The sequence below is a fragment of the Hyaena hyaena genome, unplaced genomic scaffold, assembly GCF_003009895.1.
Source record: "Hyaena hyaena isolate Hyena2069 unplaced genomic scaffold, ASM300989v1 scaffold_218, whole genome shotgun sequence".
Classification (NCBI taxonomy): Eukaryota; Metazoa; Chordata; class Mammalia; order Carnivora; family Hyaenidae; genus Hyaena; species Hyaena hyaena.
The window spans coordinates 453,907-575,802 of NW_024080851.1; the positions used below are offsets into that span (position 1 = coordinate 453,907).

The 121,896-nt window shown below is 42.3% G+C and overlaps 1 protein-coding gene across 1 annotated transcript; it reads left to right on the forward strand.

The window, feature by feature from the left end:
* Window positions 1-57,771: 57,771 nt before the first annotated feature.
* Window positions 57,772-101,751, forward strand: LANCL2 (LanC like 2). Its single transcript, XM_039242998.1, has 9 exons — window positions 57,772-58,209; window positions 70,652-70,769; window positions 83,526-83,733; window positions 84,755-84,902; window positions 85,870-86,016; window positions 87,772-87,954; window positions 95,429-95,605; window positions 95,857-95,929; window positions 99,254-101,751. Exons 1-9 carry the CDS (start codon window positions 58,006-58,008, stop codon window positions 99,355-99,357), a joined length of 1,362 nt encoding a protein of 453 aa, XP_039098929.1. The 5' UTR covers window positions 57,772-58,005; the 3' UTR covers window positions 99,358-101,751.
* Window positions 101,752-121,896: the final 20,145 nt, after the last annotated feature.

Sequence of the window (121,896 nt, forward strand, 5' to 3'; positions counted from 1 at the left end):
ACCCGAGTTTCCACAGCCAGTAAGAAGGCAGTTGGAATGGGGTTTGAACCCATAGAGCAAAGGTTGTTCCGGTCCCAGCAGCCTGAAGTTGCCTCAGCAACAGAATGCTTTAACCCATTCTGTGAGGCCCCCAAGAAACATCACGACCACTTCCAACATTTTTTAGACCTGAAGACAGAATTGGAAGACAAGTATTGCACTATCAGTGTGAACCTCTGAATAAACAATTATGCATGCCAATAAAGAAAACTGTAAGTAGATTTTGGAGAAAATGAACTCTCAGGGAGCAAAAAATAACACTACCCATCGTGAGCTGTCAGGGCCCATAGGGAAGGAGTTGAGGGAAATTTTGCCCAGTAATTTGAGGGCATGAGAATGGTCTCATCAAGCTTGAGGGCGGTCATCCAACTTGACCTCCACCTTCCCACCCTCACTGAAATTACTGGGTGGAATGCCAAACTCTGCAGGAGAACCTGGGGCCGGCCCCCAACCTCAAGAATTCTACGCAGACTGCAGTGACCCCTGGTGGCCTGGAGGAAAAGTGCTGACGGGAGGTTCAAAGGCTCAAGTGGAAAGCAGGAGCCTCCAAGGGATGTTTTCAACTCCAGGAGGGACCCCAGAACTCCAGGAAGAGGGAACCTGAGGGAAGGGACACAGATGGACGGCCTTGGCATTATTGAGCTGGGACAGTGGCATGTGGGCAATGAGTGGCAGGCCCCGAACAATGAGTAATCCTTCCTTCATCCGAAGACTCCATGCTACACTGTGCAGCATATTATCAGAAAGCAAGAATTAAACACAGCACAAGACAAAGGAATAAAGACCTTCTTCATGTACTCAGTGCTGTTGGCCTTCTTAAGAGAGGGGATGGGACGAGATCCCTTTGCTGTTCAAACCCTTCGCCCTGCCTCCTGCTGGGTCTCAGACCATTCCCAGGGTCCCAGACGGCAGGTGACACCAGCTAATCCTCTGGCTTCTGCCTCAGTTGTCTCACCCTGTAGCTGTTCCCTGAGCCAAGTTGCTAGCCTGCTCTGGGCCTCAATCCATTCAGTTAAACAAGGAAAATAACAATATTTTCCCTGTCAACCTGGCAAAATTACAGCTGGGAACAAATGAGGCAATAAGAAAGTGTAACCTCAAGTTCCCTTTCCAAGGAAAAGAAAGTATAATGGATTTTTAAAAAATGTTCTAGAAAGTCCCCAAGCCCGGAGACAGTCTGGAGCTCAGAGCTCGTTCCACCACATCTTGTGGTCCAGGGACTTTGCCTTGGTTGGAGCTCAGGGCAGGTATCAGGAGTAGGGTCCCTGGAGGCTGTAGGGCTGAGTCACTGCCCTGCCTGTGTCCCCATATGGCAGCTCTGTGACCCTTAGGAGGCTCCTCTAACTCTCCAAGCTTCAGGGCTGAGGTGAGTCTTGAAGAAGCCTCTAGGCATCCATAGGTGTGTTTCAGAAGTCTGCACGTGTTCTCCAGATGATTACCTCTCCTCCAATCTTATACTCTGCTGCCACTTTCTAATTTTATATGATTTATCAAGGACATCTCTTCACTAAGATTCCTCAGATTCACTAGAATTCACTGGTCCTCACCTCCTCTCTGGCTATACCCAGTGGTTCTCATACTCCTTTCCCAAATGCTGAATTTTCCTAATTAGCGGGTGAACATTTTGTAACTCAGCTCTGCACCCTGCAGCAGAGCACTCTGGAGCCCTTGGCAAGAAAGCACAGAAGTAAGGTGCTGTTCTGGGCTGGGTGCTGGGTCTGGAAAGATGTAAACCCTCACCGGCACTGCAAACAGTAGTGGGCAGTGGTTCCTACTTATCCCAGAGTTGAAGACCGCCGTCTTCGTTTGCCAACCAGGGAAGTCAGGCTGGGGCTGGAAGGTAAAAAGGAACCTGGGATCCCCACCTGCCCCCCACCCGCCCCCCACCCGCCATGTGCCCATGTTTCAGACCCAGGCTAAGGAGGGAACAAGAAGAAAATATTAGGGGAAGTCGAGAGAGGAAAAGAGAATAAAACAAGTTTTTGTTTCTTTGTCCACGTGTCTCAGAGAGATCTACCCGTGAGGCGCACATACAGACCGACCCCCACCTCCGGAGCAAGCTGTTGCCTTCAGAGGAGGCTCAGAATCCTGTGGTGACCGCCTGGCAAGTCCCTGACTAACCCCTTTCGCTTCCCACATCCCACCCTACTCGCAAGTAAGGAAGTCTTTGGGAAAGGTAATTAATTAAAAGTTGTATACGTTACATATATAGAGCTTTTTGTATATCAATTCTAGCCCAGTAAAGTTATTTTTTAAGGCCCCAAACATGTGCGTGTTATCAATTTCAATTGCAGAAATTTATTCTAAGAAAATAAATAATCATGTCGAGAGGAACTATTACTAAACTCTAATAATAAATGATACAGTGAATTTAGTAATAAATGGCACAGTGAAATACCATGCGGCCATTAAATCTTGAAGGAGAGTGTGTTCACACGGTAAGATGTCCAACATATACGGGCAAGTCAAAAAAACATCATAAGACTATGCATACTATCATCATAGGTTGCATTATTTAAAGTGGAAGGAATGAGAGAAGGAAGGAAGGAAGGAAGGAAGGAAGGAAGGAAGGAAGGAAGGAAGGAAGGAAAAAAGGGAGGGAGGGAAAGAACAATAACTATTAAACAAAATGTCAACAGTGATTAGTTCTCATTTTCAATATGAGTAATATTTAATTTTTATAATTAACATATATAATCATGTAAAAATTCTATGTTCACAAAAAAGAACAACAAAATTATCTACATAAATTTATATCTAACAACCTCATGCTTCAGGCATATTTTATAAAGGAACAAATGTAAACCTTTACATTTCAGATGTACTCACATGAAAAGAGAAGGTGCTTAGAAGTTTTCTGGCCTCCTCAAATCTCTGCGTGTCTTGATTTGAAATGGTACATCATTAGGAATTGAGAAGAAAATGTATGTTTTATCTATACTATTGCTCCCTCATAAGTCTGGTATTTAAGTTCAGGAATTGTTCTACTTATAGATATTCAACTTAGCACATTTTATTTTATTTTATTTTATTTTATTTTTTTATTAAACATTTTATTTATTTCTGAGAGAGAGATAGACAGCGTGAGCAGAGGAGGGTCAGAGAGAGAGGGAGACACAGTATCTGAGGCAGGCTCCAGGCTCTGAACCAACTGTCAGCACAGAGCCCGACGCGGGGCTCGAACCCACGAACCGTGAGATCATGACCTGAGCCGAAGTCGGACACTTAACGGACTGAGCCACCCAGGCGCCCCTCAACTTATCACATTTTAAAATTCATGGTCACAACAGCTCTAGCACAAAGATGCTTCTCACCACCAGCAGGTAGCAACAAAAGTGCTGAGGATTTGCAGAGAGATGAGAAGGTGAAGTGAAAGCCGGAAAGGCAATAGCAGTGGGTCTCTAACTTAGGTGTTCAGCTCTCCTCAGCAGACACTTGTTTGAATACAGCAGGCGATTAGGTCTTTCTTCCTCCAACAGCAACGGCAAACCATTCATTCTTCACCATCTTATTAATTCCAGAAGAGCCAGGACCCCAGCCACCAAGTCCCCTACAAAGATTTCTCCACTTCCCTTTTGAGGCCGTATTGACAAACAACCACATTGGGATTTCAAAATCTCACCGGATAAAAAAAAAAAAACCAGCCTCCCACATACTGTTAAGTTAGTTGACTTGAGTTTACTGTTAAGTTAGTGATAAGAAATTTAAAGTGGAAACGTCTGATTGAAAGTAGCAATTGCTAATCAAGGCTTTTCTTATTTCTGTGGGGAAACAGATTCTGGACATCCAAGGCGAGGAAGATAAAGCAGCAAAGGAGAATTGACAGAGGATAGAGAAAGCTTAAGGAAGTCAGTACTGAGAATTTTAGAAGCAAATTTCTACCATCTCGGTTTTGCCTGTGATTTGAGCCAATTTTGGGTGTTTTGTCAAATGAATCACTTATAGTTCATTGGAGACCCTGTTGGGTTGAGCTAAGTGACACATTCTGATTATGTATGATTTATGAAGTTGGCTGTTTGTCACCTTACTGTACTCAATTTTGTTATAAAAGGGCATTCAGGTAACTCCTCAGTTTATTATCACTAAGCTATTATAAAGTCTAAAACTCAGATTCAACGCTGTAAGAAAAAAAAATTCGGTTTTATATCTAAGACCTTTTATAAAAACAATCCTTTTATTAAGAGGTACTGAGTGTCACAGGTTTTTTTTTGCAAACAGTGTGTGGAGCTCAAACTCTGAAGTTTTGGAAGGGCACAGCTTTTTAGGGAGCAGATCTGTAGCACCCCCTTCTGGAAAGGAGGGAGCTGACCCCAGAATGCAAGCACAGTGTATGGATCTCTTGGGTTCGTTGGGAGAGACCATTCCCCTTCCTGGAGGATTTTAGAAGAGGGTTTATTGCCTCTTCAAGGACCAGGAAAAAGGCCTTTTGACAGTAGGGGACAGAGGCACGTGCAGAGGGCATAAACCTTGTTCCCGCTTTTAGCAGCGCTAAACCATAGATTCAATGTACCACGCAGGTGTGGGGCTGTTTTTCTGGGACAAAGGACATTAGGCACAGCGTGCAGAGGCCCTACTCCGGGGGAAGGGGAAGGTCTGGATGGTTTCCAGTTTTGAATCCCAGCTGTGCAGCAAAGGGGGGAAAAATGCAGAGAGGGCACCCTGGTGGCTCAGTTGGTTAAGTGTCTGACTTCAGCTCAGGTCATGATCTCACGTTTAGTGAGTTAGAGCCCCACATGGAGGCTCTCTGCTCTCAGTGCAGATCCCGCTTCTGATCCTCCGTCTCCCTCTCTCTCTGCCCCTCCTCTACTCACATGCTCTCGCTCTCTCTCTTTCTCAAATAAACAAAAAATTTTTAAAAAAGAAATCTCTTTAGAAAAAGAAGAAAATGCAGGAGCACTGTGGCCAGGGTGAGCTTAGTGCCCTTCCTATTCTTGAGGGCTTCCTGAACAGCAGGGGGTATGAGAGCCTTTGTCTGGGGATGGGAGATTTGGGTGGCACCATTTCGCACCCAACACCAACTTGAACTGAGACTTCAGAGAACAACACAGTAGCCACCAGTGGGGGCAAGACCCACTTACACCAAATCCTGCCCCCTTGTGCTGGGCAACTGCTTATTTACTGAGGCAAGACTGATTGAGCCAGTGCAGTGGACCACTTTTCCAGAAGCCCATAACGGGCAGCACCCCCCATGTACCAAGTGCACTAAAAATTGAGTGCTTCAAAATTATACCTGAAGTTCTACGACTGCGTTTTTTGTTCCCTTTCTCTCTCTCTCTCTCCCCCTGTCTCTCTCCCTCTCCCACTCTCTCTCTCTTTGCATCAGACTTTTTGTTTTCTGGTTTTCCATTTTTTTAGGCTTATTTAAACAAACAAATCAAAGCACACTGAGTATAAGTCCCAAACATTCCCCACTGCAAGCAAGGAGGAACTCTCAGAGAAATGACCAGTAAGAAAAAGCAGACAAAACACAACACCAGAGAGCACACAGTGTACACCAGAGACCCTTCCTGAAGTACCAGTCCCTGGACAGTGTATGACCCCTTCTTAACACAGCATTATTCTCAGCTGCAGGAAATGTAACAAGATTTCAAAGCACACAAAAGTGTGCTCTTGCCGAAATGACAAGATGGAAGAATTCTCCCCAAAAGAAAGGTCCAAAAGAAATCACAGCCAAAAACTTGCTCAAAACAGATATAAGCAATGTATCTGACGAGATCGAGCGTGTTCAGTGTGGTATGGCCATAGACTATAAGCAATATATCTGAATAAGAATTTACGACAACAGTCATAAGAGTATTAGCTGTGCTTGAAAAATGCATAGAAGACACCAGAGCAGCCCTTGCTGAAGAGATCAATGACCCCAAACTTAGTCAGGCTGAAATAAAAAATACTATAACTGAGATACAAAACTGACTGGGTACAGTCACAACAAGGATTGAAAAAACAAAGGAGAGAATAAGTGATAAACAAGATAAAATTACTGAAAATAATGAACTTGAAAAAGAAGATGGAAAGGAAATTATTAGATCACAAAGGGAGACTTAGGGAACTTAGTGATTCCATAAAACAAAACAATATTCATACTACAGAGGTTCCACAAGAAGAAGAGTGTGAAAAGGGGAAGAAGGTTTATTTGAACAAAGTATAGCTGAGAACATCTCTAATCAGAGATTAGGAAGGAAACAGGCTTCCAAGTTCAAGAGCACAGAGAACTCCTTTCAAAATCAACAAAAACAGGGTCAACACCACCATATAACATAGTGAAACCTGCAAAATACAAAGATAAAGAGAGAATTCTGAAAGCAGTTAGGGACTAACGGTCCTTAACCCACAAGGGTAGAACATTAAGGTTAGTAGCAGATTTGTCCACTGAAACTTGGCGGGCCAGACGGAGTGGCAGGATGTACTCAATGTGCTGAATGGGAAAAATATGCAGCCAAGAATTCTTTTTTTTATATAAAGTTTATGTATTTCTTTTCAGAGAGAGAGTGCACAAGTGGGAATGGGGCAGAGAGAGAGACAGAGACAGAGAGAGAATATCCCAAGAAGGTTCCACTCCACCCGCACAGAGCCCAATGCGGGGCTCAAACTCACGAACCATAAGATCATAATCTGAGCGGAAGCTGGACATGTAACTGACTGAGCCACACAGGTGCCCCGTAGCCAAGAACAATGCGGGGCTCAAACTCACGAACCATAAGATCATAATCTGAGCGGAAGCTGGACATGTAACTGACTGAGCCACACAGGTGCCCCGTAGCCAAGAATTCTTTATCCAGCAAGGCTGTCAATCAGAATAGAAGGAGAGATAAAGACTTTCCCGGACAAACAAAAACTAAAAGAGTTGATGATCACTAAATGAGCTCTGCAAGAAATTTTAATGGGGACTCTTTGAGTGGAGAAAAAGAAAAAGACTAATGCATCAAGGCATCAGGCCATCAAAGCATCAAAGAATAGAAAAGACCAGACAACATCACCAGAAATATCAACTCTACAGGTAACACAATGGCACTAAATTCATATCTTTCAATAATCACTCTGAATGTAAGTGAACTAAATGCTCCGATCAAAAGACATAGGGTATCAGAAGGGATAAAAAACAAGATCCACCTATATGCTGCCTACAAGAGACTCATTTTAGAACAAAAGTCACATGCAGATTGAAAGTGAAGGGATGGAGAACTCTATATCATACTAATGGGGGTCAAAAGAAAGCCAGAGTTGCTGTACTTAATTCAGGCAAACTGGACTTTAAAACAAAGACTGCATCAAGAGATGAAGAAAGGCATTATACCATAATTAAGGGGTCTGTCCATCGAGAAGATCTAACAAATGCAAATACTGATGAAGCGTGATGCCCCCAACTTAAGAGTACCCAAATATATGAATCGATTAATCACAAACATAAATAAATTCACTGATAATAATGCAATAATAGTAGGGGACTTTAATACCCACCACACAACAATGGACAGGTCATTGAAGCAGAAAATCAACAAGGAAACGGTAGCTTTGAATGGCACACTGGACCAGATGGACTTAACAGATAAATCCAGAGGGCCCAAGGAACCTTCTCCAGAATAGATCACAACTGGGTCACAAAGCAGCCCTCTGCAAGTACAAAATAATTGATATCACGCCAGGCATTATTTTCAGATCACAACACTATGAAACTTGAAGTCAACCACAAGAAAAATTTGGAAATCCCTCAAACACATGGAGGTTAAAGAACATCCTACTGAAGAATGAATGGGTTACCAGGAAATTAAAGAAGAAAAATTAAAAATACGTGGAAGCCAATTAAAATGAAAACACAAGGTTCAAACCCTTTGGGTTGCAGCAAAGGCAGTCCAGCCTATCATTCCGGCCTATCTCAAGCAAATGTCATTCCGGCCTATCTCAAGAAGCAAGAAAGGTTCCAAATATGCAACCTGATCTTACACCCTACAGGAGCTAGAAAAGGAACAAAAATAAAGCCTAAAGCCAACAGAAGAGAAATAATAAAGATTAAAGCAGAAATAAATTATATAGAAACAAAAAAAAAGTCAGTAGAACAGACTAGTGAGACTAAAAGCTGATTCTTTGAAAGAATAAACAGAATTGATAAACCCATAGCTAGACTTATTAAAAAAGTCTTATTAAAAAAGAAAGAGAATGGGGCACCTGGGGGGCTCAGTCAGTTGAGCATCCTACTTTGGCTCAGGTTATGATCTCACAATTCGTGGGTTTGAGCCCCGCGTCGGGTTCTGTGCTGACAGCTCAGAGCCTGGAGCCTGCCTCCGATTTTGTGTGTCCCTCTCTCTCTGCCCCTCCCCTGCTCATGATCTGTCTCTCTCTGTCTTTCAAAAATAAATAAATATTTAAAAAACTTTTTTTTAAAAAAGAGAAAGGACACAAAGAGATAAAATCATGAATGAAAGAGAAATCACAAACAACACAAAAAGAAATGCAAACAATAATAAGAGAATACTATGAAAAATTATCTACCAACAAACTGGGCAATCTAGAAGAAATAGACAAATTCCTAGAAACACACACTATCAAAACCAAAACAAGAAGGAATCGAAAATTTGAGAAGACCCACAACAGTAAAGAAATCGAATCAGTCATCAAAAATCTCCCAACAAGAGTCCTGGGTCAGATGGCATCCCAATGGAAATGTACCAGACATTTAAAGAAGAATTAATACCTATACTTCTTAAACTGTTCCTAAAAATAAAAATTAAGGAAAGCCTCCAAACTCATTCTATGAAGCCCGCATTACCTTGATTCCAAAACCAGACAACGACCCTGCTAAAAAAAAAGAATTACAGGCCAATCTCCCTGATGAACCTGGATGCAAAAATTCTCAACAAGATACTAGCAAATCAAATTCAACAGTACATTAAAAGAATTATTCACCATGATCAACCGGGATTTATTCCTGGGCTGCAGGGCTGGTTCAATACTTGGAAATCAATGAAAATGATACAACATGTTCATGAAAGAAAGGTAAGAACCATGTGATCCTCTCAATAGACATAGAAAATGCACTTGACCCCAGAAAAAACATTCATTCTTTTTTAATTTCTTAAATTTAAATCCGAATTGGTTAACATATAGCATAATAATGGTTTCAGGAATAGAATTTAGTGATTTATCACTTACATATAACACCCAGTGTTCATCCCAACAAGTGCCCAGTTTAATACTCATCTCTCCATCCAACACCCTCCAGCAACCCTCAGTTTATTCTCTATACTTAAGAGTCTCTTGTGGTTGCCTCTCTCTCTATTCTTAACATATTTTTCATTCCTTTCCCCATATTCATTCGTTGTGTTTCTCAAATTCCACATATGAGTAAAATCATATTTCTCTTTCTCTGACTGACTTATTTCACTTAGCATAATACATTCTAATTCCAGCTACACAGTTGAAAATGACATTCTTTTTGATTGTCAAGTAGTATTCCATTGTGTGTGTGTGTGTGTGTGTGTGTGTGTATACATACATGCATGGAATGGATGAATGTATGTATATATTACATCTTTATCCACTCATCAGTCGATGGACATCTGGGCCTTTTCCATCATTTGGCTATTGTTGATAATGCTGCTATAAGCATTGGGGTGCATGTGCCTCCTTCGAATCAGCATTTTTGCATCCTTTGGACAAATACCTAGAAGTACAATTTCTGGGTCATAGGTTATCTCTATTTTTAGTTTTTTGAGAAACTTCCATACTGTTTTCCAGAGTGGCTGCCCCAGTTCGCATTCCCACCAACAGTGCACAAGGGTTCCTCTTTCTCCACAAGCTTATCAACATCTGTTGTTTCCTGAGTTGTTTCTTTTAGCCATTCTGACAAGTGTGAGGTGATACCTCATTGTGATTTTTATTTGTATTTCCCTGCTAATGAGTGATGTTGAATGTCTTTTCATGTGACTATTAGCCATCTGGATGTCTTCTTTGGAAAACTGCCGGTTCATGTCTTCTGCCTATTTTTTTCACTAGATTATATTTTTGTGTGTTATTTGATAAGTACTTTATAGATCTTTGGGTACTAAACCTTTATCTTATATGTCTTTTGCAAATATCTTCTACCATTATGCCAGCTGCCTTTTGGTTTTATTGATTGTTTCCTTCACTGCGCAGAAGGTTTTTATCTTGATGAGGTCCCAGTAGCTCATTTTTGCTTCTGTTTCCCTGTCTAGCAAGAAGTCGTTGTGGCCAAGGTCAAAGAGGTTGTTGTCTGTTATACAGATTAATCTCCAAAGAATATATTCAAATGACCATCGAGCACATGAAAAGATGTTTAATATCAATAGTCTTTGCGGAAATGCAAATCAAAACCATGAAGAAATACCACTTCTCACCCCCAGGAGAGCTATAATCAGATAGATAATAACAGATGTAGATGAGGGTGTGGAGAAATTGGAGCCCTCATGCACGCTAGTGAGTATACAAAATTATGCATATGATTTGGAAAACAGCCTGATGGTATTTCAAAAAAGTAAACATAGAGTTAACATATGACCCAGTAATTCCATGCCTGGTTATATACACAAGAGAAATGAAAAGCATATGTCCACACACAAAAGCTTGCATATGGATGTTCATAGCTGCATTATTCATGATTGCGAAAAGATAGAGACAACCGAAATGTTCATGAACTGATGAATGGATGAATAGTATGTGGCATATCTATATCGTGGAATATTATTTGTCAGCAAAAAGGAATGATGTACTGATACATGCTACAACCAGGGTAAATCTTAAAAACATAAAAGAAACCAGATGCAAAAGTCTACCTTGGATATAATTCCATTTACATGAAATCTCCAGAATAAGTAAATCTTTAGAAACAGAAGTAGGTTAGTGATTGGTGTGTAGAATAAGAAATGACTACTAATGGGTATAGGGTTTCTTTTGGGGAGTAATAAATACACTCTAAAATAAAATTATAGTGATGTTTACACAACTCTGTAAATATACTACTGACAACTGGGTTGTACACTTTAAGTGGAGGGAATTTATGGCACGGGAATAATATTTCAATAAAAATGGTAACATTTTAAGAGAAAAAAAAGAGTCAAACGAGGAAGAAAAGGAAGGGGATTGAGAAGAAAAGAGGATGAGGAAGAAAGGTATCTGTATTGTCTTTACAAACTCTTCACAAGTCCCTGACACAGAAAAAGACCAACCGAAAAATCACAGGAAGGGTCAACAGTTCAAATGCCTTAGGCATTTATGTCACAGCTGAGGAACCCCTAGCTTAGGAAACAAAAAAAAATATTTTATTAATCTTGTGTTTGTTTCTCTTTTATTTACTCTACAGGCTGCTAGCAAACCTGTCTTCTGACTTTTACTTTGAAGAGCGAACAAGCATACTCGCTGCTCCAAAAGGAGACGCTATTTCTATCTTCCATGGCTGTTCAGTATACCAACGTCTTTGAAAAGACATGCAGAAATACTACAGACGTGGAGAATTTTCTCCCAGCAGGGCTATCCAGGCTATCTTTTTCTTGACAGTGAGCTTTGGTAGTTTGTATCTTTCAAGCACTTTGTCCGTTTCATCTAAATTGTCAAATTTGTTGTCATAAAACTGATTGTAATATTTCCTGAGTTTCCCTTTAACATCTGTGTGTTTATAACGAAGTCCCATCTCTCATTCCTGACATTGATAATTTGTGTCTTCACTATTTTCTCCTGCCTGGTCTGACTAGACTTTATTGATTTTATCTATCTAAAAATAAAAATCTTTTGGGGGCGCCTGGGTGGCTCAGTCAGTTAAGCATCCCACTTCGGGTCAGGTTATGATCTCATCATTTGTGAGTTCAGGCTCCGCGTCCGGCTCTGTGCTGACAGCTCAGAGCCTGGAGCCGACTTTGAATTCTGTGTTTCCCTCTCTTTCTTTCTCCCTGCTCATGCTCTCTCTATATAAAAAATAAATAAACAAAAAATGTATTAAATAAAAAGCTTTTGATCTCACTGATTATAGTTTTCTCTTGTCTATTTTCTTGATTTCTTCTCTGATTTTCATTATTTCCTTTCTTCTGTTCAGTTTGAGTTTAATTTGCTCTCCTTTATCTAGGAACTCAAGGTTGGTAAGTTTCTTAGGTCACTGATATGAGCCCATTTTCTTTTCTAATGCAGGCATTAATGGTGTAAATTTCCCCTCCAAGCTCTGCTTTAGCTGCATCTTATATTTTCTGTGTTTTCTTTTTTTTAATTTTCATTCAATTCAAAATAATTTCTAATTTTTTATTTCTTTTTGATCCCATGGGTTATTTAGAGGTGTACAATTCACCTTCCAAATATTTGGAGATTGTCCAGGTATCTTCCCATTATTGATTTTTAATTTGATTCCACTGTGGTAGAAGAACATACCTTGGGGCACCCAGGTGGTTCAGTGGGTTAAGTGTCTGACGTCGCCGCAGGTCATGATCTCGTGAGTTCAAGCCCCACATAGGGCTCTGTGCTGACAGTTTGGAGCCTGGAGCCTGCTTTGGATTCTGTGCCTCCCTCTCTCTCTGCCCCTCCCCCACTTGTGTTCTGTCTCTCAAAAATAAATAAAAACATTAAAAATATTTTTTAAAGGCATACTTTATATAATTTGGATTTTTATACTATATGAGTAATTTCTGCCAAACATACTGAGTGCACTTGAAAACAATGTATATACTGCTCTAGTTGCATAGATATATATATGACTGTCAATTAGGTCAAATTAAATAATAGTGCTGTTCAAGTCTTTTATACTCATTGATTTTTTTCTGTCTATTTGCTCTATTGGTTATTGGAAGAGCACTGTTGAAATCTCTGGATATAATTATGGATTTGTTTATTTATTCTTCCTGTGTTATCAGATTTTGCTGCAAGTACTTTACAGCTCTGTTATCTGTTATAATGTTTAGAAATACAATCATTAGGATTGCTATGTCCTCTTATTGAATTATATTTTATCATCATGGAATGAATTTCTTTATTCCTAGCATATTCCTAGTATTTCAGACAAAATTTTGGTGATAATATAACCACTCCTGCATTCATATGATTAGGGTTCATAAGGCTTATCTTTTTCTATTCTTTTACTGTATATGTGTCTTTATATTTAACTTATATATTTAACTATATAATTAACTTTATATATTTGATATATTATATTTAACTTCTTTATACCCAGCACCCAGTTAAGTCAGCTCTTTAAGTCCAACCTGAAAACCTTTGCCTTTTCATTGGTACATTTTGTTTATTTCTATTTCTGGCAATCATTGCAGAGTATATGCATCTGTCATGCTAAGCTGTGGTAACAAATAAAATCTAAAACTTCAATGACTTGTCTCAGTAAAAGTTAGGTATCACCCACTCAATATCGAAAGCATTTGGTAACATCTCCATCCACCCACTCAGGGATCTAGACTTTCCTTATTGTGATATCACTAGCTCAGCCAAGGCAAAAGAGAGACATGGAAGAGACGTGCGTACTTTTAACTATCTGTCTCTCAGCCTGAACTGGAAATGTGGCTCAAACGTAACCACAAGGGAGGCTGGGAAAGGAACACACGGGATGTTGGTGAACACAACTGTCTTGGATGACCTTTGTTGTGTTTGTTATTGTAAAGCTGGCTTCAAAAGGAAATGGGAGTCTTGGAGAATATGGTGTAGGGGTCAAGTTCGATAGTATCAAGACTCCATAGGGTTAAGGAGATAGGAGAACCATGTTCAAACGTTACGAAGTAGTTTGGGAAAATAAAGGTGTGCCTTTCAATGTAATTATCCTAACTGACCATTTTAAAACCATAAAGTGTTAAATCTAGACAGAGCTTTAGAGGTCATCTACTCGATACCCCAATTCTACTATCAAGGAAAGCAAGACCAGGTGGTGTACCATGTTTTTGGCAGAATTGGCTCTAAATCCCAAGTCTCTTGCTTTCCAGAATAGGGCTCTTTCCTTCATAGCATATTTTAAGGTAAAAGTCTACAGAACTACATTCAAAGTCTCACAAGAATCCTTTCACAGGACAAGGATCCAGATTCACCCTAGATCCCACCTTTCTTATTATATGTGTGACCTGAGACAAAATATTTAATCTCTCTAACCATAATACCTTCCTCTGAAAATGAAAATAAAAATGTGCACCCCATGGAACTGTTGTGCATAACAAGTGAAGTAATTTATCTGGAGGATCTTTGTGGAGCTGGTGTCATTAAGGAGAAGTTCCTTTCCATCTTCCCCCTCTTCCAATGGAGACCTGTTTTTAAAAGACAGGTCTAGAATCTAGACCTAGAATCTAGAATCACAAAATGCCTAGTTTGGAGGGAAGTGGAAGGGCCACATAACTCCAAAGCCCCCTGATGCTTGACTCTTCTCTACCATGTCCTGACCAGTGGTCATCTGATCTGCGCTTAAATACCCCCAGTGGCAGGGAGATGTCCTCTGACTGCAAAACAAAAAGCCAGTTTGACTTTCGGAAAGTTTTTGTTTAAATCTCCTGCTCAATTGTCCTGGTGTCACCTCCTCAGTGTCATACAAACAAGTGTCCCACATAATAGCTCTTTATTACACTTGGAAACATTTTCTAGCCCCCAACCTCTCCTGAAGGCCAAACACTCTCTAGTTCCTCAACACATTCTCATTTTGGCAATCTTTCCATCTCATCGTCAACCTGACTCTTGTTTCTAGGTTTAAAATGATTTATAGTTCCCTGATCAGGTAGCTTCCAGGGGAGGCTGAGCAGCACAGCACAAAGTGGGGCTATTACTTTCCTCCTTCCAACTTCTATACTTGTATTAATGCATTCTGAGCTCATTCTAAGCTTTTTTTGGCAGTCACTTCACAAACTAATGACTCACACTGAGGTAACTTTTTAATCAAATGCACTAAAAATCCGAAAGGCCTCTTAGCAGGAGCTGCCACAAAGCTACATACTTCTCATTCTTCGTTGGAGCAAATGGGTGTGTGGATCCAGATCAGGACTTTTCCTGTTGACTTCTACTCGTTGAAATCTTTCTGAATCCTGATTTTGTCCCACAGCTCACTGTAACCTACAAGTGTGAGCACCGTGCCTGCCATTTGTCAAATCCAGGGATTGAGATACAAGACATGATCTTCCTTATAGCACCCCAGAGTGGCTGAGGTCAATGAAGAAGCGAGATCCTGAAATGACTTTTAACAGGAGGGTAGAAGGAGCGTAAGCAGGAATGCTGCACTTGGACAGGTAAGCCAGGTACACAAGCCAAAGAAAGACATGACCAATTTAGCCATGAATTTGGCCACCGATGTCTCTCGTGTTTTCAAAAACATGTAGTGAAATCTTATTCTGGGGGATTATGATGGAAGGAACTGAGAATCCAATAGGAAAGGAGCTAAGATGCAGGAGAGCTCCCCCAAGGGCTACAATTATTTAAAATGTGCAGAAAAAGCTTGACCCCTGGAAGAGGAGTTAACCAAAATGGGACAGGAAACACAATGGAAACCCGGTCCTGTCACAGGTGCTAAGAAGAGCTTTTGCTGGCCAAGGTCATAGGGGCACAGAGATAGCATTCTTGATCCAGATCTACGGGTGACAACTTGCTAATAAGTTCTAGTAAGTTTGCTGGGAAGGATTGGTTTGGAGTCTGGGATGAGAGGGGCCTGTGCTAGGGATAAATCTAGCAGGAGGCACTTGCAAGCATCAGAGAAGGCAGAAGCCAGAAAATGAGACATACATACCATTACTGAAGACTTCAGTGAAAGTGTAGAAGACCCAGATGAGACACGGTCACAATTCACAATCCCTACCACACCATTTTCATCCTCTTCAGTTTGATTTCCCTTTCTATGTATTTTCCTCCATTTCTTTCTAAAACCTGATTTCGTTGAGAACGATTTCCCCTGTAATTTTTTCCTGATGTCACTTGGGCCTTAAATAGGAAGATTTGTCATTAAATAAATAGACATCAGACATCAGTGCTCAACACCTCTACCTAACTGCATCATCATTTAACTTGTATTTCTCTCTTATCTAAAGGAATAATGGGGGGCAGGGGGGAAGAAGTGACTTGCTGAATTTCAGTAGCATTGTTGACCGTTCTTTCAATCTTATAACTGGATCAAAAGAGGAAATGAAGTTATTTCAGTATAGTTTTTAATTAATTGAAACCACTGTCAAATTTAGTTACCTCTAACTTGTGCAAATATAGACAAACGACTTGTTTGCTAAACTTTTCCACATAACTACGGTTATATTACATAGGATGTACCTTTTTCCTTTTGGAGCGAATGGAAACACTTGTTCGTTTGTGCTCTTCTTGCATACTCCAAATACCTGTGATTTTGAGAGACTACTGTTCTCATCACTGGTGGATTTAGCTGCTTGATGTCTGAAGTTCTTTTGGTCCAGACCTATAGAGCAACCAGAAAATCTCTCAGTAGAGATCACCAACTAGCAGACATTGGCCACATCCAAACCACAACTTATTTTGTGTAGTTCAAATAAGGTTTTAAAAACTTTGAGTCAGTTGCCAATGTTGAACATTGAAGATGTCACATAAAATGAGGATGTCACCTCTCTTGAAAATTTGGAAGTTCTTATTTTCTAATTTCCACATGGGATGCTATGTATCCTGGGGCAGCATGTATTTCTAGCTTGCCCATCCCCACCAGGCCCACTTACCCCTTTATATTGGCCTCCTGGCCCCTTTCTATGTAGACTTTGTGATCCCTGATTTAGTTTCATTCATTCACCCTGGACTCAGTTTCCTCCTTCCAATTAAAACCTTCTTCGTCTGAGGTTGATAATCCCCAAATGAGAATGAAGATCTAAAATGTGAGTTGAGAGTAATGGGCAAATGCTACATGGCACCCACTGGGTGCTAGACACTGAACTGTCAGTTCAGTACACGACAACACCGTGTGGGAGGTATTGTTCTTACCCACATTTCACAGGTGAGGTCATGGGCTCGGGGCAGCCAACTTGCCCAAAGGTAACTGTCTTCTTCACACCTTCTGTTCAATGAGAACTGCAATTATTTCTTATGAGTCAGGAAGTATCTAAATTTACTTTCTGAAGTCAGAGCCTTAGAGGATCACCAGCTGCAATCTGGTAGTGAGTAAGTGGTTTTAGCACTTTCACTTGTCGTTATAAATAAACTTGAAACTGAAGTAAAATGAAGGAACACCTTTCAAAAGAGCATGTCTTTGACCTGAATTACTAGCACAAGAACTGCACACATACTTCTAAAATCTCTCCTAGTCAAGAAGGAAAGCATTTAGATTCAAGGACAAGTATGTCGTCAGCAATCCATCAAGTATGTACTGAGTGCCTACTGTGCACCGGGACCATGGTAGGCAGTTATCAGGGGTTTCATTCTTCACTAATATTCATTTGCAGGCCTACAAGGTATAAACACCACACTAGGCTTCGGAGATGTAGTCCTTGTCCTTGGAGCTTATGTATTTGCAGAAGAGCCAGACTTTCAACGATTACACAGCTAGCTAACCAGCATTAATGACTAGCACTGCAAAAAGAAAATGCAGGATCCTTTCCAACCTAGGTGTTCCCAAGCCCCTGGTCCCCAACAGCTAGCCTGGAAACTAGGGAAAGCTCTCCCAGTTGAGAAAAATATTTGAGCTGAAATCTGTAGGATTTAGGTGAAGTGAAGTAAGGGAAAAGGGAGAGACTTCTGGGAAAAGGGAATAGGAAGTGCCAAGGATCTAAGGGGAGAGGAAGTCCCTGATTTCAAGGAATCGAGAAAGCCCAGTAGCCAGCACACATAGAGCCCAGGCAGTGAGAGGAGAGAGACAGGCAGTGAGAGGAGAGAGACAAATACATCAAAGGTTGCACCACTAGGGCTGGTGAACCATGTTAAGACTTTTGAAGTTTATCCTAAAAGCACTGAAAAACCACTAAGCTTTCAAGCAGGATGATGACATGATCAAATTAGCATTGATAAAGGTCCGTGTGCAGTCATGTGAAGAAAGGTCAGAGATGTGGAAGAATAGATGCAGTGAGTGGGGTATTGTGCTAACTGACTGGGGCAAGCAAGAAATGCTGGCTTAGAGCTCAGTTTCTCATCATCAGCACTCCCGACATTCTGTATCAGATGCTTCGCTGTGGTGGGGCGGTCCTGTGCTTTGCAGGATATTTAACAGCATTCACGGCCTCTTACCCACTAGATACCAGTAGCACCTTCCCCCACTCACGACAATCAAAAATGTATCCACACATTGTCAAATGTCCTGTGGGAGCAAAATCACCCACAGCTGAGAACCCTTTGTTTAGACTAAAGTAGTCACAAGGGAGGTGAAGAGATGAGAAGAGATTCAAATTACCTTATAGCTGGAATCAAAAGAAAATAATGATTGACTTGAAAATGGATGGAGATGACTATAATTTAAGCTACTGGAAGATGGCATAGCCAGACACTAAAGACCAAATTTGAAAGAAAGGACATAAAGTTTCCTTTTGGATGTATGAAGTTTACAATGCTTCTTAAGACCTCCAAGGAATACAAAGAAAAATTTAAAAAGGCCTCTGTCTTCCAGGAGCTTAGAATCTAGGAAGAGACACTGACAAATACATCAGTGATTGTAACACACTTTGTTAAATACTCCATTAGCTGTGCTCACACGAGTTGGGCACACAGACAAGCAACTGGACATAACTGGAGAAGGGGATCAAAGAGGGCTTCTCAAAGACACTGAGGATTGGATTAAGTTTAAAAGGCTTGGTTAAAATAAACTGGGCAAGATAAAGGAAGGAAGAGGAAGCGGATGTGAAAATATGCAGCCTAAGGACGCATCGTATATTCAGAAAACGTAAGAAGCAGGTGAAATAAGGGCCTCAACTAAGAGAGTGAAAATGTGCAGGAGGTGAGTTTGAGAGGTTCTACAGAGGTTGATGCCTCAAGACCTGAAGACTTGCTTGATAAGAGACTATGGGAACAGTGAGTTTGAAGGTAACAGCACTTCCTAGTCACCTCCTAGCACCTCCTAGTCAGCTGATCCCGGGCTCCTAGAAACCTTGTTTCCTAAGAGAGGGAAATCTGGCCCCAACAGCAATCTTTCAAATGACCTTTCTCTTTAATGCTCTAGGTTCTGCATTCTGTGCTAACCTTTACTACATTTCAAGTATGTCCACGCCTCCCCAGTACATCTCTGACTGGTATGCCACTTGCTTCAGACAGGGACTTGATGTCTCCAGGGTAACAAGCTGAGGCCCAGAAGGGGAGATCGAAGGTCCCATCCACCCCTTTTATAGCACGACTGTGGAAATGACAGCAGGTGCTCCCAGATGCCAGGGCACATAGATGATCTCCCCTGCTTCTGCAGCAGAACAGTCCTAACAACTTCCCAACCTGGTGTCACAAGCCACCATTACACCCATGAACTCATCATTCCAGGGGAGCCTCTACATCACATTGGCAAATGTGCCCTGCCCAGGCCTCCCTGAAGTGCTGCTGTTTTCCTCTTTGGTGCACATTTAGTGCCGGCTTCAAAGCATTTCAGTAGAACTTAGCAGCCAGCTCCGTGGGGCTGACACTATTCTGGAAGCTCCTGGGAACTCCTTATTTTGCAGACATTGCTCCCTGTGTTTCCAGGGATGAAATAAATTGGTAAAACGGGGCAAGCAGGCAACATGTAAGAAATGGAGATGTAATAGGTCAATCTGGAAACTTAGTTTAAAAAGTTAGCAAGAAGAAAAATGCAGCTCGTTCTCCTTCATTATTAACCAACAGTGTATCCCATCCCTTTTCATCAATCCAAAAAAGTGTGCTCTAACGCTGCATCTTCTGCCTTTTGGTCACAATTTAATTAAAAAGTGAAAACAACTGAGAAGTTGTGTACGGAGGAGGATTGTCAAATAAAACACAGGACGTTCTGTTAAATTTAAGTATCAGATAAACAGTTGTTTGCTTTTAGTATAATTATGTTTCAAATATTGCATAAGACCCACTCATACTAAAAATGTATGCATTGCTTATATGAAATTCAAATTTGACTGGACATTGTGTGTTTTTTTTTATTTTTTATTTTTTTATGTTTTATTTATTTCTGAGACAGAGAGAGAGAGAAAGACAGCATGAGCAGGGGAGGGTCAGAGAGAGAAGGAGACACAGAATCTGAAGCAGGCTCCAGGCTCTGAGCTGGCTGTCAGCACAGAGTCCGACGCGAGGCCCGAACCCACAAATCGTGAGATCGTGACCTGACCCGAAGTTGGACACTTAACCGACTGAGCCACCCAGGGGCCCCTTTCATGTATTTTTATTATTAAATCTAGAAACCCTAGTATGGAATGGTCTGAAATTTGACCTTTGGCTTCCTAACAGAGATATTTTAAATGTATTTATTCACTTGTTAAAAGGTCCTTTCTAGGTCCAGAGAGGATTTGAAGAAGCTGAACAAAATTGTCTTCCTGGCAATAGAGCTTGCCAATTATGGCTCATTTACTCTTCATACTGAAGAAAAGATCATCAACAATGGTCTTCTCCTTAGGTCGTTGAGACCTGGGGAGGGAATGACAGCTCCAGTTTTGAGAGCCACCTGACACCCTCACACAACTCCCTCTGGGCAGCCTTTCATCCCTGGGACCTCTCTGCTCAGGGCATCTATTTTCCCATCACAAAGCTGGAGCTGAACTTCTTACAAGCGTGATGAGGGTCAGGGAGACCTGTCTCTCCCATAGCCTTCCTCCTTACTTCTACTCTTTAATCCTAGAGAAAACCCCAAATCCCTTACTTCTCACATAGCCCTCCCATTCATGCTGATCCAAAGAATGGGTCCCCAGTAAGTCAAGAGGGGCTGTCCTTCAAACACTTAGAGGTCTCGTCAGACACTTGGAACCAGCCATCTGAACGGATTCCACTTAAGTCAGAAGTGGAAGAGGAGAAAGCGACACTCAGGCAATGGCATCTTTTTAAAAGTTGTATTTCATCATGCCGCTACTGTAGATTATGAGGAAGACTTTGGAGAAATGTGAATACAATTGACGGGGGTGGGGGGGGGCGGGGAGAGAAGGAGGAAGGGAGGGAGAAAGAGAGAGAGAGACTGATTGAAAGTGGTGCTGTGCTACTGTGGTCACTCTATCAATGGGGCTGACTATACCCGCAGGCATAGCCCTTTGAAAGTTTAGAAACTGGTTGAAACTTGAGGGTAAGAAAGGCCACCGACAAGTCATCCTTCCAGATCTCAACTCTGTCTGGTGTTGCTGGGAAGGGAAAGGGGCAGGGACATGAAGAGCAAGATTCACTGTCCGTCTGGGGAGCAGACATGGGCAGGGTCTTCAGAGGCCTGCCCCACACCTGATCTTGACTCCAGCCTAAAGATCTACAGCAAATTGCAGCTCCTGGGACATCATCTTTAGTCACTCCTTAGAAAAGCCTGAGTTAAGTATAGAAATCACTTGCCTGGCCTGCTCCAGACGGCACAGAGCTCTTCCAGGCCATTGTCACAGGAATCATTTCTATGATTCACCACAATCATAAGTGATAGGTGGGTGTAAACAATATTTTTTTTATAATAGAGAAATAGAAGTGAGATGTTTATTTCTCTATTCGGCTTCAAGTTACTGTTTAAGGTGCTTTCGTTTCACCCGGAAGGACTCCCTTGAGCACTTCTGCAGGGCCGATCTACTAGGCAACAGACCCCAGCTTCTGTTTATCTGGGACCGTCTTAATTTCTCCCTCACCTCTAAAGGATAGTTTTGGCAGACATAGGATTCTTGGTTAATAGTTCTTCTGTTTTAGCACTTTGCATGTATCGGCCCACTGAGTTCTGGCCTCCAAAGTCTCTGACGAGAAATGTGCTTTTGATCTTTTTGAGGAACGCTTGTACATGATGATTCACTTTTTTCATGCTGTTTTCAAGATTTATCCCACAAAACTTTTGGGCCCTGTTCACTTTTTAAAAATCTTTCTTAAATTATCTGTTCCTCAGTGGGAGAAGTAAGGGAGATGATTCATTTTCAGAAATACCAAATAAAGTCTGTACTGTCCCTTGAATGGTTTACAACTTATTGGGATATGTCTGAATCCTCCCGCAATGGAGCCCCAAACCCTTAGACACTTCACTTCCTGGTTCTCCTTTCCCTCTCGTTTCATGCGCTTATTTTCATGGGCTTGGCAATAAGCATGCCCATTAGAATAAAGGGAGGGACTGAAAGTCTCTGCGTCACCTAGGGAATATATGTTTCTTCCATTCAGACTACTTCTTGCCTTACGTGGACTTAGGCAATGTCTGGGTAAGGCTGTAACCTCTGGGGTACTTAGCCAATGAGGAACCAGGGGAGGAACTTACATGCTAGGAGATAAATTGCGGTGTCTGCCCTGGGTGTGCCTTTCCATCAGACACCCACTCTTTTTTTTTTGAATGTTTACTTATTTTTGAGAGAGACAGAGCACAAGTGGGGGAGGGGCAGAGAGAGAAGGAGACACAGAATCTGAAGCAGGCTTCAGGCTCTGAGCTAGCTGTCAGCACAGAGCCTGATGTGGGGCTTGAACCCACAAACCATAAGATCATAAACTCAGTGGAAGTCCAATGCTTAACTGACTGAGCCACCCAGGGGCCCCCATCAGACACCCACTCTTGCATGAATGTTAATTAAAGCCTCTCTTCACTGCACTCCAAGTCTCCAAGACCCTCCTTCGGTTGGGTCAGTGGACTTATTTCTCACACTCGGACGAGATAATTTCTATTGATTTAACTTCAAGTTTACTGATCCTTTTTTTCAAATGCTCAAATCTACCTTTGAATCTATGTAGTGAATTTTTCATTTCAGTTATTGTACTTTTCAGTTCCAGAACTCTTTTGTTTCTTTTAAAGTTTTCCATTCCTTGGGGTGCTTGGTTGGCTCAATTGATTGGATGTCCAACTCTTGATTTCAGCTCAGGTCATGATCCCAGGGTGGTGGGATGGAGCCTACTTAGGATTCTTTCTCTCTCTTTCTCCCTCTGCCCCTCCCTCACTCATGCACTTTCACTCTCTCTTTCTCTAAAATACGAAAATGTTAGTTTCCATTCCTTTATTGATATTTTCCATTTTGTCCACACATTGTCTTCTGTTTTTGTTTACTTTCCCCATTCTGTTTCTTTGAGCATGTTAATGACAACTATTTTAACATCTTTGTCTAGTGTGTTCATCATTAGATGTTTTTCAGGGACAGTTTCTATGGATTTAGTTTTTCCTTTGAGGGGGCCGTACATTCTTGTTTCTTCATATGTCTTGTGATATTTTTGTTGAACAGTGGACATTTAAATCTAATAATGTGGTAACGCTTGAAATCTGTGTGGATTCCCGGTAGGTACTCCTGTGAAAGTTGATTTTCTCCTGCTAATCTGTTTCCTGTCAATTTGATTCCAAGTCCCAATAGGAGGACCACGGGGCAGAGGAAGACCTTCCTCCCTGACAGCTCCTGGTCTCTGGTCTGAAGCCCTCCGTTTCTATCACAGCCAGTCATGTAGCAGGCACATGTCTATGTGACTAGCTTCCTATAAAGACTCCAGGCTGCAAAATTCAAGTAAGGTTGCCTGGGCAGACATTCCTGTGGCTGTGGTTTGCAGTTGGAGAGCAAGCGGCAAAGAGAAAAACGGGAAGGCTGTGCCTGACCTCTAGATTTCTCACACTAGGACTTTTGCTGTAATAAACTTTGGCCATGAGAATTCGAGTCAATTGAGTCCTTGCAGCAAAGTACGTAAGCAGTGAGTGGTGATAGATTCCCCAAAACAGAGGCAGAGGTGGCCTACTTGAATACTGGCATAAGGATAAATACAAATCTTTAAAAAAAAAAAGGGGGGGAAATTTTTCTTGGTGCAAGGAGCAAAGACTCCCCCTACCTCCACCTCCCTTAGAACATGTACTTTAGGAAATTTGTGATTTCTTTCTCTGTCACTTTAAGATACATATAAACAAAATTTAAATAATATTTTTTGCCAGTTTTACAGCCCAGGGATGTTTTCGTCAAGGGCTCAGGAGCTCTTCGAAGCCTCAACATTAAGAAAGATTTTGTGGGAGGGTGTGAGCCTGACTTCAGTGGACACCTGCTCCAAGTTACAAATCTATCTCCTGTCATAAAAATATGAGAAGTGTTATTTTTCCTTTGGACAAAGGCAATTTGCCAATGCAGGGGGCGACACACCAATTACCGGGAGGAGGTGGGATGAGCTGTGCATGACAAATGAGGCTGCAAGTCCTCTTACTTGAAGACGAGGTATCATTCATCTTAAGAACAAATATGTATCGGGATGTGATGTGGAGAACAAAGGGAAAAAGAAAAGTAGATAAAATTAATTGGTTCAGAAAAGATCTGAGATGTTAAGTTTGAGTTCAGACCATAGTTGGTATGGAGAAAGCCTGTAATAAATATACAAACAGAAACAATGAATGGTAACAACCCCCAGCAAACCAGGGAAACCGGCTGTGATAGAAACTGAGGGCTTCAGACCAGAGACCAGGAGCTGTCAGGGAGGAAGATCTTACCTGTCCCATGGTCCTCTTAGCTGGACTTGGAATCAAATTGACAGGAGACAGATTAGCAGGAGAAAATCAACTTTCATAGGACCACCTACCGGGAATCCACACAGACATGAGATTCCAAAGAAAATGAGGCAACACAAAGCTTATATGAGCGAAGGAGAGGGATAGACTCAAGGATACAAAGAGGGGAACATTCATTAGCAAGAAGGTGAAAGAAGATATCTGGAGAAACAAGGTTGCCCTGTCATGCAGATGAGTTCCTCAGGTAAAGGAAGATCCCAGGTAATGCCTTCCTGGTACAGGATCTCCTTTCCAATGTAAATTTAGGCAGTTGTGAGGGAGGCAGAGAATTTTTCCTGCATCTGCTGGGTTCTCATTATTTATTTTTAATTCAAAATAAATTTAATTAAAATCATACATGATTCTCCACTGTGTCTGATTTCTTCTGCTCTGTGCCATCTGAGATTTATCTAAGTCATGTTTACCACTCTTTTATTTCTTCTTTTCGCTGAGTAGCGTTCTATTGTGTGCATAAACCACAACTTACTGACTCATTCTCCTATTGATGGAGATTTGGGTTGTTTCCAGTCTCGAGGTTATATGAATGCAGCTGCTATCCACATTCTTGTGCTGGCACTGGAAGCCGGACTCCTAACTCCAGTTTAAGTGCTCTGGATAGCCATTCTTCAGCTTCCTGGTGTGAGAGGCAGCGAACAGCAGCAGGTGAAGGAGGGGCTTCCTTAGGGCATAGCCTTAGTGAGAGTCGCAGAAGTATTCTTCTTAGTGGTAAGGACTCATATTTCCAGCCATCCCTCCAGGGGGCTAGAAATTACTTCTTCCCAACAACCTTCTAGGTACCTAATTCCTGAATTAAATCTTTGACTCATTAATGTACTCGGGGTGATTTCTGTCTCCTGCACCAAATCCTGAATGATACAAGCAGTAATTTCAAATTCTCCCTTCAATGAGCAAAATGTTCTGTTATTTAAACATTTATAGCAATAGGCCCTGCTTCCTAGGACTGAAAGCTTCTGAGTCTAGTCTGAAATCAGGAGGATGATTAAGGGCACTGACAGTTTGCAAAATTGTGGGTGTGGATCTTTGCAGATTAGTTTGTATTTAGAAAATGATGTATCTTCTCTAATATGAATAAAGTCTCTAAAAATTAACATTTGCCCTTGGAAGATTTACATCGTGTGTGCGCACGTGCATGTGTGCTTAAGCAAATCGATGTGGAGATATTGGGGTTCAGAGTGAAGGGTCACAAAGGAAATCTTGAGATGTCTTTGGTGCAAAAAGGTGATTTTATTAAAGTACAAAGACAGGACCAGGGGACAGAAAGAGGTGCATTGGGGTCGTGACAGGTGACTGATTATATACTTTCAAGTTGAGAGGGGGTTAGGATAACATAAGCCTCTAAGGAGTTTTGAAAGCAAAGTTTCCAGGACCTCAAGAGGGGTCATTTACTTGTTAAGAAAGGGTCATTTACTACTGTCTAGTAAAACCTTAGTCACGAGACCCCTCGGATGTACATCAGCGGGCCATGTGTTTGGAGGATGATTGCTAATATATACCTGGGGCACGGAGATAAAGGAAGTTCCCAATAGAATTTTTATAGGTTAAGGAAGATTTACGGATGCCTGGGTGGCTCAGTGGGTTAAGCGTCCGACTTCGGCTCAGGTCATAATCTCACTGTTAGTGGGTTCGAGCCCCGCATCGGGCTTTGTGCTGACAGCTCGGAGCCTGAAGCCTGCTTCGGATTCTGTCTCCATCTCTCTCCCTGCCCCTCCCCCACTTGTGTTTGTTCACCCGTGCACTCTCTCTCTCAAAAATAAACAATAAACATTTAAGAAAAAAAACAAGAAGATTTACAGGATCTTGGACGCTGGGATAATGTTAAACTAAGACTGCCTTTTGCCCTTAGCAAAGCATTAACATGGAGGTAGTTGAGTTCCTAGAGGAAGGTCACTATCTGTCTCAAAGACTTGTCAACAGGCTGTAAGTTGTAAGGAAATTTAGGGTTGTTGTTTTTTTCTCTTGCCTTTGTTCTTCACATCACAAACCATTTTCTATTCAGCAATGTTCTGCTGAAACCTCCTCCCTTACAGCCTGATATTGCTATAGTTTGAGTAAATCAGACTTAGGAAGCATACTGATGTGGTTATCACACTATAGGAACATACTAGTGGGTGAGGAAATGGATCCTAGGGTGACAGTAACTCCTGGAGTTGGTAACTTACTCTGGATTCCCCCACATACATTAAGTGCCTTTGGTTTATTTGGAAAGAAGCTCTCGAGAAACAGAGCAGAGACAGGGAAGGAAGAAAAGTCAGTAACGGGTGTATTTTTGAGCTACAACTACTGTAGGCAAGTGGGGCGCAATCCATCTGGCAGGCCTTTGAGGAACTAAGTAGACATGTCTAAAAAATGCCTCAGGATGACTAGAGCACGTGTCCGTGGATTTCCATCTTTCGTGAGGTGAAGGGCACCCCCAGGGGCTTTAAATCTTTTGCTCTGGAGCATGGACTGAGTGTCCTCGTAGGCCTTCACAGAAAGCCATGATGCAGAAAGCCACCGATGCTGAAAATCTGATGAGCGCAAGACATAAGCAAATTCTAGAGTTAGGGATGGAGTTTCTCTAGAAGTGGGGGTTGACACTGAAGAGGCTTTTGGGAAGGAAACCAAGTCCTCAGGACAAGGAGCTAGGCTGGGATCTGGGAAGAATCCTAAGAGAATCTCTTGTAAAAGCTTATCATATACTGTATTTTCCCAAGAACAATGAGACTAATTGTATTTCCCAGTTGTGCTCAACCTTTAAATATCTTCTAGACAGCATCAAACATCTCTATAACAGTTATCTAAATTCATCTACTGTTCATATTTTGTCACATTTTCATCTTCCATTAGCTGTATGCATTGTATCTACTTGGATGTGTGCAAAGTGTATATTTTATATAGTATAAATATATTCATAACATAAATGTATTTTGTATATAGTTTATATATCATTTTAATAACTTATATAATAAAATATATAGAGATATAAAACAGCTGAATGATTTGAAAGTAAGCTATAGACATTATGTCCCTTCACTCAGCATGCTTCTCTTAAGAATGGCATTCTCCTACATTAAGTGTTCCCATAGCTACAAAGATAATTCCAGAATATCATCTAAGAAAGAAACTATATTCAAATTGCCCAATTGTCTCAAAAATGTCATTTAAAGCTTTTTTTCCCCTGGATCCAATTAAGTTCACACATTGTAACTTGTTAAATGTTAGTTTCTGGGGTGCCTGGGTGGCTCAGTAGTTTAGGCCTCCAGCTCTTGATTTCGGCTCAGGTCATGATCTCATAGTTCGTGAGTTCAAGCCCCACGCACTGTGGAGATTCTCTTGAGCTTGAGATTCTCTCTCTATCCCTTTCTCTCTCTGTCCCTTTCCTACTCTTGCTCAGTCTCTCTCAGAATAAATAATCTTTTTTAAAAAACGTTGGTTTCTTCTAGTCTAGAAATTTCCCCATGCTTTTTCTTTTTCTTTTTTTAAAATGATAATTGACTGTTTTCAAAGAATTCAGGTCAGCTGTCAAGTAATTAACCACTTTCTGCATTTGTCTGACAGTTTCCTTATAAGATTCAAGCTAAATATATTGGGGGACAGTATTACCCAGAAGATATTATATATTTCTTATTATTTCACATCAGGAATTCCTCAATGTTAGATTTTCCCACTATTGGTGCTATCAAATTGGATCATTTGGATAAGGAACCAACCAATTTCTCAATTCTAAAATTACATTTTCCCTGTTATAATTGTTAATTAATCTATATAGTCTGTGGGATGATTTCTGTGTATAATATCCTGTCCCCACAACATTTTTTCTTATAGTTTTATCATCTAGCTAATAATTACTGTTTAAATCAATTACCACTTGGCAGCACTGTTTAAAATCCTATCATTCTTTGGCTGGCATCTGTTAACAAGAGTTTTCCCTCTTCTACTTTTTCTCATTCTTTCTCTATTTGAATATTTCATGTATTCATGTAATATTGTACTCTGTTATAAACCATTATTGCTATTATTCCTTTTGACATACTGACCAAGTTTTGGACAGTGGGAGCCTCTTCTAGATCATTAAAATTTTTTTTAATATTTATTTATTTTTGCGGGAGAGAAAGAGACAGCGTGAGCAGGGGAGGGGCAGAGAGAGAGAGGGAGATACAGAATCTGAAGCAGGCTCCAGGCTCTGAGCTGTCAGCATAGAGCCTGACATGGGGCTCGGGCCCATAAACCGGATCATGACCTGAGCCGAAGTCAGTTGCTTAACGGACTGAGCCATCTGGGGGCCTCGTACCATTGTTTTTAATTATTGTAAATGTTATTGAGAAGTACAATAAAAACAGAAAAGTTAATCCTGTGTCTTTTTGGCCTGATCCATTCATCTTTGAATACTTCCTTGATTTCTGGTAAAACAAGATGATATCCAGGTTTCAGATCAGAATCCCCAGACCCACGGTCAGACATTTCTTCAAGGAGTCTTGGTTCCCTTTCGGGAGAAATGGGATTTAGAAACCAAGATCAGGGTCTTAGATGTGCTCATTGCTCCTAGGTCATTTCATTGTATATACCTTAAAAAGGGAATATATAGTATTTTCAAATGGTGACCTGGCTTTAGAGAAAAAAATAAAATAGGAAAGAGAGGGCAAGGATAACAATTTTCAATGAAAATAAAGAAATAAGGGAATGAGAACAAACGGAAGAGTAGAGCATGGAGGTGAGCACAGTCTTCCCCATGACCACACTCCTGATGGGGCTGGAAAGAGGCCAGAGGTAGTGCTGGGTTTGGAGGAAATCAGCAGATTGGCAGGAAGGAGTGGGAGGGGCATGTGGCATGGAGAGGCCATGACAGCTGAGAGAACAACTCGGGAACAGACTCAGAACTAACCCTCTTTCTCAAGCACACTGGAGAGAGGTGGGCACCAGTGCAGCCAGAGTGTGCTGAATAAGGTGCGGGGTGAGAAGAAGCAGGCTTTCAGATTACATAACCGTGACCATTTTGAAGAGGGATGATTATTTTGCATCACAGGTACATTCATACCTTCTTCGTTTGTATCTAGAATATAGGCCAGGTGTTCACCAATATTCCACAGGAAGGAGACTTTTCACATAGCTACTCACTTCACTGTTGAAAGGGTCTTAATCTTTGATCATTTCTTCAGGAAAATCTTTACGGATAACGTTATTTTAAGGATTTTTTTTTTATATATATCTTGGGGCTTTGATTCTGTAAACAGGAATTGGTTATGGAATAAGTCACCCTGTCTCAAATTCTATTAAAGAAACTACACTTCTATTTTCCTGAGAGATTCAAGATATGAAGCAATGGTCTTCTGATAGACTGTATAATTTCCTTTGACAAAAAACTTATTTTTTACATTTAATCCACACTAAAATGATTCTACACAGTTGTTTTCTTGCCCATATAAGTGCCAAGCTCATTAAGTTTGAGATTTTCTTTTATTTAAATGTATATAATTTTCCTCTAACCATTGCTTTAGATGCATTTCACAAGTTTTTGTATGTGGTGTTTTCATTACCATTCAGGCCAAACTATGTTCTAATTTCATTATGAGTCTAGACTTACGAGATTTGGGAGTTATCTTTTTGTCATTAATTTATTGACTGTTTATTGACCACACTGTGGTCAGATAATGAAGTCTGTTTTATTCCAATTATGTGAAATCTCTCACACACACGCATACACACACACACACACACACACACACACACACACGCACGCACACACACACACTTTACATTAAGAGTAGAAGCATTGGAAGTCCAGCATTGTGGGAAAGGATCAGGCACTGGGCTTTCTTTTCCCTTTTCATGATGTGACTAGAGTTGTTTGGTGTGTGGATGAAAAACAAATGTCAAGTTCTGCAGGTTTGGCAAATACTCTTGCCACATAAACTGGGTACAGTTGATGCTTGTCCTTAATCTGGACACTGGCCTGACAATGCCTAACTTTCCTATCATTCAAAAAAGTTTTTAAGGAGGGTAAACACAAATTTATACAGGAGGTTTAGTGGTTTTCAAGCAAATGGGCTCATGTGTGTATCTAGCTTATGATTTTACTAAAAATGAATGCCCTTGAGCCTATATTCTGCAGTGGCCTTGAGGCTCTTGATTATATATAAATGAACAGAGAAGCCATGAGGTGTAGGGTTCAATGGGGGACAAAGGAAAATTTGGTTGAGAAAGTAGTTTAAAGGAGTGGAAGAATTCTAAAATAAAGTCACTTTATGGAGAATGGTCCTGTTTGATTTTTATTTCAATGGCTCAATTGAGCCTTTCCTTGTACCAGCTCCAAACATTTTTCAGGGTATAAATATTATATTACCCAATATTCTATGATATGCAAGATTCAATGTTTTTCACGTCTTTTCTCTGTGTTTGAGCAAAACCACAATTCAAAGGATTTCTTGGAAAAATACTTTGGGAAAATAATTCAGGAGTTTTTAAATTTCTTAAAATTTCACTCGATCCACTGATTGTACTTCCAGGAATAGTTGTAGTAAAATATTCAATATACAAAGAGACATAAATAAGAATATTTCCCCAATGTTGGTAATAACATAGAAAAATTGAATATACATTAGAGTCCAAAAATAGGGGCCTTAAAAAGTTAGGATGGTTTGGGGCACCTGTGTGACTTAGTCAGGTTAGTCTCAGACTCTTGATTTTGGCTCAGGTCATGATCTCTTGGTTGGTGGGTTGAAGCCCCGCCTCAGGCTCTATGCTGACAGTGCAGAGCCTCCTTAGGATTCTCTCTCTTTCTCTCTCTCTCTCTGCTCCTCCCTACTTTCTCTCTCTCTCTCTCTCAAAATAAATAAAATTTTTTTAAAAAGTTAGAGTATTTTCATTAGATGGAATATTATATAGCCACTAAGATTACATTTTGGCAAACTGCAGCATAGCTTGGGAAAATGCTAATGATAAAATGTTTACGGTAAAAGTCAGGATATATATTTATATGTAGTTATATATTTATTTTAAAAGCATAACAGCAGGGGCACCTGGGAGGCTCAGTGGGCTAAAGCATTGGACTTCGGCTCAGGTCATGATCTCATGCTTCGTGATTTCAAATCCCACATGGGGCTCTGTGCTGACAGTTCAGAGCCTGGAGCCTGCTTCGGATTCTGACTCTCCCTCTGTCTCTGCCCCTCCCCTATTTGCACTCTGTCTCTCTCTCTGTCTCAAAAGTACACCTTAAAAAAAAGATAATGGCAGATAAATTATGGTGAAAGTTCCAAATTATTGCTAAGCATTTGATGATGGAACAAAAGATACATTTGATGAAACAAACAGTTAGGCATTTAGCCCTCTGACATGTTTTTTTAGATGGATAACCAGAATATTACCAGAAAATGGGATATGAGAACATGCAAAAACTGAATTAATAAAACATTAGATTAATCACCAGAAATATTGCAGTACTGAAATTCTTTTTTTTAATGTTTATTTATTTTTGAGGGAGAGAGAGCGGGCGCGCGCATGCATAAGGGGGAAGAGGTAGCGAGAGAGGGACAGAAGATCTGAAATGAAAGTGCTGACAGCAACAAGTTGGACATGGGGTTCGAAGTCACAAACCTCAAGATCATGACCTGAGCCAACGTTGGACCCTCAACCAACTGAGCCACCCAGGTGCCCCTGTAATCCTGAAATTCTTGGGCAAAACTGTGCACACTTTCTTACAGATTATTAAATAAATTAATGCAAAGTATCAGTCTTTCATCCAAATTATAATTAATATCACCAGCAGAAACAATGAATACAAAATACTGGCAGCAATACACTGCGCACAGAAAAATGTTTGTTAGATATTTTATAAACCTGACAGAAGAATTACGTTTATTTCTGAGAGAGAGAGAGACAGCATGAGCAGGGGAGGGTCAGAGAGAGAGGGAGACACAGAATCCGAAGACAGGCTCCACGCTCTGAGCTAGCTGTCAGCACAGAACCCGACGCGGGGCTCGAACCCATGAACCGTGAGATCATAACCTGAGCTGAAGTCGGACGCTAAACCAACTGAGCCACTCAGGTGGCCCCCCATCCCAACTCTTTAATTAATTCTACACTTTCTACTCTTCTGCCTTGTGCTTACCCTCTGGCTTTCTGAATGGTTTGGCCAATGAGAGGCACTGACTAAAGTTCAGAAAAGGAGAAGAGAGAGAGGCCAAAGACATGTTTTCTTTCTCCTTGCTTTCACAAGTTCCTAGCAGGGAATGCATCATTCTATGAATAGATTTTCTTCCAGAGCTCTAGAAGCAGGCTCTCATGACACCATTGCCATCGCCACTTTAGATGTCAGCTTGATAAAGTTTCCCATTCGTGTTAGTCTCTGGTTGCCTTCAGCACATTCTGCGTGTCCCTTAATCCTGCTCAATCTCTATAAATTTTTCCTCCATTTAAAAGTCTCTTCAAAAATTCCAGCCAACCATGAACTACTGCCATAAACTCCATATGAAATCAATGGGTTCTATCTCAAAAGACTTCTGAAACATAAGAGAATACCAAACCCAAGTGGACTAATCAGCCCTGTTGGCACCACTACTAAATTAGAAAGGAAGCCAAGATCACTTGACCATGAGAAAGAATAAATTTTTCAAACCATAATCATTTTTTGTATGCTTGGTTGTCATGTACCTGCCTTTGTTTACTTCAAAACTGAAGGATGCTCTGGGTACCTGTGGAAACTGTAAATACAAGGTGACTTGCTCTAAATTGCCACTCCCTGTGCATTCTTTAGAAAGTAGTACACACACACCATCTTTCGTCTTCATCTAGAGGTAATGGAGCTTCCCCATAACATGAGGCTTTCTTTTCAGCTGAAGAATAATGGAAATAATGTTCTCAAAAATAGGGCATCTTGAGAGGATTCTAAGAAGATGGTAGAGTAGGAACCACCAGGAAATACGTGGAATAGTCAAAAATATAGACACAGAAAGAATTGTGGTTCCCAGAAGATAAGGAGGGAAAGGGAGAAAAGGAGAAGTTATTGCTTAATGAGTTTCAGTTTTGTAATAAGATAAGAAGAATTCTGGTGATGGGTGGTGGTGATTGATGGTAGCACATCAATATCAATGTACTTATTACCTCAGAACTTCACACTTAAGAATGGTTAAGATAGTAAATTTTATTATATGTATTTTACAACAATAAAAGTTTGGGGGGAAAAAATAAAAAGTGTCTGATCAGTGACCACCTTTAGTCTTCTCAAAAGCTCAAGGAGGAACACAGGGACGTGGCTGCCCAGAAACCTCACATTTCCAATCTTGTTTGCCAGTAGCAATGGCCAAGGCCTGAAAAGAGGGTGGCCTCCACCAAATTTCTTTCCATTTACATTTCATGCTACTGTATTACATTGGCAGAACTCAATTCTTCTCCACAAAGTTTGAAAAATGTAATTTTAGCTTTGCACTTATTTCAAACAGAAGGAAGTTCCAACAGAGGTTGAGAGAATTAATCCAAGTATCTTCTGCAATGATTTTCCATATCTTAAGATAAGTAGCATTGTTAAGCAGCATGTTGAGCTGAGTGAATCCCAGCAAACCATGGAACTAATGGATAATGATGGGGCATCATATACTTGATTAGAGACAAAGACGTTTTGGCATGAAAGAAGTCACTGGAAAGATGGTAGAGTAGGAGGACCCTAAGCTCACCTCATGTTATGGACATATATAGATAACAGCCACATCAGTGCACCCAACCTGAAAAATGACCCAAAGACTAGCACTCAATTACAGAAAGGAGCCATCATGGACTTGTAGTTGAGCATTTTCAGCAGTCAGACCAGATTCCTGTCCTCAGCCCCTTTGCCGAGGTCACTCTGAGCTGCAGGGCACTCTCCCCGTGTTATCCCCTGAGAGGCTTTAGCTGGTGGGTAAAGTCTGGACACAAACCAGATAATTGTCTCCAATCCATCTGCCCAGGCTGCAATGACCCTGAACTTCAGGATTCTCTTCCTGCACTACCCCTGCAAAGTTTTTGTTGATGGGCAAGGCTGACAGCCAGATCATCAAAACTGGTTAAGAGGGGTGGAGATGTGATCTGTAATCAAACCCCCCATGAGAGAAACCGCAAGTGAGAGTGACACCACAAGCACAAAGAAGGGGAGAAGCAGACCTCACACCAGACAGCCCAGGCACAGGCATTCTGCACTGGGAAGATGAATCCCCATAACGTTAGACTTTGAAAACCAGAGGGGTTTAACTTTGTGTGTTTTATAACCAGCAGGGCTTAACCCCGAGTACTTTAAAAATGAGGTGGTCTGGCTCTGGAAGAGACTAAAGATGATGGGAGCCTGATTCGCCACCCTTTAAGGAGAAAGCATAACAAACAACCCGCTGACATACAGCACACAAGCAGCAGTTTGTAAAGTGCCTGGGGTGTACTTGAAGGAGATTTATTTATTAATCTCAGAATAGGTGTTGGAGATGGAAGGATCTTTAGGAAACTTTAAGAATAAAATATCTAGTGGGCACCATCCCTCCTCCCATCCCCATCCCCATCCCAGATAGTGGGACACCTGTGGGAACCAGTGCAAACACTTTCCACTTGTCTCGTTAACCCATATGACCCAGTGCTGCTTTGGCCTGTGGATCTGCCCTATCCAACCAGCCCCACACAACAGGAGTACCTCCAGAGTAGCTCCTTCTCTGTCTTACCCCTTAAGTAGTAATAACAGAGACCAGCACCACTGCAAAGTGACTTCTGCTCTGGGGAGAGGGGAAGTTAACTACACACACTAATTGGATTGCAGCCCTTCAGGCAAACCTCACAATGGGCAGTGCAGAGAGTGCCCTACTGATCAGGGTGTCTGCACCCCAGCAGACTGTGTGGGGGGCAGGTACCTGATCTGACTGTAGCCTTGCCCATCAACAAAAACTTTGCAGGGGTAGTGCAGGAAGGGAATCCTGAAGTTCAGGGTCATTGCAGCCTGGGCCGATGGATTGGAGGCAATTATCTGGTTTGTGTCCAGACTTTACCCACCAGCTAAAGCCTCTCAGGGAGGCCACACAGGAAGAGTGCTCTGCAACTCAGAGTGACCTCGGCAAAGGGGCTGAGGACAGGAATCTGGTCTGACTGCTGAAAATGCTCAACTATAAGTCCATGATGGCTCCAGACTGGCCCCTTCTCAGCATAGGAACCAAAACTTTCCCACAACAGGCAAAATGGGCCATTGTAGGTAACTGAACTAAAAACAAATGAGGCCCAGCCACAACATTATGTAACCCACGTAGGAGACACCCCTGAAGTGTCTAGTTCTGGAGAACAGGTGACATTGTACTACAGGGCATGAATCTCTTCATAAGGTCACTACTTTCAAGATCAGGAAACATAAAGGACTTTCTGAATACATAGCCACAAATACAAAAAGTTAGACAAAATAAGGAGACAGAGGAGTAAGTCTCAAATGGAAGAAAAGGACAAGGCCTCAGCAAACGAGCTAAATGAAATGGAGATAAGCAATATGCCTTATAGATCATAAATCTATCTATCTATGCCTTATAGTATAGATTTGTGCTTACTGGACTTAAGAAAAAAATGGAGAATCCCAGTGAGACCTTAAAAAAAGAGATAGAAATTATTTAAAAAGAATCCATCAGAGATGAAGAACTCAATATCTGAAATTATAAATACACTAGAAGGAATCATTAATAGACTAGAGGAGTCTAAAGAATGGATCAGAAAGCTGGAAGACTGAGTAATGAAAAGAACCAAGCAACAAAACAAAACAAGCAAAGAAACAACCACCACCACAAAAAACTCAGCTACATCAACAAACATAATAACATTCACATTACAGGAATCCCCAAAGGCGAATGGGGAGTAAAAGGAGGCAGAAAAATTATTTGAAGAAATAATAGCTGGAAACTTCCTTAATTTGGGCAAGAAAACAGACATCTAGATCCAAGAGGCACAGAGAGCCTCCAACAAAATCAACCCTAGGAGGTGCACACCAGCACACATAATAATTAAAATGGCAAAAGGTAGTGATAAAGAGTAAAATTGAAAAGCAGCAAGAGAAAAGAAAACAGTTTCATACAAGGGAAAACCCATAAAGCTATCAGCTGATTTTTCAGCAGAAACTTTGTAGCCCAAAAGGGAGTGACATGACATATTCAAAGCTGAAAGATATAAACCTGCAACCACAAATACTCTATCCAGCCAAGTTATCATTCAGAATAGAAAGAAAGAAAAGAGTTTCCTATAGAAACAAAAGTTAAAGGAGTTCATCACTACTAAACCAGCTTTACAAGAAATGCTAAAGGAAATTCACTGAGTGGAAAGGAGGGGCCATAATCAGGAGTAAGAAAACTGGGAAAGGAAAAAAAAATTCACAGGTAAATACAAAATAATAAAAGTAGTAGATTATTCACTTAAAACTAGTATGGAGATTAAAGCACAAAAAAGTAAAGTCAATTTTATCTATAACACGAGATTCACAAAATAAAAGGATGTAAAGTATGGCATTATATGCACACACAAAAAAGTGATTAAAATTTAGTGCTTTTAGAATGGGTTCAAACTTATGTGACCATCAACTTAATATAGACTTCTATATGCATAAGATGTTATATATGAGCCTAATAGTAACCACAAATCAAAAACTCTAGCAGATATGCAATAAACAAAGAGAAAGAAATTCAAGCATATTACTAAAGCAAGCCATAAAATGACAAAAGAAGTGAACAAGAGAAGAAAGGAACAAAGACCTACAAAAACAACCATAGATGAAGTAACAAAATGGCAATAAGTACATACCTATCAATAATTACTTCAAATGTAAGTAGACTAATTTTTCCAGTCAAAAGACATAGGGTGAGTAAATGTATAAAAATAACAATGATGACAACAACAACATCCATCTACATGTTGCCTATAGGAGACTCTCTTCAGACCTAAGGACACATGGAGATTGAAAGCAAAGGGATGGAGAAACCTTTCCATGAAACGGAAGCAAAAAGAAAACTGGTGAAGCAATACTTACATCAGACAAAATAGACTTTACAGAGACTGTAAACAGGGACAACGACTGTAACAGAGACAAAGAAGGACATTACATGATCATAAAGGGAATAATTGAACAAGAAGATATAATAATTTAAATATTTTGCACCCAACATTGTAGGATCTAAATACATAAAGGAACTATTAACAGACATTAAGAAAGGAACTGACAGCAATACAATAATAGTAGGGGACCTTAACAACCCATTTACATCAATGGATAGATCATCCAAATAGAAAATCAACAAGGAAAGAGTGGCTTTGTATGTCACATTGGACCAAATGAACTGAACATATATATTCAGAACACTCCATCCAAAAAGAGCAGAATACACATTCTTTACAAGTGCACATGGAACATTCTCAAAAATAGATCACATGTGGGATGCCTGGGTGGCTCAGTTGGTTGAGCTTCCGACTTCGGCTCAATTCGTGATCTCACAGTTCGTGGGTTCGGGTCCCACGTTGGGCTCTGTGCTGACAGCTAGCTCAGGGCCTGGAGCCTGTTTCATATTCTGTATCTTCCTCTCTCTCTGACCCTCCCCTGCTCACGCTCTCTTTCTCTCTCTATCTCTCTCTCTGTCTCTCAGAAATAAATAAAAAACATTTAAAAAAAATTTTTTTAAGAGGCACCTTGGTGGCTCAGTCGGATAAGCATCTGACTTTGCCTCAGGTCATGATCTCACAGTTCGTGGGTTCGAGCCCCACGTCGGGCTCTGTGCTGACAGCCAGCTCAGAGGCTGGAGGCTGTTTCAGATTCTGTGTCTCCCTCTCTCTCTGACCCTCCCCTGCTTGTTCATGTGTTCTCTCTCTCTCTCTCTCTCTCTCTCAGAAATAAATAAAATATTAAAAAAAAAAATTTTAAGTAGATCATATGTTAGGCCACAAAACAAGTCTCAATAAATCTAAAAGGGTTGAAATCACATCATGCATCTTTTATAACCACAATGGTACGAAACTAAAAATCAGTCACAAGAAAAAATATGGAAAGTACAAAAATCTGTGAAGGCTGAATAATATGCTACTAAACAATGAATGAGTCAACTAATAAGTCAAAGAGAAAATTAAAAAATAGAGAAAGACAAATGAAAATTAAAACAACAATCCAAAATATTTGGGATGCAGCAAAAACTATTCTGATAAAAAAGATTTATAGCAACATAGGCCTAGTAAAGAAGCAAAAAAAATCTTAAACAAACAACCTAACCTTACTCCTGAAGGAGCTAGGAAAAGAATAAACAAAGCCCAAAGCCAGTGGAAGGAAGAAAATAATTAAGAATAGAGTAGAAATAAATGAAACCAAAGACTGAAATAACAATAGAACAGATTGATGCAACCAGAAGCTGGTCTTTTGAACAGATCAACAAAATTGATAAACATTTAGCCAAGCTCATCAAAAAAGAAGAGAGAGGGCTTAAATAAATACAATCAGAAATGAAGGAGGAGATATAACAACTTACACCACAGAAATACAAAGGATAATAAAATAATATTTAAAAAAATGTATGCCCAAAAGTTGGACAACCAAGAAGAAATGGATAAATTCCTATAAACATATCGCCTTCCGAGAATGAGTCAGAGGGATGCCTGAGTGGCTCAGCTGGTTAAATGCCTGACTTCGGCTCAGGTCATGATCTCACAGCTCATGAATTCAAGTCCCGTGTTGGGTTCTGTGCTGACAGCTCAGAGCCCGCTTTGGATTCTGTGTTCTCTCTCTCTCTGCCTCTAGCCCTTTTGCACTTTGTCTCTCTCTGTCTCTCAAAAATAAATAAATATTAAAAATATAAACAAAAAAATGAGTCAGAAATAAATAAATAGAAGAGACTGATTATTAGCAATGATATTGGGTGAGTAATCAAACTTCTAAAAAACAGAAGTCCAGGACAAAATGGCTTCATAGTCATTCTATGAAACATTTAAATTCTCTGAAACATTTAGAGATGAGTTACAACCCATGCCTCTCAAACAATTACAGAAAATAGAAGAGGGAGGAAAACTTCCAAATTTATTCTACCAGGCCAGCATTACCTTGATGCCAAAACCAAATAAGGACACTCCAAAAAGAAAACTACATGCCAGTGTGTTTTATGAACATAGATGCAAAAATCCTCAACGAAATATTAGCAAACTGAATCCAACAATATATGAAAAAATCATTCACCATAATCAAGTGAGGTTTATTCCGAGGATGCAAAGGTGGTTCAATATTCACAATTCAATCAACATGATACATTGCCTCAATAAGAGAAAGGATAAAAACCATATGATCATCTCAATAGATGCAGAAAAAGCAATGGACAAAGTACAACATCCATTTGCAATAAAAATTCTCAACAAAGTAGGTTTCTTGGGAGTATACCTCAACATAATAAAGGCTGTATATGAAAAACCAACAGTGAATATCATATTCAGGTGGTGAAAAACTGAGAGCTTTTCTCATAAGATCAGGAATAAGACAATGATGTCCATTCTCACCATTTTTATTCAACATAGTACTAGAAGTCCTAGCCAAAGTAATCAGACATAAAATAGAAATAAGAGGCATCCAAATTGGTAAAGAAGAAGTAAAACTTTAATGATTTGCAAATGGTATAATACCATATATAGAAAACCCTACAGACTGCCAAAAAATTAATAAAACTGATAAATTCAGTAAAGTCCCAGGATACAAAATCAATATAGAGAAATCTGTTGCATTTTCTATACATTGATAATCAAGTATAAATCAACCCCATTTATAATTGCACCCAAAATAATAAAATAGGAATAAATTTAACCAAGAAGGTAGAAGATCTATAGTCTGAAAACTATAAAACATTAATAAAGGAAATTGAAGATGACAAAAACAAATGGAAAGATATTCCATGCTCATGAATTAGAAGAACCAAGCAATCTACAAATTTAATTCTATCCTTACCCAAATACCAATAACAATTTTACAGAACTAGAATAAAGAATACTAAAATGTGTATGAAACCACGAAATATCATGAATAGCAAAAGAAATCTTGAGAAATAAGAAAAAAGCTGGAGGCATCACTATTCTAAGTTTCATGATAGAGTACAAAGTTGTAGTGATCAAAAAAAAGGAGTATGGCGCTGACACAAAAGTAGGCACATCAATTAGTGGAACAGAACTGAGCCCAGAAATAAGCCCAGGATACTTTGGTCAGTCTATGCCAAAGGAGGCAAGAATATGCAATAAGAAAAAGGCAGTCTCTTTAACAAAAGGTATTGGGAAACACATGGGAAGCTACATGTGAAAGAATGAAATTAGACCCTTTTCTTATTCGATACACAAAAATAAACTCAAAATAAAGAGTGTGCAGAGGACTTGAATAGACATTTTTCAAAGAAACATAAATGGCCAGCAGACACATGAAAAGATGCTTTGGATCACCGAATATTAGGAGTATAAAAAGTAAAATTACAATGAGATATTATCTTGCACATGTCAGAATGGCGAATGTCAAAAATACAAGAAATAGCAAAGGTTGGTGAGGATATGGAGATAAAGGAAACCTCATGCACTGTTAGTGGGAATATGAATAGGTACAGACAGAGACTGCAGAAAACAGTATGGAGGTTCTTAAAATATTAAAGGTAGAATTACCATATGATCCAGTAATTTACCCAAAGAAAATGAAAACACTAATTCAAAAAGATAAATGCATCACTATGTTTATGACAGCATTATTTACAATAACCAAAATATGGAAGCAACTCAAGTGCTCAATGATAGATGAATAAACAAAGAAGATATGGTGTATATATATTTTGGAATGTCACCCAATAATAAAAAAGAATGAAATCTTTCCATTTGCAATGACATGGATGGACCTACAAGGTATAAAGCTAAGGTATAAATCATAGATAATGATTTCACTCATGTGTGAAATTTAAGAGACAAAATAAATGAACAAAAATTTTAAAAAGAGACAAACAACAACAACAAAAACCACACTCTTAAATATAGAGAACAAACCGGTGGTTGCTGGAACGCAGGTAGGTAGGAGGATGGGGGAAATAGATAAAGAAGATTAAGGGTACACTTATCTTGAGGAGCACTGCGAGATGCATAGAATTGTCGAATCATTATATTGTATACATGAAACTAATACAACGCTCTATGTTAATTATACTTGAATAAAAAAAGAAATACAGATGGTACATAAGCATATGAAAGGATGCTCCACATTATGTGTCATTCAGGAAATGCAAATTAAAACAACAAGATACCATCGCACACCCCCTGGTGGGAATGCAAAATGGTGCAGCTACTTTGGGCAATTTCTTTTAAAACTAAATATACTCTTACCATATGATTCAGCAATCACATTCCTTGGCATTTGCCCAAAGAAGTTGAAAACTATCTCCACACAAAACCTGCACACAGATGTTTATAGCAGCTTTTTTCATAATTCTCAAAATTTGGAAGCAGCCAAGATGTCCTTCAGTAGATTAATGGATACATAAACTGTGGTCCATCTAACGATGAAATATTGGTAGTAAGGAGAAATTAGCTATCAAGCCATGGAAAGTCATGGAAGCATCTTAAATGAATATTGCTAAATTAAAAAGCCAATCTGAAAAGGCTACATACTGTATGATTCCAACTCTATAACGTTCTGAAAACGGCACGACCGTGGAGACGGTAACTAAATCAGCAGTTGCCAGGGTTTGAAAGGAGGGACCAGAGGACACATGAAGAGATTGAACAAAGAGGATTTTAGGGCAGTGAAACTATTATCCTGTATGATACCATATGATGACTACATGTTATTATACTTTTTCAAAAGCCATAGAATGTGCAACACCAAGAGTAACCCTAAAGTAAATTACAGATTTGGTTAATAATAGTGTACAGTATTGGTTCATCAAGTGCAACAAATGTACCACATTAGTGTGAGATGCTAGAAATAGAGGAAATTGTAGGGCTGGTGGGTTAAGGGATTATATAAGAATCCTGTGTACTTTTCACTTAATTTTTTCTGTAACTTAAAACTGCTAAAAAAATCTATTAATAAAAAAATAAAAGTTTTATCTTCCTAGTGTAAGAATATAGATGAAGGCAGAGAAAACCAGCATTTAAAAACTTTTTTTAGTTTTCATTTGTAGTTGACATATAACATTAAATTTAGTATCAGGCATACAACATAGTGATTCAACAGTTACATACATTACAAAATGTTCGCCACAATAAAGTGTATCACAATATTATTTACTATTTTCCCTATGCTATACTTACCTCAGTATCTTATTTATGCTACACTTATCTCAGTGACTTATTTATTTTATAACTGAAAGGTTGTATCTCTTAATTCCCGTCGCCCATTTTGTCTATCACCCCACCCCCCCTCCACTTTGGCAACCACCTGCCAAGCACAGGAAGCTGCTGAGTACCCGAAGCTCACTACAGTCCAGGTCAGATATTGAACCCTGTCCCCAGGACTAAAAAAGGAGACTGTCTCTCAACTGCATATCTCCACCTGCCTCACCTGGAGGAGTGGACCGAGGAAGAGTTGGGGTAGGTTTGTTATTGAGTTACCTTGTGATCGTTTCCAGCATGGATGGTGAGAGACTTCTCTTTTCCCCTTCTACGGAAAAGAAGAATGTGTTTCTCTCGCCAATCTCGTCCCCCCCAAAGCCAAGAGAGGAGAGAGGTATTGGAAGACTCATTTCTGGGAATTATAATCGCCTGAAAAAATATTGGTCTCTCTCTCTCTCTCTGGTTGCTGCTTTCTTTGGTATGACGGTTGCCACAGTAATCCAGGCCAGCAAGGTGTCAAGGGCCCACTGTGGGATGTGCCGAAGAACAGGGCAAAGTTACTCCTCCATCCATCCTGGATCTCTGAAGATCTTGGGGACATAGAGGGAAGCTAAGGCATTCCATTGTGGAGCACAGATGTCAGAGGACAGCGGGAGCCCTGGATTCACCCAGGCAAAGGGTCAACTGGGACAAGGGCCACTCTGAACAGATGTTGTAGACTTGGATTTGATGGTGTGGCCACTGGGGAAACAGCAGCCCTCCTTTGAAGGGATGCTCTGTGATAAAGGCTAGGCCGGAGTGAAGTTGAATGCCGTCTCCTCCCAAGTAAAGCACACATTCCAGTCATACAGAGAACAGCATAGCAGAGGAGCCACCGGAGTCAGGTTGAAACAATCCAAAGCAGGGTAGGTCCAGGGGGAAGGGGCAAGGTGAGGAGCGAGCAGATGTGGCCACACAGCCCTCCCAGCCCTTGAGGGGATGGTAGGGAAGGCTCACATCAGGTACAACTGGATCAGATTTCATTTAGGGTTTCTTTTTTTAAATACACTTTTGTTTAAGTGAAACACACATACAGAAAGTGCGTGAATGATAAGATTATAGTTCCATGAATCATCACCAATGGCACACATCCCTCCATATAAAAAGACTGAACATTCCAGACCCCAGAAACCCACTCATGCTCTTCGCAGTCACTGTGCCCTCCACAAAGGATCCTCTATCCTGACTTCTAACATCACAGATGAGTTCTGACTACTTTTTAACTTTATGTAAGTGGAATCACAAGCATCTTGTCTTTCCTTCAGAATTCCGTTTTCGAGATTCATCCGTGTTGATGTGTGTAGAGCCGTTCATTTATTTCTGTTGCTTTATGGTATTCCCTTGTATGGTGTATCTCTTTCCCCTGCTGCTGTAACAAATTACCGGAAACTCAGTGGCTTAAAACACCAGAAATTTATTCTCTTCTGGTTCTGGAGGCCAGGAATCCAAAGTCAATATCACGAGCCTTAACCAAGGTGTCAGCAGAGATGCATTTCTTTCCGAGACTGTGAGGGAGAGTACATTCTTTACCTCTCCCAGCATTTGGCGGCTGCAAGCATTCATTGGCTTGTAACCACATCACTCTGTCTCTGCTTCCTGGGTCACTTTACCTCCTCCTTTTCTGTGTATCTTAAATTTCTTTCTGTTTCCCTCTTATAAGGTACTAGTAGCATTTAGAGCCTTCCCGAATAGTCTCCCCATCTCAAAAGCTTCAACTTATTCACAAAGTAACATTTTTGGTTCCATGGATTAAAACGTAGTATCTTTGGGGGGTCATTTTTCAGCGGTATGACACACAACTATACCACAATTTATCCATTCTAAAATTGATGGTTCTTTTGGTTGCCTTCAGTTTGGAGCTTTACGAATAATGCTAATAAGAACGTTCCTATATATGTCTTTCAGCTCGTGCTGGCATCTGTGTGGGGTATGCCTACTAATGGAATCGTGGATCATAGGGTGTGTGCGAATTCAACTCTAGGAGCTGGTACCAACTCTAGGAGCTGGTTACCTTTCTGCTTTTTACTTTTACCTTTCTGTGTGCAATGGAATCGCATTGTGCGACTATAATTTGCATTTATGATGTTGAGCACTTTTATGTTCATTGGTCACTTCAATATCTTTTTTTGGTGAAACGTCACTTCAGGATGCTGAGTATCTGGTCTCCTGTACTGTCTTTTGCAAAAAATAAAAGTTTTTATATTTTCCAGATACAAGTTACTTGTCAGCTTAATGTACTACCAATATCTTCTCCTAGCCTGTGGCTTAATCTTACACACTTAGTGTGTAAGTCTTCTTATAAGTCTTCTTATAAGTTTTCATCACAAGAAAAAAATATCTATAATACGTATAGTAACAGATGTTAACTAGACTTATTGTAATGATTGTTTCACAATATATAAAAATATTAAATCATTATGTCATACACCTGAAATGAATATAGTGTTGTGTGTCAATTATACCTCAAAAAAAACCCCAAAAAAACCCAACAATTCAATGCTTGGGAATAAATCCAATGAAATGTATGTAAGATCTCTATACAGCAAGTCACAGAGTAATATTAAGGGAAAATTTAAAGGATCTAAATAAGCATATATATGTATGTGAGGGATTTGAGACTCAGAATTATAAAAATGTCAGTTCTTCCCAAAATGATCTATGGAATAACAACAATCCCAGTCGGAGTCCCAGAAGTTCACTTTTTTAATTGACAAGCAGATTCTGAAAGGTGTATGGAATTGCAAATAACCTAGACTACCAAGACAATCTTGAAGAAGAACCAAGTGGTAGAACTTTTCTACCTGACTTTAAGACTGAATGCAGAGTAACCTTAATTAAAACAATGCTGGGAAAAGAATAGACAAACAGACCAAAGGAGACAATCGAGACCAAGAACAGACCTACACATGCATGCGTACTTGACTTCTGACAAAATTGGCAGGATAGAATAATGAGGAAAGGGAGTAGTGCTAGGTCAGTTGGATATCCAAATGGGAAAAAATGAAAAACTGTCCCTATTGATACTATGCACATAAATAATTTCAGGTGGGTTATAGATGTGAATATGGAAGGTTTAAGAATAAAGCTCCCAGATGATAACATGAAAATAGCCTCATGGCCTTGAGTTGGCGACAATTTCCTAAACAGAGCCCGAACAGCAGCATAGAAGGACTACATTAACATCTGGATTGCTTTAATGTCTCAAGGTGATCAAAGAGTTTGAAAAAATGGGCTACCTAGTAATATATTAATAATACCAATAATTGCTATGTATTGAGCATTTACTGTATACTAAGCAGCCTACCAGGTTTCAAATGCCTTATCTCATTTAACCCTGAGGATTACTATCATTATTTTACAGATGAGAAAACTGAGGCACAGAGAGGTTAAGTATTTTGCCCAAGGTTATTTTCACTGCTAGTAAGGAACAGAGTTGCAGTCAGGCTCTGGAGCCCACACTCTTAATGATTCCACCTGGTGTCTATTTAAGTTACTGGATTTTATATGTTGTAGGCATTTAACTGACATACTGATGCTGAACCTGAAGAGGACGTGTAGGATGCAAATATATCAGGAGCCCCCAGATCCATCTGGACGCATCTCAGTGTTACATACCAAAAGCTGCTGAAAGATAACAAAAATATTATAAGTGCATGAGGTGAAGATTCTATAGATAAATATCTCAGGAATCAGGTCAAAATCACACTAGTAGTTTCAATCTTCCTGTCTTCCCAATCTTGTTTCCACAAAGGTACTTGTGGATTATTACATTGATAGGAAAATACTTTTAAGACAACTTAAGGGAAGATGTTTTTTAGATTTAAATAACCCCTTGTCCAAATGTACAACTTTCAGCTAGCCTTGGCCTTTGCACTTCCTGTTTTCATTATATCAACAGGTTATCATGTCATTATCCACCAATAAAGTGTCTGAAGAATCTGTGAACCCAAGAAAGCCATAGGTGCTCACGTATTGGTAGTGGTAATGATAAACTTTACCTTAATGAGATCCATGATAACCAATCCATAATTTTTCTTTTTCATTAATCTGCTTGGGTTCTATTGAGCTATCTCTCCATCTTTGTTAACCAGGCACTAGGAGATGAATGAATCCCACGTTTGCCATGACCCAGTACAGATGAAAAAGTTAATCCTCAATTCTTTTTAAGAACCAAAACTTCCAGCAGTGATATGAATTCTGGGCATATAGAGTTTAATAGAGTAAAAATGATAATAAAAGAGTGTAGGGAGACTTTCTACCCAAGCAGATAGAATGCCCATGATATTCATATTGTCAGGGAAATAATAGAAGACTAGAAGAAGTCACCATCATGTGAGTCAGACCTACCCTTGCCAATTCTTTCCCTGACAGATGGACAGATAAAAGATCCCAAATGTGCCTGTGGTAGGATTAACATTCTAAAATTTAGTCCACTTGTAGGAATATAATATTAATATTCATTTGAAAAGATTTGGCTTATGGGCCCCCAAACGACTTCACCCAGAAGGAGCTTAGTCATTTGAGACTCTCACACAAGGTACTTTCCTTTCTTTTCATTTCCTCCCTCCATCCTTCTTTTTTTTTTTCCAACTTTTTATTTAAATTCCAGTTAGTTGACACACAGTTTATAATATCAGTGTAATATCAGTTTCAGGTGTAGAATTCGGTGATTGATCACCTACACGCAACACACAGTGCTAACAATTTCCTTCCATCCTTTTTTGTCTTTTTCCCTTTTTTTTCTCTCTCTCTCGCCCCTTCCCTCCTCCCTCCGTCCTTTCCTTTGCAATAGATAATATTTTATTGTCTTATTTGCATAGTCTTATACATAAATTGTCAATCAAGATATTATTCTAGAAAGGAATAAAAAGAAAAGTGAATGTAATTTTTAAAGTCTCATTATATCCAAAGTTCTCTCAATCAAAATTAGAATCTTTAAAATATCCAGCTCAGCAAAGAAACTATAATTATGCCATTTTTCATGAAGATGCCTTCTCTTTTCAGCCAGGCACTATCCAGCAAGAGTTCCTAAATGTAAATCAGCAATAAAGAACATTCTCTTTGGGGTGCCTGTGTGACTCAGTCAGTTAAGCTCAGGTCACAATCTAGGGTTTGTGAGTTTAAGCCCCCTCCAACCTGCTGTTAGCACAGAGCCTTCCTGGGATATTCTCTCTCGCTCTCTCTCTACCCCTCCCCTGTTTGCATGAGCACATTTTCCCTCAAAAATTAATTAATTTAAAAAAAGAGAACATTCTCTTTTTTGCTAGGCAAGTCTTCGAACATGTCACTCTCTGCACTGAACACAGATCCATGCTAATTCCTGGAGCTGAGTATTGGGAACAACAAAGAAGGGATGGGCTGAAGTGTCAGAGAAGGGGAAAGAGATTCAGAGAGACCAAAGAACCTAAGTCCAAAGTAGGAATGAGTAGACGAAGAAAGGATCCAATAAGTTTGACACCATATGGAACTCATGCTTTCCACAGCAGCACAGGATGTAGGCGGCCAAATAAGGGCATGCCTAGTAATTTAAGGATTAACAACTAGGATATTATTTAGTTCCAAGGCTTCAACTCATAATTCTACTGGCATCCTCAAGTGCTTCATACCCTCCTTTTCCCTGACAGGACCCTGGGGTCTCCCAGACATGGCCAAGCACAGCACAGCTCTATAGTGTGGTAAACACATCCTAAATATTGCTCTGGGGGATATTCCAAATACAATACAGTGTGAATGGGCCCACCTCAAGTTGGACAATGCAGTAGTACTGTCACATGATCGTGTTGGTGGCCATTAATCTTTTTTTAAATGTTTTTTTTTTTTAATTTATTTTTGAGACAGAGAAAGACAGAGTGTGAGCAGGGGAGGGACAGAGAGACAGGAACATAGAATCTGAAGCAGGCTTCAGGCTCCGAGATGTCAGCACAGAGCCTGACGCGGGGCTCGAGCTCGAGAACCATGAGATCATGACCTGAGCTGAAGTCGGCCATTTAACCAACTGAGCCACCCAGGCACCCCAATCTTTTTTTTTTTTTAAGTTTATTTACTTTGAGAGAGAGAGAGAGAGAGAGAGAGAGGCCCAGGCAAGTTCTACACTGCCGGCGCAGAGCCCAATGTGAGGCTTGAACTCACAAACTGTGAGATCATGACTTGAGCCAAAACTAAGAGTCAAACACTTAACCAACCGAGCCATGTTAATATCTTTTTGTTATTTATTTCTTCAAGAGCAAACAGAAACAACTAAATGTCTAACAATAGTGGATTGGTAAAATAAGTTCTGTATAAAATCTTGCTGTAGAAGTGTATTTAACAAGAGTTCTGGCTATATATATAATGGAATGATGTATATATATATATACATATATATAATGGAATGATTTTGCCAGACTGTAGCTCTTTAACTATTATAAAATCTGATCAAAAAAAATTTAAAAAGACTGGAGTATGACCCAAAGCAGGCAGGAACCGGAGTGCAGGCGTTCTTTGAAAGTCAGAAAGCCCAGGGGTGCCATCTTGGGCTCAGGTCATGATCTCACAGTTCATGGGTTCAGGCCCTGCATCGGGCTCTGCGCTGACAGCTCAGAGCCTGGAGCCTGCTTCAGATTCTGTGTCTTCCTCTCTCTGTCCCTCCTCCGCTCACACTCTGTCTCTCTCAAAAATAAATAAATATTTAAAAAAGAAAAGAAAAGAAAATCAGAAAGCCCAGTTGGCCTGAAGGTTCTCTTCAATCCACAGGCAGTTCAAGGCAGCTGAAAGCCTCAGCCTTATTTGCTTAAAGTGTCAGATGACAAAATTTGGGGCTGGCAAAGCAGATGGAAAGTTAGGGAAGACATCGCAGACAAGAGAGAGACATAGAGGGGACAAACCCCAAAATCTGATTGTAAATACTGCCCATTTCTTGGCCGATTTGCTGCACTATGCGTGTGGCAAACCCAGCAAAAAAGTAACAGCTGAAAGGGAAGATGGTCGAGCTTTCAGCTGCTGTTCCTGGCAGGGGAGAGTTTGAATTTTTTAAATTATATTAATTTCTTTTCAAGATATACTTTTAAAGATGAACACCATATTGTGATGTTTATAGATGATATAAATATGTTAACAATAACACAAATTACAGGGCGATGTAATCGAACAATATACCTTTCGTTTGCTTGTTGTCGTTTTTATTTTATGGTGGAAAAAATACCAAACAAGATCAGCCCTCTTGACAAATTTTTAAGTGCATAATATATTACTGTTGACCATAGATACAAAGCGGCATAGCGGATCCAAAGCTTATTCATTTGGCCTGACTGCAACGTTCTGTTGGTTAGTAAGCCATTTCCCTCTTCCCTCAGTCCCTGGCTACCACCGTTCCACTTTTTGATTCTATGAATTTGACTATTTTATTCAAGCTCTTAGTCTATTTTTTAGTCAGATTATTAGTTCTTTTTCCTATTGAGTTGTACAAGTTCCTTGTATATTTTGGAGATGAACCTCTTATCAGATACATGGTTTGCAAATATTTTCTTCCATCCATAAACTGCCTTTTTTTACTCTGGTGATTGTTTCTTTTGCTGTACAGAAGCTTTTTTGTTCAATACAGCCCTGGCTGCTTATGTTTGGTTTGGTCGTCTGTGTGTTTGGTGTCACATTGGTGAAACCATTGCCAAGGTCCATGTCACGAAGGTTTTCCCCCATTTTCTTTTAGGAGTTTTACAGTTTGGGGTCTTATGTTTAAGTCTTTAATCATTTCGAGTTGATTTTTGTGTTGGGTGCAAGACAAGGGTCCAATTTTATTCTTTTGCACATGGATATCATTTGCCCGCCACTGTTTCTGGAAGGAGAGTGGTGTATCCTTGGCACCCTTGTTGAAGATCAGCTGACTGCATGTGTTGTCTGTGACAGAGTCACATGACATTCCTCCTTCCTCACTAACCTGATTTCTGAGGTCGGAGAAGGCACAACGTAGGCCTGGGCAGGTGTGGTACAGGGCCACTGGTTACATAAATCACCCCAAAGATTTCAGCCTTGTGATTAAGGCCTGAACACCCTCCAGGCTACTCTCTTAGAATCTGGGTCAGGCATGGAGAACCATGCCTAGGGAACCCCCAGAGATACTACTTCTGGAGCTTCCGGGGTACCTGGTTTGTACCCTGCAGCAGTGAGTGCTCTGAAGGAAAGACAATGGAAGAGGCCCTTGTATGCTTTGTCAGGGCTTGGGGCCCCCTACCCAATCCTAGGATAAGAGGAACTTAGGAAATTCGGAGGAAGGGCCTAGGGAGCTATTACGTTATCTCTGTCTTTTCTTTTTATCTCTTTCCCTCTCTTCCTCTGGTCACCTTGCCAGGTCTCATGGGGGCCATATCAGAGCACATTTGAATGACGCCATGCAATACCCACTCCCACAGCCTTCTTTCTGGACAATAATTGGTAGTAAATCTGTGTCCCAACATGGAGCCCGGTGTCCTGAGTCTCTCTATCTCACACAGCACAAGTGAGAACAGTCCTTTCTTTCATCTGTATTCTCGGAGAATAGAATCATAGCTCTCTGCTCTCTGGCACTTGGCTATCAGTCTCTCCATTGTTTTGTGTGTGTGTGTGTGTGTGTGTGTGTGTGTGTAACACCTTTATTGAGATAGAATTCATTTATCATACAATTCACTCATTGAAAGTATACAATTCACTGGGCTTCAGTATATCACAAAGTTGCCCAGTTATCACCACAACAAATTCTAGATCATTTTCAACACCACGAAAAGAAACCTCTTACCTTCTAACCACCACTTCCCAATCTCCGCTCCTCTAAACCTCACACACCCACTAATCTATTTTCTGTCTTTATAGATTAGTCTATTCTGGGCAGATCAAATAAATGGGATCATACAATGCATAGGGCTGGAGGGGAATCTTTCCATGTCATTATTTGCTTAGTCAGGGAGTTAACTTAGTCAGGGAATTAACTTAGGGAGTTAACGAAGTCAGGGAGTTAACGAAGTCAGGGAGTTAACTAATCGGTCAACTCCTTCCTCATAAACGAAGGGCAGGAAGGGGGAGCTGGGGAGGGGCACTGTCTTAACTGAAGTTCAGCTTGCAATCAGGAGAGGCCTGTTTCTCGGCTAGATGAGAGCAGCCATCTGAGTAGAGAAGATATCTTGTAGTATACGCGTTACCAAAAAATCCTGTATTTTTTCCCAGAAAGACCTTACCTTTGCAGTTGCTCTGCGTGCTGTAGGGCAGATCCCCCAGCTTATGAATAAGGTCACGTGGACAGGTTATTACCTGTAAACTGTAAACTGATCCCCACCCAAATATACAAGAGTCTTCATGGTACCTCTCCCATGTTTGTGAAGAAGTCTGCTCCCTGGGTGCTGCCTCTACTTAGCCTGTCCCTTCTGTCTGACAGGCTGTGCCTGGTCTGTTGTCAGGCAGAAATACACAGGATCACAAAGCCCATTCTTCCTTCGGTGTGACTTTCTCTTCTCCTACCACCTGTCGCGGGCTGAGCTGAGGACAAGCCCCAATCCCACATCGCTCTCAGAACCGCACCATGCCTGCACACAACCGAGGCTTTGTTCCTGGGCCAGAAGGTTCCATCGGGCTCCCAGGGCATAAAGGGAAGACAAACTCTTGTAAATAGCCTGGTTTGGGGGCTGCCTGCAGATCCGCAGGCCTTCTCAGAGATATCTGAACCTCAGCAGCGAGATAGATCCCTGCTGTACCTTTAATTTCCTCTCTGAGTGAATCCTTACGTCTCTTATATTCTGGGGTGTTCAAGATGTTCATGCTCGTCCCAGGGCCTGCGGCTCTCAGTGTGGCCTTTCCCCTAAGGCCAGGTTCCAGAAGGAGAGCAGAGGAATGGTTCCCTACAGCACAGGCCTCAACAAGAGCCTAGGGTGGAAACGGTCATGCTACCACAACCTTGCGTCTAAATCTCCCACATGCAGTCCAGTTACTACCATTTCATAAGCACAGCTGTTCGGTTTTTAATTTAAAAACATTTTTTTAATGTTTATTTATTTTTGAGAGACAGAGTGTGAGTAGGGGTGGGGCAGAGAGAGAGAGACACACACACGCACAGAATCTGAAGCAGGCTCCAGGTTCTGAGCTGTCAGCACAGAGCCCAATGCGGGGCTTTACCCAACCGTGGATAAAATCGAAAATACTTTTGGATTCTACTTCGTTAAGTATAAGAAGTATCAACACGAGCATCCCACTAACATTCTGAATTTTGGCACAAGCTTTAAATCTCTTGAGCTATCCATGACGAGGCACATTTGGGTCAGTATCTTCACCCTCTCTTTGGCATGTTTGAAGAGATGCCTAACCTTTCTCTGATCACCACCTTTCAGTCATAAATTGAGTTCCATGAAGCAAGAAATTACATGAATGACGTCGAGATACGGGAGCTTTCACCAGGAGACCTGGTAAAAAAGACAACAGGAAACCGGAAACATTATCGGGTGAGGTAAGTGCTCTGGGCCAGGCACACCTGGTGGCATTCACCCACATGTTGCACTGCTATGAATTTTCCGTGTCTCTGAAATGAATATGCCAAATGGAGCAGTAGGCCTTAAATCATTGGTCTCAGAATCCCTTTACGCCTCTTAAAATTTACTGAGAATCCCAAAGAATTTTTGTATGGACATTATCTATTAATAGGTACCAATTTAGACATTAATACTAAAAAATTTTAAATCTTTATTCGTTTGGCAACATAATAAATGACATGCTATAGGTATATTTTTATGAAAGGTAACTATTTTCAAAACCAAAATAATATGCATGAGGAAAGGGCCATCGTTTTACATTTTCAGAAATTTCTTTACACCTGAGAGAAATTAACTGAACTCTCTTATTTGCTTCTCTATTAAATCTGCTATGACGTCTCATAGCACGTTGCCTCTAGAAAACCCCATTGTACACTCATGAGAAAATGGTAGGCAAAAAGCCAAATAATGAATGAGAGTTCTTCCTGCACCTTGACTCCACTGTCTGTGTAAGCGCTCGGGGCGCTGAGTGTAAGGTCACATGCTTTGCAAGCGATGAGTCTTGACTTCCAGAACACCAGCCGGATGGGTTTCGGCTGTCACCACTGCTGCTTGAACAGCTGACATGGCTTTTCTAGTTTACAGAAGATTTTATGTTCAAGATCATTGCAGCAAAGCTACCGTAGACCTTCACATCCAGGACATTTCCCATTCTGGGAGGTATTTCACACAAAACACAATGAAGAAATTGGAGATAATAAGAGACCTCTAATCAGGAAGAGATAAGACATTTAAATGGATAGTTTTGATACTGCAAACCAATGTTTCAGGATGCTACCTAATTGGTTTTGGGGTGTTTCGTTTTATGTTTTAGTATTTATTATTTAAGGATAGCTGATACACGTTATATTGGTATATGTTATGCGATGCTCATCATAAGTATAGTTATCATCTCTCACCATATAGTGTTATTATTATACTATCAACAGTATTTTTTTTTTTACTGTTTTTTAATTTTATTTTTGAGAGAGAGAGAGAGAGAGAGAGACAGGGTGAGCAGGGGAGGGTCAGAGAGAGAGGAAGACACAGAATCCGGAGACAGGCTCCAGGCTCTGAGCTGTCAGCACAGAGCCCCACACAGCGCTTGAACTCACGAACCGCAAGATCATGACCTGAGCCAAAGTCGGACGCCTAACCAACTGAGCCACCCAGGGGCCCCATGCATTCTTTATGCTGTAGGGATGCCTCCCAGTTCTGTGTAATGCACCTGCCCGGGTCTAATACCCTCCCCGGGATATACTGCAAACTGCAACTTTCACATTCATGACCTTTACCTCATTTGCTACATCATGGTACAAAGTTGTTTAAATTTTTTTTTTAAAGGGAAAAAATCTCATGGATTGTGAGTTATTTTAGTTCTATGAGGATCCGTTTCTTTATATTTCAAATAATGACATTAGAACAGAGTTATATGTTGAAGTTAACATATTAAATTGCTCTCAAAATTTTTAAAGAGAAAAAAAAAGTGACATTTTTGGCCTCACAGCTGCCCCAAAAGATTTGTGATCATACTTTGAGAGCCATTTGCTGGCTTAAGGGATCACATTTATCCTAAATTAGGGGTGTAAAGCACACGTAGTGTCTGTATGTGACTTGCAGCTGGAAGGAACCATCTTATGTAACAGAGATTGGGGGTAACAAACAAATCCCTCCCCTGGACCCACCCGGGCTAGGCTGTTTCTTTCCCAGCAAGCCAACAACCCAGCACCTGATGGATGCACAGAGGGGAAGACAATCTCAAGAGGGACTGGCAGGGTAGGAGGAGGGAATTTGGTGGTCTGCCTATTGGGACTTCCCCTTCTACCACCCAGAGGAAAGGCCTTCACCATGGAGGCCTGAGCAGCTCTGGCAGGCAATGGAGGACTCACTCAGGCACTTAGGAACACGGACACATCTGAAAGCCTGTCATACGACACACACATGAAGAATAACTAAGATAAAAATATAAGTATTTAATAAATCAAAACACAAGCAAACAAAACCTCAGGCTTTCACATGTATTTACCTATAACTCCCCTTCCCCCAGCTGACATGCATTCTACCTAGAAGTTTCCGTCATGCAGCCCTACTCACCATGTCAGGACAACCTATCTCCCACAAGAGGAAGACTCACTTCCTGGGCCCTCCAGCTGCGTGTCCTGGGTTCGGCCAGGTGACCCCCGAAGTTCCCCTCTCCCAGTGAGACTCCTTTGTTAGGAAGTGCCCATGGTCCTCACCACTCCCAGGGATTTGTTGTGGACATTAGTCCTTGTACTGTCTCCTCTCACACAGCTGTGTTGGGAAGGAGTCCTCTCTGAGAGCGCGGTGTGGCCTCAAGTGAATAAAAAGTTGTAATTTCAATGCCCGGGCCCAGGTCTTTGCGCTACTGAAGAGTGGCCGCCAGCAGAAGATGGCCCTATGGATCCGCGCACCTTCTGCATTGGAAAAGCCTGGAAGAAAGAACTGTTAGTTCTCCGCAAAATAGCGTAAATGAAGTTTCCACTCCCAGCGAAGTTGTGGGTCAGACAGCATTTAGGAAAAGATGCCGACTCCTTAAACTGGGTTTAAATGTTTTAGTCTTTGAAAATATTGGTCGAACTTCAGACATGCTTGTGCACTCGGTAACCGTTGTTCACAGGTCCCCACCAGATTTTAAGGATGAGAAGCTCTACTCACCTCATAGCAGGTGGGCGGGAGGCTGCAAAGGTCACCAGAGTTGACATCGCAAAGCCTGCAGTGGCTGTTCCGGCAACACTGCCCGCGATGGCCTCATCTAAACAACCCACGCTTTGGTGAACATCTGCTCTGGGTTATGGCAGAAGGATGAGCATCGGTGGTTAGGGGATTAAGCTTGCTTCAAGGGAAGGCATGAAAGTACAGCAGCGGTAAGAAAATGTCCTCTATGGAGGGCGGGACCCCAGGACAGAGAAACGAAGCAGAAACGGCCAACAGTCCCTCAAAGCATGCAGCTGTACCAGGCGTCTCCTTGAACCCGAAGGGTCGTTATGCTGACTCGTCCCTTTAAAATGATTTCCTCCTACACTGTAATCGCCCATGGACACCCCATCAGTAGGGGGTGTTTCACATGCACAGCCCTGTGTGGTGGTGGGGGGGGGAGATGAGAGTACAGGCCATGTGGGGCCAGGCCACAGAGGCAGAATTGGTCCTTTACTGTTGGGTGTTGTGCTTTCCTCGATCATGTCACTTTTCGTTATACTAAAGCGTAAGCATACTGCTTGCTTCCAGAAAAGAAAATCTTTATCTTCCTATGTCGAATCCTTACCTTCCTCACCCACTGACTTGGAACCAGAAGGGACAGAAACTATCTTTTTAATATTTGTCATCACCTAGCATCATCTGGCATTCAACCAAAGCTTAAATGGGGGGGGGGGGGGGGGGCGGACGACCTGAAATAAGAGATTTTCTTCTAAGATAAATTAGTAGATCTATCTGGTCCTAAATGAAGCAACAAGAACAAAGAGAACCAACAGACTGTTTTTAATCACATCGGGATTATATAAATGGCAAGATCGATTCGCTTGTGTCCTTTAATTATACATATTTTGTTCCTGGGCAATTAAATTAATCCTGGAGGTATCTTTCGGGCCAACCAAATATTTAGATACCTCCTGTTTCCAAAGATACCTGTTTATTCAAAACAATGGGACTGAAATAAAGCGTGAAAAGCAAAGGAAAAAAAAGAAAAAAGGCCTGTGGCTCCTCCTCCAGACACCCCCCTCCCAACTGTGATGAAAAGGAGGGACTGTCCCCCCCCACCCCGGGAGACACTATCCTTGCAGTGTTTTAGGCTGTTTTGAAATTCTTTTCTTTGGAACATTTTTTTCCCCCTTAATATCAAAAAGCTGCTGCTGCTCGCGAGGCCGGGAGGCGCACCAGCGGCCGCGGACACGGGAGGCACCGCTCGGCGGGTGAAAATGCAGATTGATGATGGCGCGTCCAGGGGCGCGCTTCCCCGGGTCTGCAACCCGCACACACCCTGAAGGACAGCGAATTATTCTCTACAGGCTTTTCCTGCGGGAAGGTGCCCCGCGCGGCCGTTCGGCTTCCCCCGGAAAATCGTGAGCGGGGCCCGGCCGCAGAAGAGGAGCCGGCGCGGCGGTCGCGGGAGCGCGTCCGGGGAGCCCGGGGGCCCTGGCCCCTGCTGCGCGCGTCGCCGCGGACCGGCCGTGCGGGCGGCGGCTCCCTGTCCCCGCGGGGCCGGGACTGCGAGCGGACGGCGGCGGCCAGGGGACCAGGCGGCCAGGCGTGAGCGGACTCTGGGCCGCCCGGCGCCGCGGAGCCCCCGCCGCCGGGGCTCGACAGCCCGGTCGGCGTCCCCGCGGGGCGGGGGCACCACGTGGGGCAGGCACCGCGGCCGCCGCCACACGTGCCGGCCACCCGCTGCGAGGCAGGCCCCCCGGAGAGGCTCCAGCCCGCCCCGAAGCCCCGCCGGTCCTCGCAGCTGGCGGCCTTCGTAAAGGAAGCCCTCTCCTAGCGCCGCGCGGGGCCGCGGGGCGAGGCGGCGGCGGCGCGCGCGCGCCCGGGCTCCCAGAGCGGTGCTCGAAGCGAAGCGCCGCGGCAGGAGGTTTGTCCCCGCCCGCACGCCGTGCCGCGCGGCCCTGGTGGTGGGGCAGAGGGCGCGCGGCGGAGATGGGCGAGACCATGTCAAAGAGACTGAAGATCCACCTGGGCGGGGAAGCGGAGATGGAGGAGCGGGCGTTCGCCAATCCCTTCCCGGACTACGAGGCCGCGGCCTCGGCGGGGCTCGCCGCCGGAGCGGCCGAGGAGACGGGCTGTGCTCACCCCCAGCCCGCCGCCGACGAGCTCAGCCTCCCTTTTCACAACGACGGAAAGGTGAGTCGGCGGCCGGCATCGCCGGGGCCTTGAGTGGGGGAGCGCCGGCGATGGTAGAGTCCACCCGCCCCGCCCCCGTGTGACGTCACCGATCCGCGCCCGAGGCCCCACCCGGGCGGGCGTAGAGATCGGGGCCGCGTGGCGCGTGGGCGCTTTCTCCGTTTTGAGCTGCGCTGCTTCCGGGAGGGAGGGTTGTGGGTTTTATTCCGTTAGCCACGTTCCGTTTGATAGACAGAGCTTTTGACCTTAAGACTCAGGTTTCGGGCTGCCTCGGGGGGCTCAGTCGGTTGAGCGTCCGACTTCGGCTCCGGTCGTGATCTCACGGTTCGTGGGTTCGAGCCCCGCGTCGGGCTCTGTGCTGACAGCTCAGAGCCTGGAGCCTGTTGCCATTCTGTGTCTCCCTCTCTCTCTGACCCTCCCCTGCTCACGCTGTCTCTGTTTCTCTCTCAGAAATAAATAAAACATTAAAAAAAAATTAAGACTCAGGCTTCAGAACTTAAATCCCTGCCAGCTTTAGCCGACGTGCCCGCGCAGAAAACAAGAATCCTTTTCCACAACCTTTTTATCCAATCAGGATTTATCTTCCTTATTCTGCAACAACCCAGCCATTTTACTTGAGGACACAGTTACACTTTCTTTTTTTTTTTTCTGTAACAAAAGACATGTTCTTCATATTTTTCCTTACCCAAAGAAAGAGTTTTTTCTTAGCCCACGTTTAATACACTGTTGTTTCCTTTTAACCGGGATATTTCTATTAGTTATAAGGATATGTATTGATTAGAGTTCTTAATCCTTAGAAACCTTCATTTCTAGCGAAAACTAAGACGTGAACAATTATGGATTGTCTGTTCCACAGGCATTCTGTAAATTGGCTATTATGAATTTCACAATTTCTAGAAGTATATTCTTCCTTACAGTAAATTTTTCAGTGTGGCACACCTGTATACTAATGGACTTAAATAGCTCTAGTTCCTTTAATAAGCCAGAAGTAGCTGAACCTGTGTTCAGTAATCAGTGCCTCTGAATCTTATCTTGTTTGGAAATATCTAGATGTGATGTGGGAAACAAAGGCAAAGGAAGTGTAGATAAAATTACATTTCCGTATAACCCGCAGCCTGTTGACAGGTACTTGAGATAGGTTCTTCCAGGAACTGCCACCTGACAATGCTATATAGAGGGAAAAACAACTTTAACTTGACAATAGCTGGACACGCAGGAACTTGTGATTCTTCTTTAACAGGTGAAAGTCCTTTTGGAAACTTGCCTTTACCTTCCCCAACTCCCAAGTATATAATCAGTCACCCCTTGCAAGCGCAGTGCAGCTCTTTCTGCCCAACGGTCCTGTCCCCGTGCTTTAATAAAACCACCTTTTGGTACCAAAGACATCTCAAGAATTCTTTCTTAGGCTCGGAATCCCAGCGTTCCAAACCACATCAGATAGTTTAATTTACCTGTTGTTAATAATTTTGTTTAGCTTATTCACGAAAATTTCATGAGACATTAAATAGGTAACCATCATAGAAAGTTATTTTTCTGGCTGACAATTTTATAAGAGATAAGAGGACTTTATGACTAGTGCATCCAGGGAGAATAAAAATGTTATGCCTGCATCATATTTAACGCTGATAATGTTGGCAAGAACTGACCTCTGTGCTGTGGAGCCATAACATGTACCACGAAGACAGAGTTGGAGAATAAAGAAGGAAGATAGTTTATTACATTGCCTGGCAGATGAAGCTGCAGCAGGCTAAGGCCTTTAAAAACTGGAAGCCCCCCAGAGAAAGGGGCTGGGGTGGGGGAGGTTTATAGGAAAATACAGATCTAGCCGGTTTTGACAGAAATTGGGTTCTGCCAGCCTCCTACCCCTTGCCTTTAGGGTGGTACCAGGTTCTGGAAACAAAAGGCTAACTAAGAATGGAGGAGGGGAGCTTTGCAGAAGAGAAGAAAAAGGTTACTTTAAAACTGAGCTTTGCTGAAGCATTAGGGCAGCCATTTTGATTTTTGTTCGACTTTATGCTTTTAAGTGGTTTCAAAAACTCTTAAGATATGCCTATTTTAAGTAAATTAACAAACTTTAACTGGCTTCTGTTTACTGAAGACTATCCTAGATCAGGTGAACTTGAAAACCCCTTGGATTAGTTGCTGTGTTTCTGAAAGTATACTTAATTTATGTAAGCACTTATTTTTCATTAGGCAAATTAAATATAGCTCTTTACAAGTTAGTTTTGGCTGTACCATCTGTATCTTAAAAAAAAAAAATCACCCCATCTTTAACATATATGTATGGACCTACATAAAAATCCAGACAGGCAAGACAGAGCTTAGGGTTCCTGGTTCCTGGAGAAGATCTTGTAGAACAGGTACATCTCAAAGGCACAGAGAAAGGATATAAACCTCTGCAAGAGGACCTACGTTTCCTAAGTCCAGATCTTTTAGTCTATGTGCAAGACTTTTGAGGTGAATGACATAAGTTCTGGGATTGGTCAAAAGGGTAGATTGTTTCCAGAGCTACAGTTCTGTTCTTGTAAAGCCTTATTTTGTAAGAGAAGTACAATTGTTTTTAATTCCTCAAAGAATTGGATTGCAACCTGAATGATCTCAAAAGGCTGACCCAGCCATCCAACTATATTATCTTCAGTTTGCTTCCTCATATCTGGGAGAAGATTTTCAACTAAGATGGAAATCAGAAGAGTATTATGTTCCAGATTTAGAGCTGTGTCTTGGGAATGTTTACTAAATTCTTCCACAGTGGCTTCAAAATATTTTTTCTTTCCGTCTGGGTACATAGTTTTATTTTAGCTTAGGGGAGGTCTCAAAAAAAGAAAGTTTCAGGTTCTGAATATGAGCTTCCAGTTTGACCAACTGCTGACCATAGAGGTACTTAAAAAAAAAAGTCCTTTTGGGTATTTTGTCAGGTTTCGGTTGGGATTCACTGAAAGTAAATATTTCTGGTTTTATTGAACCACCCTTCGGATGCAAGAAGCATCCCAAATTGGGTGCAAAGGACACTAACCTCCCAAGATCCCGAGCCACTCCCAAAGATAGCCCAAGGAGGAGCTCAGACAATTTCCCTGAGAGCTGGGAACCGGCGGTGGGCTCCTCGCCTCAAATGCAGTGCCGCACGCATTTCTGTGCAGCCATGTCTTTGGAGCCCCCAACCTGACGGTTAGTTGAACTGCCTACACACACCGGGACATGTGTGTTCCGGGCAGGCGGATAACCGAGCCAAGTTCTCAGGACACAAAAAGAGAAAAACAATAAGGCAATAGCTGTCGCTGGGAGAGAAAGGATCAATACCCAGTGGGTTCCAGAAAGCCAATCCAGGAGTCACAATTCAGAGGTCTAATCTTGACATCCGTTTTTATCCTGCCAACTTGAATTTGGAAAGGAAGGGACAACTTAAAATTGACCTTCCTCTCTGGACCTGGCACCGCAGATAGAGATCTGGGAGAGCCGACCGGTAAGAATCTCACACTTTGCCAGCTTCTGACAGTTTTCTCAGGCTTTGCAGTGAGGGGGTATCCCAGCGGGTCTCATCCGAGTCCTCAAACTGTGGACGAGAAATAACTTTCTTTTACCCTCTGTGGCATGCGCTTGGCTGACCCCCTTTTTCTCTAGGGCAACTTGTAAATGGATAAGCTTATGGTTTTAAGTTCTCTGTTGTGGCCACTGTAATTCAGGATTGTCTTTGATAAGGTTAAGGTTTCAAGGCCGAGCCTTAAAACAAAATTTTACTCACCTGAATTCTCACCAGTTGGACCCAGTTCAGTTTTAAGTGAGACCCAGCCCAACCCCAGGGCCAGTCTGGTTATTCACTTGGACCGAGTTAGGAAGAACAAGTGTTTAAGTAAAGTCCGAAGCTTCATCATGGAAAAGCTGCAGTGCTGGGATCCAAGAGGGACTTAGCCGTGACCTCCAGAGGCAGCGAGAAAGCAACCGACCCAACAGATACCTTTGCCGGGTTGGTTGGTCATGGCACCTGGGAACCATGGGTGCGGGGGAGGGCATCTCCTTTAGGTCCTTCTTCTGACACCAGAACTGATAAAAGATAACTGGGGCATGTTAAAAATTGAAGAGTTTATTGAAGCACAAATGGGTTTGCATCGGGCAGCGCCAAGCCGGAAGTGGTTAGGAGCACTCTGTGGGACAGGAGCCAGTGGAAGAACGCGTAAAGCAAGTACAGAAGCCAGGGAAGGAGATCCTTTGCCTGGCTGCAGCTTCAGCCTGGTTTGCTGTCTCTGATGGGTTATCCTTAGCGTTTAGATTTTGTAACCCTGGGGCATTTATTGACTTAGATTGTGTTTGCTTATGTAGACCACCAGGGCTTGAGAGCCACCCCAGTGTGTAACGGCCTCGGGGTTTCATTAATTTAACAGCGCAGATTTGCCAGGTTCAGGAGAGAGCTGCATGCACAGGGACTTCGAGAAACTACTTTAAGAGACTGGCAAGGAGTAAAATATGACTACAGAAGAGAGAGCCTGAATGACATTGTGTGGCTGGAAAGGTAGATTGGAGCCAATTCTGAAGGATTTGACAGATCCTGAGAATTTGAAAACGTCTTTCGGCAGAGAAAAAAAGGAAGATGAGAAAAACTTTTACATGGTGTCTCTAATTTGGCCAAATCTTGAGCTGTCAGAAATGCTTTATTTTCTAATTCTGCTCTGTTTCTTCTGATTGCAATGCGATTGTAATGCAGTTACTAAATAAGCAGTCTCTGATCGGAGGTAAAACCTCCAATTTCTTCAACTGTTTCTGCTTTTTCTGTCATGTGGGGAATGTGTATTGTACTTATATGGGGTGATTGAGTGAAGTCTGTTAAGTTTTTTGCGAATCTAATGGTACGTGGTAAATATAGAATCAAAGATGTCACAGTAATTACACAGCATGGGGGAAGCCTAGGAATTCAAGAGCTTGGGCTTTCACTGTCTGGTGACTTTGGGTAAGCCTCTGTTTTCTCACCTAAAAATAGGAAATCATTTGGTGATGAGAAGATTAATTGAACTACCATGTAAAGCACTTAGTGCCAGTCATGTTATAAGTGCTCAGTAATTGTTAATTACCTTTATAATACTGTTATTAACTGAGATGAACCAGTTTAAAAGTTCTCCTGGTATGATAATCTTCATCACATGCAAACAGAATTCTGGCATAATAAATTTTGTTCTTTGTTTATAAGACTGTGGTTCTGATATAAACAAATTAGAAGTTTCTTTTATGAGAGATAGAAAAGAACTAGAAAAGCCACCTCAAAGCAGAGGCAGACAAATTTTTACAGTGAAATTTTGGCAAGTATTCATAGGAATTAAATAATCACAAGTCTTAGAGCTACATTCCAGTGGCATTTATGAGGAATAAAGCATATACTTTGGGATAAGGTGATTATAGCAGAGCCAAGACTGTATATAAATATAAGTTCGTCCTGCATTCAGCTGCAATAAACAGAAGTCTCAATTTGGAAGTATCTTAATCCGATTATTGTTCCCATATAACAAATCTGGAAATATGCAACTATTGGTGTTGATTTACTTCATCAAGGTCAGGGCCCGGATTTATGAGATTATTTCGGTGTTTCTCTCATCTTCTCTGTGTTTTAGTAGAAGATGGCTGCTGCAGCTCCAGACTTCATGTCTAATTTTACAGCAGGGAGAAGGGAGAAAAACGAAGGGAGTGCCAGCTGTACCCTTCTCGTTCATCAAGAAAAATAAGAACCTTCTAAGAGGTCCTAGAAGACTTGTACTTATGCTTCATTGGTCAGAACTGTGTCCTGTGTCTGTCGCTGGAAAAGCAAGTATAGCTCCTGGGGGCTGGATGCATTGCTGCCCGGAATATAACCAGGATTCTGACGGTAGGAGAGCAGAGTACGGGAAATAGACAGAGACTAGGTACTATCTTACTGGTACTCCATAGTGAGTATCAGAGAGGTAGTACTCCAGTCTTTTTCTTGCCATGCAAATTATTCTTCATCCATTTGATTCACAGTAGAAGCCAAAGCACAAGAAAGTTCAAGAAGGAAGTTCAAGATACTAGGAGTCAAAGGTCTTCACACAGTTAGATGGAGAATCAGACATTCTGCTGGCACATTCATAACAGCAGTAACATATTAATTCTTCTGGTCCGTGAGCACAGGATTCCTTTGCATTTGGCTTCAGTTTCTTTCATTAGTCATACAGTTTTCAGTGTGCAGATCTTCCACCTCCTCGGCAAAGTTTATTTCTAAGTATTTTATTGTTTTCAGTGCTCTTGTGACAGAATTGTTTTCTTTGCATCTTTTTTAGCTATTTTGTTAGCATATATCAGCACAATTGAGTTCCGTAATCTGGTTTTATGTCCTGCAACTTTACTGAATTTGTGGATTGGTTCCCTCAAGTTTTTGGTTTTGTCTTTAGGATTTTCTGTATATAAGATGATGTCATCTGGAAATGTAGACAGTTTTACTTTCTCCTTTCTGATTTGGATGCCTTCTATTTCTCTAGCTTGCCTAACTTCCAGCACTGTGTTGATTAAAGTGGTTAGAGTGTGTACCCTTGCCTTGGGCCTGATCTTAGAGGAAAAGCTTTCAGCCTTTCATCTTGAAGCGTGATGTTAGCTGTCGCCTTGTATACAGCCTTTATTACGTTAAGGTGTGTTCCTTCTATTTCCAGTTTGTTGAGAGTTTAATCATGAAATGATGTTATTTTGTCAAATGTATTTTTTTTAAACTGTTGAGGGGATCATACGCTTTTTATCTTCTGTTAACATGGTGTATCACATTTATTGATGAACCATCCTTGCATCCCAGTTATAAAGCCCACCTGATCCTGGTATAGGGTCCTTTTAATGTCTTCTTGAATTCAGTTTGTTAATATTCTGTTGAAAAGTTTTGCGTCCATATTCATCAGGGATATTGATGTGCAGCGTTCCTTATCTGGCTTTGCCAATGTTGGTCTTGTATAATGCATGTGGGGTATTCCCTCCTCTTCCATTTTTTAGAAGATTTTGAAAAAAAAAAAAAAAGACTGGTTAATTTTGCTTGAAGTATTTGGTAGAATTCGTCATCTCATTTGCAGAATTCTTTCTGGGAAGGCTTTTGATTAGTCATTGAATCTCCTTGCCCTTTTATTGCTCTGTTCATATTTTCTGTTTCTTTCTGATTGGGCATTAGTTTGTTTTATGTTTCTAGGAATTTATCCATTTCTTCTGGGGCTGTCAACTTTCTATTGTTCATAGAAGTCTTTCATGATTCTTTATATTTCTTTGGTATCACTTGTAATGTCTCCTCTTTAATTCCTGTTTTTATTTTTTAAAGTTTATTTATCTTGAGAGAGAGACAGAAAACACGCGTGTGCGAGGAAGGGGCAGAGAGGGAGAAAGAATCCCAAACAGACTCTGCACTCTCAGCACAGAGGCCAACGCATGGCTTGAACCCACGAACTGTGAGTCGGACACTTAACCGACCGAACCCCCCAGTAGCCCCTGAGTTTTGTTTTTACTTATTTGAGTCTTCCTTTTTTCTCAGACTAGCTCAAGGTTTGTCAGTTTTTTCTTCTTTCTGAAATACCAGGTCTTAGTTTTGATAATTTTTTTCTATTTTTTCTCTGATCTCTATTTAATGTACTTTGTTTGGATATTGTTTCTCTCTTTCTGCTAATGTTGGGCTGGTTTATTGTTTTTCTGGTTCTTGTGATACAAAGTTAGGTTATTTCTTTAAGATCTTAATTTTTCCTAGAATGCCTGGGTGGCTCAGTCGGTTAAGTACTTGATTCTTGATTTAGGCTCGGGACATGCTCTCACAGTTGGTGAGTTCAGATACTCCACTGGGCTGCACACTGACATCATGGAGTCAGCTTGGGATTCTCTCTCTCTTTTCCCCTACCCTGCGCATGCTCTGTCTCAAAGTAAAGAAATACATTTTTTAAAAAAATCTTCATTTTTGGGGGTTGCCTGGCTGGCTCAGTCAGCATCCGACTTTGGCTTAGGTCATGATCTCACAGTTTGTGGGTTCAAGCCCTGTATTGGGCTCTGTGCTGACAGCTCAGAGCCTGGAGCCTGCTTCAGATTCTGTGTCTCTCTCTCTGCTTCTCCCCCACTTATGCTCTGTCTCTCTCAAAAATAAACATTAAAAAAATGTTTTTTAATGTTCATTTTTTCTTAATATAGAAATTATCTGTATAAACATTATCCATGTAAACTTCCCTTTTGGAATTGCTTCTGCAGCATCCCGTAATTTAGGTGTGTTGTATTTCATTTTCATCAGTTTCAAGATACTTTTTTAATGTCCTTTCAATTTCTTGTTGGACCCTTTGTTGTTGAAGGGTGTGTTGTTTAATTTTCACATATATGTAGATTTTCTCGTTTCTTCTTGTTGATTTCCACTTTTGTAACTTTGTCAGTAAAGATAGTTGGTATGATTTCAGTCTTCTAGATTTGGTAACACTTGTTTGTGATTGTGTGATGATATGATCCATCCTTGAGAATGATATGCATGCACTTGAGAAGAATGTGTATTCTGTTATTATCAAATGCAATGTCTTACGTATATCTGTTAGGTCCATTTGGTTAAACATATTGTTTTATTGTTGACTTTCTGTTAGGATGATCTATTCATTCTTAAAAAGTGTGTATTAAAATCCACTTTTATTATTGTATTGTTTCTTTCTCCCTGCAGATCTGATTCTATTTGCTTAATGTATTAGGTGCTTTGATGTTGAGTGTGTATATTTTTTCAGTTGTTACGTGTCCTTGAAGAATTGGTACCTTTATCTTTGTATAATGACCCTTGTTTCATGTAACTGTTTTTTACTTAGTCTATCCTTTTCTTATTTTTTTCTGATATAGCCACCCTTGTCTTCGTTTGGTTTCCACTTGTATGGAATACCTGTTTCCATCCCTTTTCTTTGAGCCTATGTGTGTTCTTAACGCTGAAGTGAGTCTCTTGCAGGTTGGGTTTTGCTTTTTTTTTTTACCCATCAAGATACTCTTTGCCTTTTGGTTAGAAAATTTAATCCACTTACATTTACAGTAATTATCAACACCTAAGGACTTAACCAGCACCATCTGTTTAATAGCTTTCTGGCTGTTTTGTAGCTGCCTTTTTCCTTTTTGAGTCTCTCACTGCATTCCTTTGTCAGTTGGTGATTTGTCACCGTTGTATGCTCTGATTCCTTCGTCTTTAACTTTTGTGAATCCACTGTAATTTTTGTTTTGTGGTTACTATGAGACTTACATAAAACATCTTATAGATCTAATCTCTTTTACACCGACAACAGCTTAACCTCAATCTCATATAAAATCTCTACCCTTTTACTCTCCTTCTTTTATGCTTCTTAGTGATAAATTAGTGATAATTTATCACTTTTCAGTGAGAATTTAGTGATACTCTTTTTATATTGTGTATTCATTAACAAATTGTAATAGTAATACTTATTTTTGATATTCTTGTTCTAACCTTTATACTAAAGTGGATAACACACCATCATATTATAGTGTTAGAGTTTTCTGAATTTGACTGTATGTCTGCCATTATCAGTGTGTTTTATATTTTCATGTGGTTTTTTAAAAATTTTTTGTTCTTAAATATTTATTTTTGAGAGAGAGCAAGTGGGGGAGGGGCAAAGAGAGAGGGAGACAGAGAATCTAAAGCAGGTTCTGCAAGGTCAGTGGGACCCAAACTCACAAATTGTGAGATCATAACCTGAGCCAAAATCAAGAATCGGACATTTACCTGACTGAGCCACCCAGGCAACCCTATTTTTTCTTATGGTTTTATGTTACTAGTTGGTTTCCCTTCGTTTCAGCTTAAAGAACTTCTTTCAGCACATTTTGTTAGGCAAGAAGAGTGGTGATGAATTAATTTAGTTTGTTTGGGAAGTATTTTCCTTCATTCTTGAAATTTCATGTCTTTGGGCTGGGTTATTGGAAGGTGATTGTGATCTTTTGGGTATGTCATGTTTCCTTGATTGCTCATGAACCTGGTGGAGTCCAGAACACATCAGTGGGAACTATATCCCTTTTATACCCTCTGAGAATCTTATACACTACAGCTCTTATTTGCCTCTTCTCCCCATTCATGGAACCTTCTAAGTAATGCTCTGGATGCCATGAGAGAAAAATTAGTCTCTCCAGCAGAGTCCTGCACAAATTTGAAAACTGGGCATTCATTCAAGGGCTCTCCCCTTTCTGTGGGAGAAAACACAAGCCATCTACTTAGCCCTGTGCTGTACCACTTTAGGGAAGGGCTGATGCTGATAAAGACCAGGTCTTACCCAATCTAATGCATACAAACTCTTTTTTTGTTTGTTTGTTTTTGTTTTGCCTCTAATGGACTTTGGAACTTGTCCTCTGGAAATCAGGACCTCCCCAAAGGCTTTGTGATCTGAAAGTGACTGCTCAACTGTTCCGCATACACTCCCAGATCTCAGCCGGAGAGGGGCAGGAACCTAGTCACTGTCTCGTGTAAGTTCTACGGGCAGTACTGGTATCTGATAGACTGGTGGGCTGAACCTGCCATGGGCCCCGCGGTGCAGGGCACTGGGTTCCACAATGCACGCAGAAGCACTTCTGTCGGTGGATGGATTTTTATTGTTGCAGGACAAAAACGAGGCGTGCCTAATGCTGCAGTGATGCAGACCTCACCCTAGTTTCGATTTTTACTGTTTATCAATTTTTTCCAGAATGTACACAAGAGGTTTCTGGATCAGAGATTTATTACTGATCAGACAGACTGTAGCCGGCGAGCGGTTCGTGTGTCTCAGGGCTTCCCTGGGGACCACAGTGCAGCCAGCTCAGCTGTTCTCCACACAGACTCTGTGTAGCCTAGGCAGATATTGAAAAAAAGTCACTTTTGGGGTGCCCGGGGGGCTCAGTGGGTTAAGCGGTCCACTTGGGCTCAAGTCATGATCTCAAGGTCCAGGAGTTCGGACCCCGCGTTGGGCTCTGTGCTGACAGCTCAGAGCCTGAAGTCTGCTTTGGATTCTGTGTCTCCCTCTCTCGGCCCCTCCCCTGCTTTGTTCTTTCTATCTCTCAAAACTGAATAAACGCTTAAAAATTTTTTTAAATTATTTTTCTCTGCTTTTTATAAATGGAAAAGAGGAAACATTCTTCCCTTCTCCTTCTGAGAGAGGTTCATTGCAAATACCAAAGTCTTTGGCATGTAAATAAATCTCTCTCTGAAAAGATAGGCCTGTCCGTCATCAGTCATCAGTCTTACTACTCAGAAGTACAGACATACCCCGAAAATGTGAACACATACCTCCAGGATTGAGGAAACCTCTCCGGAGTCCCCCCAATGTATTCAATTGTAACTTAATTCCTGAGGTTTACTTTTAGTCCAGAACCTCAAATTTCAGTAAAATTTCCCCTGAAAGCCCTAACGGTGTAGTAACACAAAAACATCTTCTCTGTAGCCCCATAGAGGGACATTTCATTAGGACGGATAACACGTCACTCTGTCAGGAAAACATATAATCATAAATTTGTCTATCTCTAATAACAGAACCACAAAATACATGAAAGCAATAAATAAATAAAGAAAGGAATAAATAGAAAAACCCATCACCATAATCAAGGATCTTAATATATACCTCAGCAATTTGTGTAGCAGCTGCTGGATTTTTCAATACTCCTCAGAGACATAAAAATCTGAGCACTGTCAACTGCTTATTTAAGAATATTGCTGTTTCTCTTGAGAAAGACTACCAGCAGTGAATAAGAATACTTGTTTCTGTAGCTCTTAGCAGCCTTGGGACTTAATATTTTTAATTTTTTTAAATTATTTGTTTATCTGATAAGGCAAACCATGGTACTTGTATTTATTTTCTTTTTATTTCTAAGTGATTGAATATTTTTTATTTTTTTTTTTCTTTTTAAAAAGTACATCAATAATTTTAGGTCTATTTCTGTATTGTTGTAGCCTTTTTTTATTATATTGTTTTCTATTACAGTTATTTCCCCCTGGTCATTAATTTTTAAACCATCTTTTTCTTACATTCTTTAACTTCTGGAAGTTAACATGTTTGTTTAGTCTAATCCATCTTTTTTTTTTTTTTTTTTTAGACAGAGAAGGTGAGCAGGGGAGAGGGGCAGAGAGAGGGAGAGAATCTTAAACAGGTTCCACACTCAGTATGGACTGGATGCAGGACTTGATCCCATGACCCTAGGATCACGACCTGAGCTGAAATCAAGAGTTGGATGCTCAACTGACTGAGCCCCCCGGGTGCCCCAAATCCACCTTTTTTAAGAAATAGTTTTTTCTTTGGTTTCTATAACTTATTTTTTGTAATCTTACAATGACTTATAGTCCATATAGAGCATTATCTCATTTAACAGCTCACCGTATAAAATCAAAGTAGGACCAACGAAACACTGACATGGGCCGAGTAGCAATTACCGTCTCATGTTCTGACAACTTAGACAATATTACCTGCTCTTATGCAATTTGAATTTATGTCTTCTTTTGGGTTCTCAGATCATTCATAATTTCGCAAGGCGAATCCAGACCAAAATCAAAGATCTGCTGCAGCAAATGGAAGAAGGTCTCAAGACAGCTGACCCGCATGACTGCTCTGCGTACACTGGTTGGACAGGTGAGAGCATGGGGTCGGGTTAGTTGACGGTCCATCTGGAGGTTACAATTTTAACACTTGAATTTTGAAATTTTTCTTCTTTTAAAGGGGTATGGTTTTATACCCTTTAAACGAAATATTGAACTTCTTCAGTGATGAGATGCTTTGGAATTTTATTTCTAAAGAAATATTTTCTGGCTATAATTTGAACTTTGATATATATATAGTATGTCATATTCTTATAGCCCTATTTGACCTTATATATGGATATCTTTGAAAATGTATAATAAGAGAAAACTTGCTTCGGTACAGTTTTTTATTTGCCTTTATTACTTTGATCTTTGTGACAAGTTGTATGCGATTTCTCCATTGTACATAAACTGTTTACCCTATTGCTTGTACTCATTTGACTCATTTGGACACATACAGAATTTGCTTTTGAATTTAGTGATAATAATCGAATAAGCAACCAGTAATACACTTTACATCCAAAAACTTAATTTCAAAATCAGCTTACCTTAACTAATCTTGGTATTCTTATTATTTTTGCATGTAGCCAGAACATTGTAGTAAGTAGGGAGTATAAGGAAATAAAAGACCTTCTTCCGAGGGATTAGACTATATTATGATTATTGCCAATAATAATTTTCATATCGATTTATTATAGCCTTTGCTAAATTTTTATAGTTTAGTCAATGAACAGCATAGACATAACTATACATGTTAGAATCACTGAGAACCGATAACTGCTTTTGCAAAGCACAACCAAACAAGGCCCTGATCTTTTTTATTTGTGTTCATTTTTTATTTATTTCTTTTAAAAAAATTTTTTTAATGTTTTATTTATTTTTGAGAGAGAGAGAGAGAGACAGTGTGAGCAGGGGAGGGGCAGAGAGAGAGGGAGACACAGAATCCAAAGTAGGTTCCAGGCTCTGAGCTGTCGGCACAGAGCCCGACGCGGGGCTCGAACTCGGGAACCGTGAGATCCTGACCTCAGCTGAAGTCGGACGCTTAACTGACTGAGCCCCCCAGGCGCCCCCATTTTTATATTTATTTCTGTGATGCCTTATTTATATTTGCCTGTTATGAATACAACATTTACATAATGACGTTACAATGATATTTTTCAAGCTTTTAAACCGAGAAAGACATGGAGCTAGTTCAACTTACACAGCCAAAGAAATTTATCATAATGTAAATTTAGATAATTTTGGCTAACTTGAAGTAAATTCAAAGAAGGATAGTTTGAAAGGAAAAAATAGCATAGTTATTATTAGCACAGATTTTCCCCAAAACATCTTTTTCTTTTTTCTTTCTTTTTTTTTTTAATTTTTACTTAAATTTTACTTAGGTAACATATAGTGTGATATGAGTGAAATCATACAGTATTTAATCTTTCTCTGACTTAGTTTGCTTATCATAATACATTCTAGCTCCATCCATGTCATTGGAAATGGTAAGATTTCATTCTTTGTAGGCTAATGTTCTATTGTGTGTGTATACCCCATCTTTTTTTGTTTTAAACATATGTTTTGAAGTAGTTTTTGTTGTTGTTTAGTTCAAATTTTTCTTTAAATTCTAGTTAGTTTACATATAGTATAATAATATGGGTTTCAGGAGTAGAATTTAGTGATTCATCACTTACATATGACACCCAGTGCTCATCCCAGCATGAGATGCCCTTCTTAATGCCCATCCCCCATCTGACCCATCTCCCCACCCACCTCCGCTCCAGCAACCTTCAGCTTCTCCTCTGTAGGTAAGAGCCCCTGATGGTTTGTCTCCCTCTTTTATTTTCCTTTCCTCTATGTTCATCTGTTTTGTTTCTTAAATTCCACATATGAGTTAGGTCTTTTACTTAAAATATTTCTTGTTGAAATAGGAGGTTTAAGTCCATGATTATTAGGTCCTAGATTAGCTATGCGTCAGACACACTCAGAGGGCTTTCTAATAAACAAAAACATTAGGAGCCCCATCCCAGAATGACAAAATGAGGATCTCAGGTGGAGTCTGAGAATCAATGTTTCTTAAAAATCTGCATTTATAGTCATCTTCTGTATCACTGATAGAGCTGTGATGGAGGTAATTGGTGTGAATGATTAAAAGTAATATTTAGGACTTTGGGATTCAGGTAGCACCTTCGAATCTGTTTATACCCGTGCCTCTCCTGTCTCGTTTCCCAAAGCTGTACAATACAAGAAGAGTGAATGAAGTACCCACAATTTAAATATTAGGCAAAATTGTGAGATAGAGAATACACCAAATAATAATGGATGAAAAATAAATCGAATCCAAAATGGCTAGAAAACCACAGTGGTGTCTAGGTGAAGAAAGCCGATGGACTCATGGGTGGCAAAATGTATTCTGCAATTCCCCCTCCCCTAAATCAAGAAAGAATTATTCTCAGAAGGATGAGACACCCAGAGAGGGAGTTTTGCAGGCATATCTGGGTATGCAGTGGGGCAGGGAAGAGAGGCAGGAATAAAAAGGGGGGTATGGAGAGTGAATAGGGAACAGAGGTTATAGAATTAAAAAAAATTTTTTTAATGTTTATTTATTTGTGAGAGAGAGACAGTGTGAGCAGAGGAGGGGCAGAGAGAGGGAGACACAGAATCCGAAGCAGGCTCCAGGCTCTGGGCTGTCAGCACAGAGCTGATGCAGGGCTCTAACCCACAAACCACAAGATCATGCCTGGAGCCAAAGTCAGATGCTTAACCCACTGAGCCACCCAGGCTCCCCGAGGTTACAGAATGTTTTAAAAACCATTCCAAAAAGGGGGGATTGTTGTTAAGGCCGGAGATGCACCCCTGGTGGCACTGCTAACGTGTAGGTAGGGAAGGACCCGTCAGTGACAGAAGCCCCTTTGAAGCCAGAACGGGGAGGAGAACCAGAGGAAATCTGGTCACCCTAAGTCACCATATACAGTAAACTCTGTCTCTTAATAAGAGAATGCCCTTGAGACTAAAAAAGCTGGGAAAGATATCCTAATCCTTTCCCTCTTTTAGAGAATCTTCCTTTAAATAATAGTTGGTTCAGAAAAATTCATCTAATTCAAATCTAAGAAAAAATTCAGTTGTATACATAATATTAGGAAAAAGGAATATCACATGTTGTCAACTGAAGAAAAAATGTCACTGGGGAACCTGGAGGGCCCAGTCAGTTAAGCGTCCAACTTCGGCTCAGGTCACGATCTGGCGGTTTGTGAGTTCAAGTACCGCACTGGGCTCTGTGCTGACAGCTCGGAGCCTGAAGCCTGCTTCAGATTCTGTGTCTCCCCCTCTCTCTTCCCCTCCCATGCTCATGCTCTGTCTCTGAGTAATAAATAAAAAATGTTGAAAAAATAAAAAGAGAAACCTCAGGAAGATACCATTACAGTGTGGAGAAAATTTGCAGCATTTCCAACATTGATTTTGGAACTTACTTAAGCAATTGTGTCACAAAGCAGAACTAAAGGAACTCAGAAAAGAGATGGCAAGACAATAAAAGTAATGTGAAATAAGAATTTTGAAAGAACAAAGAAAAAGAAATGGAAGGAACAGGAAAAATCACTTCAGAAATGGAGACTAAATGACAAGGGGCTGAATAGTGACACTGCAGAAAGCACAGCAATTCCATAAAAATGAAAAAAAATAAAACCATAAAATGAAGAGAGAATTCTAGTTTCTGGTCTGGGGTGCAACAACTTTAGAAGTTGCCACTGCACCCTAACAAGTGAAAAGCTGAACGAACTGGAAGAGTAACCGATCTTAGAGCCATCAGTGAGGTGAGGTCCTAGAGCAAATGGCTACACCACAAATAGAAGAGAGAGACAGGGAGATACAGAAAAGTCACAGTTTACTGGGGCACAGATCCACCAGAAGAAACCTCCATGAGAAGCAGTGTGAGGAGAAGAAATTTAAACTTTAACTGAAGAGTTTCTAGAGGCTGAGTCTGAACAACTATGAGAGTACAAAAGCCTCTAGGTAGACCCGGTTATGAGGAGGCTTCCGCACTTTTCTTGTGAGGTCAACTCCAGTTCTCTCAGGTCCTCACTGTAGGTATTGGAGAAAAATCCCTTTGTGCTTCTGGAAAGGCGAGGAAAAAGGAGCCATTTTGGAAATATTCCAGAGCAATCTGCTTTTCATAACAAGACCAGTCCTTAGGAGAAACGTTTTTACCAGAGCCTCACCCTCTGGAGTTTTATTGAACCCAGACTTCCCTGGGGGGAGGGAAATACCCAGCTCCTGCCCCTTGGAACTATCCCATCCAGCCTCCAGGGAAGAAAACACTGAGAAGCTCTAGTAAACTTCATAGTCCAGGGACATAGATTCACAAAAAGTCTGAGACCTAACTATAGAATCATAGAAAGCTCCCACTCCCCTATTCCTGACTACCACATTACTGAAGGACTAGGTACTGCAGTTTCTTTTATCCAGTACATTATATCTACCTTGCAATAAAAAATTACAAGGAATAGGGCACCTGGGTGGCTCAGTCGGTTAAGTGTCAGACTCCTGAATTTGGCTCAGGTCATGATCTCATGGTTCGTGAGTTCAAGCCACATATCAGGCTCCATGCTGACAATGTGGAACCTGCTTGGGATTCTCTCTCTCTCCCTCTCTCTGCTCCTTCCCTACTTGGGCACTGTCTCTCTGTCTCTATCAAAATAGAATAAACTTAAGTAAAAGTCACAAGGAGTATTAAAAGACAAAAAAAATTAAATAGGGTTAAAATATTTTGAAGTGAGTAAATAAACATCAGACCCAAAATCAGATATAGCAGGAATGTTGGAATTATCAAACCAGGAATTTTCAAATACTGTGCTTAATATGCTAAGGAATTTAGTGAAAAAAATAAACATGCAAAAATAATAATGTAAGTAGAGAGATGGCAATTCTTTTATTTTTAAATTCTTATTTAAATTCTTATCACCAGAAGTCGTAACTACTAAAAGGAAATAAAAATGTATACAGATTGGGAAGGAAGAAATAAAATTATCTCTGCAGATGACATGATCATTCTTTGTAGAAAATCAGAAATAACAGGGACGCCTGGGTGGCTCATTTGGTTGAGCATCCAACTCGTGATTTCGGCTCAGGACATGATCCCAGGCCCAGGGTCATGAGATCGAGCCCTGCACAGGCTCTGTGCTGGGCACGGAGCCTGCTTGAGTTGCTGCTTTCTCTCCCTCTCTCCCTTTCCCTCTCCTGCTTGCAATCTCTTGCTCTCTTTTTATTTAAAATAAAAATTTAAAAAAAAGAACAAAAAATCAATTAATAAACACTTATTGTAAGGTTGCAAGATATGAGGTTAATATACAAAAGTGAGTTCACTTCACTATATAACAATAATGAATAAGTAGAATTTGAAGTTAAAAACACAATCCATATACATTAGCACCTCCCAAATGAAATAGGTATAAATTTAACAAAATATTTACAAAGGCTACATGAGATAAACTGTAAAAGTCCTATAAATGATATAAAAGGAGAACTAAATAAATAGAAAGATATTCCATTTTCATGGATAGGAAGACTCAATATTATCATTTTTTTCATCTTGATCTATAGATTCAGTGCAATGCCAGTTAAAATTGGAGCAAGTTATTTTCTGGATATTGACAAGCTGATTCTAAAGTTCATATGGAAAGGCAAAATATCCAGAATGGCCAACTCAGTATTAAAAGAGCAAAGTTGGAGGACTAATATTACCTGAATACAAGACTTAACAAGAATACTGTAATGCTACAGTAATCAAAACAGTGTGGGACTAGTACAGAAACAAATAGGGGTGCCTGGGTGCCTCAGTCACTTAAGCATCTGATTCTTGATTTTAGCTCAGGTCGTGATCTCAGGGTCATGAGATCAAGCACCATGTCAGGCTCCATGCTCAGCTTGGGATTCTCTCTCTCTCTTTCCTCTCTCCCTCCCTCCCTCCTTCCCTCTGTTCCTGTCCCCCTCTCACGCTCTCTCTCAAAATAAATAACTTAAAAAAAAAATAGACAGATGGGTAGAATAGAATAGAGAGCCCAGAAATAGACTTGCTTAAATGTAGCTTAGCAAATAGAGTCCACTGGTCTTTGACAAAACAGCGAAAGTAATACAGTGGAGCAAAGATAGTCATTTTAACCAGTGATACTGGAACAACAGGGCGTGCACATGCAACAAAACTAATTTCAACATCTTTAAAAAAAAAAATTCTCTCAAAATGATCATAGACCTAGATGTAAAATGGAAAATGACAAAACTAGACGATAACATAGAAGAACACCTAGGTGGCCTTTTTATATATGACACCAAAGGCATGATTCATGATAGAAATAAATGCTCATCATGCCTTTGTTAAAATTAAAAACTGCTCTGAGAAAGATAATGTCAAGGGAATGGGAAGACAAGCCACAGACAAGGAGAAAATATCTGCTAAAGACATATCTGATAAAGGATTTTTATGTAACATATACAGAGAGCTCTTACTACTCAATAAGGTGGGGAAAAAAGCCAACCCTATTACAGAACATGCAGAAAACCTGAAAGGGCCCTCACCAAAGAAGATAATACAGATGCGAAATAAGTATATGAAAAGATGTTTAACATCTTATGTTATTAAGCAATTGTCAAAATCTAAAACACTGACGATACCAATTCCTGGTCACAGTGTGGAACAAAACTCTCACTTAATGCTAGTATATATTTAGTTCCCCTTTCTCCACATCCTCACCAACAACTGTTCTTTCCTGAATTGTTTATTTTTTTCTTAAATAGTTTATTAGCAAGTTGGTTTCCATATAACACCCAGTGCTCATCCCCATAAGTGCCCTCCTCCATGCCCATCACCCCTCTTCCCCTCTCCCCCACCCCCATCAGCCCTCAGTTCTCAGCATTCAAGAGTCTCTCATGGTTTCCCTCCTTCTCCCCCACTAGTTTTCCCCTTCCCCTCCCCCATGGTCCTCTGTTAAGTTCCTCCTAATCCACCTATATGTGAAAACATATGGTATCTGTCCTTCTCTGCCTGATTTATTTCACTCAGCATAACATCCTCAAGGTCCATCCACATTGCTACACGTGGCCAGATTTCATCCTTTCTCACTGCCATGTAGGATTCCATTGTATAGATAAACCACATCTTGATCCATTCGTCCATTGATGGACACTTAGGCTCTTTCCATGATTTAGCTATTGTTGAGAGTGCTGCTATGAACATTGAGATACATGTGCACCTATGCATCAGCACTCCTGAATCCCTTGGGTAAATTCCTACCAGTGCTGTTGCTGGGTCATAGGGGAGTTCTATTGTTAATTTTCTGAGGAGCCTCCATACTGTTTTTCAGAGGGGCTGCATCAGTTTACATTCCCACCAACAGTGTAGGAGGGTGTCCATTTCTCCACATCCTCGCCAGCATCTTGAGTCTCCCTGATTTGTTCATTTTAGCCACTCTGACTGATATGAGGTGCTATCTCATTGTGATTTGATTTGTATTTCCCTGATGAGAAGTGATGTTGAGCATCTTTTCATGTGTCTGTTAGCCATCTGGATGTCTTCTTTGGAAGAGTGTCTATTCATGTCTTCTGCCCGCTTCTTCACTGGGTTATTTGTTTGTTGAGTGTTGAGTTTGATAACTTTTTTATGGATTTTGGATACTAACCCTTTATTCAGTATGTCAGTTGCACATATCTTTTCCTATTCCATTGGTTGCCTGTTAGTTTTGTTGATTGTTTCCTTCAGTGTGCAGAAGCTTTTTATCTTGATGAGGTCCCAATAGTTCACTTTTGCTTTTATTTCCATGGCAAGTAAGAAGTTGAGGCAGCTTGGTGGGAATGCAAACTGGTGCAGCCACTCTGGAAAACAGTATGGAGGTTCCTCAAAAAGTTAAAAATGGAACTACCGTATCACTCAGCAATTACGCTACTAGGTATTTATCCAAAGAATACAGAAGTGGCACGTGTACCCCAATGTTTATAGTAGCACTATCAACAATAGCCAAATTATGGAAAGAGCTCAAGTGTCCATTGACTGATGAATGGATAAAGAAGTGTGTGTGTGTGTGTGTGTGTGTGTGTGTAACAAAGATTGAGTGAGAATCTCTAAGCCTGATATATATTTGCTATCTGGTCATTTACCAAAAAAAAAAAAAAAAAAAAAAAAAAATGTTGCCAGCCCTATAGTAGAGAACTAGCCAAAATATTGAGGCATAAGCTTATAGTAACATTGATTACTTTTAATTATAGACTTAAGATTCAAACAGAAGTTTGCAGATAGGGAAAGAAGGCACAGAAACACAATAAATGAAATGGGGAAACAGTTGAAATAGAGGAGATTTTAGAAACCACATTTCTTTTTGCTGTCTATAAAATTTTTTCACAATCTGTATGAAATGGATAATTCTCTGTGAATATATAATCTACTAAATCTTACCAAAGAAGAGATAGAACTAGATCTAAATAGGCAACTTCCAAATAAAAATTTGAGAATGTTGTTAAAGACCTACCACAAAAATTTCCCTGGGAAATTTTACTAAACCTTGAAAAAACAGGAAATACCACGGAGAATGACATTAGCCAGATGGTGGGACAGGAGTTTTCTACCGTCTTTTCCCCAAAGAACACAGATTTTGACAGTCACACACAAGATGAGAGTACCTTTGTTGGTCCCCGGAGTCCAGTAGAGAAGTTCGAGGACACCACTGGAGGACAAAAATGTCTGAGATTGGAAACACTGAAGAGAGTAAGAGGAACAATTTCACTTTGTATATGCCACCCCATCTCCATGGCGGCATAGCTCAGCATCAAAAGATACACACTTAGCCTGCCGTTTTTCCCACAGAGGAAAGTGAGAGCATGTGAAATGAGCTTCCAGCTTCCCCAGCTATGCACAATGCTGCCAGAGACACCCATTTCTTTCTCACTCTTTCAGAAAACAGACATGATCTACACAACCAAGGGGCAGGGAGAGTCTAGGATCATAGCAGCCAGTGCTCAGGTCTTACTAATCATTTCACGGATTCCATTAGCAAGCCTGACCACAGGCTGCTAGGGACAGTTGGCCAATGAATCCCCCTAGCTGGCCCACAGGCATCTCCAGCATTCCATTCTCTTTACCCACGTGGTACTCCACCCCATAACTGTGTATGGCCCTGAGGGCAGTAAGTACAAGTTGTTGTGGACAGTAAGAGTAAGTAAAAGCCAGCTCAACCCCGTAGAATTGGAAGAAAGCATACAAACTTTAGTATTCAGCACAGCTCTACAGGAAAGCAAACAGGAGACGCTAAAGCTTGGCCTGGCTTTGTGGAATTAGGAGAAGGCATACAATGTTAATAATTCACCCCTAAGAGGGAAGAACTGGAGTAGGCATGTTCATAGAGAAGGTATGAGAAAGCCTTAGAATTGTCAGCAGGGCCAACAGAGGCATTTTCCCCCTGAAAGCAGTTAGTAAAGATTGGAGGAGCTGACTGGTTCTTCAAGTGCTAACACAATAATATAAGACTTAAAGGAGTCTAAAAAATCAAGGAAACATAATACCAGCAAAGGAATAAAATAATTTCTAGTAACCACCCGTAAAGAAATGGAGATCTCCAATTTGCTTAATAAAGAATTCAGATTGTTTTGAAGAAGCTCAACAAGCCACCAGAAAGCACAGAATGAAATCAGGTAAACCATACATAAAAAGTTTAACAGAGAGATAGAAACCATAAAATAAAAATCAAAGAGGAATTGGGGAGCTGAAGAATACAATGAATGAAATAGAAAAATGCAGTAGAAAGCAGCAGCAGCAGAATGAAGCAAGCAAACCAAAGAATCTGTGAACTTGAATATGGGATCATTTATACTTATCCAGTCAGAGGAGAAAAAGGTAAAATGAATGAAAAAAGAGTGAGAAAGCCTATGTGAATTGTGGGATATCATCAGGTGAAACAATGTAAGCATTAGAAGAATCATAGGGGTTCAAAGAGGGAGAAAAGTGCAGGGGGCACCTTGGGGGCTCAGGCAGTTAAGCATCTGACTCTTGATTTTAGCACAGGTCACGATTTCACAGTTTGTGAGATTGAACCCCACATCAGGCTCTGCACTGATAATGAGGAGAGCATGCTTGGGATTCTCTCTCTCCTCTCTCTCTCTCTCTACCCCTCCCCTGCTTGCTTTCTCTCTGTCAAAGTAAATAAACATTGAAAAATAAAAGGGCAGAAAGTTTATTTAAAGAAATAGTGGCTAACAGTTTTCCAGGTCTGGGGAGAGAAATGGACATCATGAAGCCCAATGAGTACTTCCCTGAGACATCATGATAAAATGTTTAAAATCAAAGGCACAGATAATTTTATAATTTTGAAAGCACAGAGACAAAAAACTCCTTACATCAAAAGAATACCCAACAACCTATCAGTGGATTTCTCAGGAAAACCCTTATAGTCCAGGAGAGAGTATGTTGATATATCAAAAGTCCTTAAAGGAAAAAATGCCTAGCAAAAATACTGCCAGCAAAGCTGTCCTTCCAAAACTAAGGAGAGAGGAAGATTTTCACAAACAAAAGATGAGAGAGTTCATTACCACAAGGCTTGCCTTACAAGAAATGCTGAAATCAGTTCTTTACACTGAAGTGAATGATATAAACGTAAAAATATAAAACACACTATAATAATGTGATATGATTGTATATTAATCACTTTACTTTAAAAGTTAAAGGTCAAAAATACTAAAAAATAACTATCGCTACAATTTTTTTAAATGGATATGCAATATAAAATGTGTAAATTGTGACATTAGAAACAAAATGTTTGGGACAGTAGAGTTTTTGTATGAAGTCAAAGTTAACTAATCAGCTTAAAATAGAATGTTATAAGATGTTTTAATCTAAACTACAAAGTAAAATCTTACAATAGATATGCAAGCAATATCTTACAAAGGAATCAAAGTGTACCAGTACAGAAAATCATCAGATCACAAGGGAAGACCGCAACAGAGGAAGAAAGAAAATACAGAAGAAGAACAACCAGAATATGAATAAGGTAGCATGTGTAAGTCCTTACATATCAGTAAGTGCTTTAAATAAATGGATTAAATTCTCAAGTAAAAAGATATAGTGATTGAATGGATACAAAATAACACCTACCTATATGCTGCTTACAAGAGACTGGTGTCAACTTTATAGACAAGCCGAAAGTGAAGAGATGGCAAAAATAACATTTGATACAGATGAGAAGTAGAATAGAAGAAGGACAGATATACTTACATCAGAAAACATAGGCTTCAAGAATTTTAACAGACAAAGACAGTTATATGATAAATATATGATAATGGTAAAGGAGTCAGTTCATCAAGAGGAAATAACAATTGTATATATACATGCACCCGACATCAAAAGACCTAAATATAGTGAGCAAATACTAACAGGTGTGAGGGAAAGAATAATATATATACAGTACAATAATAATAGGGGACTTTGTATCCCTCTTCTAACAACAGATAGATCATCAGGATCATCAGTAGGAAGCATTGGAATTGAACTATACATTTAAACCAAATGGACCTAACATTACAGAACATTCCATCCAACAGCAGAATACACATTTTTCTCAAGTGTGCATAGAACATTCTCCAGAATAGATCATATGTTAAAGCTCAAAACAAGTGTCAGCAAATTCAAAAAGATAGAGATTATAAAAACTGTCTTTTCCAACCATAACAGTAAGAAACTAGAAATCAGTAAAAGGTAAAATCTGGAAAATTCGCAACTGTGTAGGGCCTGAAGGAAAACCTCCCGAATAACCAATGGATCAAAGAAGAAAACAAGGGAAATTTTAAAAATATAAGTATATCAAAACAAAAAATGGAAATACAACATAGCAAAACTTCCAGGACGTTGCAAAAGCAGGTTAAGAGGGAAGTTCATCACAATAAACACCTACATTAAGAGAAAAGAAAAATCTCAAATAAACAACTTAACACCTCAGGGAACAAGAAAAGAACAAAGCCCAGAGATAGAAGATGGAAAGAGGTAACAAAGATTGCAGCAGAAATAAATAGAAACCAGAAAAATAATAGAAAAGATCAATGAAGTTAAGCATTGGGTTTTTGAATAAACAAAATTGACAAGCATTTATCAAGACTAGCTGAGAAAAGAGAGAAGACCTAGATAAATAAATCTGAATCGAAACTGTAGATATCACAACTGATCCCATAAATACAAAGGATCATAAGACACTACTGTGAACAATGATAAAACGACAAATTGGATAATCTTAGAGAAATGGATACATTCCTAGAAACACACAACTTACTAAGACTGTATCTGAACAGACCAATAATGAGTAAGGAGATAAAATGTCTAGGAGGTATTGAATCACTATCAGAGCAGTTAGTAGCATAATGGACTTAAACCTGGATTAAGCCTTTTTTGCCCCGAGGGTTTTTTTGTTTGTTTGTTTGCTTGTTTTTTCTTTTTTATTTAACTTGTGAGAAAGAGCATGAGCAGAGGAGGGGCAGGTAAAGAGGGAGAGGGAGAGAGAGGCAGAGAGAGAGAGAGAATATCCCAAGAAGGCTCCACGCTGTCAACATAGAGCCCAGTGTGGGGCTCGATCCTACAAACCACGAGATCATGGCCTGAGCCGAAATCCTGAGTCAGACACACGACTGACTGAGCCCCCGAGGCACCCCATCTTCCTGTTTTGAAAAGATGTATATAATTTATTGGATGCTGCTCCTTCAGAAACAGGTTTTAGGTAGTTTTTCGTGTAATCATAAAATAACATCCTGAAGGTGAAAAAGAAAGGTAATAATGCTTTTCTTTGGGGGCGGGGCATTATTCTAGGCATAGCCCTTTTATACCTGCAGCTGTACCGGGTCACCTGTGACCAGACCTACCTGCTCCGATCCCTGGATTATGTCAAGAGAACACTCCGGAACCTGAGCGGCCGCCGGGTCACGTTCCTGTGTGGAGATGCCGGACCCCTGGCAGTAGGAGCTGTGGTGTATCATAAACTCAAAAGTGACTGCGAGTCCCAGGAATGCATCACAAAGTGAGTTTTGAAAATTCCAAGTATTTTCTCTAAATTCTCGCTTCAAGGTGTTGCTGTGGAAAGATACTCAAAAAAGAAGTTATTTTTTTAAATTCATCTACTGTTGCAAACAGGCCTTTCCAAGAAGTAAAGAGGTTATGTATTCATTTGAGCCTAATGATAAGATCGTACGCCTTCTTTCTATCCAAGCCTGTGTGTCTGCCTTAATCTGGGGAGCAATAAACATGTTTCTTCCTGTTATTTTAATCTTTTCCTAAGTAATCTTGGTTGCCTTCCTTGCATGAAAATTGGCTTATACGCCTTGGGTTCACTCTCATAACTAAGTTATTTTTAAGGCTCAATTGTCTTGGAACAATTGGTGTAAAACTCTTATTGCACCTATTGGTTTATGTTCTGTTTTGAAGAGGTAGAAATCAGGGCTCACTCCCGTGGTCTGCTGGAGCGCCTCGTGTGTGCTAGTCAGTTGAAAGAGTGGTTCAAGCTAGTTGCCAGGCACTGACTACATTTTAGTACTATTTTCTTCTAAATTTTAAGTCATTTTGGATTTTAAAATTGAATATCCTCTCTCACACCGTTTAGACTAGATATAAAGGTAGATTTTTTTTTTTTTAATTTTTATTTATTTGTTCTGAGAGAGGGAGAGAGAGAGAATCCCAAGCATGGTCTGCAGGGTTAGCACAGAGCCTGATGTGGGACTCAAACTCAGGAACCATGAGATCATGACCTGAGCCAAAGTCAAACACTTAACTGACTGAGCCACCCACCCAGGCACCCCTTAAGGTAGATATTTTGAACAGAAGAGTGTTTTGTTATTAATTTGATATCTGAGAGAGAAATTAGTGTAGTGGAAAAGTTTTTGTTGTTTGGGTAGGTTTTTAGGAGGTTTTTTTTTTGTATTTTTAAAACTCGGCTTTAAATTTAAAGTAACAAGGCAATTCCCAAAGCGATGGGGTTATTGACAGTGTCAGGAAGAAGTATTTCAGACATTGTCTGGGAAAACAGAATTTTTCCTGTCGGGTAGACTTCTGCAGCTCCAGAAGACGATTGTGTGCAGAGATTCGGACCTTCCCGATGAGCTGCTCTATGGACGGGCGGGTTACCTGTACGCCTTACTCTACCTGAACACGGAGATCGGCCCGGGCACCGTGTGTGAGTCGGCCATCAAAGAGGTACAGCAGGGTTGCCTCAGCGGTGCGCGTGCGCGCGTGTCTGCCATCCCGGCCCCCCTGCCCGCATGGAGCTGCGTTGGTGGCCAGGCTCCGCTCCTAGGTGGGAGTGATTTCCTCAGGCAGGTCATAAAATCACTCAACAGCTCCTTTTCTTCCTTCCTAGGTATATTTTGTAAAAATCTGTCCTCTTACGCCTGTGTTAATTCACCTGTTTTTACTAGAACCAAAAAGATAGAATATTTATTTCTCTGCCATGAGGTATCTGAGCCGGTTAGGCAGCCCTGCGAACATGGTTAAGGGTCCATTCCTTCCGTCCTGTGCCACCACGTCCGAGGGGCGTGCCCTTATCTGCACCACCGGAGCTCCTTGAGCACTGAAGTAGGGCATACGCAACTTCGTTTTTAAGGCCCTGACCGAGAAGTTGCGTCCTTCACCCCTGCTCACGCCTCACTGCCAGAACTTAGAGGACGGTGTCTGTCCGTCTGGAGCCCAGAGGCCAGGTGCCCGGAGAAAACATGGAGCACTGTTCCAAAGGAGGAGGGGAGAAAGGGTGTGAGGAAACCATGGACTAAAACCCTGCATGCTGCAGGCACATCATTAGCCTCTCATGAGGAAGGCCGCTTTCTCCAGCCTTTCCCGGAAGGTGTCGAGCCAGTCATTGGGGACACCATGGCAGTTACAAGGCGACTCAGGCGTCTGGGAAAGTTCTTCTGGGAGGTTTTTCTAGGTTCTAGTAAACTGTTCACACAGAGACCTCTTCTGTTTCTTGGTTTGACTTCCTAATGCCTTTTTCTCCTCTGAGATTGTCTTCTGATTTCCCTCTGCCTCTGTTTATTAACTTAGAAAATAAAGATATAAGCAGCGGTGGCTACTCACAGCTTACAGATTCTTAGGTTAAATCATCTCTGTGAAGACGTGGTTAGTCAGACAAAAACAGGCGACTTACGCGATCTTCCAACATCCGTAGGTAGTCGATGCCATTATTGAATCAGGCAAGACTCTGTCACGGGAAGAGAGGAAGGCTGAGCGCTGTCCCCTGTTGTATCAGTGGCACCGGAAGCAGTACGTTGGGGCAGCGCATGGCATGGCCGGAATCTACTACATGTTAATGCAGGTAAGCAAGAGCGCTCTGGAGTATGAATACACTGACTGCAGTCAGGTACTCAGTCAGGTGGGAAATGGGGCCCAAAACGTTAGTGTAAATGCAGCAGACTGAAGTGAATGAGGACCTGCACTGAACCATGGATACTCATGCTCTGCTTCATGAACCCCACGCAGTGAAGTCCAAGAGTGCGTCCTGCACGCACCTCCGTCCTGGGTTAGTTAGGTGTTGGCCGCCCACGTTTCTCTCCTGTCCATGTCCTTCTGCTCGCAGTAGTAGTAACTCTTTGAAGAGACAGAAACCTTCAGGGGACAGAAAGGGCCTCCAGCATCCAGACCCGGGCAGAGACTGATGTTCAGATGCCCCCAACTTGCTGTCGGTCGTGTTCTAAATCTTTAACTTGTTACCGTCGTGGTGATGCTCTGCTCTCAGTCAGCCCTGGTGTCTCCTGAATTAAGCATCACTGTTCGTGAGGCAGGCAGAGACCCCACCCCAAATACTGCTTCAGCCTGCTTCTAGCCTTCTGGCCTGAGCTTCCCTTCCCTGCTGCGGACACAGCCAATGTTCTTTTCTTCAGTTAAGCCTTTCTTTATAAGAAACTCACCTGTAAGAGAGTAGTTCATGCGCAAAAATCCCAAAGCAGTAAGTCAGGGAGCATGGATTAGAAGCTAGAGCTTTTTAACTAAAACCCCATGTATTTCTTTTTAAAAATTTTACTTCAAATTCCTTTTTAAAAACCTACTTTATCATGAGGCACCTGGGTGACTCAGTCGGTTAAGCGCCCGACTTCAGCTCAGGTCATGATCTTGCAGTTGATAAGTTAGAGCCCCGTGTCGGACTCTGTGCTGACAGCTCAGAGCCTGGAGCCTGCTTCAGGTTCTGCGTCTCCCTCTCTCTCTGCCCCTCCTGAGCTCACACTGTGTGTGTCCTTCTCTCTCAAAAATAAATAAACATTTTAAAAAATTTACGTGGTGTTAGAAGGTAGGGGGAGGGACGGTGAGGTATCCCCCAACTGAGAAGGCAGAAAACAAAGCAGGCCACTCCATGCAGTTTCCACAGACTTGTCTTCAGGGGGGTGGGGGGAGTCAGAGAGGATGATCCATGGCGCCTGCCTAATTATTTTCTGCAAGGCCCAGACCTTAGGCCATAGATTTTGTGGAGGGAAGGGACCTGCACAAGAGCATCGTAGTGACGTCGGAGGGTTCGCTCTCACCTTGAAGGGCTTGCACACACCGGATGGGCAGCTACCCTTTAGTGAGCTCTCACAGCCCCACCTGTGCAGCAGGAGTGTGTTACGTCTGACAGACTCCCGGGGGGTGGAGGGGGCAGGGCAGGTGTTTCTGAGGCGTGTACATTAATCTCCAAGTGGCCCAGAATACACAGCCACAAGAGACGCCCCTGAGTGAACGGGACCAAGATGGAGGGCAAGGGTGCAGTCGGTGTAGCACCCCAGCAAATGCCTGGGCTTCCAGTAAAGCGGCTTGTCCTCCGTGGTGTGGACGGGCCTCGGTCAGTCAGAAGGCTTCCCCGGAGCGAGAGGGAATTCTCCAGCAGATGGCCTTCATGCTGTCTTCAACGTGAAAAAGAATTGAAACAGAAAAAGGTCCCAAGTCTTAAATAACCAGATAATCAAATTAATTTTCATTTTAGATACTCCTCAGTATTCCAGGTAGTTGATGCTTTAGGATACTGGCTATGATACAGAGGCTTAAAAAACACGTAAGGAAAAATAAATTCAATGTTCTGTTTTTATTTATTTGTTTAAAGCCAGCAGCAAAAGTGGACCAAGAAACCTTGACAGAAATGGTAAAACCCAGTATTGATTACGTACGCCACAAAAGATTCCGATCCGGGAATTACCCGTCATCGTTGAGCAATGAGACCGACCGCTTGGTCCACTGGTGCCACGGTGCCCCGGGCGTCATCCACATGCTCATGCAGGCTTACAAGGTCAGTGCGCCCGTCTGCACCACGGGTGTTTACTGTTTCGAGCTTCGTTTTTTTTCCCACCAGGTTCCCAGTTAGATTTTGGCCAGCACCTCAGATCGCAGACTAAACGCTTTTTAGACTTAATGTTTTTACAAAATAAAGTCTCCCTGCTTCCCTTTATCGCCCCTGTTGTTGGCGCTGTGTGTGTGTGTGTGTGTGTGTGCGCGCGCATGTATGTTGACGGGTTACATTCACGTGTAAAAGAAACTATAGGTGACAGCGTCGTCATGAGTTTTATTCTGAGTGTGAACGTCCAGGAAGGCAGTAGGCGCTGTTGTGACCAAAGGCTTTTTTGTTTGACTTCCCATCATTTTACTTTCTTGCTTGAATAATAAGCCTTTATTGCTGGATATGATGCTTATTCAGGGGCTTTTAAATTTGAGTTTGAAATTGTTAGAAAATTATTCATCAGGGATGGGTGTGATGTTCCAAGTTTTACATGTACGGAGTATTATCTGAGTATAGGCGGTGCCTTTCCTGATGAATTCTGGTGCTCTCCATATATTGGGGCACGATATTGAGTACATTTGATTTCTCTCCTGGACTAAATTGTACGTTGAAAGCAAACAATGCTGCTTTTTTTTTCTGTTGTTTTTAATGTGTTTTCTTCAGATTGTATTCCACAGAAGTTGAAATTACAGACCGCTTACTATATTCTGTACCACTTAAATTTTTTATCCTTTCTTGGAAAAAAATAATGGACATTTTCAGAGAAAAATGTTTTCAAGCACGTTTTTTAGAAGACTTAACACTTTTATTTTTTAAATCTGTATTTGAATATAGTTGGCCCGCAGTGTGGTCTCTGGTGTGCAGCATGCGATTCCACAGGTTTACATGTCACGCTGGGCTTACCGCAGTGCCAGCTGTCGCCAGACGACCCTCTTATAGTGTCACTGCCCGTTCCTTGGGCTGTGCCGTTTATTCCTGTGACTTATTCCCCACCCCCGACCAGAAGCCCATATCTCCTACTCCCTTTCACCCATTTTGCCTATCACCCCCCCTCCTCCCCCTGGGCAGCCATCAGTTCTCTGTATTTGCGGGTCTGATTCTCCTCTTTATTCGTTTTTCTTTTTAGATTCCACATGAGTGAAATCATATGGTATTTGCCTTTCTCAGTCTGACCTATTTCACTCAGCATTATACCTTCTTGGTCTATCCATGTTGTCCCAGATGGCATGATCTCAGCCTTTTTTATGCCTGAGTAATATTCCATTATTGTATGTTCTCTCTCTGTATATAAACACAAACATGCCACATCTTTCTTATCCATTTGTCTGTCACTGGACACTCAGGTTGCTTCCATATCCTAGCTATTATAAATAATGCTGCAGTAAACATAGAGTAGATATACCTTTTTAAATTAGTGGGTTTTGTTTTCTTTGGGTAGATACTCAATAGTAGAATTATTAGATATGGGATCTGTATTTCAAAATTTTTGAGGAACCGCTATACTGTGTTCTGTACTGGCTGAACCAATTTACATTCCCATCAGTGGTGTATGAGGGTGCTTCTCTCTACCTCCTCTCCAACACCTGTTATTTCTTGTCTTTTTGATTTCAGCCATTCTCACTGGTGTGAGATGATATCCCACTGTGGGTTTGACCTCTGTTTACCTGATGATTTGTGATGTTGAGCATCTTTTCATGGTCTGTTGCCATCTGTACGTCTCCTTTGGAAGAATGTCTATTCAAGTCCTCTGCCCATTTTTTTTTTTAAGTTTATTAATTTTGAGAGAGGGGGAGAGAGAGAGAGAGAGAGAGAGAGAGAGAATCCTAAGCAGGCTCCACGCTGTCAGCGCAGAGCCCAGAGCAGAGTTCAGTCTTAACAACCCACAAAGTCATAACTGACTGAGGCACCCGGGAACTCCCTCTGCCCATTTTTTAACTGGATTGTAAACAATGCTTCTTTCGTAACTTTATTTTTTAAATACATCTTTATTTATAATATTTGATGTTGGAGATTGTTGCTCATATATCAAAGTATATGCCAATAATCATAAAGATTGATTCGTGTTTTGGCAAAGTCCCTTAGTTTTGTGGAAGTAGATGGAATTGATGAAGCATAATTCACATGTCTGCCGGAAAATGACAAAAGTTCTGGTCTCTGAATCCATTTTATTTTCTCTTTGTGACTAACCTATAATGAGTTACTTAGAAAAATTGTGGGGAATTATCTCTCATAATTTAGGCAAATTTTTTCAGAATTTTTTAGTCTCCCTACAACAGTAACACCTAAAATATTCAAATAATATAAAAGTCAGATATGAGCTTTCAAGAAAATGTCAGAAAGTGATGATACTTGGTCAGAGCAAAGCACAGTGAAATACGCTTTGGAAATCAGAAGAACTTAATGATTCATCTTCTTAACTATTAATACCTCAGCCTTTAAATTAAAACAGAATTTTTTTCAAGTCACTGCCTCCCTTTTTTAGAGCTCTGGAGCAAACATTGGACCTTCAGTGACATAGAGAGAAGTTTATAATAAATATCCAGCCATAAAATCTAAGTATACTGTTGACAGACAAGGACCCTTTGATGTCCAAAACAGATGCAGGACTTTGTTAAAATGTAAAAAGATTTGTTTGCCAAGCTCCTTGTTCTCTTTCGCATTAAAGAGGATGAGCTGTAGAGGGGGGGCACTCCTGGTGGCCCACAGTCTTGGCTTCTGAGGGTCTCCCCCACCCCCACCGCTAAGCCAGTGGAAGCAGGTAATGAGCCAGGGCACCCAGCGGGGCTGTCATCCCGGGGATTACTTCATCCCGTTCGCCCTGCTGACCGGCACCACCAGCGCTGGTCACACGTAGCGGGTCTCTGCTCCTGGTTGTGCCACACACAGAGCAGCCCCGCGGCTGCCCGGCTGCCTCTCACCCAGAATATCCTTTGAATGTCTGTCCCTGCCCTGCGTATTCCAAAACAGAAATTTCTGTCTTCTAGAAAGTGTGGAACCAAAGACATGAAGATCCCATACTTAGTCACTAAAACTTAATTTTGCCCATTTACGTAAACAAGACAGTCAAACATGAGGAGGGCAAGGAATATCAGAATCTTTTGGGGAAGAAGGCGTCAGTGGCAATTTGACAAGGCACATAGAACATAGTTTTACCATTAGGGGCAGAAATACATTTTCAGAGCCCGTGAGTGGCATGTGAGACTTTTGTGTGGCCAAGGCAGAGAGTGCTGTGGCCAGGGATGGGGTGGGAAGTGCAGGGCTAGAGAAACAGCTCTGGGCTAATTTCCTCTCAGGCTTTTGTGAACTCCAGAGAGGCTGCCTTCACGGAAGGGGTCTCAGAATTAGGAAGTGCTTACATTTTGCGTGATAAGTTCTCAGCCATTTCTCAGGCTGGCATGGCAGCTCCTAGGTTCTTCAATATAAGGCTTTCAAGTATTTGAAAATGTATTAATATCCTTTGCTGATAAAACCATTGGAATGCCTGCGTGGCTCAGTTGGTTATGTGTCCAACTCTTGATTTTGGCTCAGGTCCTGATCTCATAGTTTCTGAGTTCGAGCCCGGCATCGGTGTCAGCGCTAACAGTGAGATTCTCTCTCTTTCCCTCTCTCTCCGCCCCTCCCCTGCTCACGTTTTCTCTCTCTCTCTCCCCCTTCCCCTCCCTGCCTCCCCACCCCTCAAAATAAATAAACTTAAAAAAAACCCTATAAATTGAGTGAAGGCTCGCTTAATTTGTTTTACCTTCCTGTAGATGCTATTCATGTTGCAGTGGGTAGCTGAGCGTACTCTACTTTGTATGGATATGTATTATTTTTTAATTTAAAATTCTATAGTATTTTAGATGATCCTTGAGAAAATGTCAGGGTTTTAACGATATGGAATTTTATGAATTGCAAATGATTTTCTGACAAATTACATTTGTGGACCCCATACCTGGAAGCTATTTTGCTGAGTAGTTCCAACCAGTTCTTGGTTATCTGACAATAAATTACAGGTAATGGTAATAAATTCTCTTCTTCTGACTACACATACGGACCCTCCTGTATTAGCAGCTTGAAGGGATTCGGCCACTATAAACAAATGCTACCATTGGTCAGTGAAAATTGTATTTAGAAAGGTGTTTACAAATATGGTGCCTAAGAAAGCCGTGTAAGTCATACCCGTGATGTCAGTGTCCTGTTTCAATTCTGTGCTGATGTGTGGGACCACCATGGCTTCCCCGCTCCCGCACCTACATGCCTGCCCTGACAGCCCCAGAGTGAAAATGCTCCCTGATGGTCACCCACTGACCGCGCATCAGAGGATGTTTTCACATAACCTCCAGAAGCTCATTCGTAAGTTGATTATTTGAAATACAGAATATCTAGGGGGTGCTTAGCAGACTCACCTGGAGAGATTCTTTCAAACTATACTTTCCTTCCTTCTTCCTCAGGATCATGATACCTTCCTAAGTTTAAACATCACTTCTGTAAAGACAGTTTATCCACTCGTTTTCCAGTTGTTTCTAGTTCTTTAATGAATCAGATGCTGAGAACACTTCCTGCAGGTCCTTGGGGCTGACACCTGGGAAGAGAATTACTGATCGGAGAGTAGCTGCAGTTTTGTAAGAAGCTGCCAGAGCTTCGTGCTAGGATCTTACATTCTGTCAACAGTGGAAGAGAGTTCTCCACATGTTTGGCAACAGTTGGTATTGAAAGTCACTTTAATTTTATTCTGGTGAATATTTCACTGTAGTTTTAATGTGTGTCTTCCTGAAGATTAGTGATGAGCAGTTTTGCCTGTGTTCGTGGGTCATGTGTGTATCTCCCTTTGTGGACCGTCTCTTCGTTTGTTTCCCACCTTGTTTTATTCTTTTCTTTGATCTTTTTATTATTGGGCTGTAAAGAATTCTTCATATGCTCTGGTTATAAGTCTTTGTCGGGTATATGTTTTGGAAACAGCTTTGTAGTTGACCTAATCATTACCTTCATGGTATCTGTTGATGAAGAGAGTTTTGAATTCTGATAAAGTCTGTGTTTTGTCAAGTGTTTTTTTTTTTAATGTTTATTTTTGAGAGAGAGAGAGAGTGCGAGTGGGGGAGGGTCAGAGAGAGAGGGAGACACAGGATCTCAAGGAGATCCAAGCTCTGAGCTGTCAGCACAGAGCCTGATGCAGGGCTTGAACTCAACAAACTGAAATTATGACCTGAGCCAAAGTCAGCCCCTTAACCAGGTGAGCCCCCAGGCGCCCCTGTCATGTGTTTTTTTTTTTATGGTAATTTCTTTTTGTATCTTGTCCAAGAAATCATTAGCCTAAAAAAGCCTAAAACCAGTTGTTTTACCAACAAAATGGGCTTCCTCATGAAGAGCAGAGAATTACATTTGGGATGTGCAGGCTATGGCAAAACCACAGGCAAATCCAACAAAGGAAAGAAACATGGAGAAGGAGGAAAGGGGGGAAGGATTGTTTTGAATGTAAGTAAATCCATTAAGAAAAAGCAAGAGTTCAGGGTGATGACAGTCTCTTGTTGACTGAGTTGCAGGGGTCGTCAATTTCATTTTTTTTCCCCTGTTGGGGCCCATAATTGATGATTCTGTTTCCCCTTTTGTTTGGGTGTGGAATTGACAAGCCTTTCTGGAATGGACTAGAGGGTGGGACTTCCCTTCTTACCTCCCAACTCTATTCTAGTGAGATTTTCCTTCATCAGTTGTTACAAAATTTTACTTACCCTCAGATTATAGAGAATATTCTCCTACAAACTGCATGGATTCAGATTTTACGTTTAGAACTGTGAACTATCTCTAACTCTTGTATGTTACGTGTATATTTGGTGTATTAGGATTGTGTCTGTGAGGTAAGAAGAGAGGTTCTTTGTTTTTTAAGCATCAGGAAATCTGATTGTTCCTACATTGTTTATTGTAAAGACTTTTTTTCTTCATTTGATGGATTTGGTGTCATTCATACTCATAAACAGCCACTGAGATGAGGAAATAGTATCCTTTTATAGTTGAGAAAACTAAGACCTAAGAAGTTGAGTGATTTGTCCAGGGGCCACACAGTTAAAAGGTGACAGAGCTGAGATTCAGGCAGTCTGACCCCAGAGCCCACGTCTCAGATCACTTTTATGAGTTAGAGTCTTGCATCTGACCCTGGTGAATAGACTCTTCATCAGGAATAGTGAGTAAGATGGAAATGACCCTCTCTTTTCCCTTCCCCTACCCTCTGCAGACACTGATTCACATAGTCCAACCCTTTTTTTGAGGTCACTACTAATCAGCTACAAGTAGATGAATCCTGTGCCAGGAAGATCATCTCTGATGGCCCCTTTTGCCTCTAACTGTCCAGAACGCATTTGCAGCAGAATGGAATGAGGTGGTAAACAGGGCGGGGGAATTGCTGAGAGCAGGTTCCGAGGGAAGGACTATAGAAACAAAGTTAATGAAATGTGAGGAGAAAGAGAAGGGAATTTAAAAGGGAATAGGAGGAGGCAAAACAGACAGCTTCCTCCCACCAGGCGTTTGTCCTGGCTGAGCTCGATGGTCTCTGTCCGTGTAAACCACTCAGTGGATTCAGTGCCACGAAGTTGTGTGACTCAGGCACGCACGCTCCAGGAACGCGTGTGGGCGTCCTTGGGACAGAAAATGACAGACCTTGCCAGCCCCAATAGTGCCAGGCCATCAGGGTCTCACTGATAATGTGGCTGATCCGGGATGTCACATGTTCCTCACCGCAGAACATTGTAGAGTCCTTAGTGCTGTAGGCAGTGTTGCTGCTCTAGGCAGCACAGAATGGGTTATTGGGGTCAAAATCTTACCAGAGTTGCAGGTAGCTTTTTTTTTTTTTTTGCTTGGACAGTGACAGAGAGTGGGTGAGGGACAGAGAGAGAAACAGAGTCCTACACAGACACCACACTTTCTGCACAGAGCCCGACATGGGGCTCAAACCCACAAACAAAGAGATCATGACCTGAGCTGAGATCAAGAGCCAGACCCTTAACTGACTGGCCACCCAGGTGCCCCATTTTATCTTCTGGCATCTTTTAATTTTTTAAACTACGTCTGAGAATTACTTTTGCGGAGGCATGAACTTGGAGGACGAGGGGAAGAGATGGGTGGACTGTGAGGCGCTGCTCCTGGTGGCGCTGCTGGTGCCCGCCTCACCCCCGGAGCCATTCGGGTTTCCTCGTGTTGCAATTTACTGACCAGGAAGGGAAACTGGCTTACTAACTTACCATTCAAACCAGCTTTTTTTTTTTTTAATGTTTATTTAAACATTTTGAGAGACACAGAGACAGAGACTGACCGAGTGGGGGAGGGGCAGAGAGAGAGGGAGACACAGAATCCGAAGCAGGATCCAGGCTCTGAGCTGTCAGCACAGAGCCCGACGTGGGGCTCGGACCCATGAACCGTGAGATCGTGACCTGAGCCGAAGTCGGATGCTTAACCCACTGCGTTCCCCAAGTGCCCCTCAAAACATCATTTTAACACTGCTCTCTTTTTCATTGCCCAGGTCTTCAAGGAGGAGAAGTACTTGAAAGATGCCATGGAGTGCAGTGATGTGATTTGGCAGCGAGGTTTGCTTCGGAAGGGCTATGGGATCTGCCACGGGACAGCTGGGAACGGCTATTCTTTCCTATCCCTGTACCATCTGACGCAGGATAAAAAGTATCTCTACCGAGCTTGCAAAGTAAGGAGTCTTTACGTAAACAGCTCCGGAACCCTCGGGAAAGCATGTGCAAAGTCCAGAACCCCAGCTCCTCTCCTTTCCTTAACCTGCTTCTCCTGACACAGCCATACGCTGGCCTGTCTCTGCCACGTTGGCGCCTCTCTGTTGCCCGGGAATCTTCTTTCTCGGGTTCCTGGCGAATTTATCACAATGTCGTATTTGTCGCCTTTTCGCCAACTGAAATCTCAGCTCTTAAGTGTGTTTCTTCTTAGTTTGCAGAGTGGTGTCTAGAATACGGAGCACATGGGTGCCGCATTCCTGACAGACCTTATTCTCTCTTTGAAGGTAAGAGTGAGCATCAAAAGCTAGGTTTACAGACCGGGGCAAGTGAGTCTGGCCCTCCTGTCCCTGTGTGCCGGTTCTGTCACATGTGTTCTTACTTGCAGAGTATCTCCGCAGCCGTAAACTAAATACCCTGAACAAAGTAGTTTATTGCTGAAAATTAGGTTGAGTCTCTTTGCCTTACCTGTTTTGTGTACCTGCAAATGTCCTTTGAATATTTCTTAATCTTCTGTGAAGAATATATGCTGACAGAACATGGGATGTTTGCTACTCAGTAAGAAAAAATAGTAAGTTCACTCCTGTGCATTTCACCTGTCATATTGTGTATATAGTATATCAATCTACTCACAGGAAATGTGTTTAGTTATTTAAATATGTTTAGTTGTTTTAGATCTATAAATAAGTTGGAATAATTGCTATGAGTAATTTGAAAGTTTTAGCAGTTAGAAATAGTTGTAGTTGGAAAAAATAATAGCATACAGAAGAGTTCTGAAGAATGAGCAACGACAGGAAGTCAGCAAGTACAGTAATTCTGCTATAAGTACAAGATATAGAATATAGTTCAGAAAAACAAAATGGAAATCCTACGAAGAGGATTCCTACATCTTTTGTATTTGTATTGTGTGTGTGTGTATTTATGAAGTGGATAATTTATCATTGAAGCCACAGAAATCAAAGGGCAAAGGATAAATAGATAAAGGATAAATTGATGATAACTTTTGATTATTTGTTGCTCTAAGAGGTACATCTTATACTAATTCCAAAGTAAACTTAAGAGAGTATAAATGATTGAATATTTTTTTTTAAAACTCAGATAATAGATTGGTGTTGAATTTTGTCAGGTGCTTTTTCCGCACCAGTTGATATGATCATGTGATTGCCTTTTCTTCTTTGGCTTATTAACGTTGTGGGTTCAAGCTCAACCTCACTTGCTCTTTTTATATATTGCAGAATTGCATTTGCTACTATTTTGTTGAGGATTTTTGCATCTGTATTCATGAGAGACATTGGCTTAGAGTTTTCCTTTTCTGCATTGTCTTTGTCTGGTTTTGGTAGCAGCATAATACTGACTTGATAAACCGGTTTGAGAGGTATCCCTTTCTCTTCTGTTTTCTGGAAAAGACAGTGTATTAATTCGTGGAAGAATTGGTGTTGATTCTAACTGAAGTGTTTGGTAGAAATCTCCAGTGGAACCATGGCCTAAAGATTTTTTGTCTGGGGAGTTTTTTAAACTCTCAGTCCAATTTATTCAGTAGTTTATAGGGCGGTTCAAGTTACCAGTTTCCTGTTTGGTAAGTTTCAGTAGCTTGTATTTTGGGGACACTGCTCCGTTTTACCTAAGGTGTTAAGTGTGTGTGTGTAAAGCTGTGATAGTACTTCTTTATTTTCCTTTATTATCCTTCCTATGTCTCAGTTGTCTGTGTTGACAGGCCCTGTTCTATTTCTGCTATTGGGAGTATTTATTAATCACATGTTAGAAATATGAGCAGAAAATAGAGCGTTTGCTGTTATCTTTCACAGAGCAATATCCTTTAAATATTCAAAGAAATTATAATGAAAAAATGAATCTCAGAAAATATTTTAGTATTTTACATCACGAAAAGGCAGCGTATTTGCATCAGATACAGCAGAAGTTAATACTGACTCCAGATGAGCTCATTCAAGTATATTGATGTCAGCTTCAAAGCCCCAGCAGGTCACAGTGGTTGGGTAGAAACCGGAAAGGCTGGGAAGTGCTCGGGCTCCTCATCCTCCTGCGCCTCACAAGAGCCTGGCGGGGGGGGGGGGGGGGGGGGGGGGGGGGGGGGGTAGTCTCTGCGGGGACTCTGGCTGGAAGTAGTAATAGCGCGTGCCTGTGTGGAGGCCGAAAGGGTGGCTGCCATCCGTGACCCCTTCTGGAACTTTCTCCTGCCCGAGTGCTCCATCTTGGTGAATCCGCTTCCCCACCCCACCAAAACAAGAGAACAAAGGTCATTTCACTAGGACCCCTCCTGAGGATTCTAATAAGTCTGGTTTTCCAGAACCCTTCCTTCAAACAAAAACTTAGAGGGAAGTCTGGGAACAACCGAAATGTAGGCAAATAGCTAGTGACACGCACACAAAGCATGAATGACTTGCAGACTCATTGAGGCAAGAAGCCAGACACGATAGGTTCTGTGCTGTGTGATGCTGTTCACAGGACTCTGAAACAGGCAGACCAGTTCCGTGGCGGGGATGCCGGCAGGGACAGGCTACACAGGGACCCACAGGCACTTCCTAGGGGCGGTGATGGAAATAGTCCACATCTCCTGATAGGAGTTTAGTTCACACAAGTGCGTGGCATTTGTCAAAGCCCAGAGGGGTCCACCGAAGACTTGTGTTTCGTTGCGTGTACATTTTACATCAGAAGGAGTTAAGCAAACAAAAGTCCGATAGGGGGGATTTTTTCTGATTGAAAAGGGGCCTAAGGGGTCTGGAAACGAGCCGGCTAGTAGGCTCTGTCACCCACCCTCTTCTAGGTCAGTTTAAAGCCCAAGGTTTGGTGCAGACACACACACACACACACACACACACACACACACAGCCATCAAAAAGAAAGAAACCTTGCCATTTGCAGTGATGTGGGTGGGGCTAGAGGGTATTGTGCTAAGCGAAGTAAGTCTGAGAAAGGCAAATGCTATATGATTTCAAATGTGGAATTTAAGAAACAAAAGGAAGAAGAAAGAAACCAAGAAACGACTCTTTAACTTGTAGAGAATAAACAGATGGACCAGAGGGGAGGGGTGTGGGGTGGGCATGATGTAGGTGAGGGGGATATGAATACACTTTACTTTGATGAACACAGAAATGTGTAAAGTTGTCGAATCACTATATCGTACACCTGAAACTAATACAACACCGTACCGTTAACTACACTGGAATTAAAGTTAAAAACTTAAGAAAACTGAACATTCTTAAAACTTGAAGATCTGAAACGCAACCTTTTGTTTGGAATAAGAATAAAGCTGTGAGAAAGTTTTATGGTAAGATAGCACACGAGCAGCCCACATAACCTTTTTTGATTTGTTCTGTGAGATCATTGTAAAGTTTCAAGATACAGGATTAAAACGCAGGGCCCAGTTTTTAGAAAAAGTAAAACAGGGAAGAAAACTGGCCTCATTCTGGGTGCTGATCTAAGGAGCTTTGGGGGTAAACCGTTTTCTGCTTTTGTATGAAGTCCTCTGTAAAACCCTCAGCACCTTTTCTAATGCCCCTTGCAGCCACTAGTAAAGGAAAGGATTAAGGGCCACCTCGTTTCAGACCCTCCCTCGTACCCTTTCCTAAAAGGATCCATGTTTTACGTTGCAGGCATGGCTGGGGCGATTCACTTTCTATCCGACATCCTGGTACCAGAGACCTCACGGTTTCCAGCATTTGAACTTGCCCCTTCGCAGAAGGATACAAAGATGTAAAGAGACTAAGACGCCTGTTTAGACCAAAATCCAGATTGCTAGTGCCTGACACAGAGCCAACTGTGGATCCCGAAGAAGGAAAAAAAAAAAAAAGAAGAAGCCGACACCTTCACCCCCCAGACCCTCCCTTTGTTGCCGAGAACCTCGAGTTATAGAGCATGAGCGACAGAAACCCTCCCTCCGGCATTCCATGACAGTGTCCCCTCCCTGGCGTCAAATACGAATTCCTCACGTCGAGCCCTGTGTAGCATTTGCATGTCTCTTGGTGTGTGTCGTCTGCAGACGTTAAGTCGTGCTGAACAGAAAGCCCTTCTCTTCCCGTGAGCCCGGAGCTGACCGCGCACTCGTGTGTAACATTTAACGTGAGGGCCCTGTGTCCTGACTGACAGGGAACAGTCAGGTGGTGTGTCTCGCCCACATCAGAAAGAACATCTAAGGGGACGTCCTAGTGACACTTTGTCAGCGTTTTCCACGCGTACATGTCAGACAAGCGTGAAGGAAACCCCACTCCAAGAACGGGGGTGCGCCTCTGCACCGGGTCTCAGCCGCTCCCGCTGGTGTTTTGTGTTCACCTTCTTGCTTTTAAGAGGCCCAAGGGCATGCGTTGCCCTCCCCCTGGGGCCATGTTCCCAGCAGGGGTCTCCGGCCCCTGTGGGAAGTTCCAGAGGCTCCTTGCAACCCCAAGCAGCGGGGCCCCGGGGAGTGGACTTCACATCAGAGGACATTCAAGGGAAGCCTTTTTGTGACCCGGTTGTAAATCAAGTAGCCGTGACTAAGTATTGGCACTTCTAGGTTTTGGTTTATTATAAAAACACACTGCATCTCAGTTTTATCAACATTATAACTTACTAGAAGTTCGGTGGATACAAATTCCAGATGGTGATAAGCAGAAACATACTCAGCCGTTCCCATGTCCCCACAATTAAACTTATTTCAAAATTTGGTAAGTTATCACAGTATAAATTTGGTGAGTGAAATCTCACATTTGATGAAATATGTTAAGCGTAAAAGGCCAGCCTGCATTTACGCAGACGGGGAACATAGTGTTCTAACCCAGAAAATGACGGTGTTTGTCCAACATGTTTTATCTATAAAAAAAAAAGGGGCATTATTTTGGGCTGCCATACCCTCAATAATTCTAGCACATGGATTTCAGTTTTTAGAAGAGTTTTGTCATCACAGTATGAGTAGCCTAGGGCTTTATACATGCTTCTCACCTTGTGAGCCGAGGCATGGGTCATAAAGACAAAGCAGGTTTCTCGGGTCATCCGGTCCGGGTCTGTAAGGAACCATCCAGTCCTTTATCAGCCCTCGTGTCCTATCCTTTCATAAAGGAGCATGAATACCTGTGGAGCAGACAGACCTCCTTCACGCACATGCGGTTCTCAGGGTGGCGTCAAGCCTTACCTGTGGGGCCAGCACCTAACGTGACCTTCGGTTTCTAGATGAGGCCCCGTGGGTCCTTTGTCGCACACACTTGTTTCTAACCCAATGCTGTTTTCTCTCAAACTAGGTTGGTGGCTTCCATGGGTATAAGTTCTTATGGTTCTGTTTTAACCAGCTTCCCGGCCTGCTCGTGAACTTCCCAGGCACGATAGGCTGTCCTCAACCAGTTGAGGGGGGCAGTGTTTGGTAGGAGAGCTCACCGGCTCTCAGAGCCCAGCCGAACAGCCCTGCCCCCCCCTTGCCCCCCCACCCCCCAGCCATGCACACGGTCGCCTATGAGGTCTGGCCTGCCTCGTCCGTGGCGGCGCTCTAGGCTTCGGCTGAAAGCTCTGTCAGGAAGCCAGCGGGACCGCACAGGGGCTGTGCCTGTCTTGCCAGAGGGAGCGCGTGGAAGCCCTGGTTCTGGCCACGTGTCTCCAAACCAGAGACAGCAAGGGTGCCTCAGCTGGGTGTCCCACCAGGTCTGAAAAGTAAGCATGAGGATGAGGCCACTTTCTGATGAACAGACCGAAGGAAAGATAAAATATTTGTGGAATAAACAGAGATCTCATTTCCGGGCTTCATTTTCAACCCAGCAGGGTTGACACCGTCCGACTTGCCCACGAGGTGTGCACAGTTGTCCGCCCACTTCCCGGTGTCTGACACTCCACCTCTGCGTGAGGACGGTTCCAGCCCTCAGTCCCCGAAGGCGCAGGAGAGATGGCATCTACGCCAGGGAGCGGAGGGCTTGCAGGAGTCCCCTTACTAGTTCTGTGTTCTGAATTCAGATCTCAAAACATCTCACAGTGATTTCTTGATTTCTTTGTGTCCTCCAAAATGTCTGAATTAAAAAAAAAAAAATGTGTATGCACAGTACCGTTTTAAAATTTGAACGAAAAAATAGTTGATGTCAGAAAAAGTGTGTGGGGTTCTTTGATTTTGTCAGTAAAGACAGTTTTGTGACAGTGACTCGTGGGACCCTCGTCTCTTTTCACCTCTCCTCTGCATCTGAGGGTGACGGTGACGAGCATCGGTCCCCATTTTGAAGGTTTCATTCTTAAAACTGCGGCAGGTGCCCCCATCATGATGTGCTGAATGATTCTCCAGGATGATTGCTGCAGGCGTCTACACAAGTGTCCTCTTTGTACCCCAGGCTCCCTGAAGCCGGGCCGAGAAGGTAAGGGCAGCATCATGTGGCTGGCGTGGAGTGACTGACGGGCCTTCACGCTCAAGTCCTGAATGGCGACAGCATTGCCAGAGGGGCCACTGTTACTGTGACTGTTTCCTCGGCGAGAAAGCCGACAGCCTTGCCCAGGTCAGAGCCAGAAAGGAGGTCACGCACACGGTTGTTGCCTGTGTTCACACCCTGACTTGCACTCCACGCCCCTTCCCCTGCATGCCCCAGACAGAAAGGAGGAAGTTGACCCCGAGGGGGGTGGAGGGTAGGGGAGGCCTTGGCCAGGAGCGAGTGACTAGGAAACAGAGCAGCAGGGCCGCCGCCTCTGTCCTCGTCATCGGCTCCACCCGACCCGCCTCCTGGGCTGCGTGGGGGACGCTCACCCTGCCTTCTCATCGTGTACGGCTTTTAACATCTGTTGCTTCATTTGCCCGTTACAGAAGCAGTGATCCAAGATTAGAGTCCGGGCTCCCGAAATGTTTTTACAGGCTGTCCTCAGCGCCCCTCCCCCCAGGCCCTTTGCTGCAGTGTGGAGGGGCCCTTCCTTCCATGGGCCTCAAGTCGGGCATGAGGCCAGGTTTGTTGTAGGGATGGGACCCTGGTGGTTTTGAGGTACCTGGGAGCCCGCTAAACTGCGTGCAGAATTTCCTGGGCATACACGTATGAATAGCCAGAGAGGCAGCTCCTGGTTTTCACCAGACCTTCAAGGTGGTCTTTGATCTCCAAAAAGGAATCGAGTCATGTTCTAGAATAAAGCACGCATGTCAGCAAGCCGGGCCTCAAGTAGGAAGCAGGCACGCTGTGGAGGACGGGTGTGGGAGGGGAGTCTGGAATCAGGGGGCACCCCATCCAGTTAGGAAGACCCCTGTCACAGCAGGCGATGCCACGGCCAGGTCTCAACTATTCCGTATGTTGTAAGCAGAGTCAGATGTCAGTTTTCAAAATGGCTGTCACCTCCTGATGCCTGTCAGCCTGCTAATTGAACCGCACCATGGCCTGCAAAGCTATGTTGTGTCCATTGCCCTCCTGATCGGAGCGAGGTCGCAGCCTCCTTCAAGGCCCCATTTTGCCAAGACTGGCCTCCTAGAGTCAGATCACTGGAAGCACCAGTGATCCCAGGCAGCTCGGCTACAACAAGGTCCAGTCTGCTTCACAGATACAACCGCACCATTTCCTCATCTACTTGGAGATGGGAGGCTTGAGTCCCTCTTTCAGCACAGGTTTATTGTGCCTGTGCCAGGCATTGTGCTCAGTGCTGAGAGTGAGCTGACCCTCATGGGTCCTGTCCTCGTGAGGTCACAGTCCTGCTTGATGAACACCTGTTGGGAGTGAGTAGCCTTGAGCTTGGACTTGGGGCAGGCACTCCCTTAGCAGATGTCAGACTGCTCCTCCGCGGTGGCGGGTGGGGAGGGGAGCAATAAGCCTCCCAGGTGAAGAACACAGTGTGCATTTTCCAGGAAATGGCAGCAGGGGACCACAGGTAGGTGATCAAGCCAGCCTTGCAGTGTGACACCCTCTGGCACGAAGAGGAGGCTGATCCCTGCCATCCAGGGGCGTATGCAGCAGAGGTTAAGAATCTGAAGGCCTGTGTTTACCTCTGAGGGCAATCGCTTGTGTGAACTTGGACGAGACATTTCCTGAACCTCAAGGCTGTTTTATTTTTTCCAGAAAACCAGGATAGCCTCCGTCTGTTGGTGGGAGGATTAAAATGTCTAGCTCACGAAAGTGCTCTGTTGGGAGAAGCGAGGGCGCTGGTGCGGCGCTGTTGTGTGAGGACTCGGGCTCCCCTTCTGAAGTAATGGGATGAAAACCCAGATCTGTCCAGCGCCAACATCCCGTGCCTCGTGACAGCGCAATGTCACTGCGGCACCTGGCGATCCGGAGCTTTCCGCCAGCTCTGCGCATGTGCACCCACGTGGACTGGAGCCACGGTTGCAGGCTTATGAAAACCCTGAACGTTCAGAGAGGTTAGGTTCTGCTCTTCTCTGGTCTATTCTATAGTGGCCCCAGAGACTGTCCCGGTTCTGTACCAGGGGGCCCTCCGTGGCCTTCCCAGGACCACCCACCAGAGGCATGCCAGTCAAGTGTCAATGGGGAGCTCACCCTGCTCTTGAAAGTATTGCCCAGGAACACAACCCTCCCGTAACATGTAAATACTCCCAACAGTTCCAAGAACTGGTCAGGCCAGCTTTTCAAACCATTTCTTTACAGAGGCCACAAGAGAAGCTATCAAATGCCGTATCTATCAGCTGTTGGGACCTAAAAGGGGGGGGATAAGGGCCCCAGGGGGCCCTGAGTCTCCCCGGTGAGCCGGATGGAGGGCCGCACCCCCTCTTGGCAGCTGGGCTAAATGTTCTGAGGCCTCGCATGCCTGAAAGATGCCTTTGTTCTGCACTGACACTTAAATGACAGATTCTTCTAGAATTCTGGACCAGAAATCGCTTTCCTGCTTCTGGAAATTCTGGACTAGAAATTACCTTCCTCACTTCAAGGCATTGCTGCACTGTCTTCTAGCTTCCAGCGTTGTGTCTGAGAATTTTGTAGCCATTGTGTTTCTTCATACTTAATTTTGTGATTTGTATGTAATTGTTTTTCAAGTTACAGAGTTTTTTTTCTCTCTCTGGCATGATGATCCAGTCCTGGGTTCTTGATGGGCCCATCCCATCTTTGAGATGACAAACAGGGAGAATTCAGAGAGCAATCAGGGCTGGAATCGTCACTTTGAGACCTATCAACGTTAGTGAGAGCCATGGGGCTGGATGATCTCGCCCAGGAGGTGAGAGTAAAAAGAACAGAGAAGCAGCCAAAGACACAGCCTTGAGCCACACCGGCGCCAAGAAGTTGGGAGAAGAGAAAGAACCAGCCAGAGGAGGAGCAGAAGCCGTCAGTGCGGCGGGGAGCATGTTTCCCTGGAAGCTGGTGAGGAAAACAGCTGTCTGCACAGAAGGAAGCAAGTAGCTGACCCAGATGCTTCTGATAACTAAGAAAAGACTAAGAAGTGACCATTAGACTCGGTAGCTGAGAGGTCATTGGTGAATATGTCAACAGTATAGACAATCCTCTAAAGAAGTTTGGTTGCCAAAGAGAGGAAGGAAATGGGGCCATAAGATCAAGAAAAAACTTTTCTTGGGAGGGGGCCAGAAGGAGAGAGTGAATCTTCAGCAGGCGCCACACTCCGCACGGAACCCGATGCGGGGCTTGGTCGCACCACCCTGAGACCATGACCTGAGCCAAAAATAAGAGTCAGACGCTCAGCCAACTGAGCCACCGAGGCGTCCCGAAAACTTTTTTTTAAGTTCAAAAAAATAAGAGCATGTGTGTGAATTGATGGTGAACCTGTGGGCAGGTAAAATAAACAAACAAAAAGCGATGTAGAACAGACGAGAGGCAGCAGAGGCGGGCATGCGGGTCAGCCGTGGGCAGCAGCTCACGCAGCGCACTGTGGTCAACGGGCGGCAAAGACGCCCGTGGGCGAGTGGGAGGTGGCTGCAGCTGTGCAAGTTCTCTTCTGGTTCCTTCAGTTTTCTCAGTGAAGCAGGAAGCCAGGCGGCATCTGCTTAGTGCGGATAGAGGGGGCGGCAGTGGTGGGATTTGAAGAGAGGAAAGACAGGGAAAATCTCCCCAGAAAGGGGCAGAAGGAGCCAGTGGCTCCCAGCTGTCGTCACCATGCTCAGAAGACACTTGGAGGGCGGGTTCAACCACAGGCTGCCGGGCTGGTGTCTGACTCACTAGGTGTGGGGTAGGGACCTGAGACTTTGTCTTCTGATGCGTCCCAGGACACCAGTGCTGCTGCCCCGGGGACCCCACGCTCAGGACGCGACCTCTGGCTCCTCCTGCTGGCTCCTCGGCTCAGGGTGTGTGCAGACGCACCACGACAGCGTCACCAGTCTGCAGGCTCACCAACGTGGCGAGTCCAAGTCAGGGGGCTGGGAGTTTTCCTCTGGCCGTGTTCAGCTTGCTTTTTAGGTTTGTCTATCTGAATTGCTTTTTCCTCTTTGTTGGCTTTGGTTTTTACCTTTCGTATTTTAGGGCTCCCTGGCGCGTGCTGCCAAAAATTGCCCCCGGGGCTGTCGGGAGATTTTTGATTATTGATTCAACTTCTTTGCTGGTTACTGGTCTGCCCAAATTTTCTATTTCAGTTTTGGTCGTTTATATGTTCCTAGGAGTTTATCCATTTCTTCCAGATTGCCCAATTTTTGTCCTAGAATTCTTTCGTAGTATTCTGCTTGTATTTCTGTGGTGGTGGCGGAATGATTGATTCATTCATTCTCATTCATGATTATATTTATTTGGGTCCTTTCCCTTTTCTTTTTGGTAAGTCTGACCAGACTTTTATTAATCTTATTAATAAAATTTATTACTTTTATTCTTTCAAAGAGCCAACTCCTAGTTTCATTGGCTTGTTCTACTGGGTTTTTGTTTATTTGTTTCCATATCATTTATTTCTGCCTTAAATTTTATTATTTCCCTTCTTCTGGCTTTAGGCTTCATTTGTTCTTTTCTAGCTCCTTGAGGTGTATGATTAGGTTCCATTTTTGAGATGTTTCTTGCCTGCTGAAGTAGACCTATTTTGCAGTATACTTTCCTCTAATGATTGCATGTGCTGCATCCCAAAGGTTTTCGACTGTCATGGTTCTTTTTTCTTTCCTTTCTTTCATGTATTTCTTTTTTATTTCTTCTTTACTTTCTTGGTCAGCCCATTCATTCTTTAGTAGGATGTTCTTTAACCCCCATGTATTTGTGGTCTTCCAAATTTTTTCTTGTGGTTGACTTCCTGTTTCATAGCGTTGTGGTCTTATAACATGCATAGTATGATCTCAGTCTTTTTGTACTTGTTGAGGCCTGCTTTGTGACCCACTATGTGATCTGTATTGGAGAATGTCCCATGTGCACTCAAGAAGAATGTGCTTCAGGGGTCCCTGGGTGGCTTAGTCGGTTAAGCGTCCGACTTTCGCTTAGGTCATGATCTCGCAGTTCGTGGGTTCGGGCCCCGCGTCGGGCTCTGTGCTGACTGCCAGCTCGGAGCCTGGGGCCTCTTTCGGTCTGTGACTCCCTCTCTCTCTGACCCTCTCGCGCTGTCTCTCTCTCTCTCTCTCCTAGAAATAAATAAAAAACATTATAAAAAAAATTAAAAAAGAAAAAAAGAAGAATGTGATTCAGCTGCTTTAGGCTGAAATGTTCCGAATGTATCTGTTAAGTCCATTGTAGTCCAGTGTGTCATTCAAAACCATTGTTTCCTTGTTGATTTTCTGCTTAGGTGATCTGCCCATTCATGTATGTGAGGTGTTAAAGTCCCCTATTATTATTGTATTGTGATCAATGAGTTTAAGTTTGTTATTAATTTATATATTTGTCTGTTTCCAAGTGGAGGGCATAAATATTTACAGTTGTTAGATCTTGTTGAATAGACCCCTTTATTACAACATAGTGCCCTTCTTCAACTCTTGTTACACCTCTCTTTGAAAGTCTAGTTTGCCTAATACAAGTGTGGCCACTCCAACTGCCTTCTGACACCCATTAGCATGATAAATGGTTCTCCATCCCCTCACTTTCAATCTGCAGGTGTCTTTAGATCTAAAATGAGTCTCTTGTAGGCAGTATATAGATGGGCATTATTTTTAAAAAAACATTAAAAAAATTTTTTTAGTGTTTATTTTTGAGAAGGGTGGGGAGGGGCAGAGAGAGAGGGAGACACAGAATCTGAACCAGGCTCCAGGCTCCAAGCTGTCAGCACAGAGCCTGCCGTGGGGCTCGAACTCATGAACCGTGAGATCAGGACCTGAGCCGAAGTCTGACACTTAACAGACTAAGGCACCCAGGTGCCCCGGGTATTGTTTTTTCTATCCATTCTGATACCCTGTGTTTCCCGATTGGAGCGTTTAGTCCATTTACATTCAGAATGGTTATTCATAGATATGAATTTAGTGCCATTGTATTGCCTGCAGAGTCATTGTGTCTGGAGATTTTCTCTGTTCTTTCTAGTCTTTGTCACTTTTGGTCTATCTTTCCTACTGAAAGGAATATTTAATATTTTTTGTAGGGTGGGTTTAGTGTTCACAAACTTCTTTAGTTTTTGTTTGTCTGGGGAAACTCTTTGTATCTTCCTTCTGTTGTGAATGACAGCCTTGCTGGATAGAGTATTCTTGGCCGCATATTTTTCCCATTCGGCACATTGAATATATCATGCCACTCCTTTCTGGCCTGCCAAGTTTTTGTGGAGATGTCTCCTGCTAACCTTAGTTGTCTTTCCTTGTAAATTAGGAATTATTTCCCCTTGCTGCTTTTAGTATTTTTCCCTTATCTCTATATTTTGCAAATTCTGCATACAATATGTCCTGACCTTGGCCTATTTTTGTTGATTTTGATGGAAGTTCTCTGTACCTCCTGGATTTGGATGTCTGTTTCCTTCCCCAGATTAGGGACATTTTCAGCTATAATTTGCTTAGATAAACCTTCTGTCCCTTTTCCCCTCTCTTCTTCTTCTGGCACTCTTATGATACAAATATTATTGCACTTTATGAAGTTACTGAGTTTCCCAAGTCTGCATTCGTGATCCAAGATTTTTCTTTCCCTCTTCAAGTTTATTATTTTCCATAATTTTATCTTCTATATAACTTACTCATTCCTCTGCTTCTTCCCTCCTTGTGGTCATTACACCCAGTTAGGTTTGTACCTCAGTTATACCATTTTATTTTGGCCTGACTAGTTTTTAGTCCTTTTATCTCTGTGGTAAGGGGCTCCCTGGTGTCTTCTGTGCTTTTCTCAAGCCCAGATAGAATCCTTATGATTGTTGTTTTAAATTCTGGATCAGGCATATTACTTGCATCTGTTTCGATTCGATCCCTGGCCATGACCTTTACTTGTTCTTTCTTTTGGGATGAATTCGTCTATCTTGGCATTTTGTTTAGGTTTCTGTCTTCTTCTCTGTGTTAGAAAAGCCTGTTGTGCTGCTTACTTCTGAGAGGAATGGCTTTAGGAAGAAGAGACCATATATACTGTCCAGGGCCTGTTGCTTCAGAAAGTGTTTCTGGTATATGCTGTGTGCACTCTGCTGTTGCATTTTGGCTGCTCTTTCCCCTGGGTCAGTCTTCTGTTGAATTTCTCCTTGCCTGCATCGGGGAGTGTTTGGACCTCGTCCGGTGTGTGGTGAGTTTTAAGTAGGTGTGTTTTGGTCTGCTTGTTAAAAGAGGCCAGATCCTATTTCCACTGGAGCAGAACTGTGAGCACATATGAGAACACAGAGCACTCTCTGATCAGCAGACTTGTTGCATGGGGGCGGGGAGGTTGTGCTGGTCTTCTCGGGGAGGGGCCCACTGCTCTAGCTCCCAGGCACACTTGCCCTCATAAAGAAGCAGCTGCAGAGTGCGGGGTGGGGGGGGAGGGCTTGGTGTAAGAGGCTCAAGCCTCCACTGTGGGTGCTGTGCTGCTCACTAGAGTTGGTCTGAGCCTGATGGGTGGAGGTAAACATGGCATCAGTCAGCTCCCTCATCCCTGGAGAGGGAGTTCACGTCCACCACTCTCCAGGAAGCCCTCACAGAAGAGCAAACAATCTCCCCACACGTGTCCCAGGTACCCCTCAGATCCTCGCCTTCGCCGCCTCTGTGTCCGCCTGCCTGGCAGCGCAGTTCACCTGTGTTTTATCTCAAGTGTCCCTGCTGACTTCAAAATTCCAAAGGGACGGGACCTGGCATGGCGCCGACCCACGCTGGTCCTCTGGGTAGGGTCTCACCATGCTGGTGCTGGTGCCGGGTTGTGCCAGAAGGGCAGCTGCACAGGTGTGCAGGGGCTTGGAATTTAAAGTGCAGCGAAAAGCCGGGGTCCGGCTGAGCTGCCATCAGCAGGTGTCTCCGCTCCGACGCTAATGAACGCGACGGTGGCCGCCTGCTCTTTTGTCCCTGGAGAGGCAGTTTCCTCTCCCAAATGCACTCCAAGGAGAGCTGTCTCTCCCAGGGTGACCCAGGGGGTCTTCAGGCCGCCCTGTCTACCCCCGGGTCTCCATCCTCCTCCGCAGGGGCACCGCTCCACCCACTGCGCTCCACTCTGGCTCCACTTCTAAAACTTTAGCCTTTGAGCTCCACTGGTTATTGAAAACCCACGATAATCGGCCTCCCTCCTTCCTAGTCAGTGGCTCTGGGGAAATCTCTTTCTTGTACAATTCCCTGCACATGGCTCTCTCTCTCCCCCTGCCTCCGTCTCTCTCTCTCCTCCCTCTGCAATCAGGTCTCCCTCCCCTCCACAGCATCCACGATTCTTCTCTCCCCAAATCACATCTCGGCACCTCCTACCTTCCACAATGTGGCCTTTTTCTCCCTCTAGTTGTGCAGTTTGTTCTCAGCATTCAGACTGATTTCTTGGGCGCTCAGAAAGATTTGAAATGTATCTTGCTGTGTTCGGGGGGCAGGCAGGCGGGGGCCTCCGGACTACTCAAACACTGCCCCGGGTTGTGACGAGGGACTGAAGCTGATGGGAATTCTGATCCGTGTGGTATGATCTCACTTGATCTCTCAGCTGGGGAACTGCTGGAGTCCGTTTCTTGGGCCCCTCGGGCCCTACTAAGCCGACCCCAGCCTCCTGCCTGCAGGTGGCAGAACGAAGTGGGGGCAGTGAGCCGGGGGGCACCTCCACCAGATGGCAGTTCAACCTTCAGTTAGATCTAGTGTCTTCTGGGCCAAAGACCAGAACTCTTTTTAGAAAAGAAGCTTTGGGGCGCCTGGGGGGCTCAGTTGGTTGAGTGTCCGACTTCGGCTCAGGTCATGATCTCGCAGTTTGTGGGTTCGAGCCCCACGTCGGGCTCTGTGCTGACAGCTCGGAGCCTGGAGCCTGCTTCAGATTCTGTGTCTCCCTTTCTCTCTGACCCTCCTCTGCTCATGCTGTCTCTCTCTCTCTCTCTCTCAGAAATAAATAAAAAACATTTAAAAAATAGAAAAGAAGCTTCAATTTGGTGCTTGGGTTGGGAAGAGGGTCATATTGCTATTAGACAGGGGAGGGGCATCTGGAGAGCTGACTGGTATCAAAATCAAATAGACTCAACCTCCTCTCTGCCACCCAGAGGCCCTGGAGCTGTCAGTCCCACGGCTTTGGGTGGGGTCTGAGTGACCAGGTGCCTCTCGCTCTCCTTGCTGGGGACTCTGGGCTCACTTGGCTCTACCTTCCTCCCGCTGGCCGCCTTCTGCTCGGTCATTAATCACCCATCCATCTGTGTTTCGGTTTCCCCAAATGTGTGGGTATTTCCTGCCTCTTTGATATCTTGCTCTTTGTGGGAATATCCCTGGGGGGGGGGCGGGGCTGCCCTCCGGCAGGCCTTGGGAGGGAGCCCAAGTGAGCCCCCCAACCCTGCAACTTCACTCCCCTGAGGTTCCCAATATTTTTGAGCCCATGAAGGTTTTTATCTCCCTAATTTTCCTGGGACTCTTCCGAAGCTAGACTCCGCACTGCCCAGCCACCATAATCACCCCAGACTGTGCAGAGCTCAAACATCCTTTCCCTCAAAACTGTCATCATCACTGTCATGTGTTCCAACAGGGACTAGGGAAGGGTGGGCGCTGTGTGCCACACCCAACACCCCAGGCCACTCTGGTTTTCTGAAGTTTTCTTACATTGACTTGTCTTGCTGACATCTTAATTTTCTGATTCTGTCCCATATGGAAACCCTGCTGTTTTTGTCAAATGGGAAAATTCATAAGTAAGTGTTCGCAAGGGGCGCCTGGGTGGCTTAGTCGGTAAGTGTCCGACTTTTGCTTAGGTCATGATCTCGCAGTTCGTGGTTCGAGCCCCGCGTCGGGCTCTGTGCTGACTGCCAGCTCAGAGCCTGGAGCCTGTTTCAGTCTGTGACTCCCTCTCTCTCTGACCCTCCCCTGCTCACGCTGTCTCTCTCTCTCCTAGAAATAAATAAAACATTTAAAAGAAAAAGTGTTCGCAAAATACCATAGTTCCTCTCTTGTTTTGCCTTCACAAATATTAGCCATTTCTGGAAGAATAGACCTTGAAGGTCAACAAGAGCAGAAGCAAGATGGCCAGGGGGGTGGGGGGGTGGGGAGGGAAAGTCCATTGTAATAATGGAACTTTACTGCTTCTGAACCGGCCCTGTCTCATAATTAAGCCAGGCAGGGCAGCTTTTATCAGGCTTTGCCCATTCCAGCACCACTTCCCTGCTTCTTCTGGGCCTTCCTTCCTGGCGCTGCTTGCTCCCCCCACCTAGACGCTGCAGCCCCAGCACACACACCCCACATGCGGAGAGCTCCTCCAGAGAGATGTGGTATTTAATTTAAAACTAGCACATTTGGAGTCATTGGTAATGTTCCCAGTGGCCTCCTCAAGGGATAAAGCAATAGGGATTCTTTATTCTAGGCTCTCCTACATTTAATGGGTTTAATCGCTTGAGTGCATTTCATTTCTAATGTATAGTAATAATATTGATCATTTATTGAACCGGGCACTGTGTGAACCACTTGATAAGCATCATTGCATTCAATTATCCCATTCGGGCCTTACAAAAGTCTGTGCAGCAGCTTCTCAGCCACATTTTACCAGCTCAAGGCAACTCAGGATCAAGACAGCAGCCCAATATATTACAGCTACTGAGTTGTGGGGCGGAGATTCAACCAGACCCAAATTTATGGGGGGTAGCATCAGACATTTCTAGGTCAAGGATAAAAAGAGAACTAATTTCCATTCTTGCTGAAGGGATGGAGGTAGTGAAGGAAGGCTAAGCCATTAGTATGAGCAGTACAGTGGCTGCACAAAATCTAAAGCTTAGTGGACAGAGGCAGCCAAAAACTGCTCATAATAGAGGCATTAAAATCAAGCAAGTGACAGGCACGTGGGGGGCTCAGTAGTTTAAGCACCTGACTCCAGCTCAGGTCACGATCTCACAGCTCGTGAGCTCAAGCCCCGCATCGGGCTCTCTGCTGTCAGCACAGAGCCCATGTCAGATCCTCTGCCTTCCTCTCTCACTGCCCCTCCCTCCCTCTCTCTCAAAAATTGACATTAAAAAACATCAGGCACATGAGCTTCATATTCTTGTTTTCTACCCTATTTAACAAGCATGGTTTTCAGTGGTTCACCCTATTATACCTTTGAAGGAACAACAGAATGTGAATGTTACTGCTTTGCTTCTTAATTAAAGTCTAGACAATTATCCTCAGTGGCTATCTGGAGACAAGTTGTGTACCTTCTGCTAGAAATACGCGCCACCACCTCTCAAGTAGATCTTGACAACAAAACAAAACAGAAATCTGAATCTGATCAAGCTTCTCTAACTACCAGTTCATAAGAAATACAAATATCATGGAAATGCAGTTAGCAAATTCTAGACTGCGGATATACCTGCAGCATAAACAACCTGGTTTCTTTTACGAAAAGAAAAAAAAAGATAAAAAAGAGAAGAGAGGGAAGGGAAACCTATTGATGCAAAAAGATGTAGAAATCAATTTCATGGTATGACTTTATTTGGATCTTGATACAATTACATTATTTTTAAAACCTGCAAGACAGTCAAGAAAAATGTAAGTGTTGATTGGATCTTTAAAGATATTAAAGAATTGGGGGCATCTGGGTGGCTCAGTAGGTTAAGTGTCTGACTCAGGTCATGGTCTCACAGTCTGTGGGTTTGAGCCCCGTGTCGGGCTCTGTGCTGACAGCTCAGAGCTTGGAGCCTGCATCGGATCCTGTTCTTCAGATTCTCTCTGCCCCTTCCCTGTTCATGCTCTGTCTCTCTCCTCTTAAAAATGAATAAGCATTAAAAAAAAAAAGATGTTAAAGAATTATTTTTTATTTTTAAGTGTGATAATGCTATATACTTAAATAATTACAGATGAAATGTCTGGTATTTGCTTCAAAATAATCTAGGGCCACAAGTAATATATGGATGAAACAAGATTGTCCATGGACTTATAGTTGTTTATGCTTAATGATGGGTATCTAAGAGTTCATTATCCTAATCTTTCTTTTGATGTATTTTTTAAAATTTCCTCTAATTGGGATCTAATTGAGATTGGGGCCATGGGGATACAATGATTTTGAAAAGTGGTGGAAAACCAGGACTCTGACACAGAAGACTAGTGGCTGATCAAGAAGGGACAAGATAGGGCAGAGAGGAAGAGCCATGTCTCTTGGAAAGAACTGGAAGAAAAAGCAGTGGTCAGACGAAAATGAAGAGGTATGAAGTGCTCAAGATTCAGTGCCCTGTGGAATGAAACTATGGTCTTTCAACCACTCTTTTTTTTTTTTTAATGTTTATTTATTTATTTTGCGAGAGAGAGAGCAAGAGAGAGGGAGAGACCAAGACCCAAGCAGGCTCCATGCTGCTGATAGGGCAGGGCAGAGCCTGATGTACGGCTCCATCTCACAAATTGTGAGATCATGACCTGAGCCAAAACCAAGAGTTGGACACTTAACCAACTGAGCCATCCAGGTGCCCTGGTCTTTAAACCACTCTTTTTTTTTTTTTTTAATTTTTTTAATGTTTTATTTATTTCTGAGAGAAAGATAGCGTGAGCAGGGGAGGGTCAGAGAGAGAGGGAGACACAGAATCTGAAACAGGCTCAAGGCTCTGAGCTTAGCTGTCAGCACAGAGCCCGATGTGGGGCTCAAACCCAGGAACCATGAGATCATGACCTGAGCCGAAGTCAGATGCTCAACCAACTGAACCACCCAGGAGCCCCTAGACCACTCTAAAGTCTATGTCATTTTCCCAAGCCACTGTTTCAGTCTGATAATATCTAATTTCAGCTGATTATTCGGGACAGGCGTCCAAACCACCACGAAAGCTCTAGAGCAGAGTACGTAATTTATCAAATATACAAGTGAATTTATTCATTTATCCATTCAAAGGTATGGCCTCCCCCAAGATCCTTGCAGTATCACTGATCTATTGCTGTGTAACTAGTTACCCCAAGGTTTATGGGTTAAAATAACAGCAAGCATACCTGTGTCCATGGGACAGAAATTCAAGATCAACTTAGCGGAGCCATCCTGGCTCAGGGCCTCTCATGAGGTTGCAGTTAGATGTTGCCTGGAGCTGAGGGGGGACATTTCCAAGATGGCTCACCCACTTGGCTGGCAATATGGTGCTGTTGATGGCAGAAGGCTTCAGTTACTGCCTGTATTCATTTCCTGGATCTGCCACAGTCTAGGTGGCTTGGAATAATGGATTTGTTCTCTGACAGCTCTGAGACTAGAAATCTGAAGTCAGGGTGTCTGCGGGGCCACGCTCCCTCTGAAGGGCCTAGAGGGTCCAGTCCAAGCCTAACTCCTGGCTTCTGCTGTTGCCAGCCATCCTTTGCACTCGTGGCCCAGTAGAGATATTCTCTGCCTCTGGCTTCCACGTGTTCTCCGCTGTGTGTGTGTCTGTGGCCCTGTTTTACTCCAATAGGGACACCAGTCATATTGGATCATGGACCTACGCTGCTCCAGTATGGCATTATCTTCAATAATGGCATCTGCAATGACCCTATTTCCAAATAAGGTCACATCTGGGTCTAGAAAGGACATAAGTTGGGGGCGGGGGAACACTATCCAACACAGTGCACTGTCTGTGTCAGCTCTTCAGAGAGCTGCTTGAGACTCCAAATGAATGACAACCGGATCTCTCAGAGCAAGGTTCTAAGTAAGAGAGCCAATGCCACTCATTTATGGCCATGCAGCAGAAGTCACAAGCCGTCACCTCTACTGTGTTGTATTCAGTGTGGAGGGATTAGACTGGGGCACAAATATCAGGAGACTGCGGTCACTGAGGGCCATCTTGGAGGCTGGCTACGTGACACACATTTCCCCACTTGAAAAATGCACTCCTCCCCTCCCCAGGCCTCCTAGATGCTCATCCCATTACAATATCAGCTTCTGTTCCCTTGCTAAGCACAATGACCTTCAGGCTCTTAGGAGCTCTTTCGTTTATCTGAACAATTGTCTGAAGTTTGGCCCTAGAAGCTTCTTTCAACACAACTCTTAACAAAAGAATTTGCAGCTACACTCTTGCCTTCCATTTTTATATCATATATTTTGACAGTATTTGATTTTTTCTTTGCTTGGAAGCCATTTCTTAACATTATTTGCCATCTGAAGGTCAGAATTTTCAAAACCAACAAGTCCTGACTCATGTTTAATAGTTCTGTCTTAAGCTTCTTTCTCATCTCCTACATTTTGCAGGCACACCTTAGAGACAGTGCAGATTCAGCTCCAGACCCCTGTAATGAAGTAGGTATCACAATAAAGTGAGTCAAGTGAATGTTTTGATATCCCCATGCATATAAACATTATGATTACGCTATACTATAAAGTGTGCAATCGCTTTATGCATAAAAAAGATAATGTACATATCTCAATTGAAAATACTTCATTCCCCCCCCCAAAAGCTCAGATTAACCATTATCTGAGCTTACAGCAAGTCATAATCACTGATCAAGAGTCACTATAACAAATATAATAATAATGAAAAAGTTTGAAACATTCTGAGCTACCAAAACACGACACAGAGATATAAATTGAGCAAATGGTGCTGGAAAAGTGATGCTGATAGATTTGCTGGACATGAGATTGCCACAGGTTCCCAATTTGTTTTCTTCTATTTTTTTAAAGTTTATTTATTTACATTGAGAGAGAGCAAGTGTGAGTGGGGGAGGGACAGAGAGAGAGAGAGGATCCCAAGCAGACCCTGTGCCATTAGCACAGAGCCTGATGCAGGACTTGAACCCATGAACCATGAGATCATGACCTGAGCTGAAAACCAAGAATTTGACGCTTAACCGGCTGAGGCACCCAGGCACCCCTCAGCCCTTAATTTGTAAAAAAAAAAAAAAAAAAAAAAAAAAAAAAGAAGAAGAAGAAAGAAAAGAAAGAAAAAAGGCAGTATCTGCAAAGCACAATAAAGTACAATAAAAGGTATGCCTGTATTCTAAAGAGTGAGAAGAAGCCAGACAGCATCCTTAAGATCCTGATTGGAATCTTGTAAGTCACTCAATTCAAGAGTCAGATTCTTAACCGACTGACCCACCCAGATGTCCCTCTATTTGGATTTAACTCCATTCCTTGCATATGTAGTACTGGCTTTTTGATTTGTGTTTACCATAGGTTTGTATGTAACATACTCTGCACATAGAAGTCTATATTAGGTTGATGGCTTAAGTTTGAACCCATTCTTTTCTCCTCCCCATGTTTTAGGTTTATGCTATTACATTTTTTTATGATTAAAAAATTTTTTTTACAATTTTTTAATGTTTAGTTTTGAGAGAGAGATAGGGAGATGGAGAATGAGTGGGGAAGGGGCAGAGAGAGAAGGAGAGACAGAATCCCAACCACACTGCTAGCACAGAGCCCGATGTGGGTCTCAAACTTATGAACTGAGAGATCATGACCTGAGCCGAAATCAAGTCAGATGCTTAACCGACTGAGCCACCCAGGCACCCCTATGCTATAACATTTCATATCCTTTTATTTTGTGAGTTCCTTGACTGATTTTTTTATAGAAATATTTATTTTTACTGCTTTTGTGTTTTCTACCTCTATACGTCACTTTTGGTCTTTCCTTTCCACTCAGAGTCCCTTTTAATGAATATTTCTTGCAGGGATGGTTTAGTGGTCATGAACCCCTTCAGGTTTTGTTTGTCAGGGAAACTCTTTACCTTTCTTTCCATTCTGGATGATAGCTTGCCAGACAGAGTATAATGTATATAATGTAACAAGTATAAACTTGGCTGAAGATTTTCCCATTCAGCACGTTATGAATGTAACATGCCAATTCCTTCAAGTTTGCGAAGTTTCTGTTGAAAATTCCCCTAGCCTTTTGGGTTTTCCCTTGTAATTACTGTCTTCTTTTGTTTTGCTGCTTTAATTTTTTATCACTATATTTTGCCAATTTAATTACAGTAAGTCTTGGTGTGGGTCTGCTTTTATTGATCTTGATGGGAGTTTTCTGTGCCTCCTGAATCTGGATGTACGTTTCCTTCCCCGGATTCAAGAAGTTTTCAGCTATTGTTTCTTCATATAAATTTTCTGCTCCCTTTTCATTCTCTTCTTCTTCTGGGACTCCTGAAATACACAAACTACTATATTTGATGAAATCACTGAGTTCTCTAAGTCTATTCTCATTTTGCATAGTTATTTTCTCTTTCTTATTCAGTTCAGTTACTTCCATTACTGTCTTCTAGGTCATTAATTCATTCCTCTGTTTCTTCCAGCTTGCTATTCATTCCATCAAGCATGTTTCTCATTTCATTTATTTTGCTCTTTGTTTCTGCTATGTTATTCCTAGCTCTGTGTAAAGGGTCTCACTCATGTCTTCCCCTCTTTTCTCAAGTCCGGTGAATATCCTTATGATTATTACTTTATGTTCTTTATCAGGCATGTTACTTTCTTTCACTTAAGATCTCTGGCTGTGGCCTTGTCTTGTTCCTTCATTTTGGAAATTTTCTGTCTTCTCATTTTGTCTAAGTGTCTGTGCCTGTTTCTGGGTGTTAGGAAAGTCAACTTCATCTCCTTTTCTTGAGGTTAATATCCTTATGAAGAGGTCCTGTAGGGCCCTGCCATGTAGTGCCCCCAGGGCCTGGCATTTCCAGAAGTGTCTCCAGTGGTGTGCTACATGTGCTCTGCTGTTATGTCCTGGCCACTTTACCCTCAGGCTAGTCATCTGAAGAGGTCATTTTTGCCTGTGGTGGGCAGTGTTTGGCCCCTGGTCTGAATGTGGGATGCTTTAACTAGGTGTGCTCTGGTGTGTGTATGAAATTAGTCTTGTCACCACTGCCACAAGAACTGAGGCTCTTCAAAACTTGTGAGTGGGAAGACAGTGCAAGCATCGGTTTGGGTGGTCTTCTGGGGGCAGGGGGTCCACTGGGCCAGAACTGAGGCAGGTGTGACTGGGAGGGGTAGTTCCACAGGACTGGGGGGATGGGCTTGGTGTAATAAGTTAGGTAGTGTCTGTGCTGTGCTGGTTCTGGAAGGTGGCTCTGTATTTATGCAGGGGGAGCTGAGGAGGGAAATGGCTCCTGCAAGTTTTTTTGTTCCCAGAGGGATATCTCCATGAATGCTGTCTCTCTCAGACATGCTCTGAGATGAGAGACTAACCACCCCACTGTGTCCCAAGTATCTTCAGATGAGTGTTTTAATGCTGTATGTTCCCAGGCTGTTGGCCTGCCCTCTCTTCAAGAGCAGCCCAATGCCTCTGAGCTCTCCCAGAGCCAAGCATACTGAGCGTTAAAACTCCAGGTTTCAAACCCTACTGCTGCAAGAACTCATGAAATTCAGCCCCTCTCACTTTCCAAGCTAATTGTTATGGGGGTTCATTTTCCCTGTGAGCTTGCTCTTCTGTTTCCTGCTCTTCTCCATGAGCACAGCTCCATCCCCACTAAAGTGGCCATGATGTGTTTCTCTCTTTGACTGTGTCTTCTCACTTCCCACCTTCTTCAGTGGGGCCTCTTCTCTAGTGTCAGTTGTAGAGTTTGTTCTGCCACGCCTCCAGGCCCATTTCTGGGGTACTGAGGACGATTGAGTAGCTATGTGGTTATATTCCTGGGACGAGGTGAGCCTAGAGTCCTCCTACTCTGCTGCCATCTTCTTCGACCCCATGATTACTTCCTAGATGATATTTGGCACTTCATATTGCGTTACATAAGGAGGCTGCCTGGGAGTTCCAGGGCGCCCCAAGTGACTTATAAATCGTGTACATACAGCTAGAAATATCACACTCTCCCCCACTCTAGACACCCTTCTCTGGTCCTGTCGGCCTGGATCCCATATACTGTGATGGAAAAGATTTCCAAGGGGGGAAAAATACAATGAAAAACTTTTAGATCTGAAAAGCAATTTTGATCATTTTTATAAACAGCTGAGGAAAATGAGGCTCAAGACTTGGCCAAGGTCACTGATGCCAGTTTGAAGCCCCCAAAAATGACCTTTCAACAAACATCTTCTTACCCCTGACCAGACTCATACATCAGAGTTGAAAATACCTTGTTGTTGGGGCGCCTGGGTGGCTTAGTCGGTTAAGCGTCCGACTTTCGCTTAGGTCATGATCTCGCGGTTCGTGGGTTCGAGCCCCGCGTCGGGCTCTGTGCTGACTGCCAGCTCAGAGCCTGGAGCCTGTTTCAGAGTCTGTATCTCCCTCTCTCTCTGACCCTCCTCTGCTCATGCTGTCTCTCTCTCTCCTAGAAATAAATAAAACATAAAAAAAAAAATTAAAAAAAAAAAAAAAAAAAGAAAATACCTTGTTGCAACTGTATCTTGTCTTAAAAAATTACTTTCCATAATTCTCCACCCACAAGGCACGTTTTTTGGACAGAAAATCCAATTAACAGTATTTTTTTTTTCAGTAGTAAGAAATTGTCCGCTGGTTCAGTAATTCAATCTTTCCATCTTGGTCAGAGGCTACCAGCTACAGCCTTCGCTATGACAGCCATGAAGGAGGCAGAATGAACTGGCATGCGGCAGTGCTGGCAACTTCAGTCCCATTCACGAGAAAAGTCTGATCTTTCCCAGAAGCCCCAGAGTAGACTTCTACAGTGTCTTTCATTGGTCCAAAACTGTATCACATGATCACTCATATGACTATGATGGGAAACTGAGTATGATGTAGAGCCTTTCCAGCTTCTGTAGAACAGACAGGCAAGGGAAGGGGGGTTAGATACACCACACAGCAACAGAGGTGTTCTTATCCTCATGGTTCAGAGAAGAAAACTGATGCTCAGAGTGGCTAAGTACCTCATTCAATGTTACCCAGTGACTAAGTGTCAGAAATGTTTTGACTTCAGGCTCATGGTGAGGAAGGCAGGCTCACCAAAGAACATGATGAAGACTGATGTTGCCAGAGTCTGAGGTGATCTGAACACTTTACGAAGAGGTGGGGTCTGTGTATCCTCAAAGAACAGAAGAGATGCTGCTCTCAGTGATGCCGCTACTTGGCTAATGAACTGAAAAGGCCATTCAGGAGAAGAGTTGCCTGCTGCTGTTTGGTGGGTGGATGCCTTAAAATTTTTTTTCATGTTTATTTATTTTTGAGAGATAGAGACAGAGCACAGGTGGGGAGAGGCAGAGAGAGAGAGGGAGACACAGAAGCTGAAACAGGCCCCAGACTCTGAGCTATCAGCACAGAGCCTGATGTTGGTTGGGCTCAAACTCGGGAACAGCGAGATCTTGACCTGGTCTGAAGTCAAATGCTTGACCGAATGAGCCACCCAGGTGCCCCTTTATTATTTTTTTTTAAATTTTTAATGTTTATTTTTGAGAGATAGAGACAGAGCACAAATGGGGGAGGGCAGAGGGAGAGAGAAGTGGATGCCTTAAAAGACTTCTATTTATTCCACTCTTCATATATATTTAATGCTGTATTTCATGTATCTCTACACTTAATGCTATATACAATCAGTGCTATGTTGCACGTGTGTTTCACACACATATATTTCATGCTATATTTCATATTCTTCCTAAACTCTTTTCTATAAGAGCTTAATCTTCCCACCTTTGGTCTTGCCAACCACATGCCCTTCAAGAAAGTACTTCCTACAGTTGGTGAGAGCTGCACGTAATAATCAACCTCGAACAAAAAAAAATGGGGCTTCTTGTTCCCCCTTCAAACTGGCAACTGTAGATGAACTAACAATCATATAGAGTGTTGGCAAAGGCTGGTGGAATAAATCAGTATACTCTTTCTAAAGGTAATCTGTATCAAGAGCCCTAAAAAATGTACATGTGCTTTGACCCAGCAGTTTCAAGAAATAAATGTTCACATAAAAATTAGGAACTGAGGCGCCTGGGTGGCTCAGTCAGTTAAGCATTCGACTTCAGCCAAGCCCGACTTCGGCTCAGGTCATGATCACACCGTCTGTGAGATTCAAGCCCCGCATCGGGCTCTATGCTGACAGCTCGGAGCCTGGCACCTGCTTCGGATTCTGTGACTCAGTCTCTGCCCCTCCCTGACTCACACTCTGTCTCTCTCTCAAAAGTAAACATTA

Excerpts from the sequence above, each read along its gene's own strand:
- LANCL2 (XM_039242998.1), top strand. The coding sequence starts at position 58,006 with ATGGGCGAGACCATGTCAAAGAGACTGAAGATCCACCTGGGCGGGGAA. Across the intron at positions 58,210-70,651 it reads CTTTTCACAACGACGGAAAG|ATCATTCATAATTTCGCAAG; the intron begins GTGAGTCGGCGG and ends TTGGGTTCTCAG. Across the intron at positions 87,955-95,428 it reads TGCTCATGCAGGCTTACAAG|GTCTTCAAGGAGGAGAAGTA; the intron begins GTCAGTGCGCCC and ends TTCATTGCCCAG.